General features: G+C 39.6%; 3 protein-coding genes across 4 annotated transcripts; 1 reads left to right on the top strand and 2 right to left on the bottom strand.

Annotated features, from left to right (window-relative positions):
* Positions 1-56,957: 56,957 nt before the first annotated feature.
* Positions 56,958-59,149, bottom strand: LOC131246485 (H/ACA ribonucleoprotein complex subunit 4-like). Its single transcript, XM_058246661.1, has one exon. The coding sequence runs from the start codon at positions 59,038-59,040 to the stop codon at positions 57,166-57,168; it is 1,875 nt and encodes a 624-aa protein (XP_058102644.1). The 5' UTR covers positions 59,041-59,149; the 3' UTR covers positions 56,958-57,165.
* A 32,854-nt stretch (positions 59,150-92,003) lies between these two features.
* LOC131247411 (uncharacterized) lies at positions 92,004-94,851 on the top strand. Of its 2 annotated transcripts, XR_009171716.1 has the most exons (3): positions 92,004-92,912; positions 92,999-93,157; positions 94,713-94,851. XR_009171716.1 is itself a non-coding variant. In XM_058247714.1 (2 exons), the coding sequence occupies exons 1-2, from the start codon at positions 92,025-92,027 to the stop codon at positions 93,086-93,088; spliced, it is 978 nt and encodes a 325-aa protein (XP_058103697.1). In that variant the 5' UTR covers positions 92,004-92,024; the 3' UTR covers positions 93,089-93,302. The 2 variants fall into 2 exon arrangements, 1 of the variants encoding a protein (XP_058103697.1); XM_058247714.1 differs by lacking the exon at positions 94,713-94,851 and having other exon boundaries at positions 92,999-93,302.
* An 11,724-nt stretch (positions 94,852-106,575) lies between these two features.
* LOC131246484 (uncharacterized) lies at positions 106,576-122,479 on the bottom strand. The gene is made up of 14 exons (XM_058246660.1): positions 122,269-122,479; positions 121,568-121,803; positions 114,014-114,151; positions 113,665-113,746; positions 113,155-113,231; positions 112,497-112,603; positions 111,336-111,453; positions 110,522-110,638; positions 110,319-110,410; positions 109,376-109,442; positions 109,176-109,254; positions 108,988-109,079; positions 107,397-107,540; positions 106,576-106,963 (listed from the first exon to the last, which is right to left on the bottom strand). The coding sequence occupies exons 2-14, from the start codon at positions 121,799-121,801 to the stop codon at positions 106,937-106,939; spliced, it is 1,374 nt and encodes a 457-aa protein (XP_058102643.1). The 5' UTR covers positions 121,802-121,803; positions 122,269-122,479; the 3' UTR covers positions 106,576-106,936.
* Between the last annotated feature and the right edge of the window lie 21,700 nt (positions 122,480-144,179).

Here is a 144,179-nt window from a genome sequence, read left to right as displayed (position 1 = left end):
TACAAATATAACGTATGAGCGTAGATTCGAATTACAACTAAGAACTAAGAATTATCTTTACTCTTGAGATAGTTGAGATAAAGTGAATTGATAAATTAAATTTGATGGGATTGGATTGGAATTTGATTTGGGTGTCTTTGATCAGTAGATTTTTTCCTATTTATAGATTTTTCTGCCGCACAACTTATTATTCTAGAGATCTCTATCATTATTTCGACAGTTACGATAGTCGATAAGCCCTTCTCTGGATCCTTCTTCTATTACGTTTCCCTTTTGTGACTTTTCTTCTCCTATCAACCGCACTCTATTTCTTTCGATTGTGGTTCATTCCTGTCGGTTGTATTTCATTTCTCAATTGTACTCTAAACTTCTATTTCTCACGAACACTATCTTTTTGGTCATGTGTCCCGCTCTGATGACGTGTAGGGGTGTACATGAACCGAGCTAGCTCAGTTAGCTCGCTCAACTTGACTTGAAAAAGCTCGATTTGACTCAGTTCGAAGTTGAGTTCAAGTCGAGTCATGCTGATTTTTTGAGCTCGAAAATGAGTTCGAGCTGGCCTCAGCTCGACTCGGCTTGGATCAAACCCAGCTTGAATCGAACTCGGATCGAACTAGTTCGGTGACTCAGTTACTTTGATATTGATTTTACTCACCAAGTGTTTGATGAAATGACTTAACGAAGTGTGGCTGGTGGCAAGGAAGTTATGTATATGAAACAAATACCTTTTTTTTTTTTTTGGATTTTTATGTTGCTTGGAAGGTATTTGATAAAATACCTGAACAACCTTTGCTGCTGTTTTATAGACAATGAGATTTTGAAGGTGCAGTCCAGGTGTTTTTGGAAATGCCGCACAAGAAAACTCAGCTCGATCTTGGCTTGAACTCGGCGTGAATTGGCCCGAGCTGCTGACCGAGCCAAGCTGAGCTGGCTAGTCAGGCTCGAGGACCGAGCCGAGTCAAGCTCGAGTTGAGGTCAGCTAGTGGCCGAGCTGAGTCGAGCTGAGGCCAGCTCGACTCGGTTCGGCTTGATATACACCCCTAATGACGTGTAATGCCAAATCAATGCCAGCTATAATTCCATACAAAATTTATCAGAAAATCTATTCGGACACCTCATATTCTAGCTGTAATGTCATATGTTATTTCTTTATTGGCTCTACTTCAATCGGTTAGAAATAGGGTACAATGAGTGCCACAAGTTTCAGGTGTTATTCTCAATGCACATGAAAGCTACTGGGGGTTACCATGAGGTTGTTGCCAAGGTGAGCATGCCTCTCTGTTAAAGTTGAAAAGAAAAACAATAAAAATAAAAAGAGAGAAAAATAAATAGAAGGGAATAGAAGGCTTCTGTACAAGCATCCTATTTGTTAAGGATTACCTGTTATGGGTAAAATTGGAATGACTAGATAAAGAGCTCAGATGAGAGATCGAGTGAGAGCTCGGCCTCAACTACTAAGCAGGACTTCCGCAATCAACCTGAGCACTAATCATAAGTGATGACCTCAGTCGCTTATCTAGAATTTCACTGTTGTGACCAAGTAATGATTGCGAGTACCGACCTGACCCCGATTAGAGGCCCTAACCTTGAAGCTCGACCTTGACCACGATCATCAATTAGGAATGAAAAAAGGATAAGAAAGGGACGGACGGGTAGGCTAGGGTTTTAAGTTTTATTATTTTTACATATTATATATATATATATATATATATATATATATATATATATAAAATATTCGAGTTAAGCTGAGCTCGAGCTTTGATCCGAGCTGTGTTCTAGTCAAGCCGCGTCAAGGTCCATTATGATCGAACTCAGCTCATTTTCAAAATGAGCTGGGTCAAATGGAGCTTGGCTTGCTTCGAGTCGTCATTCAAGACAAGTTAGGCCGATCTAAATCGAGCCAAGCCCAATGAGCTTTTCGAGATAGCTTGGCTCACGTATAGATCTCGTGCTAGAGCCTATTACAGCTCAATTTGAACTGAACCCCTATGATCCCAAATGTCAAGATAGACAGAGAGATCATGAGCGATTTTCTATTACCAAGAGCTGAGCAATTCGGCCATCTATTCTACCACTTGTAAAAGAAATTAGACGATTTGTGAAGGAGAAGGTTTGTTCTTCTAACGATTTTTTTTTTCTTTCTTTAAGCCAAAATGACTTTTTTTCACTGTGACAACATAGGTAAGTTGATTCACAAAATGTGAGAGTAAAAGGAAACAAAATTGTATTAATGAAATAAAAAATAAAAACTTACGAAGATAATCCTCAATGATCCAATATTTGTGGCGTAAATGGCAATGTCTAAAAGCTAAGTCTTCCTTGGTTTAATGATTTCGGGTGCAAATGAAGGGGATTACACTGCTCCTAAGTTAAGCTAGTCTAGCTTAGTAGTATAGACATATTGAATTACGCTAAAGATAGTCTAACGTAGTAGCATATATGGGTTAGATTATACTAATAATTTAGGATAAACTAAGATAAGATAAGCAACGGTGCACAATATTGTTGAGGTGTGGAGCCAGCACACCAATGCACCTGTTGTAAAATGGAGGTTTTTCACCGTGCTGCTCAACCAGTCGAGGGGACTGCTTGACTAGTCAAGTGGGCTGCTCGACCAGTCGAGTGGCGCTCGACTCGATGTCCAGCGAGCAGGATTTTTTGAGCTCGGCTAGTCGAGGGTCCGCTCAACCAGTCGAGGACCTCACTTGACTAGTTGAGGGTTACGTAGATTCTGCGCGGACTGCGTAATTTTGAGGCGGTTTCGCAGAGGTGCAGAATGAAAGTTTCTTAAACTATAAATAAGGGTCGTAGGGTTATTCTAGGGTATGACAAAGGGTTTTCTAAAACAAGCCTAAGGGTTTTCTATACGTCCAAGGTGAGCATATTGCTTGTAATCTCATTTTTCTTTATAATGGAAGTTTGCACTTGTGTTTTTTTAACCCTTGTTAGGGTTTTTCCACGTAAATTCTGTCTTGTGGTTTGTTGGTATGCTTGGATTCAACTTTTGGACTATATTTCTTTCTATTTATCGTTTGTGGGTGAGACCGAAGATTGGATCTCAGTTCACTTACGTTGTTGGCGTGCTGCGCAACAACTGGTGTCAAAGCTTTTAGTTTAGTTCAAGGGGGAGCAATGACGGAAGAAGGGAAGACTAGAATTGAGAAGTTTGATGGTTCAAACTTTGCCTTCTAGAAGATGCAAATAGAGGATTATTTGTATTAGAAAGACTTTTATATTCCTTTACGAGGAAAATAGAAGAAACCAGAAAAGATGACAAATGATGAATGGTCTTTATTGGATCGGAAGGCCTTAGGAACGATCCATGTAAGACTCGTATCTTAGTCCATACTGTTCCGTAGGCTTCCGCGGTCCTCTCGGTCAAATTCCGGCGACCCTCGACCTGAAATCGGCATTTGCACGCAATCCTAGGGCATGTTTGGGCAGTGGGATTAGAAGGGATTAGGTGGGATGGGATTCATATGGTCTTGTGCCAATTCCACTCCATGCTTGGGAAGAATGGAAAAGCTTGGAATTAGATTAGATGGAATTGCATTGGGTCTCGTGCCAATTTCACTCAATTTTAGCAAGTTGTGTAGGTCCCACCATGGTGTGTGGGCTATATCCACACCGTCCACCCATTTTTTGAGATTATTTTAGAGCATGGGCCAAAAAATTAGGTAAATCTAAAGCTTAAGTGGACCCCACCATAGAAAGCAACAGGGATTGAATACTTACCATTGAAAACTTCTTTGAGGCCACATAAGTTTTGTATCTACCTCGTTTTTAGGCCCATGCCATAAAATGAGGTTACAAAACAAATGAATGGTTTAGATATAACACATGTGTGTTATTCTCAGTAATTTCAAATGATAGTGAGCATATCCATTCAATGTACCACCATATTACCAACAAAGCTTGGAATTAATCTTATCTCATGGCAACAGGGGACAATCCCTACCATGGGTAATAATTATGTTTTTTGAATCCCATCCCACCTAATCCTTTCTAATCCCACCGCCCAAACACGCCCCTAAGTTGCAGCCCATAGATCTAAGTCGGCTTGACTCGAAACTTGTATCCTTTCGACCACGCTGTCGTCGCGGTTCCAACGCTGCATCTCGCGCGCCGTTGCGATACCTAGACTTGAAGATGTGGGCTAGCGTTCATTTTAAGGAAAACACGGTGCGTGCGAATTCTGAGAGAATCTCTACAACCTATCCCATTAATCAATCAATCAATCAATCAAGAATACACCATACCACAAGTACAAACAACCTATCCCTTTCCCATTCCCAAAGCCAACTCTCTCTCTCTCTCCACCCATCCCTTTCTTACAACTCCATCATTCCACCCATCACCCATCACTCCATCTCTTTTCATTCCATCACTTCCCTCTCTCTCATTCTCTCTCTTCACTCCCACGCAACAAAAAAAAAATCTAACGTTCAAGCCTTCAAAGAGCAACCCAAGTGTGGCTCACTTCTCTACCACCCGATCTCTCATCCCCACCATCAAAACTTCATCATCCTCCATCAAGATCAAAGCTAAAGAGCCTAGGAGTCCAAGGAACTAAAGGAGAAGGCTAATAGGTGGGTGATCTACCATTGATTTTCAATTCCATGGCCCACTTGTGATGGGACCAATTTGATGTATGTATTATAATCATATGAGGGACCCATAGTGGCAGGGTCCCTCAACTACACCGTCTCTCTCTCTCTCGCTCTCTTTTCCTTTGCATGTTGATGATGATGAAGAGGTGTGTGGCCCACCTGGTGTGTGTGTGTGGCCCACCATGAAGTATGTATTATATCCATGCCATCCTTATGTTGGGCCCACCTTGCTGGACTGTCCAGCGGCAGGTCTGCTAGCCTGTCCCAGGTGAAGGAAAACACAAATAACAACTTGATCCAAACCTTAGTGGCCCACCCATGTGGCACCACCGTAATGTGTGGGTTTTACCCTTACCGTCCATCTGTGGATGGTGGGAACCACCGTAATGCATGTGTTCTCTCACCGTCCTGGGACAGTGAGGTGAGACCCTGCACGTGTGGTGTCCACACTGTCCAGCTAGGGCGGTGGGACCCACCGTGACGTATGTGTTTGATCCACACCGTGCATCCAATTTCCCTATGAAGCTAATCCGAAACTCTAGTACGCCACATCATCTAAATATTATTTTAATAGTGAGAAATTGATAGGGCCCACTGCGATGTTTCTACATCAAAACATATCAAATATTGGGCTTGTTAGACTCGTCACGCGCCTAGGAACCCAGCCGACGGACTGGATCCTCCTGATATGGGCCCCACCTATGAAAATCTTTAGAAAAATAAAAAAATATTAAACAGCAGACGTTGTTGCTTTCAGTGTCTAGAGGACGCTGCAGCAAGCAGCGTTCGCTGCTTGGTTAGACGCAGGGTCAGTGGGCCCCACTACAGGCCCCACCTTGATGCATGTTGAACATCAACACTGTCCATTTGATGGGTCCCCTCTAATTATTGGGATATCCCAAAAATCAGCTGTACATAGGGCTCAAGTGGTCCACACCACCAAAAGTAGCAGGGGAATTGAACGTCTAAACCCTTTTTTACTTCCCAGAAATTTTGGATAAATATGAAATTTATTTTCCCTCTTAATTCAAGTCTTTGTGACCTTATGAAAAGATTGAACGGGAAATAAACGTTATGGTGGGCCCCACGTGGGACCCACCTCTATGGAAACGGACTAGCTAGTGTACCTTACACTAACTATATAGCTGTTGTACTGATGCAGCAAGTTCTGTGGGTTTGACCCAAGCTGTCCGTCCTTGTTTGGGACGTGTGGACCCCACAATGATATATGTGTCTTATATACACCATTCGTTCATCTGGACGTGTGGGGCCCGCTGACATATGTATTTTAGCTCCACCATCCAGATGGAACGGTGGCCCACCATGATATGCATTTTTTTCCTCACCGTCCACCTGGACGATGGGACCCCACCGTGATATATGTGTTTCATCAACGCCGTCCATCTGTTTTATATCAACACCGTCCATATGTTTTATATCCACGCCATCCTTTGTAATCCACATCGTGCATCTGTTTTATATTCACGCCATCCATATGTTTTATATCCACGCTGTCCATCTTATATAAGGCCCATATAATGCGGCCCACTTGATGTATATGAGGCCCATTGAGATGTATTTGAGGCCCATGGGTTGAGGTCCAATGTGATGTATATAAGGACCATGAGTGAGGCCCGATGAGACATATGAGAGGCCTTTGTGTGGGGTCGAATGTGTTGTATGAGGCCCATTGCGATGTGAGATTCCACCATAATGTATGTAATGATGTTTATGGCGGTCATACCTTGGGAGCAATGATGGTTTGACGTCTACATTGTAAGAGTAATAATGGTTAAATGTCCACATTGTAACTCTCCCTAGGGCCCATTGTTAGGCCCATACTTGTAGTGTGTAGGACGTCTAGGCCCATCTTCGTTATGAATAGATTCCACCACTATATAATATGTTTAGTATAGCTCCATGATTCATGCTCATACGCATCATATGTATGCTTGATATGAGGAGTGATCGATCAGAGTATATGCTTTCGTGCAGATTGTTTATGGGGCTCCCTTATAGGCGGAGTTGCTCCACATGAGCGCAGGGTACGCGCATGATTGCTGCATGACTGATACTGTGATTCATATACTTTGCATTTGTATGATATGATTACTTTATGCCCTAATGACATCAGGGTTGTGGCCTCCATAAGTATATGTAGATGGTAGGATCGGACACCGAAAATACTGTTATTAGCATCGGGTGCCATAGATGTCCCTGGGTGAAAATTCCTAAACCCGATGGTACCAGAGGATGACTCCAACATCGAGACTAAGTGGATACATGAGCGCACGAGGGCCGTATACCAGTAGGCCGCATCTCTCACTGTGTCGTAGTCGGTTGGAAAGGGGTGTGACCTTATCTGCCTAAGTGAGGGGGCAATATCTAGGTCGAGTTTGACTAGTTTAAGGAATGAGTCTGCTTTCGACGAGGGCCCGATATTAGCAGACGGATAGTGAGGTCTCTTTCACTTACCCAGTTGTGCACTCAGATAGGGGCGGTAAGTTGGTATAGATTGTACTAGACCTCGGTGATTGTCCAGATGTGAGATCTGTACTGATATTTGATGCTCTAGTGATGAGCTGCATTGATATGTGGATTCAAATGAGAATTGGTATGCTTGAGTTGCATCTTGCATCGTATGGCCTTGATGTGGCCGATAACAGTCATATCTTGCATCGCATGGCCTTGATATGGCCGATAGTATTCATGCCTTGCATTGCATAGCCTTGGTATAACTGATAGATTCATGGATTTACCAGCATATTCTGCATTACTCTAATATTGCATTCTGAGCACGCTTATATTGCGCACATACTCTGACCACCCTCTAAGCTTTCTATAAGCTTATGCATGATCATTACGTGCAGGTGATGCTAGGTAATAACTGTTCAGGAGTAGGAGCGTGCTGCAGAGCTTCTAGAGTTTTGGCTTTATTATCACTATATTTCCCTTTATGCGCATTGTACTCAAAGTTTTTTATCATAGTGGATTTGTGATGATGTTGTTGGTTGTTGTTTGTGGGTTATGATTATGGTTATGCTTACTGTGAATCAAATTCATGTTGAAGATCCTCCTTGTAGGATCCCAGGATCGAAACCTTGTGTATGGGTGTCGGGAGCCGAGAATAGGGTACTAAGGAGGCTGTCGGCGCCGGATTCGGCGATCGGGAATTTTGTGAGCCCGATTTTCGAGTTTGGGGCATGAAATTCCAACTCTCTTTGTCTAAGAGCGTCGCCTTCAATATATCCAAAGTGAAGACCACAAAAGAATTAGTGCAAGCTCTAGCTACGATGTGTAAGAAACCCTTAGCGTCCAACATGTTCATCTTATGAAATGACTATTCAATATGAAGATGACAGATGGTGGGAGCATGACTGAACATTTAAACGAGTTCAATACAGTCACGAGCCAATTGGATTCCGTTAGCATTACTTTTGATGACGAGATCAGGGCATTATTGATTTTGTCTAGTTTGTCAAACAGTTGGGATGGTTTGGTAATCACCGTGAGCAATTCTTCAGGGTCGACAAAGCTGAAATTCGATGATATAGTCGGTGTAATTCTCAGCGAAGAATCTAGAAGAAAGGCATTGAGAGTTTCAGGGGATTCAGGGAATGCTCTAAACGTTGAAGGAAGAGGAAGATCACTGAACAAAAGAGGCAATAAAAATGGATGTTCTAAGTCGAGGAAGAAGTCCAAGGGACCGAAAGACAATGACAGGTGTTGGCATTGCAGGAAGAAGGGGCATATGAAACATGATTGTAGGACACTTAAGAAATAAGAAGGAAGCTCTCAAGGTGGAAAGGATTCATTGAACCTATCTGAGGAAAGTAACACAGAAGCGTTGATCTTGTCTCTTGATGCGAGGAATGAGTCTTGGGTTATAGACTTGGGTGCTTCGTTTCATGCTACTTCATGTAAGGAAGTTTTACGTGATTATGTGACAGGTGACTTCGGGAGAGTCTATCTGGGTGATGATGACCGTGCAGTATTGTTAGAAAGGGAGACGTTCATATCAATCCGAAAGATGGAACGATTTTGAAATTGAAGGATGTCAGACATGTACCGAGTTTGAGACGGAACTTGATCTTAGTGGGGCAGTTGGCTGATATGGGATATGTGATGACATTTACCAGTGATTCCTGGAAGGTCACAAAAGGTGCCTTGGTGATATCTCGAGACAAGAAGGAAGGTACTTTGTACGTGACTTCCGAATCGTATAGTTCACTTGCAATCGCATCAACTGGAGTGAATGAGCAGTTATGGCATCAGAGGTTAGGACATATGAGTGAGAAATGGATGAAAGTGCTATTGTCAAAAGGGAAGCTTCAAAAAAATAGAACGCGCTTCAAAGACACATCTATTAGAGCTAGTACACAGTGATGTGTGGGGACCGACACAAGTTTCATCTCTTGGTGGTTTATGTTATTTTGTTTCCTTTATTGATGATGCTAGTAGAAAACTATGAGTCTATTTCTTAAAGCACAAGTCTAATGTATTCGATGTATTTAAGAAGTGGAAAGTAATGGTAAAAAACGAGACAGGTAAAATAGTAAAATATATCAGATCAGATAATGGGGGAGAGTACTGTGATAAGAGTTTTGAGGAGTATTGTGCAGCAAATGGAATTAGACATTAGAAAATAATTCTAGGGACACTGCAGTAAAACGGTGTAGCTAAGCGCATTAATAAGATTATTCTTGAGCACGCTAGGAGCATGAGGTTTCATGCAAGGTTGCCTAAGATGTTTTGGGTAGATGCTATAAATACTGCCGCATATCTCATCAATAGAAGTCCCACAGCACCATTGGATGGTGGGCTACCAGAAGAAACATAGACTGAGAAAGAAGTGAACCTTGCACATCTCAAAGTGTTCGGTTGCACTTCATATGTTCACATTGATACAGAGCACAGAAACAAGCTGAATACGAAGTCCGAGAAGTGAACATTTATAGGCTACGGGCAGCATGATTTTGGCTACCGATTTTGGGATATGGAGAACCGAAAAATCATCAGAAGCAAAGATGTAGTTTTCAATGAAAAAGTGATGCATAAGGACAATGTGCAGCAAAACAGAGATAAGGCTGGTGCAAAAGAATTCGTAGAGTTAGAATAGTTATTGAACACGGGTGCTACAGTGTCACAGGATGAGCATGCATAGGAGCATAATGAGGTAGAACCACAGACACCGGTTGTGAAGAGGTCTACTCAGGAGAGGAGACCTAAGGTCCAATACTCACCATCCTTACATTATCTACTGCTGACAGATAATGGTGAACCGGAGTGTTTTGAAGAGGCATTATAATTAAGTACACGGGTTAAGTGAGAGCAAGCCATGGATGATGAGATGGACTTTCTTGAGTCCACTCGAACGTAGGAGCTAGTCACTCTACCTAAGGGTAAGAAAGCTTTTCATAATAAGTGGGTTTAAAGACTGAAGGAGGAGCACGATGGTTTGAAACGGTATAAGGCCAGATTAGTTGTGAAAGGGTTCCAACAAAAGGTAGATATCGACTTCACTGAAATATTTTCACCAATGATGAAAATGTTTACGATTCGTATGGTCTTGAGTATAGTGGCTATAGAGGACTTACTCTAGAGCAACTAGATGTTAAGACAACCTTTCTTCATGTGGACCTTGAAGAAGAGATATACATGCATCAATTGACATGATACATGGCACTAGGAAAGGAGAACAAGGTGTGTAGACTGAAGAAGAGTCTATATGGCCTGAAGTAAGCCCCGAGGCAGTGATACAAGAAGTTCGACAGTTTCATGTTGGGAAACGGTTTTATAGATGTCATGCAGACCATTGTTGTTATTTGAAGAAGTTTGATATGTCATACGTTATACTTCTTCTGTACGTTGATGATATGTTTGTGGTCGGATCAATCTTGAAGGACATCTCAGATCTCAAAAAATAACTATCTAGAGAATTTGTCATGAAGGATTTAGGAGCTGCAAAATAAATCTTAGGCATGGGGATAAAGCGTGACAGAGAAAACAATAAACTGGTTTTGTCACAGGTAGAGTACATAGCTAAGGTACTTGATCAACTCAGTATGTGAGGTGCTAAGCTGGCTAACACTCTATTAGCCAACCACTTCAAGCTTTCTAAGGAGCAAGGTACGAAGACGCAGGAGGAACGAGACTACATGACTAAAGTCCCATACACATTATCTATTGGGAGCCTTATGTATGCTATGGTGAGCTCGAGGCCAGATATTGCTCAAGCAGCGAGAGTTCTTAGCAGGTTCATGAACAACCCCGGGAAGGAACATTGGGAAGCTGTGAAGTGAATCCTTAGATACTTGATAGGTACTGTGAATGTAGGGCTGTGTTATGAAGGATTGAAAATCAAGCTACAAGGCTACGTAGATTAAGATTTGGCGGGAGATATTGACAGGAGAAGAAGTACTACAGGGTATGTCTTTACTCTGGGTAGTGCTGCAGTCAGTTAGGTCTCTCAGTTACAGAAGATAGTATTCATCAGTACAATGGAAGCGGAATATGTTGCAGCTATAAAAGTATGCAAGGAGATGGTGTGGATGCAAGGTATCATGGAAGAGTTGGGAAAGAAGCAAGCAGATTACAAGCTGTACAGTGACAGTCAGAGTGCAATACACTTGGCTAAGAATTCAACCTTTCATTCAAGGACCTAGCATATTGACATTAGATATCACTTCATACATTTGTTACTGAAAAATGGATTGATTGCTCTGAAGAAGATCCATACAAGTGAGAACCCCGTGGATATGCTAATGAAGACGGTCACATAGGAGAAGCTAAAGCTCGTTCAGCTTTGATTGGTCTTCAGGCTTGAAGACGGGGAGGTGATACACTCTGAATGTAGAAGACGAAAGATTATGGTGATGTGTCTCCAAGTGGGAGATTGTTGACGTGTGGAGCCAACACACCAATGCACCCGTTGTAATCGAGGGGACTGCTCGACTCAAAGTCCAGTGAGCAGAATTTTTTTGGGCTCGACCAATCGAGGGCCTGGCTCGACTCGTCGAGGACCTGGCTCGACTCGTCGAGGGTTACGCAGATTCTGTGTGGATTTGGTGCGGACTGCGTAATTTTGAGGCGGTTTCGCAGATGTGCGGAACGGAAGTTTCTTTAACTATAAAGAGGGTCCTAGGGTTATTCTAGGGTATGAAAAAGAGTTTCCTATACGTTCAAGGTGAGTATATTACTTATAATCTCATTTTTCTTTATAGTGGAAGCTTGCACCCATGGTTTTTTACCCTTGTTGGGGTTTTTCCATGTAAATTCTGTCTTGTGGTTTGTTGGTAAAGTTGGATTCTATTTCTAAATTATATTTCTTCCTGTTTATCATTTTTGAGTGAGACTAGATATTGGATCTCCGTTCACTTGCGTTGTTGGTGTGCTGCGGAACAAGTATAGTTGTGTTGTGTTGGATTAATGAGTGCTCATAGTTCTTCGATCTTTCTCCTATTTATAAAATTTTAAGGTAGTAGTTGGAGAGAGATTTTTTTTTATAGCCACTCTTCACATCTATGGATGTAGAAATAAGCGTTAGGGCCATAGACAATTGTGCCTTATTATGCAACATCACGTGCGGTAGACATTTTTTATGGGCTGACCATTGGTTGTGTGCACGTTCTGCTCTAATTATGTGGATGGGAATTCTTCCCATGATGCTATGCGTAAGTGATTGCTATTTCTTTCTCTAAATGGACATGCATGGCGTATCGTGAAACTCGATCAACTTGGCAATATTATTACATCAATCCTTAAGCAGTTTTGATCGAATGAACTTTTTCCGTGCAATGTTATGATGCATCGACTAAATTTGTCACTTGTCGTGATCGTATTTTGTTTGCTACCCATTTTCAGTCATGAGGCTACTATGGTAAAAAATTGACTACCATGTGAATGAGATAAATGACACGTCCCATGGCAATAGCTAATATTACCCTTTTCGGAGTACCAGTGACTTTTTAAATTCTGAAAAAACTTGGCCTCCGGTGCAGTTGAAGAGACCCTTTGTTTATCTTTTATTACGAACTCGCTGTCACATGGTATCATCGAAGTCATTAGATTTGACATGTCTATATGAGGCATAAACACCAACATAATGCTATCATGTTAGCATTAACAGATAACCTGTTACATTTGTTGATTGGTGAGAGTGGAATTTGATTTTCTGAATCACAAATGCATGTGTTCTCCATCTGTCATGTTGATCGAATTGAAATGCTCGGCATCTAAGAAATTTTAGACCACCTTGTAGATGCTCTATCAACATGAATGCTTTTCATAAGATTCTACCAAAGAAACGTGAGAACTGTGCAACGGAAAACAACAACCAAAAAGAAAAAAAAATAGAAAATAGAAAAAAGGGTAAAGCTTTTAATCCATCCAATTCTGATGAAATTCACTTGGATTGAACAATGCTAATCACCTTACTTTTAGTACAAGAATTTGGTACCCTTGGACTTCAATTGATATCCATCGATCAGATGGTTATGATCAATCATCACTTAGCATGATTATAGGTTCATGCACGATGGAAACTCCAATTAACGGCCTGGATCAAAATGGTTTGAGGGTGAACACAATCCACAGTTTTGTCCATCGAAGATATGAGTGTGGGCCATGTAATGAACGGGCGGCGAATGCTTCCAAGCCGTGGTGCGGTCGGCTGGTCTAGCAACAACGAGCTTAGCCAGGGGTGGGCCCACGTTCGAATATTTTGAGGATAGGGTGGGCTGGATTTGTCTCGACTGTTGAGAAAGGCGAAAAAGAAAAGAAAGAAAAAGGAAGAGAAGTGCCTGCTTTCGGTTTCATGACCTTCACGTGATGTTCATAAGCGGAAAATAACACCCACACCTGTTGTCAGCTGACACACTTTCTTCAACTACATACACGTGGCATTTGTCCGGTAGGGAGCTCCCTGTTGTTCAATAGGTGGGGCCCACTTTATACAGTCGACAAGTACATCTATTAGACCATTTTTTCACCGTTGGACCGGACTTGCAAGGACTGTGAATGGACGCTTAGAAAGGAAATAAATCACTATGCATATTCAGTAGGCAAATCCCTGCTGTATATAACATTATTTAAAAGTGATTGGTGATGACAAGAGACCAAAATGGTAAGGAATTGCATTAGATCGAATTAACATTATTATTACACAATGATTGGCCAATGATTGCATGTATGGAAAAACCACGCGATCAAATTCTTCTTTTGAAAAAACAGGATATTAAGTAAATTAAGCCCGGGTTTAGTGGACCATGGAATTGTAAAAAGTGGACCAGATTTACAACTGATTTCGGTCATCTGTACATTATGCAACTCAAATGTCTTGTGTATGTTGTGAAAAAATATTGAATAAAAATATTTTAAATAAATAAAAAATATATGTAAGTATAAGTGCTTTTTGAAAATAATTTGCTTTTTTTGGTATTTTTGGGAATAGTCCCATATCAGAAACGAGATGAGATAAAATAAGGTTTATATGTGAGATGTGGAGTACCATTATATTTCTTTGGTTGATCCGTGGAGTATCAGGGCTTGTGTGTTCTACTGCGCAGGTGCTCGGGCTCGATCATGGGCTTGTTGCGAGGGTGAGTGCGTGTGAGATAATGTGGTTGTCGATCGAGGTGCAATATGGAATATGGGTCAGGTGGCTGGAATGAGCTAGTGGTCTGAATAAGACCTGTGTGGCTTTTATAGAGGCTGAAAACTAGCCATTGGAGTGAGGTGTAACTCCTCATGCAACATAAATTCAGACCATGCAGAAACTGTTGCATGTGGCTAGCCTAACAACTATAAAATAGTTAGCAAGTGAGTCTAAATGATTAGCATGTAGTAGCAATTATCCCACATGCACAACAGTTAGAAACTGCCAATAGCGGCTAGTTTCTCACTAACAGCTAAAAAACGATCACATTGGTTTATAACCCTAGACCAAAATGGTCAGCCACCCTAGCCTATATAAACAATGCCTGGATGGTTCAACAGACCATCACCAACACTCGAACCAAAGTAAAGAAGCAATAATGTACTCTGATCAGTCAGGCAGATTCATACAAACCTTAGTTAGAAGACCTCAAGAAATAGGCCAACTCAGTGATCTAACTTTTTTCTAATTCTTTTTTGAATTTGAGATTCTTTATTTTCTTTATCTGCCAGAAAATTGTGTACAAAGTTCCATTCGTGACTCTTCGTATTTGCTAAACGTAGATCCACACCTAGGCTAGCTTGTTGTATCCTAGAAGTTGTTTGCCTGAAACCTATCACTATTCTCATTTTTTTAAAGGGGCAAATAACACTTTAATAATAGTGTGGTCACACGTGCTTCAACCTGTCCTTATATTTTCAGTCTAATTATTTTACAAAACTTATAAATTCTGTAATTTTTTATAATAGATATAACTAATCTCTTTTTTAGTTTGTGGATTATATATATATATATATATATATATATATATATATATATATATATATATATATATATATATATATATATATAAAATCTTGTTGGTCAATAACCTTAGACCAATCAATTGAATATTGATTAATATGTAATGGATTGAACACTCACTACAAGAAATACCACTTTAATTTTCGTCACTAAAAGTCAGATTTTCGTTGCTAAAACCCTTTAGCGACGAAACTTTTCGCCGCTAAATTCGTCGCTAAAAGACCAACATACAAGGATTATATTGGGGAAATTCGTTACACTTTTAGCGACGAAAATTTTCGTCGCTAAAAACATATATAAGTCTTTTAGCAGCGAAAATTTTCGTCGCTAAAAAACCTGTACAAGAATTTTCGCTGCTAAAAAAATTCGTTACACTTTTAGCGACGAAAATTTTCACGGGAGCTTATCGTGAGGTTGAGCACATAGTACCTTTTTCCTATATATATATATATATATATATATATATATGGATCCACTGTGATAATGAGAAAGAATTCTGTATATCTGCCCAAATCGATTGATAATATCAGAATCCGACAAATTGGCTAGACCCACTTACTAACGCGATGCCTTGATATGTTACAAAATTTTGCTTTAGCCCACTGATCCAATTAGAGAAATAAATGGCACTAGGGTCTCGAATTTATCTACTTGGATATGAAAATAAATTTTCGAATTAGTTAAAAAAATAGAGCAAAATAATAATAATAATAATAATAAAGCTTTGTTTTGTTGTTTAATAAGTACAATTTATTGTTAAAGCATTGGCACTTTTATTATAGAAATTAACACTGCAAAATGCTACTTCCGGAAGCTTATAAAAACTATTCTAATGCATAGAGTTGTTTGGAAATATTTCCCTAGAACAATTTCTCTAGGAAGCTAAAATAGGTTGGAAGTGCTTCCCTCGTGAAGTAGGGGGAACCTATTTCTCCTAAGAAATTACCCTCTCTCTCTCTCTCTCTCTCTCTCTCATACTTGATGAGCTCACATGATAAGTAATCCAAGTCTATGTGGGCCACACCTTTGATTCGTAATCATAGGTGGGGCCACAAGATGGTTGGCATAATCTTTGTCAATGGTTGGTTTGACTAGGTTGATATTGAAAATCAACGGTATGATTTGACCAATGTAGAATTTGCATGGTCCATTAAGAATGGTATTAAAACTTAATGGATAGATTGGACATATATTAAAGAACAATAGTCTAGCTAATTCAAAATTGAAGATCAACGGCTTATTTGGACTGGTACTGAAGATGAACAGTCTGATCCTGCTAAAATTGGAGATGAATGGTTCAATTTGGCCAATATTGAAAATTAATGGCCCAATTGAACTGAAGTTGAAGACAAATGATCGAATTTGAACGAAAGTGAAGATAAATGACCTAATTAGAGTGATCTCAAAGATGAACGGTCCAATTAGTTCAAAACTGAAGATCAATGGTTCGATTGAACCAATATTAAAGATGAATGGTCCAGTTGTTCCAAGTATAGCAAGAGGCCATTTAAAGCTATCCAAAGAGTTTTTGCTCATATGGCTGTATTCTAGTCAAAAGTTGACAGGATAGAATAACTTCTGAACAGAACCACTCATTTCTTGAAGTTGCAACCAAACACATCCCTAGTGTGCCCAAGCCATGAAGATGGGTCCATCATTCAATTGGTCAAACTGTTATACTGATGGAATATCATGAGAATTCAATTGTCTTCCTTTTCTTTCCATATTATGCTCTTTTGCTTTATGCTGATAGTGTATATATCTAGAGGACATTAATTGAAGGGTCATGATATTTCAGCCCAAGAGAGATTCCATGGGCAAGTGGAGCCCATCAGACAGTGATTTCTATCACACAAAAAAAGGCCCACTTGCATGGACTGGGGAATCAAGAAACTGAGAAAAAAAAAAAGAGCTTTGGTAGAATATGTCAGGATGCATTACTTTAATACATACATTAGAACTTAGCCTTTGGATTTTGGTCATCTTTCAATCATTTAAACCGTTTGTATGATGGTCCTCACCTTGGATGGAGGATAGATAAAAGAAAGTATTCTCACATTATAATAGTTAAATTAATCCTTTAATCATTTGACTTTTACCTTAAAAATATAGGTGGTTTCCTCAACCTTTGAATAATTACGGGATTCAAATATTTCAACTCCATGGGTGTTTGGGTATCCTATTTCAGTGGAGGTCCATCAGATAAACAATCAGAGAAAAGGACTACAATCTAATGGCCAAAGTCCTGACCTATCTTATTCCAATACCTAGACGTGTATTCAAAACCTCAAGAACTCTTATTCTTGCAGAGTAGGAGCCTTTACTTGCATGCACTAAGAAATACACTAGTAATATATGCAACTAAAATCAAATTGTCCAAAAATATGGGTCTCCTAACTAGCAGATCGGTTAACATCAATGGACAGTTAACGAACAGCCTGTCATGCCCCAAACTCGGAGACTGAGCTCACAAAATTTTCGATCGCCGAATCCGGCGCCGACAGCCTCCATAGTACCTCATTCTCAGGTCCCAGCACCCATACACCAGGTTTCAATCCTGGGATCATACAAGGAGGATTTCAAGCATGATTTTGATTCAGTATAAGCATAACCATAAGCATAACCCACGAACAATAACCACAAGAATATCATCACAAAATCCACTATGATAAAAAACTTTTGAGTACAATGCGTATAAAAGAAAAATACAAGATGATGATAATAACAGAAACTCCAAAAGCTCGACTGCACGCTCCAACTCTGATGAGGTTACGGCTGCGTCCTAACTTTACCTGCACACATCGATCGTGCATAAGCTTATAAAAAGCTTAGAGGTGGTGTAAGTGTGTGCGCAATTTAAGCGTGCTCAGAATACAAGGTCAGAGTAATGCGGAATCATGGTGATGAGTACATGAATGCAATCAGCGGTACCAAGGCTATGTGGTGCAAGATATGAATGCTATTGGCCATAACACGACCATACGATGTGAGATGCAACTCAAGCATGTCAATTCTCATCATATATTAGTACAGTTCTCATTCTGGATAATCACCGGGGTTTAGTGCACTCCAAATGGTACTGCCGCTCTCCCAGCCGCACTGTCCAAGTGAGCATAAGAAACCTCACTATCTGCCTGGCCAATAGTCTGCCAATACCTATCTGGCACGTTGATAGTGGACCCATTCACGAGCTGGTCAAACTCAGCCTAGTATTGCCCCCTACTCTCGGGCGAGTAAGGCCACACCCCTTTCCAACCGACTACAACGTAATGGGAAACACGGCCTCCTGGTATTCGGCCGTCGTGTGCTCATATATCCACTCGGTCTCGACGTTGGAGTCATCCTCTGGTACAATCGGGTTTAGAGATTTTCACCCAAGGACATCTATGGCTCCCCGAGACTTAGTAACAATATTTTCGGTATCCAATCCAGCCACCCACGATGTGCTTGTGGAGGCTATGGCCCTGAAGTCGCTAGGGCATAAAATAATCACAATTACACAAATGTAAGTGCATGAATCATACTATCAGACATGCAATAATCTTGCGCGTACCGAGCGCTCATGTGGGGCAACTTCACCTATTAGGGAGCCCATAAACAATCTGTCCAGAGGCATATGCTATAATCAGTCACTCCTCATATCAGGCATACATATGATGCGTATGATCATGAATCATGGATCTATACTAAACAAGTTATGTGGTGATGGGCTCTATTCATAACGAAGATGGGCCTAAACGGTCTACACACTACAAGTATGGGCCTATCAATGGGCCCTAGGGAGAGTCGTAATGCGGACATTTAACCAAAATTATCCTTACAATGTGGACATCAAACCAACATTGCTCCCAAGGCATGGCCTGCCATGAATCACACATTGCAATGGGCCTTATGTACATCCTGTTGGGCCTTGACCTAAGGGCCTCTAATACATCAGATGGGCCGTATCACATGGGCCTCATATATATCTAAGTGGGCCTCAACAAGGGGCCATAAATGCCTCAAGGTGGGCCTATCAAATGGGCCAAATCAATGGGCAGTTTAATTGGGCTTCATGTATATCAAATAGGCCGCACCGATGGGCCCCATGCACATCAAATCAGGCTCACCCTTATGTATTTGAGACCTGACCAATTTATAAGTTAACATAGAGTTAGATAAAGTGAAAGCCAAATATCAGCCTGAGTGGGAATCATAGTGGCTCCTAAGAAGTTTAAATGGTGGATGCCACTATACCCCACTATCATTGCAATTGGTGGGGTCCATTTGAACTACAGATCTAACTCATTTTCATTTTTTTTTTTGTCTCGAACCTTAGAATGGGCTTCCAAAACGGTTGGACGGTTGGATGCAACACATGCATCATGGTATGTCCCATAGGGATGGGCGGTATAAATAAATCACATACCTCATGGTGGAGGTCCCCATTGATGAGAGGTGTGGGTACAATACATACATCAGTGGGCCCCATGTGGGACCCAACACAATGTTTATTTTCCACCTAACCTGTGGAAAAGGTCACATAGACCTAGGCCTACCATAATGTTTGTTTTCCACCCAACCTGTTGATAAGGTCACGTGGACTTGGGGCCCGCCATAATATTTGTTTTCCATCCAACCTGTTGATAACGTCATGTGGACCTGGGGCCCACCATAATCTTTGTTTTCCATCCAACTAGTTGATAAGGTCACGTGGACCTGTATGAAGAGGAAAACAAATATCATTTTGATTCAAAACTTCCCTGACCCAAGAGGGTTTCAATGGTAGACGTCAATCCACACTGTTCCCTGTAATGTGGGCCACCTGAGCTTCTCATGAGGCTGATTTTTGGGGGGCCCACTGTCCCAAAAGGGACCTACCAAATGCACGGAGTGGATGTCCCACACACATCATGGTGGGGCCTACAAGTGGGACCCATCTCCCTGGCCCCCTTCACGTCCACAGCCGCATGAGCGGCAGCGTCCTGCTGATGCTGCAGTAGCAGGCGCTGCTGCATGCACACACACACACACACATATATATATATATATTTGGGTAAACTGTTTTCTCACGATTTTTCATAGGTGGGGCCCACTTCAAGTAGATCTGACCCGACCATTGGCTCCTATGGCTCAATACCAACCCATTACGCCCAATATTCGAAGGATTTTGGTGTACAGCAACATCAGAGTGTATTTCAATGGTAGAAAACTTTGTTTGCTATGTTATGGCCCACCAGAAACTCAGATTGAGTTCATTTTTCGGCTCAACGCCTAAAATGATCTGAGGAGAAGGATGAACGGCTTGGATTAAGTACAATCATTAAGGTGAGGCCTGTAGGAGCGGCCCACTCAAAAAAAAGCTAAATATTTTTTTTGTTAGCCGTTAGTACACACCCATGTTAGTACACGCACTCCATGTTAGCCCCCTCATGTCCAGCATCCAAGGACGCTGGACGGCGTAAACACATGCATCATGGTGGGTTCCACATGGACGTGGCCCACCTGCACTTATATACATATATAATATATATCTTATATTATATATATAATATTATATTATATATTATATAAAATATAATATATAACTAGAAGGGCATTGGATCCATTTCTACAATGGATGGTGTGGATAATCACGTATAATAGGGTGGGCCACACCATCTGATGTTGATGGACGGGGTAGATATAACACATTTTGGTGGGATCCACACCATCACAATGGAGAGAGAGAGAGAGAGAGAGAGAGAGAGAGAGAGAGAGAGAGAGACGGTGATGGAGGGGAGGGACCCTGCCACTATGAGCCCTCCATGGATACGTTACATACATCAAAATAAGTCCCACCAAGAAGTGAGCCCTAAAATAAGAATTTAACGGTGGATCACCCACTTATCTTCCTTCTTCTTGGTCCCTTAGTCTTCTATGCACCTATGCTCAATGTTTAATGGTGGATGATGGAGTCCTGATGGTGGGGATGAGAGATGAGAGGGTGGGCCACACTTGTTGATCTTGGGAGAGTTGAGAAGGCTTGGGACATGTAGAAATTTTGGGTTGCTTAGGAGATCTTTGAGAAATGAGGGCAAAGAATAATAAAAGGGATGGATGGAGTGGTGGGTGTAAGGAAAAGGGATGGAAAGTAAGGTGTTGTTTGATTTTTGTAAAAAGAGGAGTGGTGAGGGGAGAGAGAGGGTTGACTTGTGGGAAAAGAGAGAGAGAGGCCACTTGTACTTGTTGGGTGAGGTGGCATGGAGGTAAGGTGGTGTACTTGACTTGATTTGATGTGACAAGTCGTAGAGATTTTCTCGAAGTTCGCAACGCGCGGCGTTTCTTCAGAATGAACGCAGGCCCACATCTACTAGCCTGGGTATCGGATCGATGCGCGAGTTGCGGCGTTAGAACCGCGGCGACGGCGCGATCGCTAAGGTACAAGTTTCGGTTCGAACCAACTTCGGTATGCGGGACCCGGCTTGGGATCGCGTGCAAACGTCGGATATGGGTCGAGAATTACCGGAATTCGACCGAAAGGACCGTAGAAGCCAACGGAACGGTACGGACTAGGATACGGGCCTTACACAGCCCAAATTCAGAATTAAAACATCTGTTAATCAAAACTTGGAATCATATAATATACCAGATTTAATGTTTATGGGTCCATGTGTTTGGAGTGTTTAATTTGAGCTATAAGTGCAAGTGTTTTAAGGGCTGGAATCCCTACAACCTGTTGTATGCATGATGTAGGAGGGTAAAGGGCAAGTCCATGGATGACCATGATCGCACAAATTCAGGCCGGAGGGGTCTTGATTGGGCAAAAATAGCCTACATGCGTACTATAGTTTCGGATGGCTATAATTTTGTGATTGATTATTCCTTTTTTGCATACAATATATGATTAGAAAGCTATCACCAAGCTCTATGCTTAGCCAAACTCCAAGGTTAGTTGCCTTTAAAATGGTTGTACAAAATTTAATAGTTTTAAGGGTCAAATTTAAATTTTAAGTTAAAATGTTATGTTTCTAATAAGTTATATTTATTTTTTTAGAGTTTTAAGAGTCTGGCTATATAGCTCAGAGTCCTTGTTTTACTCATATAAGGTTGTTGATTTTTTATTTTTTTTCTTGTAATCAGTGTGGGTAGAATTAAGCATATTTTTATAATCTTGTTTTACTCATATAAGGTTCATTTTTGCTTTTTTTTAAATTTTTTTTTTTTTAATTTTATGTAATAGGTGTGGGTAGGATTAAACATATTTTTATTACATTGTTTTACTCATATAAGGGTTTTTTTTTTTTTTTCGTAGTAGGTGTGAGTGGAATTAAACATATTTTCATTATTTTTAGTAATTTTTATTATCTCTGAAAAGCATCATATTTTTTTAGTCAAATGAGAAATCTGAGTTCTTTTGCTTATATAAGCATATCTTGTAATCAACAATTAACATTAATAAAATTAATTTTATTTTTCATTTTTAAATATTTCTCTCCTAGTGAATTTAATGGTTATTTCTGAAAAGGAGATTGTGATCTCATTTTCTATCCAAGCACTTTCACTATTTGTTATCGGAGCCCCTATATTAAAGCAAGCAGATCAACACGAGCTCCTCGTGCACATTATATGGTGTTTGACATCTACTCCATCCATAAAATGTGCCCCCATAGTATTAGGCACAGGAGACAAAAATCAGCCCAATTCAAATCTTAGGTGGGCCTAACCACATCATGTAATAATCACAGGGGATGCCACCCATGGGTTTGCACATGGGCAACGCTATAATGTATATATTTGATTCCGTATGTTCATCAAAGTGCACCTCCTCAAGACCTAAAGGCACTCAAAAAATTAGCTTGATCTAAAACTCGAGGAGGCCACACTAAAGTTAAAGGTTTTACAAGTGTTTTCACATTTTCCACTTGGTGTGGACCACCAGAGTTTTAGATGGAGCTGATTTTAGGTTGCATGGTGAACACGAAAAGCACATATGATGTGCAAAATCAACGTACCACATATAGATAGTGGGCCCTATAGAGCTCAAGTGTCTCATCTACTACAAGATTTTGATCTATGTATAAACCATTGACCTCATTAGACAGTTAAATTAAAGGGTCTTTTGTTAGCAGCAATTTATCCTTGGAATAAGTCTCTTATCCATCATTTGTCTTGCTACCTAGAAAAGATAGGTTTTATAATTAAGTAAGAGGTTTTTATTTATTTATTTCTAACAAAAAAAGATCCAACCTTTTAGATTACCATATAAGGTGAACTGTTCTCTTATGCATTGAATGTCTCTAACCATTTTCAACGATAAAAAATTATGCCACATTTAATCTTTTATATATTTTGTTGGTAGTATTTACCTCTGTATCCTACATTATTTACTAAGCAAACATTCTCAAGCAACCTACACTTGTCACATATACTGTTAGTGAATATCTTCAAGCATGCCACATATACCACTAAGGTACCTATACATTTTTAGCAATAAATATCTCATGTATGCTAAGTTTTTGGTGTAAGACAGATGGAGCATGCCAATGGAGCATGCCAGGCAAGATGCAAGCAAGATTTACTTAGGTTTACTCATGACGGTTGATGGAATCCGGATCTTCTGTTTGCCTCAACTAGGGATTCCCTGCTTGTTGTAATGTGATCGGGACACATCATTACAGACTGCATTTAATGCAGTAATGCCAATAATATTAGTTATGAGATGGACTAAAGAAATTTCTGATTATGACAAGCAAATAATTAGATTGCTATTAATTAGGGTGCAACTGACTTAACCCGACTTTGGTTTGTTTAAGGTCCTCAGCTTGGGTTAAGGTTGGAAAGCACCAGTCAGTCTGAAATAGGTTTGGGTTCTGGCAGACCGAATTCGGATCAGGACAGGTCAAGTCGAAAATAATAAAAACGAATTTGGATGAGGTGGAGCCCGTTTAGATGCGACAGAGGAATTTGAATTGGGTTCTCGTCGGACGCATTGGGTTGAAATTGGGGCCGGGTCGGATTTTCGGCTTGGGTCCATTTGGGTCGGCTCAGTGGTCCCTCGACTCTGTGGAGCGTAAGATAAAGCCAGTGAGTTCCGTCAGTTAAACGTCACTCTGCCTTTGTTGTTATTAGGGAGTGGAAAATGTCGACATGTACAGCTGTCAAAACGTAGCTTCGGATGGCAGCAGGGCCCCACACCCATCTTATCTTTTCTTTTTTCTTTTATATATATATATATATATATATATGGTCCTGTGCACCAGCCACCGCGCGTACAGTTTATCACATGATTTCTCATCTGGGGCATATTTAGATCATCCAAACCGTTGATTCCGTGACAATGATCAATATCAAAAGTCGTATTCATTCATCCAACGGCACACAATTACGGTTAAATAGGTGGTATGTATCAAGGGTAGATACCTCTATGATGGACATGTTCATGGAAGCGGATTGGTATCAATAACTCAATATGCTACTAAACTCCGTGGGATCCATCTTTATTTATATGTTTTATCCACTCCGTCCATTCATTTTAGCAGATAATTTTAGGGCTTGAGCCCAAAAATAAAGCATATCCGAAGCTCAAGTGAACCACACCACAAGAAACCGTTGAAAAATTCTTGGAAGCCACGGAAGTTTTGGATTAAGCTGATATTTGTATTTTCTCTTCATCCATGTCTAATACCATGAACAGGTTAGATGACAAATAAACATTACTGTAGGCCCTAGAAAAGTTTCAACTGTGGAAATTATTGTTCACAATGTTTCCTATGGTGTGGTCCACTGGAGCTTTAGATATGCTTCAAATTTAGCATCAACCTCTAAAATGTGCTGGAAAAACAGATGGACGGAGTGGATAAACCACATACATTCAATGTGGGCCCAACAGAATTTACTCAGTACGGTAAATCATACTCAGTACGCAATCCGATTTCAACAAAAGTTTTTGGGTGTCCTCCATCCATTTCAAGGCCGCCCCAGGCTCTATGAGACTACCTTGATGCTTATTTTATCCAAGCCGCCCATCCGTTCCGGAGCTAAAAAGAGGCGTTGTTTTGTCAGATCATACTTCGCTGTTAGCCAGCCCCAACAGGGGATCGATGCTGAGACCTCGGTGTTGAAACGAGGTATCTTTCACTCAGTCTACCACTTTGAGCTATGGATCTGGGTGTTGGTGTGGTAAAGATTTTGGATATGCTTCATGCCATTAATGCTCCATGGAGCCTACCCTGATGTATGCGTTTTAGTTTTATCCACGTTATTCATCCGTCTTCCAACTCATTTGAGGTAGACCCAAAGCACAAGTGGACCACATCATGGGAAACCGTGGGGATTGAACACCTGCTGTTAACACATTGGGGCAAGGAAGTTTTCGATAGAGCTAGATATTTGTATTTTTGGTTCATCTGGGCATGTGTGACCTTATGAACAGGTTGGATGGCAAATAATATCCATAGTGGTACCTCAAAAGATTTCAATGATGGGTGTTGTTATCCTTGCTATTTCCAGTGGTGTGGTCCAGTTAAGCTTCAGATCTAATAAGAAAATAGATGTGAAGTGAATAAATATACCGTTAACTGATTGATGTGACTAAAACCATTATTCAAACAACACGCTATCAAAATCAAATGCCCATTTTGATTCTAATAGCATACGGAATATATGAGAATTATGTGCAATGAATAAAAGGGAGATAATAGCAAAAAGCATAGCCACAAACCACATGAGAACACAAGGCATCCGTGGTTCTCACTAGGGCTACATATACAATAATCAAACAAAGAAAAATCAACTATGTTAAGGAGAGATTACAAATAACAAGGAATTGAGTATATTTTTCAACAATATAACAAAACTTTCTTGAATCTAAGCTTAAAAGAAAAACCCTCAACTATTACAATACTAGTAATAAATCTTCTCACCTTAGATACATTGAGAAGAAAACCTTGGAGTACCACTTGTAAAGCCTTGGAAGCTTGTCTTCAAGAAAAAATTCCTCTTAAAACCCTCTTATTATGCGAGAGAAAACCCCTATCACTCTCTAAAATCGTAACTCCACCGTAGATCCCACATAACTTACCCTTAAAAGCTACCCTTTCATGAGGGAGATGTCTAAAATACACCTCTAAGGGTCCACTAACAATTAGGCTTTGTTAGCTTATGTGAAACATGAATAACAAGAGATAAGAAAACTGGTCAAACCCATAGTGATTTTGGAGTCACTATTTTAACAATTTTCACCTTGATAGTAAAATCACTTCATTGCCTTACCAATCCACCATCATTACCTTGCCTTAAAACTTAAAGAAGTCAAGCTCTGATCTAATTTCTCCACTTAAATGGTCTTTATAAGCATGTTTGTTACATTCTCCATCGTTCCTACCTTTAACAAATGAATTTGATCATCTTCAATGATTTGATGAATAAAATAGTGCTGAATTGAATATACTTGCTTCTCTTGTGATTAGTTGGGTTCTTCGCCAGGTGACTCCGACCGTGTATTGCAAAGTGGATCTTAACCATTCAAAAACCTAATGCAAATGGCAATGTATGATTTTACTTATCATCTGACTCAGTGACTTCAATTGTGTGGGCAGAAAAGTGGGGGCTACCCACTGCTTGGCAAGATCATCCATCCCGAATTAACGCACTACCAATTCAATATTGGTGGACTACAAGACTTGGTGTCAATTACTTCATTTGATAAATAACATAGTTAAAATACTTAATGACTTGAACCGACTAGTTGGTCTCAGTTGAGTAGGGATTCACCTTAGGTAAGGGTGAATTGGTCGACTCACAAGTTGTGGCGGATCATCTAAGTGGTATGTCATGTCAAACCTCATGGGCCAGATTGAGTCTTGAGTTTGAGTAGCATGGGACTCATTAGATTGTAAAAAATTATAATTTGATTGTGATTAAATTTTAAATTTTGTGATTGTGATTAAATTTTAAATTTTGTGATGATTATTGTACAACTAATTTTAAATTAGAGATCCACCCCTGATCCAGTGTCCACACTTTGCTATGTATCTAACTTATCTAGCCACTAAGATAAATTCTAGCTATGTGCTTGTAAATACATTCTTTGGCTATTCATATGCTAAAAAAGGATATTGAATTTTTTAATCTCACCTCTCATAAAATCTTCACTTTCCGTGATATTATTTTTTATTAGGACATTTTTCCTATGCTGAGCTCTCTTCCTCTTCCACTCCCTGCTCTAGATGTCACACCTTCTTCAGTTCCTTCTATATTTTTTCCTAAAGAGACAATTTTACCCGCCACTACCTCCCCTCTGTAGGCACCCCACCCCAGGCTGATAGGCTAATTGAGTTTGAACCAATGGATGGTCAACCTAAACCATAATCCTAAACCCTTACCCTAGGAACTCTGATCCTAAGCCCTAAACTCAACCCAGCCAACCCAATCAATCTAATCCTAAATCTAAGGACCTTAAAACCTTAGAACCTTGAGTGAACTTGACAAGTCAATTCACCAAGCCAACTCATCCGATCAGCCTACCCAGTCCAACAACCCAGTTAACTCACATAATTAAGTCCAACCCCAAACCAAGACCAATTCAAAGCCCAAAATCAAGCCCAATCGAAGTACAATGCACAACATCAATACAACATTCTTCACAGTAGAGCCTCCACACAAGTATAAGAGGCTGCTTGCTGAAGCATGAAATCCATGTGTGAACTAGCGGTACCCTAGTTGCCACTAGCCACGTGGCATTCCCCCTCTTTGGGCTGTCACCCTTCAAGCATGTGAAATATCTCTTCTACGACCCCTAAGTATATGACTGATGTGTATTTACTCCTATGTCCTTCTCTAAATCTAAATTTACCATTTTACCACCTTATCCAACTCATGAGATGATGCTATGTAGTAATCTTAAATACAAACCATCTAAGCATATTTTGGCCCTGAACTTTGCATGAATTATAAAAAGAAAAAATAAAAATAAAAATAATTTGGAAGTTATAAATAACCCATTTCCCTTCTCATTTCAATCATTCAGAAAATATCCAAGCATCCAAGAAATCCTCTTTCATCTTTCCACCAAGGAGAGTGAAAGTGAGAAAAAGAGAGTCTAGCCCTAGTCTAGTCTAGCCTAGCCTAACTAGAATCCAAATCTTCTAAGCCACTTAAGCCTTGATCCAAACTACTCGATCTCGTCTTTGTGATACTACCGCCCATCCAACCATTCAACTTCATTAAGCCTCGTTTAACATTAACATTGTGCAACACTTACTTCTTTCTCAACCCCCTTGCTCATCGAATATATTATCATTGCATTATCTTACATCATTTTTTCTCATCTAATTAGCTCGGGCATATGTCTTATGACTTGTTGATATAATTAGAGCCTGCCCACCAGAAACCCAACCAATTAGCTTTCATTTTACCATAAGCATCAAACATCCTGTACATCACATATAGCACCCAACACTTAGACGTTAGTTCGAACGTATGCTCAGCGGCTCGCCAGTGTAGCTGGATTCTGCCCATCAGAAATTCGAACTGATTAACCACCACTATCATTGTATTTAATAAATTTTCATCATTTGTGTTTGAGAATTGATTCAATCCCTAAAAAATTAGTCAGATTTTGTGAAGTAGATACCATACGTTTGGACGAGCAAAGGGGGTGCCTAACACTTTCTCTCTTCGTAATCGAAATCCCTTACTCATAATCTCTGAACGCATCCTCAAGAGTCATCTAAAGTCTAAGGATCTTTAGATTCTTAGTCCTAAGTGTTTCTGCAGGGTCTACCCAACTGTAGATTCGAAGTAATTGGTTAGTGGTGACTTTGATAAAAAATAATACTCACTTGACCACAGCCCCACAAAAGCCCTCGAAAGAGGCATACCCCTTGTCCCATTTGACATGGACCCTATTACATGCTTCTCTTCCACCATTTGTCGTTCTAATCGTGATAGGTGTCCTCCTCTTTGGCTTCATGATTTCAAGTACTTTAATGTCGTCATGCCACTTACCAATGACTCATCTACTATACCAAAGGTTAGTCCCTTTCTTTATCTAATTTTCTCTCATATAATAACTTTTCTCTTTCATATAAAGCTTTTATTGCCAACATTTCATCTCTTGTCAAACCTACGAGTCATTCTCATGTTGTGAAGGACCCTAATTGGTGTAACATCATGTCCACTAAAATTACAACACTTGAGTAAAATGGTACCGAGACAATTACTTCCTTACCTCCTGGAAAAACTTTCATTGGTTGTAAATGGGTATACAAACTCAAGTTTCGCTCTGATAGCACTCTTGAAAGATATGAAGCTCGTCTTATTGCAAAAGACTACACCCAACAGGAAAGACATGACTATCATAATACATATATTGCGGTTGTGAAGACGATTACTACCCAATGAATCATTGTCATTGTTACCATCCAAAATTGGTATTTTTATCAATTGGATGTACATAACGCTTTCTTCCACAGTGACCTAGATGAATAGGTTTATATATCTCTTTTATTTGATTCTTCTCAACAGCAGAGTCCTGTGTTTGTCATCTAAAAAAAAAATCATTTACGGATTCAAACAGGCCTCAAGACAACGATTCGCTAAATTTTCTATTGCCTTACATAGTTACAGTTATATTCATTCTAGGGCCGACTACTTCCTCTTCACTTTGCATCATGGTAACACTTATTGTGGTCCTAGTTTGATGATGTTAGCTAGCAATAATGACAATGCCATATCTACTTTAAATATTTTTTTACATCATCAATTTCATGTTAAAGATTTTATATATATGCGAATTGATGTAGCTAATTCATGTTGATGCATCTATCTAAGCTAACGCAAATATACTTTTGATATCTTATTTGATGTTGGTTTACTTAGCGCGCGTCCTACCGACTTGCCTATGGATAAAGATTCCAAACTCATTGATGAAGTACGAGATCTCACCAATCTAACCCTATATTGTTGCTTAGTATATTGTTTGCTTTATCTTATTATTACTCAGATGGATAATGTCTATACCATCCAAATTCTCAATCATTTCTACAGTGTTCATCTATTGCTTTCAGTGATAGACATAATTATTTTATTGAAATTGTGCTTTTATAAATGGATTGAAATGAATGATTATGCCATGAAGTCTTTATCTATATTAATTAAGATTAATTGATCTATCACAACTACCAAAAGGGTCCAAAGCTACGGATAAAAGCCATAGCTAAATACCTATAGCTACGAATTAAGTCCATAGCTATTACTGCAAAAGAAATGGCTACAGTTATGCTACGGACTATAAACGTAGCTATAAGTATTTAGCTACGCCTTGTATTCGTAGCGTTTGACCCTTTTTCTGGTAGTGATGGCTTTTTTTATCTTCTTCATAATTTCATGTTTGCAATGTTCATTCAACGCTCTTATTTTGCGATCATCAAGCCACCCTTCACATTACCATCAATCTTCTCTTTAATAAACATACAGAACATATTGAGTTTGATTTACTTGTACATGAAAAGATTCAATAAAGTTAATTTAGCCTTTTTATGTTCCTTAATGGCTTCAATTTACCGATTTATTTACTAAACCATTGGTAAAAGGAGCATTCAACAGTTAAGCTCTAAGTTGGACATTCTTAATGTTCACTCTCCAACTTAAAGGGGAGCATTAAATTATAAAATTATGTAATTTGATTGTGATTGGATTCTAAGTTTTGTGATAATTCTTATATAGTCATTCTTAGATTAAAGATTGCTAACTATATGCCGTAGCTTTTCTATAAGAGGACTTCTCTTTCAATACAACATGAGAAAAAAATTTCAAACTTTTAAGGACTAGTCCGAGGCTTAGGACCCAGTTAGATACACTGGGTGAGTCTGATGTTTTATTACATATCCACTCTTAAATTTTACACATTTCAAACAAGTGGATTGAATAGGTGTTTCGCACTGGGGATATGAGAAAAGTTTTAAAAAGATAAAAAAGAAAAGAAAAGAAAAATATCATCATTGAATGGCTGGCAATGGGTCAAGTCAAGGCCCAACCCAACCCATTTTATAAATGGACCAACCTCCTACCCATAATCATGTGGCTCTACATCACCCACTTTACATTCACCAAGCCCTGCCAAGCAGACTCTTAACCAGCCACACTTGAATTTTATAATGAAATATCAGAGCTAATTAATGGATATACTTACATATACGTATAACTTTATACTTATTATGGTTTGAAAAAAAAAAACAAAAACCAAACAAACAAACAACTATTTTTACAACAAAATTCATCCTGCATCAACATTTTACCAAACAATGCTTGAACAATTAGAAATTGCATGAAGAAACTTTTTGAGGGAGTAAATTATCATATAGGTTTTTCTTTAAAAATTAATGAAAGTTGAGACTTGTTGGATCCACATAGTATGTATTTAACATCCAAGTCATCCAACATATGCAACCCACTATAGTAATCATGCAAATTAAAAAAAAAAAAAAAAAAACAAAAAAACAACAAAAAAAAAAAAAAAAAAAAAAAAAAAAAAAAAAAAAAAAAAAAAACATCCTGATCAAATCATCATATGGGCAACACTTGAATTTGGAATTTTTAGTGGTACATAATATTTTTTTTGGGTTGGCTCATATTTTGATTGGATCTTTCATAATTTCTCTTCACCTTATAATTATGTTGATGTGCATCTGTTTGATGGATTGGATGTCAAACACATTATGAGAGCCCCATAATTTTAAATTCTCCACCTTATGAAGAAAAAATGTAAATGAGGGTAAGAGAGTAACCCCTCCTCCGAAAAGGTCCCCCTGGATATTAGTTATGGAGGTATTATTTTGTAAAAATCCAAATCCCCGAGTAATTTTATGATAAAATTCCCTATTCAGAAGAAAGCGAGTGACAAATCTTATACAGAAGGCATGGGCCAAAATGAGATTAGACTTCATCCACATTATGCAGGATTCCTTTTCCAAATAGACCCAAATGAGTAATCCGGACCGTCCATTAGGTACCTTGCACGCATCTCATGGCCCACAATGCAAACTCACACTGATAGGTCTCACCCTGAGATCAGCTGCCTATAAAATGATCCATTAAAGATCATTTTATATAGAAATAGGTCAATCCATCAATTTGGTAAATTCATTTGTTGGGCATCTTAACCATCCATTCTTTCAATTCAAATAGAAGTACAAGTAGATTATTTCAATTTGAACATTGGCCATTGATTAAAAACATTTCTTTAAATCTACCAACTGAATAGTTAAAATCTCCATATGAATGAGGGTTTTACAGCATGACCTAACAATGATGAGCCCACCAAATGAATGCTCTAGATTACTAAAGGTTGGCTCAATTTAGTAATATCAAAGATCCAAAATTCGATCAATTGGCTGATTCAATGCACACCAATAAATGAATTGTTGCAAACAACGACGTGTAAATGACATGTAGCTTTCTCACATAAGGTGAGGAACAAAGGGTGATAGAGTGATGTATATATTGTGGATGAGGAGTGGCAAGACGGTGGAAGGTGGGACAGGCGACTAGAGTATAGTGCAAGGGTGACTAAAGTATTGTTGACAGCTGAGCAAGAGACTGTAGTTCTAATACTATATAACTTAGTAAATTAAGATAATTAAGATTTGAATTATAAGGCAATTTGGATAAATCTTCCTCCAAGCAAGCAAACAACTAGCACTATACTCACACTCGGATTAAGAGAACACACGTATGAGCTCAAAGCCTATCATCAGGAGAGTTGGGTGGTCCCTACTACGTATATTTCATGTATAGAAATTATGCTAAATTGTGTTGGGGGCCTTGCACAAAACTTTAGGATCTAGCCTCCTAAATCAAACCAGAATTATGGGATAATAAAGTAATGAAATAAATCAAAGCATAAACCATACCACACAAGAGATTTTTACGTGGAAAACCCTCAAAGAGGTCAAAACCACGAGACCTCGTCTAGATCAATAATTCACTATGAAGTAGAACGTTACAACCTTATTCACTCACGCAGGAGTAGATAAACAATAAGAGAATAAAAGAAAAACAGAGAGATCTCACCGATTAGGAGGACATGGAAGCTCTGAGATATAGTAGATCATCTCTTCGAGCATAACCTCCCTTCCACAAGCTTCCTCTCTCTCTTTCTCTCTCTCTCTCTCTCACCTTTGACAGCCCTAAGCCCTTTAACAAGCCCTTGTAAAGCTTTAGGAAACCCTCTTGCATTGTCTAAAAAGGCCCTAGGCACCCATATTAATAGATTTGAAAACCCCCTTTCGCAACTCTTACGAAATCACCTCCTTCCACAGTCCGCACAAGATCCAGACTCAAATCTGCGTAAACTCGACTAGTCGAGCAAAGTTCTCGACTGATCGAGTACTGTTCACTCAACTGGTCGAGCACTGTTCACTGAGTTCGCTGGACTTTAAGTCGAGTGACCCTCGATTGATTGAACACTGTTCACTCGACCGGTCAAGCAGTCCACTCGACTGGTCGAGCAGCACGGTGAAACACTCCAAGTTTCAACTGCCTGCACTATCTCTCCTCTGAACTGAGGAGGAAAACCCCATCAAATTGAGCAGTCTAGTCATCAACTGGGGCAACATGTGGACGCGGAATCTGCATAGTGAATCTTTTTTTATCCTCCATTTTTCTTATACGCTTATGGTCCATCTCTGATGAGTGGATTAGACTGTTGCTCTCGGTGCAGGGCATGTTTACTAGGCTCTATGTGATGAGCGGCTTGGATCTTGCACACGTGTGCCAAAAATCATCTAAGGATTGTCTTATCCGTTTTTTCACCTAGAAGAAGCATGGGGAGATACATTGGAGGATAGGATTTTCCAAAAGGTATCATCATGAGATTGGAAGAACCAAACATACCATCATAGCACATATTCAAATCCCTTTATCTTTTTAATTAGGTGGAAGCATTACCTCTTTTAAACTTTAATTTGAATGGGCAGAGAGAGGTTTGTTTGTTGGGTTCACACGCTTCTCCACACGTGCTAACCTGGGATGGTTGCTTGTCATCTGAGCCGTGGATTAGGTCATAGATGAGGTGCACCAAACTCGTAGAAATGAATGTTGGTGATTGTTTTTAACACGTGTAGCCCACCTTATGAGGTAACAGGCCTAAGGTTTCAACGGTCAGGCATGCCCATTGGATCTTTAGGCCTGTCGAGAGTGGATTAGCTATTACCCGGATAACACTTACGATAACCGTGTGGGGCCTACGTTAATGTATTTTTTGTATATCCACGCCGTCCATCCGTTTTTCCATCTCATTTTCGGATGGTGTCGAAAACCTTAAGAAGATACAAATCTCAGGTGGACCATACCACTAGAAACAGTAATGAATGACCATTAAAAGATTTTTGTGGGGCACTAAAGTTTTGGATCAAAATGATCTTTCTATTTTCCCTTCATCTAAGTATTATTGACATTATCAACAGGTTGGATGACAAATAAAAATTACGAAAACCTTACTATGGGGCCTTTGGAATTTTAAATGGTGATTCACTCAATCACCACTGTTTCCTATAGTGTGGTCCACATGAGATTTGCATCTATTAAATTTTTGGTACAATGTCCTAAAATATACTGGAGAAACAGATGGACGAAGTGGATATACAAAATAGCATCAAGGTGGGCCCCACATTAAGGGTTACACCCACTAACGTGTTCCAGCCCCACGTTTGTGGGGTCAAGGGATGTATTCACACCATCCAACCCGTTCATCAGATGTGTCACATCCGAAAACCACTAGCATTAAAAACTCAGCCGATCCAAAGCTAAGGTGGGCCATGAAAAAAGGACAGAGCTATGAGGGGACGTGCATCCCTGAATTCCAAAGGGACCCACTTTAGTACTAAAAGGGCCTGAATATTGTCCCAACCCTACATCTGTAAGGATGAAGGGTCTGAATGGACTTGATTACATATAAACAGCACTATGAATACCCAAGCTAATGAACGGTGGACATTTCCTCTCAATATTTTCCATTTCTATGGCCCATTTGAGTTTTGGATAGGGTTAGTTTTTGGACATTGGGTTAGGCGAAGCACCTCATGGACGGTTTGGATTCCATGAATACATCACTAGGTCCTACTTCTACCAGTGGCACCGTTACCACTGTTGCATGCCGCTTAGTTATCGAAGCAGCTCAGATATTCCACAGTCAAGTTGCGTTAGATTGCATCCGAGTCCAGATAAGAATAATAATAATAATGTAATATGCAAAGTAGAGATGATTTAGTGGGTTAAGTGTATCAAATCCTTTCCAAGTGCCAGTTGCATTTGGACAAGTGGACCATCCATATCATCAATCTCTATCATCCATTTGTCCCTTACTCTTCTTCATAGGCTACCTTGAAGGAACTGATTTTGATGGGATGTATTTTTTGTGGAAAGTTGGTCCAGGCCAACATGGATTCAGTGGATGTGTGAGCTGACTTGGTGGCCCATGACTATGATATGATCCTTTGCTGCTTATTGCGATCTGATTGGGCCACATCATCATACACTGTATTTAATATAGTAGTGTTGACAACGTCGGTGATGACATTGACCAATCAGGACATAGGAAAGTAGAATTTTTCTGCTTGAAGCAAGTAGGGGATTTGAATTTTTTTTTTAATATCCATACTGTTTATTTGTTTTGTCAACTTATTATTGCAGGGCATGAATCTAAAAATTAAGCCAATCAAAATCTCCTATAAACCACACCACACCAACACACTTAAATGAAGAAACAACACAAATAACAACTTAATCCAAAACCTTTTGTCCCCTAAGAAGTTTTCAATGATGGGCATTCAACCACCACTGTTTCTTGTGGTGTGGTCCACCTGAGACTTGTATCTGTTTTATTTTTGGGCTCATGCCATGAAGTGATGCCAGAATGGATGGACAGCATGGATTTAAAACACATACATTAAGGTGCGCTCTACAATCACGGATCCACCAAATCCGTGTCCGTCTCATTGCTAATGTTTAGAGGCCATTCGATTGTTCTGATCCACCAAATCCAGCAGTCTCACCAGGAAATGTGTTTGCAAAGCTTCATTTACATTCACGCTATTTTTGCATGAAAAACTGTGGGGACCACTATGATGTAAGTTTCTTATCCATTCCGTTCATCCATTCCATTGACTTATACTAAGGTTTCTATTAAAAAATGAGGTAGATCCAAAGCTCAAGTAGACCACACCAGGGGAAACAGTGGAAATTGAAACTCTATCATTGAAAACTTCTCGGGGCATAGAAGTTTTGGATCAAGCTAATATTTGTCTTTTTCATTCATCTAGGTTTGGTAACGTCATGAACAAGTTTGATGAAAAATAAATATATTACCGATTCAGCTTTCAAAATCTGGATATCATGGGGACCACTTTCTTCTGTGGTGAGGTCCACTATCTAATGGATCTGGATCTTTTTTCACTCATGCCCTAACGAGCTGACGGAATGGATGGATGACATGAATAAGTCACAAACATCACAATGGAACCCACATATTTTACTAGCAGTTGGATGCCACATTCTGTCCTAATTCATTAAGAGTACTGTGGATGTGGACCCTCTGTTTGGAAGTCACAGGAAATTCCTATGCCACCGTTTCTCATTCGTTCACATCATCATTTATGATAACTTGGGCTAATATAGATTGCTAACTCAACTTTGAAGGTGTGGAACTTTTCTAGGTCCCACCATGACTTTTTTGTTAAATCTACACTGTCCATCAATTTTTCCATGATAATTCTAGAGCATTTGTTAAAAATGAGGTGCATCCAAAGTTCAAGTAGATCACACCGTTGAAAGTAATGGGGATTAAATAAACTATCGTTGAAACTTTCCTAAGGCCAACCGTGAGACTTATTTTCCATCTGACATGTTTATAAGATCACACTCACCTGGATGAAGTTAAAATACAAATATCAGTTTGATCAGAGCCTTTTGTGACCTCAAGAAGTTATCAACGGTAGTATCAATTCGTGGTGTGGTACACTTTAGTTTTGGATATGCATTATTTTTTTAATTCGTGTGTTAGAATGATATGAAAAAATGAATAGACAGAGTGGATCTAAGAAATATATATCATCATATGGCCTAGGTAAATTTCCCACCTCAATAAATTCGGTTGCTTGCTGTGTGCATCGGACCGGATTAAGTGAGACCACGCCTCACCCAAGATGGTGCAGCCTTTAACATGGCCCACATTGATATGTGTAATTTGTATCCACTCCATCTATCTATTTTTTTTAATATCATTTTAGAGCATGATACCAACAAGTAAGAAGATCCAATTATCAGGTGAACCATACTCTAAGAAACAAGGATGATTGAACATGCTACATTAAAAACCTCTTACGGATCACTCTAATGTTCCCATAGTTTTATTTGCTATCTAATCTATTGATAAGTCCATATAAGCTGGGATGAAGAGAAAAAACAAATATCAACTTGATCCAAATCTTTTGTGGCCCATTAATGATCACTCGCCAGCATTTCCTATGGTATGGTCCACTTGATAATTGGATCTGCTTCATTTTTTGGATAATGTCCTAAAATGATCCAGAAAAATGGATTGACAGGGTGGATACAGAATACACACATCAAGGGAGCACCACGGTAAGGGCCACACCATCTTAGATTAGGTCAGGTGAGTACTAGAGTTGGGCATGAACCAACTCGACTCGCTTAACTCAACTCATCCAATTCGTTCAACCCGACTCGACCCAAACCGAATGGGTGAGTTGGTCCAAACCGAGTAGGCTTCACCCGATCCATACTCAAATCGAGTCGAGTTTGAGTTACCTAGTAACTCGACCCGAAACTCGATCCAGTTATGCTCGACTCGACTCGACTCGGATTTGGGTATCTCTGACCCTATAGGCTGCACTCGACCCGATCCCAAACTCTCTCTTCCTCTTTCATCCTCCTCGTCTTTCAAGCTCGGCAACCACCCACCACTATCACCACACACACACACACTCTCTCTCTCTCTCTCTCTCTCTCTCTCTCTCTCTCTCTGAATAAGTGCCAACTCAAACCGACTTGGTACTTTTTATCAGGTCGGATTCGGTCCGAATTAGTCCAAGTCAGACTCGGATTCGGATCAGTTCAGGCATGTTGGACTCGGTACCGAGTGGAGTCGAGTTCAGGTCAAGCCTATTTCAAAACCGGATCGAGTCGGGTCAGCCCTAACTCAGTCTGACTCAACTCGATGCCCAGCTCTAGTGAGCACATTCCAGGTCGAGTAAAGAAAACCCGAAGTGTTGGCATGTGGAACTTCTCGTGGTCCCATCATGATGTATGCATCAAATCCGTACCGTCCATCCATTTTTTTTTTTCATACCATTGTATAGAATGAGACAAAAAATGGTATGTATAGAATGAGACAAAAAATGAGGCAGATCAAGTCTTAAGTGGGCCATACTATAGGAACAATGAGAATTGGATGTCTATTGTTGAAAACTTCTTGGGGCTATAGAAGGCTTTGATTAAGCTGATATTTGTGTTTTCCCTTCATTCATATTTGTGTGACCTTATGAAGAGGTTAGATGACAAATAAACCTCAGGAGAGCCTAAGAAGGATTCAACCCTAGTTGTTCAATCCCCGTTGCATTATGTGGTGTGGTCCTTTAGCTTTGGATATGACTCATTTTTTAGTTCATTCTTTAGAATGAACTTTAAAAATTGATGGACGGGGTAGATCTAAGACAAACACACGTTAAACGTTGTGCTGTGTAGTTAGTATTCCATTTGGGATAAAGAAATCCAAAGTATCACGTTACCTGGAGAAGTTTCTCAAGGTGTAATAGCACACCTCTTTTACTCTCCTTTCAGACTGTTGTTACATTCATATATTTACACGTATTAGAAAAACACCCCTTAGCCTTCTATCGTTTTTCTACATACAAATGTACATTTGCATGCATGTAGAAATTGTCGGAAGAGAAAAAAAAAAAACGGAAGGCCGTCTCTGCCACTAATAACCCCGCCTCATTGCTCTCTCTCTCTCAGTTCCCTTGTGACAACCAACGGCCGCTAGCACCATCGGCAACTGTGGCTGCCCAAATCTTTAAGATTGGTAAGAGAGACATTTGAGAATCTAAATGGGCCTAGGAGTGGGCCTGGTTCGTTACGGGGTCATCTAAGAGGTTTTTGAAGAGTGCCAAGCACGTGATCAGATAGTCGACGAAATCACCTAGCACGAATCAAAGAAGTTCCACAGCCTTTCATTTAAGACTTGAATGATCTACCTTTCAGTTCAGTAATGTGATGACAAAGGGTGGGAAAATAAACTAAAGATACCTCGTCTCAAAACTGAGTTGTTGGTATCGATTCCCTAGTGGGGGTGGCTAACAGTGATGTGTGAGCTGACAGTGTTGTGTACTAACAAGCTATGCAAAAAAAACAAAAAACAAGGGCGGGAAAATAAACTATAGATAAAAATTTTGGCCCATGTTAGCCTTAGCCGTTTGAATATGCATAATATATATATATATATATATATATATATATATATATAGAGAGAGAGAGAGAGAGAGAGAGAGAGAGAGAGAGAGAGAGAGAGAGAGAGAGAGAGAGAGAGAGAGAGAGAGTCACGCTCCCCTGCGCACCGTATATATAGCCCATGTTAGCCTTAGCCGTACGAACTGGTGCAGGTGAGCGTTTCCGTATATGAGTCATGCTCCCCTGCGCACCGTATATATAATATGGTGATGCCACTAGTCGGCATTCTAGCCGTCTGATGTGACAATGTCATACAGGGTATCAACACAATGGATCCACTAGAAGCAATTTTTCTTCTCCATTCTTTTCTTATTATGTCCTCTTCTTATTTTCTTCCTGTGTTTTTGTATAATTTTTTTATTAGTCATAACCATATATATTTTGCATAAATATCATGGTAGGCCCCACTCAATCAGCCGACCCATTTGTTGGCACACCCACCCAATGACCGATTTAAAAAAAATAATAATAAAATAAAAAATGGTGGAATGATAATTACATCTACTAATAAAATAACCTTTTTTAAAACCTTTTAAAAAGTATAAGAATTTGTTAATGGATGTAATTTATCTGACATGGCACATTTCCTGGTAGGAGAAGTGGGTGATGATGTCCTTTGTTAGGCTATCGAGATTGACCATTCTCACACCCATCGACCGGTTGGGTGCGGCTTTATCTAGGCCATGAACGTAGTCTTGTGGGTGATGATGTTGGTTCAGATGGATTGGGCCCCTTTATAGAAAGGGGGGACTGCCACGTGGAAGAAGATTATGTGCTGGATTTAATTTGCCTTGGGCCTGCCTCGGGGATATTTCGGCTTTTAGAGATGATACGGTAAATCTCGTAGAACTGGAATATGGTAGTTATCGGTCTCCACGCCGTCCACATGTTATCTAAATGAGTGCGGATCCTCGGACGCGGATTTCCTGCGAAAGCCTTTCGCAGGAAGTTCCAGCGCAAGAATGCTGTGTGGGGCCGACCATCATGTTTTTGGGAAATGTACTCCGTTCATCCGTTTGGTGAGCTCATTTTAGGAAAATTGACCAAAAACGAAGTGGATCCAAAACTAAAGTGGGCCACACGAGAGGGAAAGAAATACTTACCGTTGAAAGCTTCTTGGGCTCCACCTTGATGTTTATATGCCATCCAAACTGTTTATAAGGTTATTAACACAAGGATGAAGTGAAAATACAAAAAATTTAGCCTGAAACAAAGCTTTTATGGTCATAAGAATGTTTCAACAGTTCTAACTGAATCCCTACTGTTTCCTCTCGTGTGGCCCAGTTTAGTTTTGGATTTACTTCGTTTTTGGTCAATTTTCCTAAAATGAGCTCACCAAACGGATGAACGGAGTACATTTCCCAAAAACATGATGGTGGGCCCCACACAGAATTCTTGCGCAGGAACTTCCTGCGAAAGGCTTTCGCAGGAAATCCGCGTCCGCGGATCCTCTGCCTCCCGGAGGCAGGAACTCCCTGCCTCCAGCGTTTTCATTGGTCAACGTCACTATAAATGCCACGTCATCATATTTTTTAAATATATTAAAAAAATACATTTAATAAGAAATATAACGGACGTTAAACGGAAGCGGTTTGCCTGCTGAGTAACTCAGCAGGGTAAGCGTACTGAGTAAAGTCTGTGGAGCCCACCGTCGTCATTCGTGCATTGTATCAACTCCATCCATCTCTTTTATCATCTAATTTTAAGGTTTTACAACAAAAATTAATCATATCCAAAGATCAAGTGGACCACACCACCTGAAACAGTGTGAATTGAATTCTACCGTTGAAAAGTTGTTGGGGCCCACAGAAGTTTTATATCAAGATGATATTTGTTTTTTCCATTCATCCATGTCTTTGTGATCTTACGAACAGTTTAGATGAAAAATAAACATCATTGGGGGCTTAGAAACATTTTAATGGTGAAAATCAATACTTCCACTGTTTCCTTTGGTATGGTCTACTTGAGCTTTTGATATACTTCAGTTTTGGGCTCAACCCCTAGAATGATTTGAAAAAACGGATGGACGGCGTGGATAAACCACGTGAATTCACAGTAGGTCCAGCAGAGTTTACTCAGTGTGATAAGACCCGTAAGCAATCCAATTTAGACACGGGGATGCGGATTTCCAGCCAAAGCCTTGCAGTAACATCCTGCGCAAGGATTCCGGATGGGCCAATTGCGACATTAGTGATAAATCCAACCCGTTCATCCATTTTTAGATATCATTTTAGGACATAATACCAAAACTAAGGTGTATACAAAACTCAAATGGGCCACACGAGAGGAAATAGTGGGGATTTAGTGTCCACCGTTGAAATATTTATATGGCCACAAAAGTTTTGCATCGGTCTAATATTTTGGTATTTTCACTTCATCTTAGTAAAATTGACCTTATAAACAGTCTGGATGGCATATAAACATCAAGATGCTTAGGAAGGTTTCAACTGTAGGAATTTCTTTCTCCACTGTTTCATCTTGTTTAGCCTAGTTGAGTTTTTGATCATCCTATTTTTTGGTTACATGTCTTAAAATGAGCTCTAAAAGTGGATAAATGGATTGAAATTCTTATAAACATCATGGTGGACCCAACCATACATCCCAGTACTGGAACTTCATGCAAAAGGCTTTCTCCGGTGAATCGGCATCCACGGTTTTCATTGGAAACGGATTGGCTACTCCCCTGCCACTCGGTACTATGTGAGCCTACCATGATGTATGTGTTTCATCCATGCCGTCCATTTATTTTTCTAGATCATTTTATGGTCTGAGACCAAAAATGAGGTATAACCCAATCTCAAGTGGACCACATTACATGAAATAGTGTTGAGTGAACGTTGACCATTAACAACTTTTTGGGGGCAATAAAAGTTTTGGATCAAGCTTTTCCCTTCATTTGGGTGTTTATGACCAAACCAACAGATTTAATGTCAAATAAACAGTACGGTGGGCCTTAGGAGGACTTTAATGATGGATATCCAATCACCATTGTTTTCCTGTGGTGTGGTCCATATGAGATTTATATCCCTCTCATTTTCGGGATCAACCCCTAAAATTATAAGTAAAAATAGATTAACAAAATGAATGAAACATATACATCATGGTGGGGCCCATAGAGTATCGACCACCACTACCATCAGGCTGGTGGTTGAGGGAGTAGCCAATCTGCTTTCATTTCCATTTGGGATTCAGTGAAACATTGACTAGTAAGACTCGCTACTGAAGTAATGTCACCTATTTATATGAGTCCCACTATAATGTATGTTTTGTATCCACACCGTCCATCCATTTGGAGAGATCATTTTAGGGCATGAGCCAAAGAATGAATCAGATCCAAAACTCGAGTGGACCCCACCATAGAAAATAGTAGAGAGAGTCACGCCCACCATTTATTACGACTGAATCCAATCCAAACCTCGTCACTTTGTCTACTAAACCCCGTCACTTTGTACTGCAACTCCATCACTTTATCTACTGAACCCTGTCACTTAGTGTTGCAACCTCGTCACTTTGTCTAGTGAACCCCGTCACTTTGTCTACTGAACCCCGTCACTTTGTACTGCAACCCTGTTACTTTGTCTATTGAACTCCGTCACTTTGTACTGCAACATCATCACTTTGTCTACTGTACCCCATCACTTTGTACTACAACCTCGTCACTTTGTCTACTATACCCTGTCACTTTATGCTGCAACCTCATCACTTTGTCTAGTGAACCCCGTCACTTTATACTGCAACCCTGTCACTTTGTCTACTGAACCCCGTTGCTTTGTATTGTAACCCCGTCACTTTGTCTACTATACCCCGTCACTTTGTACTACAACCCTATCACTTTGTCTACTGAACCCCATCACTTTGTACTACAACCTCGTCACTTTGCCTAGTGAACCTCGTCACTTTGTACTGCAACCCCGTCACTTTGTCTACTGAACCCCGTCACTTTGTACTGCAGTAGACTAAGTGACGGTGTTGCAGTGTTCAGTAGACAAAGTGACAGGGTTGCAGTACAAAGTGACGGGGTACAGTAGACAAAGTGATGATGTTGCAGTACAAAGTGAAGGGATACAGTAGACGAAGTGACGGGGTTGCAGTACAAAGTGACAAGGTTCAGTAGACAATGTGACGGGGTTGCAGTACAAAGTGACAGGGTTAAGTACAAAGTGACGGGGTACAGTATACAAAGTGACGGGGTTGCAGTACAAAGTGACGGGGTACAGTTGGGGGTGTACACAAACCGGGTTAGCTCGGTTAACTCACTCGACTCGGCCCGACCTAGAACTGAGTTCGGGTCGGGACAGGCCATTTTCTTTAGCCTGAAACTAGGTTTGGGTCGAGCTCAAATAGGTCCCAGTTCGGCCCGAAACCCGACTAGACTCGTCCCGACTTGCCCTTTAGGGTATATATACCTTATTTTAAGGAAAAAGAAAAAGAAAAAGCTTCTGAAATCCTTCTCTCTCAAGGTATGTCCGTTTTCTTTCTTTCTTTTCTGTAATTTCATATTCGGAAATTTTATTTTTCTTTATTTTCTTTTCATGGCCTAGATCTAGATAGATGTTGTTACATCAATAGATCTGCTATTTTAAGGGGATTTTAGGTATTTTTATCTTTTATTTACGGTGTAGATCTTACTGTGGATGAGATTTCCATTATCTGTTTCTAATTTTCATGTTATGTGGTGGCATTATTGAATATGATCTTGAACCTACAATCGGGATTTCAGCTGTTATATGTAGTCTTTTGAGTTGTTTATTTATTTATTGTGAATTTTGTTGTTTTTCTTATGTTATTGTTGTGGATCTTTAATCTACGACAAGGTTTTATTTTATTGTATCTGATCTTGAATTTATGATTGGACTTACAGTGAAGTTTGTGGTTTTTTTCATGTTATTGTATTGAATCTTGTATCTACGAACGGATTTCGAGCAGTTTTTGTTGATGTTAGATCTGCGTAGAGATATGCGATTTGCTTATCCTAACTTTACGATCTGATTTTCAGTTATTTTTGTGGTTCAAGCGAACCTACTATTTTAAGGGGTTTTGGCTATTTCTTTTTGCTACTTCTGAATCAGATCTAGCCATGGATGACATCTCAAGCTGTTTTTTCTGATTTTCAAATTGATTGGTGATGGCGTTGGATCCGATCTTGGAAGTACAATCCCATTTTCAGCTTTAAATTGTGGACATTTTAAAGAGGGATTAAAAAAAATAAAATCTTACTCTTATGTTATTGTTGTAGGTTTTCAGCTATTTTCGGTTTTGTAGGTTTTCCCGACTCGGCCCGATTCATCCCAAAACTGGCCCAAACTCGAAGGTTTAAAACTAGCCAAAACTCGCCCGATTGTTGACCGGGCCAGGTTCATGCTATACATGTTGGCCCGGTGACCGGGCAAGGCCAGGTTTGGGCTAGGTGTGGCTAGTGACCGGGCTGGGCTGGGTTGAGCCTAGTTCGACTTTGATCGACTCGTGTACACCCCTAGGTACAATAGACAAAGTGACGGGGTTGCATACAAAGTGACGGGGTTCAGTAGACAAAATGGTGGAATTGCAGTACAAAGTGATGGGGTTCACTAGACAAAGTGACGAGGTTGTAGCACAAAGTGAAGGGAAGCACTAGACAAAGTGATGAAGTTGTAGCACAAAGTGACGGAGTACAGTAGACAAAGTGACGATGTTACAGTACAAAGTGACGGGGTACAGTAGACAAAGTAATGATGTTGCAGTACAAAGTGATGGAGTTCAGTAGTCAAAGTAATGAGGTTGCAGTACAAAGTGACGGGGTTTAGTAGATAAAGTGACGGGGTTGCAATACAAAGTGACGGGGTTCACTAGACAAAGTGACGAGGTTGCAATATTAAGTGACAGGGTTCAGTAGATAAAGTGACGGGATTGCAATACAAAGTGACGGGGTTCAGTAGACAAAGTGACGAGGTTTGGATTGGATTCAGTCGTAATAAATGGTGGGTGCAACTCTCTCCACTATTTTCTGTGGTGGGGTCCACTCGAGTTTTAGATCTGATTCATTCTTTGGCTCATGCCCTAAAATGATCTCTCCAAATGGATGGACGATCTGAATATAAAACATACATCATAGTGGGACCCATATAAATAGGTGACATCACTTCAGTATCGAGTCTCACTACCCAATGTGGCACTGAATCCCAAATGGAAATGAAAGCGAATTGGCTACTCCCCCCCCCCCCCCCCCAGCTCGGTGGTGGTGGTGGTCGGTACTCTGTGGGCCCCACCATGATGTATGTGTTTCATCCATTCCGTTAATCTATTTTTACATATAATTTTAGGGGTTGACCCCAAAAATGAGAGGGATATAAATCTCATATGGACCACACCATAGGAAAACAATGGTGATTAGATATCCATCATTAAAGTCCTCCTAAGGCCCACCGTACTGTTTATTTGACATCCAATCTGTTGGTTTGGTTATAAAGACCCAGATGAAGGGAAAAGCTTGATTTAAAACTTTTATGGCCCCCACAAAGTTTTTAATGGTCAACGTTCATTCAACACTATTTCATGTAATGTGGTCCACTTGAGATTGGGTTTTACCTCATTTTTGGTCTCAAATCATAAAATGATCTAGAAAAATAAATGGACAGCATGGATGAAACACATACATCATGGTGGACCCACATAGTACCAAGTGGCAGGGGAGTAGCCAGTCTGTTTCCAATGGAAACCGTAGATGCGGATTCACCGGGGAAAGCCTTTTGCATGAAGTTCCTGCACTGGGATGTATGGTGGGGTCCACCATGATGTTTATAAGAATTTCAATCCATTCATCCACTTTTAGAACTCATTTTAAGACATATAACCAAAAATTAGAATGATAAAAAACTCAACTAGGCCATACAAGATGAAACAGTGGCGAAAGAAATTCCTACAATTGAAGCCTTTCTAGGCGTCTTAATGTTTATATGCCATCCAGACTGTTTTTAAGGTCATTTTTACTAAGATGAAGTGAAAACACCAAAATATTACACCGATGCAAAACTTTTGTGGCCATATAAATATTTCAATGGTGGACACTAAATCCCCATTGTTTCCTCTGGTGTGGCCCATTTGAGTTTTGTATACATCTTAGTTTTGGTAATATGTCCTAAAATGATATCTAAAAATGGATAAATGGGTTGGATTTATCACAAACATCGCAGTGGGCCCATCCGGAATCCTTGCGCAGGATCTTATTGCAAAAGGCTTTGGCTGGAAATATGCATCTTTTGCATCTCTAACGTGAAATCGGATTGCGTACGAGTCTTATCGTACTGAGTAAACTCTATTGGGCCCACTGTGAATTCTTGTGATTTATCCACGCCGTCCATCCATTTTTTCAAATCATTTTAGCGGTTGAGCCCAAACCTGATGTATATCAAAAGCTTAAGTAGACCATACCAAAGGAAACAGTGGAAGTATTGATTTTCACCATTGAAATGTTTCTAAGCCCCCAATGATATTTATTTTTCATCCAAACTGTTCATAAGATCACAAAGACATGGATGAATGGAATAAACAAATATCATCTCGATATAAAACTTCTGTGGGCCCCCAACAACTTTTCAACGGTAGAATTCAATTCACACTGTTTCAGGTGGTGTGGTCCACTTGATCTTTGGATATGATTAATTTTTGTTGTAAAACCCTAAAATTAGATGATAAAAGAGATGGATGGATTTGATACAATGCACGAATGATGACGGTGGGCTCCACAGACTTTACTCAGTACGCTTACCCCGCTGAGTTACTAAGCACGCAAGCTGCTTCCGTTTAACGTCCGTTATACTTCCTATTAAATGTGTATTTTTAATATATTTAAAAAATCTGATGACATGGCACTTATACTGACGTTGACCAATGAAACCGCCGGAGGCAGGAAGTTCCTGCCTCCGGGAGGCAGAGGATCCGCACTCTATCTAAATTACCATTTCGGACCGTCCATATTTCTTTACATACTCTTTACAAGAAATAATTAAAAAATAAAAATGTTCAGATGATTTTATTCCTTGATCAGTGGCCTTTAAATTGATGGTCAAAAACTAAAATTAATGAACGGTTAATATCCATTGATATGATTTTCCGACAGTTTTTAATTTTTTTTAAATTTTTTGCATATAAATCATCCATGATAATTTGAAATAGTTGGATAATCCAGATTAATAAATCCCAAGCCACATGTAGTTCAGAGAGAGAGAGAGAGAGAGAGAGAGATCTACTATATTCTAGTTCCACGCGCTCTACCGTATGATATTTCAAGGGTTGAACAGTGAGCAGATAGAGCTGTTTCGAGACCGTGCCGATATATTACATGATGACGTGCGCACATCTTAGCCGTCTATCAGCTGGTCCCACATGTCACGTCAAATCATCGGGTGGGTTACATGTAGGAAATCGTTGGACCGTTGAAAAGATTAACATCTGTTGTCGGCATTCAATTCGCATGTGTGGCCTGCCTGATGCATGATCGACTGACGTTTGGGCCAGGTCTAGTGGGGCCTACCTGATGCACAGCTTGGATGTCCCGTACAGTGCCACGTGGACGGCGGAAAATAAAAGTGGGACTGCTGGCTGCGGTGAACGCGAATTTCCTGCAACCCCTGTTACGAGCCCCACCATAAGTTCTTGACTGCCATCTCCGTCTCACATCCACTCCGTCCATTAGTTTCTCCACCTAATCTTAAGATAAACGCTAAAAAATGAGGCGGATACACAGCGCATTTGGACCACACCACAGGATTTGAAACCTTCCTGCGGCCCACCGTAATGTTTTCATGCCATCCAACCTGTTCATAAGGTGATTCCCACCGCAATTAAAGGAAAACACAAATTTCAGCTTGATTCAAAACTTCTATAGGCCACCAAGAGGTTTGAACGGTGAGCGTTCAATCCCCCTATTTCCAAAGTATGGCCCACTTAAATTTTGAATCTGCATCATTTTTCCTAACAGTGAGATAGCAGACGGACTGAGTGGATGTAGCAGAGAAATCAAGGTGGGCCCCACCGTGATGTGTAGGATTCCACATTCCATACTTTCAATAATCCACACTGTTTACATGATGGACAACACCCAAAGACTCCCACATTGAATTATTTTCTTTTGGATTATGGAGCATCTCATTAACCATTGTTTAGAATCTCCCAATCTTGAAGGTTTTCAAAGTAAACAATCTCATCAGACCAATGATTTGGATCACCAACCCATTCCCCCACATGTATGAATCATGGGCGTATGTAAAATGTACATTTGTTGATGAAGAAAACCCATATAGTTCATAAAGGGGATTGAAAGGGAAGGGGGCAGGGCATGTAAAGAAGGATGGCTGACATGAATACTGGACCAAAGCAACTGATATGAGGATGGGGTGAAGGAAGGGAGAGAGAGAGAGAGAGAGAGAGAGAGAGAGAGAGAGCATCACGGAATGGAAGAAGAAAATTCATCCAATCAAGTCAATCCATTCAAGACTAACCAATGTTAGACACTAATGAATCAAGGGTAAGGATTTCACACTCTGGTCTTCTCAAATGAAGCAGAGAGAGAGAGGGAGGTCACTGGGGGTGTACACGAACCGAGCTAGCTCGCTCGACTCGACTTGAAAAAGCATGATTTGACTCGGTTTGAAGCCGAGTTCGAGCCGGGTCAAGCTTTTTTTTCAGCTCGAAAATGAGTTCGAGCTGGCCCCAGCTCGACTCGACTCGAACTGAACCCAGCTTGAAACACACTTGGATCGAACCAGTTCGGTGACTCGATTACTTCAATATTGATGTTGCTCACCAAGTGTTTGATGAAATAACTCAATGAAGTGGGGCTACCGGAAAGGAAGGAATGTATATGAAAAAAATACCCTTTTTTCTTGATTTTTATGTTGCTTAGAAGGTGTTTGATAAAATACCTATAAAATCATTGCTGTTGTTTTACATACAGTCAAGGAGCTGGAAATGGAACTGCTTGGATGGCAGGCTCCAGATCTGTTCCCATTTCAATACTCAGAAGCATCTTCAGGGCTGACATAGATGAGTTGGTTGATTTCTGTGATGCAACTCGGTGGAAGTGTATAATATAGTTTCTTTTACTAATGTGTGTTGTCAGATACAGCGAATTGCTCAACGCTAGCTGGTTGCTGTGTAGCAGTTTTCCTCGCTTCTGCTCCGAGGTTTTGAAATATGCAATCCAGAAGTTATTATTGACAGTCTGTTTTTTAAAAAAAAGATTTTGAAGGTGCAGTCCCAGGTGTTTGTGAAAATGCCTGTACAATCTTGGCTCGAACACTGCTCGAACTGGCCCAAGCTGCTGACCGAACCGAGCCGAGCTGGCCAATCAGGCTCGAGGACCAAGCCGAGCCAAGTTCGAGCTGAGGTCAGCTAGTGGCCGAGCCGAGTCAAGCTGAGGCCAGCTCAACTCGGTTCGACTCGATGTATACCCCTAGTGGTCACCCAATCTTGAAGGTTTTTCAATGCAAATTATCTCACCAGCCTGATTGTTTGGATCACCAACGCATGCCCCACATGTATGAATCATGGGCCTAAGCAAACTGTACATTTGTTGATGAGGACGAAAAAAAAAAACAAACAAAAACATGTAGTTGGTCACTTAACAGAAAGACTATATCAAACAGGAAACTAGAAATTAGATCTACCCAACTTAGACCCAATGCAAACTTGGCGCTCAGCAGATCTAGAAATGATGGAAACCCAACTTAGTTGGACTTGGACCCGGTCTAGACCAGACTAATATAGACGAAATAAATAAATGGATCAGTATGGACCTTCCCCAACTCATCGTGAAGGAGAAGTCTGTCTTCCTCCGTCCCGAACCACCGCCACCACTTGCCAAGTCAAGTGGTGTTCACATCTTCCAATTTTCTTATACCCGCTCCACCCTCCCAAAACAAGCGGCCGCATACCTCATCCCACCTAAGCAGGTGGAACCAGTTTCTCTCTCCTGTGCCCTGCTCGAGAAAATCCCTTCTCACCTTCTCAAGCTTGTCAAGAACCCTTCTCGTGGGCATCGAAGGTTAGAAATAGCAGCTTTAATAAGGGTCAATCTGCTGCCCAGAGAAAGATGCCTGCTCTTCCAACCCGACAACTTCCTCTCCACTTTCTTGATCACTTTATCCCATAAATGCATAGCCAGCTTACCAACACGAAGGGGAGACTAAGGTAGGAGGCGGTAAACACCCCAGCCCTGCAACCACACACCCACCCCAACCCAAAGTAGATTGTTACAATCCACATCTTCTTAATGATGCTGCTCACGACAAGGAACCCTCCAAGTGCAAACTGTTTTGCTAATACGAAGTATACTCCTTTAGTGTGTGTGTGTGTGTCCTCACCTCCAAGTCCTATACCTGCCTCAAAGTGCCGCCTCTATGAACTGATTTCGATGACATAACCAGCAGCTAGATTCACAATAAAGGATGGCATAGACATCAAGATCATGTTTCTTAAGGCAGGGTTTGGATGCACTATTGAATTCGATTGCAATAACAAGTTCAGAAGAAGTGAAACTAATCAAGTTGTAACAACCTTAATATTTATATCAAGTGACTAGATTCCAACTTGCAACTATAGTAATTTCAAGTTGGACCTAAAAGGAACAAAACTACAATTTGAGGCTTCGATAATTCCTTGTTTCCTTTTGATTGAACTGAACATTCACAAATCAATTCATTTGTACATTCAAACCCATCCTACATGTTTCTTCTTCCTACAGTATTTCTTTTTCTTTTAAATCGATGCAGGTTTCTGAGAAAAATATCCAAATCACTTTCATTCCCAGTGGTTTACATTTTTTCTAATAGTTTCCTTTCATTTTAGATAGAGATGAAAACCCATTAGATGGACCGAAAAGATCGAGCTAAGTAATGAAATTTCACATTGGAAGTTGGGAGGATGAATTCATGGCTCTGAAGTTCAATGAGACGGAGAACAGCCAGTTTTGAAGGTTTGGAAATGAGAGACCGAGCTGGTAGAGCTGGTTTTTTGTTGTCCCGAGATAAGCTGTTTACAGAAATAGAGGTTCGCAAGGAGGCAAGCTAGAGAAGGGTCAAGGAATAGTTCTTGAGTTCCTGGTTTCAAGTATAGAGAGAAGATTCAGAGGATTGAGAAAAAAGAGAGAGTTCAGTGAAATGTTTCTTGGGCATGCAATAGTTGTGAAAGAACAGACTCAGGCTAGAACAGAGGGAGGTATGAAAGTGACTGTTCATTTGGATTCTTAAAGACCAGGGGAATAACACATGGTTCAAAATATCAACCAATATATACATCTTTCCACACATCAATCAGATCTTTCTTTTTTGTATGTATCGAAAATAAATATCGACCAATACTTTTATTTGCACGATAAGAATTCCTGTTTTGGCAAAACAGGATCCTAAAGTCGATGCCACATAGCTGGGAAAGGCCATATGATGATTATGACAACAATCATGATCTACGATATGGACAATGAAACCATCAATATTTGCATGGGAAATGACAACATACTGTGAGCATTGTCAGATATGTACAAATACAAAAATCGTATCTGGAGCAAGAAAGAACATGCATTTAAATTGATACTTTTTTGCCTTGTAATGATAACTACTACAGTTAAACAAAAAAAAAAAACCACGTTGGAAAATTTAAACCATTGATCATTGAACTATTTTCTCTTGAATATGGTCCATCTCCTTAACCATCATTGAGGATCTCCCAATCTTGAAGGTCATTGAAGCATATTATCTCATTGGATCAATGATTTGGATCACCAAGCCATGTCACCACATGTATGAATCATGGGCTAAAAGAAAACTCTGAATTTGTTGATGATGAGGACCCATATAGCCCCTCAGGGTTGAGAGGGAAGGGCCAAGGTGTAAATGGGTCAGGTCAACCTGAAAATAAATGGGTCTAGGTTCAAAATGTCACCCTGATTATCAAATGGGTCAGGTCAACCTGAAAATAAATGGGTCTAGGTTCGAAATGTCACCCTGATTATCAAATGGGTCAGGTCTAGAACCTCTCAAAATTGGCCTAACCAACTTCTTAGCTGACTTCCAAAAGGGTCAGATTTTGACCACCCAAAAATGGCCCAACCTGATCTCAATCTAGAATCCTAGATCCGACCTTAAACCCCTTGAACTATGGTGATTAAGGAAAATGATTTAAATGTAAAAACCTACCTAACGAAAACGTGTACTTGGGTGCTTAACAGGAAATATATATTGAGTAGGGAACTAGAAATTAGACCAACCCAACTTAAACCCCTTCCAAAGCAGGTGCGTAGAGGATCTATAACTGATCCAAACCCAGCTTATTTGAACTTGGACCCAATCCAGACCTGACTTATATATTAGGACCACCCAAAAATGACCTGACCTGATCTCAATCTAGATCCTACCTCAAATCCCTTGAACCAATGTAATTAAGGCAATTAACTAAATGTAAAAACCTAGCTAATAAAAATATGCACTTGGGTAGTCAACAGGAAGTATATTCAGCAGGGAAAAATAAAATAGGCCAGCCCAACTTAGACCCAATCCAAACCCGGCATTTAGAGGAAGGATCTAGAACTGACCCAAACTCAGCTTATTTGGACTTGGACCCTGATCTAGACCTGACGAATATATTAATGGAAAGGGTTTGGAGCTGAAAATATATAGACCCAATAATTAGACAGTTATGGATCCCACCCTCCCAGGGAGGGTCATCATGAAGGTGAAGGCCTGAATGAATAGGATGCTAATTAGGCTGGGTCAAGGTCAGTGGGTTTTGTTTTGGGTGTTCGGATTCAGATTCGGGATTGGGTTGAAGATATTTTGTGAGTAGAAGTGATGATTCATTGTAAGAGCTTGCCTCTAGATTGGAATATAAGCAGCAATCAGAGACATGGAAATATGTGATGCGTTTCCATGAGAAGTGGAATGAAAGTAAGAATTTTGGTTCTAGTATAAGAGATATAGAGTGTCAAATCAATGAAATCACACCGTGGAGAACATAGCAGAAAGCATTGACTGTTCAACATCAGACATCAAATTTTACTCAATTTAGAACATTCCATGACCTTTCAATATAGTGATGAACTAAACAAATTAACAGGCATATGAAAACATTCTTAACATACTTATTATTATTATTATTATTATTATTATATATAAAAAAAAAAAAAAACCCACCTTCAGATGCTACCTCAATCAATAAGATAAAAACATAAATCTGATATGATCTTACCAGGGAGGTGAAGATCTTATCAAAGAGGCAAGGCCCGGAGACGATAAAACCCACAAGGAAAATGAGTTCAATATTAAGGATGCCCATTCAATCAACAACAATGAATTCAACTTCCTTACAGCCCAAATTCTTCTATCCTGCCTTGACTAGTCATCACTCATCAGGGGGTTATTTCAAACCCTCCAACAGCTCCTCATCCTCTCTCAACTTCCTTGAAAAGGCCGGGAGAGAAACTATTTGCGCACCCACCTATGCAATCAACAACTCTTAAGTCTTAACAGTTAACACCTTTGAAGATGGCATATAGATGGGAGTTTCATAATAATAATAATAAACGGAAACCAAAGCTTTTTATGCATTTCCTTTCCCACCATTCCAGCCTCCAGTCAACAGTAATAACAGTTTTCTTTTGTTATTTGTTTAAGTTTTTTTTTAAAGATAACAGAGACTCGTGAAAACAAGAAAGAGAATTTTTTAATACTTTGGAAATGCGTGCTTGTTGATACATAGGCACTCATAAACTTGTACGCATGGCACATTATAACTCAACATAAACTGTTCAGATTTTCGGACCCACTGAGGGTGCGTCCTAAAGGGGGAAAAAATTGAGATCGTTTAAACAGTTCTTATCTCTGATCCGGGGTCACCTGTTTATCAACTGGCATACTCTACCAGAGTATCAAAGATCTTCTTCATAATGCAAAAGCTACGCTGTTCCTAGGGCCCAGTAGAATCGCTTAAATTTACATGGTATTCACCTCTGTGCAAAAAACTATTCACCTGCATGGTAAATGTTACTCAACTGCATAAAGAGCTAGCTATTTACCAGCATGTGAGAAGTTATCCACCTGAGTGTAAAACAATATTTACCTCATGTAGAGTTATTCACCTGCAGCCCACTTTCGTATTGTGTGTATGCCATCCAACTGGTGCATTAGGTCAGTCCCACCATGGTCATAGGATGTCCCCAAACTTAAATTATTTTTTTTTCATTTCTTTTTTAGTTTATGTTTTTATTTCTTATGTTTTGCTTATATATATTGTGTGATAAACATATAAATAAAAAATAATTTTTTTTCACCGCCTGGTCAACCCGCCGAGTTCTGAGTTGACCCCACCCAGTGACAGTCTTAAGCCTAAGTTCAAGTCCAGGCCTGGGTTGGTGAGCTATACTGTGACCCCTTGTCACATGAAGTCCAGTTTAACCAGTCTAGCCTACTAATGACACCCACAAGAAATGGAGACAAAGACAAAATATACTGGCAAGGATGATAAACCACTTGGATGTGAATGATGCAGCACACAAGAGAGAGAATATCACCCCTTCCACACACATGAACCTTCTCTCCATTCTTTTAATCACCAGTCCCCACAACCTTTTGTGAAGTTTTCCCACAACCTTTTACCAAGTATGTAGAGGGATGCCACAAGGCCTTATCCAGATAGACTCCTTAGCCATCCAGACCTTTGCATGCCGCATCTCAAGTTTGCTAAACGTTATAAAATGTGTCCCCAACTTCAAAAACATAACGCAAATTCTCTTCTATTTCCCAACTGGATCCAAGCATTTGATGAATCCATCTGTGCATCCAGGCCTTTGATGAATCCATCCCTGTCACAGAGACATTTAGCACGTCAACCAAATCAATTTCTCCATTTAATCAGCCACATCCACAACCATCTACTCCTCACTTGGTTGTGTTACAAAAAGGTTTGGTTCAATGTTCCTACACTCTCTTCTGCCACTTCATAGTTCATAATCACCAGTTTCTTTCCTTCTCACAATTCAATCCACGTTTGCACACCCTCCCAATCAGCCAGCTTCAACATGGGATCTCTATATGATTTTTGTTCCCTCCAACTTTGTTTTCTGCATGCTCATGGCAATTGGCAATGTCACTCCACTCTGATATGCCTTCCTTTTGAATCTTCTTATCTCCATTCTCTCCATTTTTTTTTGCTTTCACTCCGCTCAGATATGATTTTTTATTTTAACCCTCTGAGCTATAGGATAACCCTTTCCCCCACATTTTCTGTCATTAGCCCAGCATAGAACCTTTTATGTTTCCTCCCTGGTGCCAAAACAAACAACACAAACCCTCTTGCTTTTCCTGTAAGAGCTTATCTCTAGCTATTAAATAGACTTTAATCATTCCCACCACCTTAAATAGACTAAAGAGTTTCATCCTGCTCATCCCTTCTGGGATATTACAGACATAAGGTGATAACCATTTTCTATGGTCATCCACCTGCTTACACCTCTTCTCCCTTCTCCTAACTTCTCATCACTCCTCTTCCCTTGACTCCTCATCCATTTCATTTCTAGATTTGAGAAGGGGTAGGCATATTGCACAGCAATGGACTTAAGCTCTAGCTAAAGCCAACTAAGTCCACGGGAACTCAAGATCCTGGTGAACCTGAAACCATAATGTCATCTAATGTGTTGTGGCGGATGGGTAGGCTTGCAATCCTTTCCCAACATCTGCCAAGCCAAACTGGATTGCAGGAAGCAGAGATGGTTGGTTTGCTAGGGTGGCAGGGTTCATGTCATAGCCACAACCATCCACATGCTTTATCATATACTTCCTTTTCGTATTCGACATTAGGATGCATGATGTTATCATCCAGTTCTCACTTGTTCACCAATATGGACATTGGAAGCAACTATCACCAAATCGAGATTCCTATAATCATGAACAATTTCAAAGCAAACTGAATTAATCTGTAAAATTTGAGTTCTTAATTACAAGCTTCTAATGACATTAGTTTCACTATAAACAACTGAAACATTCACTCCATCTAAAAAAAAGTATAGTGGTGGGTACACTAAGGAAAGCACTTGATGACCAATATTAACACCAAGGCAGATTGTCACATTTCCCATGTCTGTATGTGGAACATTACCAAACCAAATGGATACGATCCCTCATCTTCATATACATGCAATAAATTTTAAATGTATCTAGAAGATTTTAAGAACGGCTGCCATTGATCTCTACAAACATGTCCAGCTCATGAGCCATGACTCCATAAGACAACAAAGTGTTTGGCAATCAGAGATTGCTTGTAAATGAATACCTAGCAGCTAGACAAGCTAAAAATGTAACAAGAATGCTCATGAGGGGGGGAACCAAGCTCCATTACCAAGATTTTTTCTAAATCCAAGTTAAAAACCCCAAAGATAAGCTCATAATTCAGAAATTTTAATTAAAGGAAAAAAAAAAAAGAGTCTATCAAGCAGAGCTAAAATGAAAAATAGCTCAGCAGAAAACATAGCAAAGGTTACAGAAGCCGCGAATACCAAAGGAAGAGAAGATCGGATGTTACTTGAAATCATTCATTCGAGCATTCTCTTCATCAAACATTAAGTCCGAATCCCATGTATTGTATCTACTCTTGTTCTTCCCCATCTTTATGCTTCTTTTTCTTCTCTTTTTTCTTCTTCTTCTCACTTCTATCTACCTCTTCATCTTTCCCATCCTCGACCTCTTTGCTCTTCTTCTCCTTCTTCTTCTTCTTCTTTTCCTTCTCACCCTTCTCCTCATCAGATGGCCCTAAGTCGGCCTTGTCCTTCTCCCCCTTATCTTTCTTCTTCACCTTTTCCTTCTTTACTTTTTCCTCATCAGACAATCCCGATTCATCCTTTTCCTTGTCCTTCTTCTTCTTTTTCTTCTTCCCATCCTCCTCAGCCCCATTCACCTCAACATCAACCTTCACTTTCTTCACCTTCTCCTTCTTCTCTTCCTTCTCCACAACTTTCTCAACTTCCTCAATCTTAACCTTCTTAGTTGCCACCCCAACAGGACTATTGCTGCTGTCCTCCAATTTACGCTTCCGCCCCTCGTCATCTCCCCCATCCTTGTCCTTCTTCTTTTTCTTCTCTCCTTTCTCTTCAACAACCATCGGCCCGTCCTCCTCCACCGCAACTGGCACCGCTGTAGCCGCAAGGCTAGCAATCATTGAATCCCCTCCTGTCGGGAGAACCACATTCCTTGACCACTCCGCCGGCGTCTTCTCATTTGGCTTCCCATGCTTATCCAGTAGCCCCTCTGTAATCATCTTCTTCTTCATCGAAGCCCGTGGGCCCAACCCCCACTTCCTCGGGTATGTGTCCCGATCCATCACCACCCTCTTGATCTTGGCCACGACCCCATGATCGCAAGTCGCCATCACTGCTGTTGTCATCTCCGCGATGCCCAGAGCAATCGCCTCCCCCTTGGTCGTCATCAACACCACCTCCTCCCCATTCTCGATATCATTCTCAAACCTCAACAGTCCTGGAATCATCAGCTTCGCCCCGTAACAGATGGCATTCACAGCCGAATCCTTCACCACCAATCTCTTATAGCTCGTCAGCAGGACTTCAAGCGGCATTATCGCCCGCCTCAAATAGCTCTCATCTCTGTGATTATCATAAAGCCACTGTGCATCCATCACATCATGCATTGTCACCATGTTATCCTTCTCACCCAGTATCCCAGACCGGACCCGCCGCAGCTCCTGCATATGACCACCAACACCCAAGATCAGGCCCAGGTGGACACAGAGCGTCCGCACGTAGGTGCCTGCCTCACACGAGATCCAGAAAACGACCAAATGCTTATCTGCATCATACTCCAACAGCTTGCTCTCGTAGATGGTCCTTATCCGGAGCTGCCGCTTGACAGCAGATATGAGCGGGGGCCGCTGGAAGACAGCGCCAGTGAGGGTCTCCAGCGCACGGGCGACTTTGGCAACTTCAGGAACAGAAGAGTGGAGGCGGGCGACACAGACGTACTCTTTACCAGCACCCTGCTGGGATTTGACAAGACGGGTGGCGCGGTCGATGCAGACGATGAGATTGCCAGTGACTTTGGGATCGAGGGTGCCGCTGTGGCCCGTCTTATCGACGCGGAGGATGCGTTTGATCCAGGCAACAACCTCATGGGAGGAAGGGTTGGAGGGTTTGTCGAGGTTGAGGATACCATAGCGGATGTATTCGGCAAGGGGACGCTTGAGGGGGGAGAAGCCATTGGGAAGAGGGGTGTAGTGGCCGGTGCGGACGTTGAGGCGATCGTAGTTCTTGAGGAGGATGGGCCATTGAGAGGTGTCCAGGGATGGAGTGAAGGACTGGGGTTTGATCAAGTAGTCTTGCTGCTGCTGATCGACGGCTGAGGATGGTTCGGAGGGGACGAGAGTGGATGACGGGTGTTCTTCTGGTTCGTCTGTGGCGATGGGTTTGTGCTTTTTCTTCTTCTTGTCTGAGGAAGGAGGGAGGGAAGACATGGCTTTTGGTAGCGCAGACAGAGAGAGAGAGAGAGAGAGAGAGAGGGTAATGAGGTTTAGGGTTTTAGGAGGGAGGAAGCGTCTGTGACTGTTGAGTGTGGGGTTTTAACTAGGTTTCGCACTCGGGTCATTTGGGTCTTTAGCCTGTCCTGTTTTGAGTCGGGTTCGGGCCTATATTCCTCAAACCATCACCATTGTGTCTGGTCGGGTCTAAAAGTTCAGGCTCAATTAGATACTTAGGTCGGCTTGGATCAATCATGTGGTCCAATATGTGGGTTGGCATCCAAGCAATCATGACCATTCAACTACCAATTGTCTTCATACATGAAAGTTGTTATTTTGCTATTAATACTATTTTCATAATGGAACCCACTAATTCACTGCTCAACTATGTTAGCGGTTCATAATTGGGAAAAGCATACAATGTGTAGAATGGATTTTATTTTTTTTCATCTAAATAAATTACTTTTTCTACTAGGTAAACATATGCACGAATAAAGTAGTACATGCAATGGATGAAGAAATTAAACTTCTTATAATTAGCCAGCGACTGAAATAAAGTTGTCACTGCATATATAATAATAAGAAGTTTTTAGTAATAGCATAGAGATTATCTTGAGTTGTCTAAACAAAGTTACACCCAATATGTATTAGTGTTGTGTACCTTATAAAGTTAATATGTTAATCTTAACCATTGGTTTATTGATCTAAATATAGATCATGATAACCATGGGTCCTGTGTGGATATGTCGATAAGGTCATAGCTAATATGTGAGTATATCTTATATCATACATGTATACGGGTTAAAATAGAGGGATTCCTTTAGTTGTCCTTGGGAACTTAATATTGGACACAGCGGCCATTGGTCAAAGAAGAGTTGTGTCACTCGAACCTTACTGCCCTATTATCCCATGATCATCTACTAGGTTATGAGACAAACATGTAGTTTATGTCCTTTTTATATCATCAGAGGTAGCCGATATGAATAAGGATAAAAGGCCTCCATCATCAAGTTCGACAATGAGTTAATGTGCTTGTGCCCTACCATACAGTGGTGTAACCATACCATGGGAACATGCTCTTGGTACTTGACTTGTTAGACACTTTGGATTATTAATTCAAGTCTTTACATAAGAAGATTCATCATACTTGGATTATGATTTACTTGTCTATATACTAGCTTTGACTAATCCTTAAATCTAAGGATGTATAGAGAGTTCAAGTTGCTAATGTAATATGGTTTGGCCCACCTCATAAAATTGATTATAGTGGCTCATATATGGTGTTGTTGCGTTCATCCATTAGGATATAGTTAAGGTCCATAAGATCCAACAGAAGATTCCCAATCTCCCAGGAGCATTCTTATGATTAAGCTCGGGTACGTATAGATTTTTAATGATTTAATGAGTATTTTAAATAGTTAATCTTTTATTTTAATCGTTAAAATATTTTCATCATACTTGATAGTAAGTCTGATGGTTGAGATCTTGTGATTCCTCAATTTACATGGGTATTAGATTGAGGATAGATGAATATGTTTAATAAATGGATGAAGTCAATTTGAAAACATGGTTAAGCAAGATTACAAACTTTAGTTGTAGTGGGATAATACCAAGTCTGTGCAAAGGTGAGGCACCATACTAATATCTCTTCCTAAGATTCTAACTCCTTATATATAATATCCTATTGTAGAGGAAAATGACATTATAAATAAATTAATTAATTAAAAAAAAAAAAACATAATGGACGCCTAAACTCCCCAGGGTATTTCCCTCTCTCTCTCTCTCTCTCTCTCTCTATATATATATATATATATATATAGAGAGAGAGAGAGAAGAGAGAATCATCCCTCTTCTCATTCCCTACATGCGTGTAAGATTCACTGTGCATGGATCTCAATGTGCTGCCATAAATATCACTCTAGGATCAATGTGTTGGTTTTCCTCCTCTAATCATATGAGATAAGTCTGAAAGAAAACTTTATGCTTGAAGGCATAATATTGGCATTTGAATAATATTTTATAGTAGCAATTAAAATGTTATTTAAACTTAAAATTTTCAATTTTGATTTTCTATAGAAGCTTGACGATATTTAAAAGGTGATCTATAGGGCTTAGTCAATTAATTTCGACATTTGAAAATTTTTAACCAATGTGTTTCCAAAACTCTAATAAAAGTGGTATTAAAGTGGTCCCGTTTCTATATATAAGTTGATTTTATTGTTGATCACTCTGATAAGCATGTCTATTTCACGCTTTGTCCGATTAAATAGTGTAAATGTTAATAAGGAACATCATTTTTAAATTTGAGTACAAACAAACATGATTCGTAAATCCAATCAATTGAAGTTAATGTATTACCAACAGTTAATTTTGAATCAATGTCAATTAGGGGACATGAGACTATTTTAATTATTCCTTTTAAACAAGGATAATATGCATGTTTAATTGTATTAAGTGATATTTTGGATTAGTTTTAGGGTTGCGATTTATTAGTTTAATTGAAATTTACATGTATATATGGTTATAATAAAATGATGTATATGATCATGTATGATGATTCAATGATTAATATTTTTTTCTATTTTTCTATATCAGTTATTGTATAGCATTTTAGGGCCTGTTTGATTTGTGAAGTAAATGGGAATTACCCCGGAAATAAGTAATAATTACTTACCAGGGAATTGCCTCTCGTTTCCTGTGCGCTGATGTCGACGGTGTAGCCTTTTGGCGTTAAAATCGAGGATGGCTGTGAAAGGAATATAGGGCCCACTGTGATGTACATGATGTATCAACACCGTTCATCCTGTACGTCAGCTTCATTTAGGCCATGAACTCAAAAATGAGGCAGATCCAAAGCTCCAGTGGACCACACCACAGGAAACAGTGGAAATTTAATGTTTGCGGTATAAAAATTTCGTGGCACTTAGATGTTTTGGCTGAAGCTGATATTTGTGTTTATCCCTTATCAATTTTAGACTTAGGCCCTAAAATCTTCTGATAAAATAGATGGACGGTGTGGATATGTCATACACATCACAGTGGGGTCCACAAATGCAAGTCAACTTTTTCGGACCAATTTTCGAGGCGGAATTGCATTTGAAAATCCAAACAAGGGAAAAGGTAATAATGAACTTTTGCAAGGGTATTTCCCAATTCCCTTGAAATCAAATAGGCCCTTAGATGACTCGTATTAACTAAATTATGTAAAGTAGAGCTGGGCATCGAGTCGAGTCGAATCGAATTGGGTCCAACTCAACTCGATCCGAAATTTACATGGCCTGACCCGAACTCGATCCAATCCGGGACCGAGTCTGGGTCTTCTGACTCGATCCAATCCGATCCACTGCTGGCCTGATCCGATCCGAGTCCAACTCGGTCAGGGAAAATTAGTCGGATCGGATTGGGTACAGTTCGGATTGGTCCTTTTTTTTTGAAAATTTAAAGAATATGCAAAGGACACTCGAGATAATTAGAGCATGATGGATGGTTCAGATCATCATCGTTGGGCCCACATAAGAGGCCACCCACATGCAACCTTACAAATGCCCACCCTTAGGCATGGCAGAGGAGGAGAAGTTTCATTTCTCTCCTTGTTTTTCTCCACTTTCTTTTATCTCCTCTGCTCTATTGTGCAAGTTTTCTATACTTTTTAAATTGAAAATTTTTCATTAGTTTCTTTACCTGGCAGGTGTACATATTGGAAGATTTTAGAAAATTTTCAAATTTATAAAATCTAGAAAAATTGACCCCATGTAATTCTCATTTTAATTGATCATGATATCATAGATGAATTATGTAAATTGAACATGTATTAGGAAAGTCTCGGGCATCTGGGACACATCATGCCATATGAGGGTGTGGGCACCACATAACCAACCTAATGACTTAATGTAGGGGCACGCCCACATGATCATGTGAACCATGACCGTTTGTCATGTGTTTTCCTTAATAGTGCAGGCACATGATTGACCAATCCACATGGGTTTGATGGAATGATGGTTGTACAATTTGAACATGTAACACCCGTGTTAGGTAGCATCCAGATAGTGATTATTTTGAAAAGATAAGATTGGTTGATTGAATCGAATCTCATTCTCATTTTAATTGATCATGATATCATAGATGAATTATGTAAATTGAACATGTATTAAAAAAGTGTGGGGCATCTGGGACACATCATGCCATATGAGGGTGTGGGCACCGCATAACCAACCTAATGACTTAATGTAGGGGCATGCCCACATGATCATGTGAACCATGATCGTTTGTCATGCGTATGGTTGTACAATTTGAACATGTAACACCCGTGTTAGGTAGCATCCAGATAGTGATTATTTTGAAAAGATAAGATTGGTTGATTGAATCGAATCTCATCCGTCAATAGTCCACCATGTTGATCAAATAGTGAACCATTAGATCTTAACTATCAGATCATCATAAAAAAACGTTCAAAGCAATTTCAACGATTAAAATAAAACTTCAATGATTGAAAACTTGATCATGATATCATAGATGAATTATGTAAATTGAACATGTATTAGGAAAGTCTCGGGCATCTGGGACACATCATGCCATATGAGGGTGTGGGCACCGCATAACCAACCTAATGACTTAATGTAGGGGCATGCCCACATGATCATGTGAACCATGATCGTTTGTCATGCGTTTCCCTTAATAGTGTGGGCACATGATTGGCCAATCCACATGGGTTTGATGGAATGATGGTTGTACAATTTGTACATGTAACACCCGTGTTGGATAACATGCAGATAGCGATTATTTTGAAAAGATAAGATTGGTTGATTGAACCGAATCTCATCCGTCAATAGTCCACCATGTTGATCAAATAGTGAACCATTAGATCTTAACCATCAGATCATCATCAAATATGTTCAAAGCAATTTCAACAATTAAAATAAAACTTCAATGATTGAAAACTTTTAAAAAGTTGATTAAAAATTTCAAGTATTAGACCCAGCAGAAAAATCACTTGATGGGTTTTTAATCTAATAAATTATAATGGATCATGTGTTGGCTTGTGCAAGAATTAACAATTTCTAATGAAAGTACCCGTCTACGTCCACTTTCACTGACTACGTGGTAGCCTCATGGAAGAGTCAAAGCTTACTAGTTAGGGTCATGATCCTTACACATCCTCAGGTCTAAGGATTAATCATTTTTATGCAACATTAAGTTATGATCACCTTAATTATCTAATCAAAGTTAATGAGCCCTTAGACTAATGATTTGGACTCGATCCAACCAAGCAAGTAACTAAATGTTCTAATGTAGATTCTATATCGAAGGCACACTCACACTCCTATGTGTGATTAGGGCAAAGCCACATTAAGATTAGTTTGGGTCCCTGATGGGGGAGTCTGTCCATTTCAACGCAAGTGAGTTGTCTCACAGAGGATGCCCATACATCTCATTTATAGAGTGTTCATAGGTGTGTCTTGCATGCCTGTGTCAATCATGGTCCAAATAGGATATTGAGATTGATAGTCTACGGCTCTCCCTGGTCAATGAGCATAGTATCCAATCTCAAGTTCCCATGGACGACGAGAGTACTCACTCTTCAACTAACCCATATCCATCTAAGTTTAAGGTGACACAAACAATAACAATAAGGTGTATTGTCATGTCTACGCGAGACCTATTGTCATCATGATCTATAGTCGATATCAGCCTGTCCCATCCATATGGCTGGATTAGGGTTCAAGTTAGTTTTTCAGGGCATATACTCCAACAATGTAGACATATAGATGTAAGGAAGGAAGAGAGAGAGAGAGAGAGAGGATTCTCTACGCCTTTTCTTTTTACCTTGTCTCCTCCCTCTCTTTCTCTCTCTATAGGTGGTGATGCACTAAGGGGTTTGGGCGTCCAAGGTTCTCTCTCTCCCTCTCTCTCATATGTCATTTTCCTTTGGGATCGAATCTTATTTATAATGAAGAGTTAAGGTTTTAGGGCGAGACACCAATATGATGCTCCACCACTATACTGACTTCAATAAAGCCTCAATGCATTTAAACATTGGAATCCAACTTAATCATGTATCAGAATTGACTACATCCATCTATTAAACATGATAACATTTATCATATATTCAATTCACATACAAATCAAGTGATGGCTACAAGATCTCAATCCCTATAATTACTATCAAGTGTGATGAATTTTTAACAGTTGCAATGAAATATCAATGATTAAAAACATTTAAAAACTTTGAAACCTTTGGGATACCAATATTGATAAAAGTCATTTAATGGGTGCTCAATTCTACCAAATCTTAGCCATAAGAATGTTCCTATGAGACTAATGGATCCTTTGTTGAATCATATGGAGCACAGTCATATCGTAATGCATGAATCCAACAATACACATACATAGCCATTGTAATTAACTTTATAAGGCTAGCTAAAGTAAATTACTTTATAAGGCTAGCTAAAGTAAATTACATCAAGAACATGAATTCACCGTATGTATTCAAGTCTAAAGATTAGTCAAATCTAGTACATAAATAGGTGAAGTTGAATTAATCATCTAATGAAAGTATCCAATAAGTCTAATAGTAGGAGCATATCCATATGACACACTTACACTCCTATGTACGGTAAGCACATGCACATCGACTCGTTGCTGAAGCTAATGGTGGAGACCTTCAATCCTAATTCTTATTGATTATCTCATACAGGATAGTTATATGAGCATGATAAAAAATAAAAGTTTACCCTACAACCTTTCAGGTGATCATAAAATAACATGGTATGAGATCCATGGAACACAACTCTCTCTTGAACAATAGTCGTTGCACCAAATTTTAAGTTTGACAATAAAATGACCACTCCTTTAACACATATACATACATTATTTAAGAAATACCAATATATTAGTTATGACCTTAATTACATGTCTATACAGGACCTATGGTCATCATGATATTAGGTCAAGATCATTAAATCAACAATTAAGATTAACACCCTGGCTTGTAGAGCACATAACACTAACACTTATTGGGTTTATGTGGACATGTTCAGACAAGTTAGGTAATTTCTATCCTATTATTAAAAAACTTCTTAGTATTGTATGTGTAGTGATGTAACTATATTTTTTTATGTCAATTGGTAATAAAAAGTTTAATTTCTTCATCTGTTGTGTGTACTCTATTGGTGTATGTGTTTACATAGTAGAAATCACCCGTGTCATTTTGTAGAGTAGAATATCAAGATTGCAATGAATCTTGTTTCCAAGAGAATATGAAACAAAAACCTTCAGAAATTCACCACTCTTATCTTCAAAATGACGTGATGTGGCGTCCTTATCATACATTGTTGGCTACAAAAAAGGCCTATTATCCAAATGAGTTTCCTCCATGCAAAGAGGTCCTGAAGTAAATAGAATACATAAAAATCATTCGTCAGCCACAATAAGGCTATAAGACCACCTCCCTAGTGACTCTAGGGAGTAGATGTATGTGTCACACATAGTGCAGAATGCATGAATCACACTTCCAAGGCATGCATCAAACCTGTGCGTATCGCGTGAATCATGCAGGGTGACCCTGTCTTATATAGTCCCCTAAGTGTCTCAAGCTGAACGGCATATATTATGAACAATCATCATCCACAACATGCATATAAATGATGCGTATGATATATGATAACGTACAATCTTAAGCACTATGCATGAGATGTGTAATACCGTATTAACCATAAAATGTGATTAAATCAATATAAAGTAATGCTAACTTAAATGCAAGAGCAATGCTACCTCTAATATAAAATAAATGTCGCATCAATATAAAAAAAGTACCATGTCAATATAAAGAAAATGTTATTAACAAACATTCAGTGTAACCCTCACACCAATCACTAATGTAACGCCACAAAAATTATCAGGTATCATACCAACATTTTATGCCAAATTATCCAAGTCATGCAAACTTGTGGATGAAGTACATAGCATACAAGGATTCACATGCATTATCTGTAAGACCCGTATCCTAGTCCGTACTATTCCGTCGACTGTCGCAATCCTTCCCATCGAATTCTGGCAACCTGCAACGTATAATCGATGTTTGCGCGTGACCCTAAGTCATATCCAGTAGAATTTAGTCAGCTTAATTCAAGACTTGTACCATTGCGACCGCACCATCGCCGCGGTTCCGGTGCTACGTCTTACGCACCGATCCAATACCCTAATAGGAAGATGTGAGCTGGCGTTTATTTCGAGAAAATACTGCGCATTTGCAATCCCAAGAGAATCTCTACAGTATGTCCCATCAATCAATCACTCCATCAATCAATCACATCACATCATGTCCAGTACAAGAGCAACCCATGCTTCCTTTCTCCACAAGTTAAGCAAACCCCAAAGTCAACCAATCTCTCACCTCACCCATCACTACCTCACATCCATTACTCACATCTCTCTTACAACCACCACACCTCCATTTCTTTCTCTTCACATTTTCCAAGCAACACCAAGAGAGAAAAATGTGGATGTCTAAGCTTTTCTAAGGTGAGAAAGTGAGTGTGTGTGGCCCACCTCCCATTCCAAAACCCATCATCCTAGCTATTCAAACCTCATCTTCCACCATTAAAGTGAGACACAAGGAGGTCGGCTTTCCAACGCACCAAGAAGATCAAACGGTGGGTGCTTATTAGGATAGATTTTTCATGTTTTGATGATGGGCCAAGTGAGGCCTACCGATTGATGGTATGGATCTCACTTTGGACCCTTGATGTGGCCGATGGACCACTTTGATCCTCATGATCATTCCATGATGGGGTCATTCTCTATGGACCTCATCATGATGTTTATTTTCCTTGTATGGATAGGGTCATCTAGACCTTACATTTGGTGGAGAAAGGATCTCCACCATTAATTTTCGGTTTGATGGGCCCACGTGTAATGGGACCTACTTGATGTATGATTGCACGGGAGGGCTCATAGTGGCGGAGCCCTCCATCACATGTGTCACGTCTCTCTCTCTCTCTCTCTCTCTCTCTCTCTCTCTTTTTCTTTTTAAGTGATGATATGTCCATGTGGCTCACCCGAATGGACCCCACCATAAAGCATGTATTTGATCCAAGTGATTTATAGGTGGGGCCCACTTGTATATATGTTGTTCCACACCACCCAGCTATGTGGTGGCCCACCTAAGCAGGGCCCACCTTAAAAGAATTTACCTTGCCCAGAACCTTCCAGTGTTTGGACGTGAACTGGGAAAACACAAATGTTAGCATGATTCTTAAGCCCATGGGTGAGTCACTGGTATAGGCCCCACATGGATGTATGGATTCAATCCATGCCGTCCATCTTATTTACCAACTCATTTTAGGCGTTGAGCCGAAAAAAATGAAACTGATCCAACTTTCTGGTGGGCCATACCTTTGAAAACAGTGATTTTCATCATTTAAATTCACCTTAATTCTTCTACACGCCGAAAGATGCCCAATATTAGACTTGATGAATGGGTCATGGACTGTAGAATCCATTGGCTGGGGTGGATTCACTTGATGCGGGCCCCACATGTGAAAAACCATAAAAAAAGTGATTTCAAAATAATATATATATATATATATATGAGGGTCCAGCGCTTGCTGCTGCTGTGTAGCAGGATGCTGCTGACGTCAGCGTAAAACGAGCAGGGACCCACGGCCCCAGCCATGGGCCCCACCATGATGTTTGTTCATCATCCAACCCGTTCATTGGGTGGGCCCCTTCCTGAAGTGGGCCCCCTCCAAAATCCAGCCACATCCAAGATACAGGTGGCCCACATCATAGGAAACAGTGGTGATTTAACAGCTGCCATTAAACCCATTCAGGGTTTCACAGAAGTTTTGGATTCAATATGATATATGTTTTACTCTTCATCCAGGTCTACGTGACCTTATCATCAGGTTGGATGGAAAACAAACGTTACAGTGGGCCCCACGTGGTACCCACAATGATATATGTGTATTATTCCCACCGTCCAGGCGAACGGTGGAGCCCACAGTAATGTATGTGTTTCATGCAGACCGTCCACTGTCATGGACGGTGGAGCCCACCTAGATGTATGTGTTTAATCTATGTCGTCCAGCCATTTTAGCTGGCTACTGGACGGCAGGGGTACCCCCCCACCATGAGGTATATGTTTCATCCATATCATCCATTTATATGGGACCCACCCCACATGTGGGGGTGTGTGTGCGTGTGTAACCCATAAGTGGTGAAATTCCACCAGCGTGAGCATGTGGGGGTTGTACCTCGTGTGTGTGCATGTTTATATATATATATATATATATATATATATATATATATATATATGTATATATGTATATATATATATATATATATATATATATATTATTGTATATATTATATATATTATATATTTGTAGGACCTACCATGATGCAGGTGTTGCATCCAATCCGTCCACCCATTTTAAAAGCTCATTTTATGATATGAGCTAAAGAATGAGTCAGGTCTATAGTTCATGTGGACCCCCACCATGATGCATGGGTTGCATCCAAACCATCCACCATTTGGCAAGCTTGTATTATAGGCTTGAGACTAAAAATTAGACAGATCTATGGTTCAAGTGGACCCCACCTTAGTATATGTATGGGGCCCATCTTGATTTATTTGTGGCCGCCCATTGAGGCCCACCTTAGTATATGTATGAGGCCCATCTTGATTTATTTGTGGCCACCCATTGAGGCCCACCTTAGTATATATATGGGGCCCATCTTGATTTATTTGTGGCCGCCCATTGAGGGCCACCTTGGTATATGTATGAGGCCCATTTTGGTTTATTTGTGGCCGTTCGTTGAGACCCACATAGTGTATATATAAGGCCCAAGTGATTAGGCTCATCTTGTCATATTTATAGCCGTTATTGAGGCCCACCTTGATATACTTTGTGGCCCATCCATTAGGCCCACTTTGACGTACTTCGTGGCCTAATCAAGAGGCCCACTTTGATATACATGTGACTCATCAGGATGTATCTTTGACCCATGAGCGGGGCCCACCTGTTGTGTATTTTGAGGCCCAGGTGCAGGGCCCACCTGTTATGTATTTGAGGCCCGCGTATTGAGGCCCATTGTGATGTATTTGGGGCCCATGGGTCGAGGCCTATTGTAATGTATTAGGGCCCATGGGTTGACGCCCATTGTAATGTATAAGGGCTCGTGGATTGAGGCCCATTTGATGTATTTAAGGCCCATGGGTTGAGGCCTAATGGGATGTATACAAGGTCTATTACATTGTGTGATTCCACCATGGGTTATGTAATGACATTTATGGCCGACCGTACCTTGAGAGCGATGTTGGTTTAACGTCCACATTGTAAGAATAATGTTTGTTAAATGTTCACATTATAACTCTCCCTATGGCCCATTGATAGGCCCATACTTATTATATATAGGCCATCCAGGCCCATCTTCGTTGTGAGGATAGTTCATCACCATATAAAATGCATAGTATAACTCCATGATTCATGCCCATACGCATCATATGTATGCCTGATATGAGGAATGTTTGATCATAGCATACGCCATTGGGCGGACTATTTACGGGACTCCTTATGAGACGAAGTGTCCACATTATCGCGCCGTACGTGCAGGATTGCTGCATGACTGGGTAGTGTAACTCATGCATCTCGCATACATGTGACATGATCATTGTACGCCCTCGCGACATCAGGGCCGTGATCTCCATAGGCACATCGTGGATGGCCAGATGGGACATCAGAAATATTTGGTTCTAGCACTGTAGGCACTTAGGATGTCCTTTGGTGAAAATACCAGAACCTCATTGGTACTAGGAGTTTCTCCAACGTTTAGACCGAGTGGAATATGAGCACCGGTGCCTATACCATGAGGTCATGTCTCCCACTGTGTCGTGATCAGTTGGAAGGGGGTGTGGCCTTATCTGCCCGAGTGAGGGGGCTATAAGCTAGGTTGAGTATGGACAGCTCGTAAATAAGTCCGCTATCAACGAGCCGGGCCCGATATTGGCAGGCGGATAGTGAGGTCTCTTCCACTCACTGGGCTGTGCAGCTAGGGAGGAGGCAGCTGGAGTGGAGTGCAATAGACCCCGGTGATTTTTCCAAAGAGCAACCGTACTGATATGTGGACTTATTGAGCAGGAATTGCATATCCATTCATTCATTCATTCACTATCCACTCGGGCTGGTGGTGCGTAACTATTGTTACATGTACCATTGCATGACCAAGATTTCGATTAGGCGCCCGACTAACCTGAGATTAGGAGTTTACCACATTGAGTCAGACTATCCAAATTTAGGTATGGGACTAGCTTGGATAGAAGTCCCTTATGGTGAACCCCATAGCCTATGATACTACGTATTATTATCCCGACTTTACATTCCAGCATGGTCATTTCATTCGCACCACATATTACATTGCATCTGCAGTACTTAGCATTTTGGGATACTATGTTTTTGCACTTATAGCCTAGATGAGGTTGATGGTATTCATGGCTCGTCAGGATTTGCATATTGCAATGCATCCTCAGCATCTGTTATTGTCTTTTTATATTTCGTATCGCATAACCTTGGTATGGCCGATAGCATTCATGCCTTGCATCACACAGCTTTGGTATAGCTGATAGCATTCATGGACTTACCACATATTTTCGCATTACTCTGATATTGTATGATTCATGATCTTGTCAGTATTTCCACTTATTCCGATGGTGTATGATTTATGAGCTTTATTATATACTTAACACTTACCTTACACACACTTTCACCACCCACTAAGCTTTCTATAAGCTTATGCACGATAGATGCGTGCAGGTGGCATTAGGTTACAGCAGCGTTGAGCTAGGAGCATGCAGCGGTCTTCTAGAGTTTTGATTTTTGACATATGTATTTCCCTTTCAGCATTGTATTCAAATATTTATATTAGTGGATATGTGATGATGATGTCGCCTTTATGATTTGGGTAAACATGTGGTTATGCTCCATACAAAAAAAATATATTGAAAATTCTCCTTATAGGATCCCAGGATCGGAATCTGGCGCATGCGCGTTGGGAGCCGAGAATGGGGTACTACGGAGGCTGTCAGCACCGGATTCGGTGATCGGAAATTTTGTGAGCCCGGTTTCCGAGTTTGGGGCATGACATCATCAATATCATGACCATCATCCAATACTAACATCATACATGCCCTAAGCGTTAGGCTTTTATCATACATGGGGTTATTCTTACGTTCACCAACATCATTTATTTATCATCATTCAGGTATAAATAAAATATGGTTATCTTATGCATGAGATCATCGTGACCATCAACGTGTGCATTATTGTCGCTTAATTTGATATTAATATCATCTTCAATGTAACCAATATCAAGCAAAGCATAGTGATTATACACATTCATTGTCATGAGTATTAACACATGCATAATTATTAACAAGGATATCAACCTCATCATCCAATGTAACAATTATCAAGTAAAGCATGGTGATCAACTAGCATATTTTGTCATCATATACATGTACATACTATCATCATCATTAGCGTGGAGATTACTTCCACTTCATGATTAACATAAGCAATGTCACAATTACTATAAACAACTAATTCATCATCAATGCATATGTCATCAATTTACTATTCATTAAATCATCACTATAATCAATATTAACATTACACTAATTACCATCAATTAGATCATATATATCATTTTAACCAACAACTCACCATCATCATTATCATGTTATTACACATGTATCATCATCTCAACCATAACTAGGTGCGTCCCACTTAGCGTGACTTCCATATTGACCTTGAACTATACACAAGGCATGGAGTTGTATAAGTCAAGTGTGAGTCTCACTTGGTGGATTACTAAGCCAACTCCAAGGGATAAACTTCCAACCCTAAGGCCTTCAATGGTGTGGATTTAACTTCACAACTAAGTGGAACCTACATATTCTACCATTAACTAGAAACAATGCACAGTCTCAAATATAAGGACAACATACTAACATCTTTCATGTCATACATCATATTAGACCCACTAGCCATATATACACGCAAACCAAGAAAAAACCCAATTATTCAGCTTATGAATTCTAAAATAGGCATCACTAAGTGTGGTCCACTTGACTAGAGGTAGTGTGCAAGGCACACTGACCACTAGGCAATAGGGCAGGCTCAATGAAGGTTACCTTGGTGGGCTTCTCACTCCTCAACGATTTCTCTTATTGTTGGGCCCACTTGGGCCTTAAGGTTGCCTCATTTAGATAGGCCCAAGGTCATCCATACTTTAAGAAAACAACTGGACAGGAAGATCAGTCCACTATATATTTTACAAGTTATATAACATCCATTTACAAAACATGCTAGGTGGGCCTCATCAAATGAAGGGAATGACACATACAAGACAACCCACCTAAGGTCTTGGGTTCACCAGCACCAACGATTTCTTTTCTATGGTTTAGATGTTGCATTAAATGCCCTGGGAAAGTGGTGGACCTCATTAATGTGGCCCATATGAATTCTATATCAAATAGACTTTTGGTGCAGGTTGGCGTTGGGCCATTTTAGAGTCAGATTCATAATCACGTGGGACCTACATCTGATGAAAGAAAGTAGCTGAATTATAAGGTGAGCCTCATTAGTTGGGTGTATACAATTTACGGTGATGACCCAAACATGGGTACTTGGAGAAACTGTGTAGGAAACATAGTGCATAATTAGTTTTTGCCCAAGTTTGAGTCTCATGATCACGAGGGACCACCTTTCAATGTGCCATCAGGTACCCTTGGTATTCCTATATATGGACTTCAAAAAATATAAGATGGAACTAACTAATTATATACACATAATATTTGGTGTAAGGTCAAACATAGGTATTTTAATTTTCTGCACAACCACGCATGGCCCCATTTTTTTTTTTTACCCACTCCTCGATCATGTGGGGTATGACTTAGCCCAAGTAAATATTATTTATCTATGCATTGTTATAGATTAAAGGTCTCAAGTGGTAGCCTACTCATATCTTCTGCAGAGGGTCCATTATAGAGGCCCAAAGTTGGTACAAAATACAAAATACAAAATACAAAAAAAAAAAAAAAAAAGAGATAATTTTCAGCAATGGGGTCTATCACAAATTAGGGCCCACTTTTCAAACATTTAGGAATCATTCCTGACAAAAAGGTGGGACATCCCAGCCCACTTATATAAGAATTAAACATCCCCCAAAAGTGGGACCCTTACCCAAAGAGTGTAGGGCCTACCACAAAGTGTCAAAGAGGCCTAAATGCAATACAGTTAAATACTTAGAAAAACATTAGTAAACAGAAAAAGTGCAAAGGAAATAGATAACATGACAAGTGGGGCACACACGCTGGCAAAGCATATTAAGAGACACACATCAATACACATGGCTGTCCAGATTGAATGAACTAATAAAGTACATATATCAAAAATTGTCCCACTATCAAGTGGGTCCACAATAAAAGGATGAATGTTGTGGACAACATACATACAACATACAAGTAGTACATGAAATGTCTTGATCAAATCTCTGTGATTAGATTCTCTGTTAGGAAATCCAAGCCAATGAATGGTTTGGGAATACATCATTTAGCTATATTAGGTTTCCAACCATAAAAAGCCTTGGATCCATCTGCACCACACATAACAATTCAAGGTTTATCCTTACGAAAGTATTTGTCAGTTTAGAATTTCCTAAATCCTATCATGAAAGAATCTGACAATAGGGACCGTACATATGATTATTAACCATCTTAAGTATGTTATGAAAACATATAAAATACATTTGACCGTTAGAATCATGGATTTAGCCTGCACAATATGTAGTCACAACAAGCTCTCAAATACATTTTTGTACAAGGCTAAGATCTTAGCCATCTGAACTCTGATCAAGGCGTATTATATACCGTTGGAAAGCTACTTCGATTTTCTACGAATCCAATGGAATATATCTTTCTATTGAGTTTAATAAAGGGACCAAAAATGGGTCATTTTTTGGCAAACCGGAACCCTCTGTGTGCTATTGGATAACATCCAAGTAAAGTTAATGTCACGGATGATTGGACCATTGGATCACTACGAAATTTTGCCCAAAGTTATCTCATATTATGATTCATATTATTCCCAAATTTCAAGTCAGATATTAACATGGTTGATTTTATACGATTTTTACAAGTTACTATACAGATACAAAAACGGGATTACATGTGAAGGATGTGGATATAATGTTCATCACGGTGTACCATACTGACGTCGGACACCTTACTGACCACCATGGCCAGTAATAGCACCCATAGGGCTCCACACTAGTGGGCCCCACACATCAAAAAAATAAAAATAAAAAAGGAACAAAGATAAGGATGTGGAGGATAGAATGAGGGGTGTAGACTCACCACGAATGGATGGATGGCTTGATGATGATGTGTGGTTCACTCCCTCTAAGTTTGATGATGGGCCACACCTTGGCCCTACTCTCTCTCACTCTCTCTTAAAGTATCAGAATTTTTTAAGTATAGCAAGAGTATGAGTGTAAGAGAGCTCCTACTCTTATATAGGGAATTGGGGGTTGAGGTGGCAAGATGATGTGGCAAGTTTATGGGGTCTTATTGATGCTAGAAGTGAGGTGGAAGGTAGTGTATGGTATGGGTAACGGATAGATGAGCTGGATGGTGTTAAGCATGCATTGGCTAATGAATGGATAAGGATTGTGGGTTGCAGGTGATGAATGGTGGATGATGAAGTGGAGTGTTGCAATTGGTTGTTTGAAGTGATGTGGCACAAAACAAGACATGCATTGGATACATGTGTAGAATGAGGTTGACATGGGCCATGATTAGTTTTTAAGGCATAGGGAGAGGGCTGATGATGGATTTTTGGGTAGAATCCAATTTTGTCTTATATGTGTTAACTCCTTATTTGTCATGCAGTGATTGTCATGCAGTGATTGTTTTATCTTGTGATAATTCCTATGTTATAGAAAGTCCGCTTTAGGCCCACATGTGCTCAAGTCCAATGGGCCTAGCACAATAAAGGTTGCTCATGGTACAAGATATACAATTTTAGTCGTGGATTCGATGAGTCGTATCTCACTAGAGTTGTACACGAGTCGAGCTAGCTTGACAAACTCACTCGACTCGGCTCTAGTAAGCTCGGATTGACTCGGCTTAAATGGTCGATTCGAGTCGAGTCAAGCTATTTTTGTGAAGCTCGAGTTGAGTTCGTTCCCGATGGTGTGGTCCAAAACACCTACAAGATGGTCTGCCTCACAGGGCACTAACCAGTAGCCGCCATGTGGCTATACCAGTGCCATCTAAAGCCTTGCCAGATATAAAATACATTATATATATATATATATATATATATATATATATATATATATATATATATATATATATATATATATATTATACTTTTCTTCCACTCATATTTTCTTAAATTTGTTCACATCTCTAGCTCAATAGACCGACCCTACTTTTGGGGCTTTCCCTTTCTTCTCCTCTTTCTCTCTACTACTCTACCCCACCCAACCGTTGCCCGCACGCCTACTCGGCCAGCATCCACTAGACCTCCAGGGCTTCTAGCAAACTGCTCGCACGCTCGCACAGACTCGTCTCCACTAGACGTCACTTTCTCTCACTCTCCCGACTCCCGGTCTCTCTGAACGAACCTGTGCCCAATCGGCCAATCTCAGTCGAAGGTGGGAGATAGTATTACTGAAAATGGAGGTTTTGGTGGGCCATCAAAGTAGGCCTACAGCATCGGACATTTCCAATTGAAGGTGGAAAATAGTATACACTTGTAACACTTCTAAAATAGCCAAGTAGGTCACAATGCATCTTCCTCATTTTTATTTTTCCTTCCTTCTTCATTTTTGTTTGTTGGGATAGCCCACTTGAGTCATTTGTTGTTGGCCACTCATCTATTGGTGGATCAATAGTTCTTGGATCGGTCCATTGATGTATGAGACGATCTGGCCGTCCATCCACTTAGAGGACCGCCATTGGATTGGGCCACTTCATGTATGTATTGTATCATTGATGATATGAACAAGCTCGAGCTTGACTTGAGGTAAACTCGACTTGACGGCTTTGGCAAACAAGCCAAGCTTCAATGTTGAGCTCGAGGCCAAGCTCGAACTCGAGTACATCATGGACGAGTCGAGCCAAGCTTGGCCCACCTCGAATCGACTCGGCTCGATGTACAACCCTATATCTCACCAACAGAGCGTCGGATTAACACACAGTTTTCGCTGTGGCGACTGTAGCGACGACACGGTCCATATGACAGACATATCAAGGTCATTCAGGAAAAATCACTCAGGTGGGGTTGTTGGGTGCACTAGGGTGCAGTGTATGGTCTATCAATAGTGTGGTTTGGGACACGTGTATGCATAAACGGTGTGACAAAGGACCGGGATCCTACAATAGGACCTTCATTAGAGAATTGTTATTCCTAGACTCTTATTTCAAGAAAGTTGCATTCAAAATAGTATACGTGACACCCCAAAAGGAAGTGAAACTAAACTCATAAAGTAGGAAGTCGTCTGAAGACAGGGACATCGTTGTTTATGACAGCATAATGCCTAAAAGAATTCAAATCCAAATGAAACATATTACAATAAGGTCATTGCCTAATTAGAAGACCACTTACGAAAGCTACAGAGTCTTACATACGGCCACCACATCATCCGAATTTATAAAAGCTACAGAGGCCTCACGCTAACATAATTACATAACATTTTCAACTCAATGTTGCTTATCCTTTGTCTCTCATGTACATTTATCTTAATTAGCTTTGTTTTAAATCCCTTTCCTTTTGTCCAACACCATGTTGCAGTAAGCTCGGAGTGTTTGGTATAACTTTAGTTCAATTTTGACTTCTGTCCAACACATCACTACAGTGAGCAGATTAATCTAGGTTAAATATCACGATCCTATTGTCGGATCCCCCGAATCATTAAGGGTTTGTTTGTTTTCATGGACTACAATGGTAATGTAGTACAAAACTCACATGATTATATCTTACTTGTGATTGGATATTGCCAACTATCAAATCATCGTAATCTTTTTGAATCATGCAAGACATGGACTAACGGAATTACGTTTAAGTGGCACAGTTTCATAGGCCCCACCATGATGTATGTGTTATATCCACACTGTCCATCCATCTTGTGTGATCATTTTATGGTATGCGGAAATAAATGAGGTAGATACAAAGTGGAAATAGACCACACCACAACTAGCAATGGGGATTGAACGCCTGCCATTGAAAACTTTTTGGGTCTATAAAAATATTTTATCAAGTCGATATTTGTGTTTTCCCTTTATATAGGTTTGTTTGAACTTATGAATAAGTTGGATGGCAAATACATATCCTGGTGGGTCGTAGGAAGGTTTCAACGATGGCCATCATTATCCCCAATACTTTTGTGATGTGGTTCACGTGAGCTTTAGATATTCCTCATTTTTTAGGAGATGCCCTGAAATGATATTACAAAATGGATGAACGGTGTGGATATAACACGTATTACATCCAAGTATATCTAATCAAGGCAAGTATTTTACATATTTGGAAGCAAAGATGTGAGAGGCATATTGCGTATATTACGTAAAACCTATTTTACTTCCAACTACTGTGGTAATGATAATCATTACTCATTTAATACATTACATCACTTTATTGTGGAACTTGTTAAAACAAATAAGCCTTAAGTTCTTACTTAGTACGTTTTTTTGTTATGACTTGTTGACTAAAACCACGACCATCTCATGACCGTCAAGGTTCTTTTCGCTACTATCTCATGGCTATCCGGGTTTGGAAAACCATAAGGGGTCTTTTGGCACCATGGATTTTTTTTTTTTTTGTGGGGGGGGGGGGGGGTGGCACTATAAATAGTTTGAAATCCACGGTGAGATCTTGGATTACATCTAAAATCCTTCCAAAAGTTGCTTGTGTAACAAGTATGTAACCGAGTTATTATTCTATTGGGCACATGGCCCACTAATGATGTCCCAAAATAATTAGATTATCAATTGCATCACTATAATTACTTTAATATGATGATCGGCACCGGCCAAACATTGTCCATGTAAATCAATGCTTAAAAATCTTTGGTTAGTCACTTGGACATGATTTTGTGCTTGTGGCCCATCCGAGACTTATAATTTCATCATTTTTGGGCAAATCATATATTTTAATGGGCTTATTGCAACCATTGTGTTAAATATTACATACACTCACTAATTAGAGATATTAAAGTTGATTTAGTAATTAAATTCAAGCCCCTGTAAATATATCATGCATAGCTACTTTTGGATTGAAGTTAATTCACAATTCAGGGTGCCAAACACAATAGGAGTATTTCAAATCCAGGGGGTTTCAAATCCAAGGGGTTCCAAATCTATGCTCCCAAATAGGTCGTAAGGACTATAACTGTTTCATCAGCTTGAATTGCCATTGGCAATTTATTTTGCTTTCTTCACTTTATTTGGTAATTGTACTTCATATATCTTTAGATTAATAAAATTAGCATGTAGTTTTTTATTTTTTATCTTTATATTATTTTATTGATGAATGTGATTAAGCTATCACCATTGTAAAAAAAGTCTTTATTTCCAAGGTAAAAAGAATCCATTTGAAGGAGCAACCCTCCCATTTACAAATTGTTTGATCACCTTACCAATCAATAGTTTAATAGATGACCGATCTTCACACGCTCGGTCTTAATTGGTCTATCTTGGCACCTGGGGTCACAAGGCATTCAATTTGATTCGAGTTAGATGATACTCTGGCATGCTCGACACTTACAAACTCGCACACGTTTAACTGAAATTGGGTGGTTCATTACACGCGAGACCACATGTCTGAATTGAATAACAATGTGTTGTGCATCCATGTTAATCAAAATACATGTAATATGGACATCAAATAGGTGCATGGCCTGACTACATTGGACATAGATTTCATTATAATACATAAGATAGATGTATGTGCCTCCCGGGCTCTTATAGAGCACTGTAATATTTTCACAACTTTTGCTTGTACTATGTAATCCAGACAATCATATAATAAGAAGGAAAGTACATTGTAAAATATTTTCTTTGGTATCCAAACAAATTGAAAGCTTGTACTATGTCACCTTCTGACATTACTTTCTTAACTTCTAACCTATTCAGCATAGGTAGAGTCAAGTAGATGAAAGGGGAGGGAAGACGAATCACTGTTATATGTTTGGAGACTGTTGTACGTCTATGTTATTGAAATTAAGTGCATGTGATGGGGATGTCAAATATGTGCATTGTGGTTATCTTAGACATAAATTTCATGATAGTTCATAAGGTAGATGTATGTATACCAGCTCTTGCGAATTACCATAAGATTTTTACCTACTTTTACTTGCTCGTGTTTTGCAATCCTATAAATAAATGGTTGAAAAATGAGAGTTTCACTTGCTGTCTAAACAAAAATTCAAAATTCAAAAATATATTTTAATAGTTCTCATAAAAATCATTATGGAATGATTGTTTTCTTTTCAACTCAATGTATCCAAACATGGTCTTAACTGCATGCGTAAAATTGTCCAAAGCTAGTCATGACATGCATACGTCACATAATTTAAATATGTTTGTGATTAAAAGACATTGCATGCACTTAGGCCTCACCAGCCAAACTCGTGAAATAGGACCCAAGTAGAGCCCAATGACTTATTGAGCCTGAGCATTTAGACCCGACCCATGGGTGGTTGTTTAAGGAGCCTAAAACACGAATCACACTAAAAAATAGACCAGGCCCAAAGACCAAATGGCCCATCCCACTGGTTGAAACCTAGTTAAAATGGAGGTGGGTTTGGCCAGTGACCCCAACACCAGCTAGCTATCTAGTGTCAAAGCTATGTAGACTCCACCATAATGTATGTGTTTTATCCATGTCGTTCATCCTTTTTTTGCCTGCTTATCTTAGAGAATCAACCCAAAAATGAGGTTGATCCAGATCTCAGGTGGACTCCATTGGAACATAGTGGGGATTGAACGCTTACAATTGAAAACTTTTCAGGGTCATAGGAGTTTTGGATCAAGCTGATATTTGTGTTTTCCCTTGATTTGGGTTTGTGTGTTAGGTCTGCTTCATTTTTAGGCTAATATCCTAATATGAGTTGAAGCAATAGATGTGTGGTGTAGATATTATGTAGTCATCATGGTGAGCCATGTAGAGCCTTTATTACACAATCCCTCTCATACCACGTTCGTAGGATACATGCAAAGAGGAAGAGGACAAAAATACTCAGTTGAAGTGCCAACCACACATAAAAACTACTTGTTGACACCCCCTCACCATTACTAACTGATTGAACATAGTAAAAAACCATTTTAATGCTAGGCTCAATAAAAAAAACAATTTGACGAAATGGTTCAATTAATAAGATCTATTATAAAAGTTTTCCTAGGCAACTACTGGATCTCTTATTAGACCATATGGACCTTAACCATACCCTAATGCATGTACCCCAATCATATTCACACATATGTAGCCACTAGAGCAACTTCATAAGGAGGGCCACGGCATATTAAATTAAATTTTAAACAAAGTTCGTATATACACAAGTTGATCAGGACCAAACATGATGAGCCTTTCAATTGAAGGACTTGAAGCAATCCTCCAATGCAAGTGTTGAAAGGGTCTACTATCAAGATCTAGTATCCAGTAACACATACTCTTATATGGGGTAGTGCAAAGGCACTAATTCATTGTTAAGCTTAACAGCGGTGACTTTCTATCCCGATTCATCATTAGTTCCCTCACCTATGATGACCACTTACCACCGTGGGTTGCTCAAACCTTCATAAATGGTCACGGAGGTTCTACAATTTTGGCCTAATTACATCGTTGATCATTAATGATACCCAATTAAACATTTCATCTACAATTTTGCCCAAATAAACAATTCATCATTAATATTGGTCCATTCCAAACCTTTGATCTTCAAGATTAACACAATCAGACCATTGATCTTAAATGAAAGCCTAATCGAAATATCTACCTTGTGGGGTCTACCTTTGATAATCAATCCCTCCCAAAAACTCAATTTTGTATATAATGATATTTAACCATCCAATAAATCGTTGATGGACGAAAAATTAAAAGTGGGCCCCATAGAGGATCTCAGTAATTTATGGATGTAACTTTAATAACTTATAGAAATGATGATAAACCAAACAAGAAAAGAATATATTATCTTAAGAAAGATTAAAAATCAAAGAAAAAAAAAAGTAAGAACTGTTAGTGACCCTGACCGTGTGGGGCCCACCTTTATGAACTTTTTGTATATCCACGCTGTCCATCCATTTTTTCAAGCTAATTTTAGCATCTGATAGATCCAAATCTCATGTGGACTACAGCACTGGAAATAGTGGTGAATGGCTATTATAAACGTTGTGGGCCACAAATATTTTGAGTCAGGCTTATCTTTGTATTTTCCTTTCATCCATGCCTTCTTGACCTTATCAACAGGTTGGATGGTAAATAAAAATTACAGTGGGCCCTAGGAAGTTTTTAATGGTAGGTGTTCAATCACCATTGTTTCCTGTGGTGTGGTCCATCTGAGTTTTGGATTTGATTAATTTTTGCAGATGCTAGTCTGAAAAAACAGATGGACGGCGTGGATATACATAAAATCATCAAGGTGGGCCCCACTGTAAGAGTGTGGTACCTAATCCGTTCCCCTTCTGGGACAGCGTTTATTACTAATTAGAGTAAGCGGCGTGGCATAAGAGCGGGGTATGTTTGCCGCGCGTGCCGGTCTTGCACGTGACACGCCTGGGCATTGTTTCAGGCTTTCCGCCACTCCAAATAGAGCTGAGCTAGGGTAACTCGAGCTAGGTACCTACCCGGGATACTTGAGCTACGTGGGTGGAACTTACATTACATCCACTCCGTCCATCAGGTACATCGCCTCATTTTAACCATTGAACACAGGAAACATGATCATCCAAAACTTAAGTAGGCCACATCACAGAAAATATTTGTAATGAAACCTAGCATCTGTAAAACTTAGGTGGGCCATACGACGTCATTTTAGAGGTTTTAGGTAAAATTTTTGGGACGGCCTATCTAGTGTTGAAGTGGACCACCTGAGTGTTGAATCATTTTTATTTTTGTCATCAACGGCCGAAGACAAGGGTGCTGTACGAGATGGACGGCGTGGATTTTATGCACATTAAGTCTTTTCGCCTACGTTAGTAAAAGTATCCTTATTGTTACGAATAACAACATCCGGGCCGTCAGTCATGTGAGCCACGTAGGGACTGCCACGAATCCAGAAAATAGAGATGGCCCTTTCATCAGTTAGGCCACATTCACTTGGATCTCTAATCAATATCTTTTTCTGCAGCTTTGGCCTTTCAAATCAGCTAGATTTTCATGTGAACGGTGGAACCAAAGTAGATGGACGGCCCTGATCGCATTCAAAGGTGTCCCATTTACAATTGGAGGGTGGAAATCGGATTGCCTGATGAGTTACAGAGTACGCTTTTATCGTACCGAGTAAACTCTTTTGGGCCCACCCTGAATGTATGTGGTTTATCCACGCCGTCCATTTGTTTTTTCAGCTCATTTTAGGGACGCATATCCAAAGCTCAAGTGGACCACACCACAGGAAACAGGGGGGATAATGATTTCCACCGTTGAAACCTTTCTAGGGTCCACAGTGATGTTTATTTGTAATCCAACCTGTTCATAAGAAAACACAGACATGGATGAAGGGAAAACACAAATATCAGCTTGATCCAAAGCTTCTGTTGCCCACAAGAATTTTTCAACGGTAGAATTTCAATTCACACTGTTTCCTTTGATGTGGTCCAATTCAGCTTTGGATATGCTTCATTTTTGGTCTCAAGCCATAAATTTATCTGGTAAAATGGATGGACAGAGTGTATAAAATGCATTAATCACGGTGGGCCCCACAGAGTTTACTCAGTACGCAATCCGCTTCCTGGAGAGTATAAGATTAAGTTCGCTACTCTCATGCGCAGGACTCCTTTATTACACGCGTGAATCGTCTACAGCACCTGTTTAGCACTGAGCGTAAAATACCGAAGATCTGTGGGGTCCTCCATATTGTATGTGTAAAATCCACTCCGTCCATTGGGTGAGAAAAATTATTTGGACCGTTCATATAGAATAAAATCCTTATTAAATTCTCATATGGACAACCAATGCAAACTATATACAATTGCTACCAAAACCACTAAGTTCACAAGTTGTGGCCCTCCTTGGCATTATATCAGGCTTATTTTTCTATATTATATTCCTATTGGTGAGCTACACCTGATTAACGGTTTGATAAAATATAAACAACATGGTGGCCCCACACATAAATGGATGGTTGGCCTTTCATACCAATTGTTCCATATGGTGTGGTCCATCGGAGTTGTGGATGAAGATTATTTTTATTTCTGGGGCGTAACTTTGAAGATAAAACCTAATAGAGGGAGTGGATTTTACATATATACATGGTGGACACTACATAGTTGTTGTTTTGCACACCACGTAAAACAGGTGTTACATAGGATTAAATACACTAAATTTGAAGGGTACACGTATCAAACAGCACGCGTGTAGCTAAAAACCGCTATTCTACAAATTCTGTGGTTTTTCAGGTAAAGACACCGGTATTTGGTCCCCATACTTGCAAGCTATTTAAAAATAATAATAAAAAAAAAAAAAAAATCCGTTGGTGAAACTTCCATGAGATCTACTCCGTACATTATGTAAGCCGCATGTTAGCTATGGGTCGGGATCCACCGGGGTGGGTGTGGGACCCTGACTGTGGGGCCCACCGTGATATATGTGACTACAAGTCTACATCCATGCCATTCATCGGGATTGAAAGCTCATTTTAAGGCATGATCCCAAAAAATGAAGTAGATCTAAATTTCATATGGACCACGGTACAGGAAACAGTGGTAATTGACAGGTTGGTCGGCAAATAAACATTCAAGTGAAATTCATGAAGTTTTTAACGGTGAGGATTCAATCACAACTGTGTCTTGTAGCATGGTCCACCTAAGATTTGGGTCAGCTTCATTTTTTGGATCATTCCCTACCACGAGCCATCAAAATGGTTGGACGGTATTGAATTAAGCCACATGCATCACAGTGAGCCCCAGTCAGTCAGGGGTCCCACCAACCTCCGTGGTTACGGGGATCCACCGAAGCAGTGCCCATTAGCTATTTAACCCAAAAGAAAAAATAAAAAATACTCAGTACGCTTTTACCGTACTGAGTAACTCAAAAGCGTACCGAGTAAACTCAGTCGGGTTAATGCGTGTGAGTTATCTACGCTGTCCATTTTTCCAGCTAATTTTAGTGGTTGAGCCAAAAATTAAAACATTTCCAAAGCTCTAGTGGACCACACCACAGGAAACAGTGAGAATAATGACTTCTATAGTTGAAACCTTGTTAAGGCCCACAACGATGTTTATTTGTCATCCATCCTGCTCATGAGATCACACAAACATAGATGAAGGGAAAACATAAAGAACAGATTGATCCAAAACCTTTGTGTCAAGACCCAAGAAGTTTTCAACTGTAGAATTTCAATTCACACTGCTCCCATGGTGAGGTCCACTTGAGATTTGGATATACTTTATTTTTGGGCCAGAACCCTTAAAGTATATGTTAAAATGGATTACAGAGTGGATAAAAAATGTAAATCATTGTGGACCCCACAGAGTTTACTCAGTACGCAATCCGGGTCCCAAAAAAACACGATGATGCAACAACCGTGTGGGCCACACTATGGAAAACAGTTGGGATGAAATGCCCACCGTTAATTTCGTGCAGGACCCACTGTGGGGTTCATATTTGAATCAGCCTGATTTTTGTGATGAAGGCCAAACAATGAGAGTGTATCTGATTGACAGAGTGGATTTCATCCACGTCAAATAGTACCTAAGGTCACACGTGCCGAATATCCTGTCCATTCTTTAAGTAAGGCGCACCGTCAAAATGAAAAATAAGATAGTGCATTAATCAAATGAACTACGCCATCGACGTTAAACCTGGAACGTTGTACCCTTTTTCCTGATACGTGGACCAACATGCCATGTTCGTAACGCATCTCACACGTGTTACGCCCCCTCAGATGAGGCCCCCTCACTATCCCCGACCTAGTAGGTACCGTATCGGAGGGACGTCGCGGCATCGGCCTGGCACGTGTGAAGCAGTCATTTTCGCTGCGCGTGCGACAGAGGGAGCATTTCACAGGCACGTCTCAGCATCTGTCCTCACGATCGTACTGCGCGGAGAGACCGGAATCATCTACAAACACATGTTTTATACAGGGCGTAAAACATACAGGCTCTGTGAGGCCCACTGTGTGGTATTTGTAAAATCTACTCCGTCCATCAGATTATGATCCTTATTTTAACCGTTAACAAAGTATCATCCTGATAATAAAAAAAACTCATGGTGGGCTACATCATTAGAACAATATAAAAATGGCTCTTAAAACTTCTAAGTTCGCTTGGTGTGGCTTAGCTGAGTTTTTTTTTTATTAGGATGACATTTGTCTTCTTATGATTTACATCTGATTAACAGATTTAATGAAAGATGCAGATCGTGGTGGTTCCGTACACGACATGTGGTTGGGATCCCATGTCCAACGTTCGTTCCCTGTGGTGTGGTTCACGTGAGTCATGGATATGACTAAATAACCTGGAATCAAGGATAAAAGCTGATAGACGGAGTGGATTTTACGTATTCAACGTACTGGGCCGACATAGCTGGTTCTGTACATGCAGCCTAAAAAGCAGTGCTGCAGAGGATTCCGGTACAAGAGAGAGAGAAGGGGAGTGCTCGCCTCCAACTAACTTTAGATATCGAATCCCGGGAGCGGATTTCGTGCGGCTCTCACCGTGGGCCATTGATGTATGTATTCTAAATCTACGCCGTCCAGTTGTTTAAAGCAGATCCAAATCTAATGTGGATCATACAGTAGGTAATAGTGGTGATTGACCTTAAAAAAATTCTCGTGGGCTAAAAACGTTTTGAATCGACGCCGTCCAAATCTCATGTGTATTCTATATCTACTCCATTTGTATTTCTCTTTGCCATGGCCAGTTAGGGGTGTTTGGAACATGGGATTAGATGGGTTTGAGTGGGGTGGAATTATTAAAATGTAATGATTACACTATGTTAGGAATTGTCATCTAATCTCATCGCTTGAGCCCATCCCACCTCATGTCTGGTAGACGGATTGGCTACTCGTCTTGCCATTACTGGTTGGTTCTCCCTGAGCCCAACCATGATGTATGTGTTTCATCCATGCTGTTCACCCATTCTTCCATGTCATTTTATGGTATGAGCTCAAAAATGAGTTTGATTTAAATCTCAAGTGGACCGCACAATTAGCCCTACAAGGTTTTTAATGGTGTAATTCAATCACTACTATTTTCCCATGGTGTGGTTCACCTGAGATTTATATCTACCTCATTTTTGAGATCAAACCCTAAAATTATATTTCAAAATGGATGGATAACATAGATAAAACACGTACATCATGGTGAGGTTCACATATCACCGACCACTAGCCACACGAAACCCAAAGTAGAATTACCGAAACTTTTACCCTGACGCTGATTCCAAGAAGGGGCTTCACAGCTTATTCCTTATGTGAGTTTCAAACAAGACATTATAACCATCTATGTGATCTTAAAATTCACTCCCACCTAATCTCATTTAAACCCATGCGCCAAACAACCTATGGTATTGCATTTGGTCTCGTGCCAATTCCACTCAATGTTTGGGAAGACTTGGAAAAGCTTGGAATTAGATTAGATGGAATTGCATTGGGTCCCATGCCAATTCCACTCAATGTTACCAAGTTGTGTAGGTCCTACTATGATGTGTGGGCTATATCCACACCGTCCACCCATTTTTCGAGATCATTTGATAGCATGAGCCAAAAAATCAAGTAGATCTAGAGCTCAAGTGGACCACACTATAGAAAGCAACGGAGATTGAATACCTACCATTGAAAACTTCTTTAGAGCCACATAAGTTTTGGATTTGCCTCATTTTTAGGCCCATGCCATAAAATGATGTTATAAAACAAATGAATGATTTAGATATAACACATATGTGTTATTCTCAATAGTTTTAAATGATAGTAGGTATATCCAATCAATGTACCACCGTATTAGGTGGTGTTTGCCGCATGGTATTGGGAAGGATTGGGTGGGATGGAATTAAAAAAAACGTAATTATTGCATATGGTAGGAATTGTTACCTATTACCATGGGACAAGCTTAATTTCATGCTATCTTTGTAATACAGTGGTACATTGAATGAATATACTCACCATCATTTGAAACTATTGAGAATAACACATGTGTTATATCCAAATTGTTCATCTATTTTGTAACCTCATTTTATGGCATGGGCCTAAAAATGAGGTAGATCTAAAACTTATGTGGCCCCAAAGAAGTTTTCAATGGTAGGCATTCAATCCCCACTGCTTTCTGTGGTGGGGTCCACTGGAGCTTTAGAATTACTTAATTTTTTAGCTCATGCTTTAAAATGATCTCAAAAAATGGATGGACAGTGTGAATATAGCCCACACATCATGGTGGGACCTCCACAACTTGGTAACATTGAGTGGAATTGGCACGACGCAATGCAATTCCATCTAATCTAATTCCAAGCTTTTCCATTCTTCCTTAACATTGGGCGGAATTGGCATAGGACCAAACGCAATTCCATCCCACCTAATCCCATCCATACCATGTGCCAAACACTCCCTTGCAGTTTTGAATAAGTTGAAAATTAGGCTGGTTAGCATCAGTTTTAATTTTGTACCCATGGCATGTGTACAAAGATGCACATGGGTGCTCACGTGATAAGATATGTGAGCATTCCTCTCTCTCTTATATATATATATATATATATATATATATATATATATATATATAGACACACACACAAACTTGTGCGGGAGGCTCGCGTCACACCTAATCTAAGCCCTCCTATTCCATAGGTAGGAACCTAGGTAGAGACTGACGGCCATGTCAAGACATTGTCTTAAAAAAAAGGTAGATCTAAGACTCAAGGGGTCTGTACATAAAGTTCTACTGTAAATATCGACTTACAGCCATTGATGTATGTATTCTAAATCTATGCCGTCCATTTGTTTAAAGCAGATCCAAATCTAATGTGGATCATACAGTAGGTAATAGTGGTGATTGACCTTAAATTCTCGTGGGCTAAAACAGTTTTGAACCAACGCCGTTCAAATCTCATGTGTATTCTATATCTACTCCATTTGTATTTCTCTTTGCCATAGCCAGTTAGGGGTGTCTGAAGCATGGGATTAGAGGGGTGTGAGTGGAATGGAATTACTAAAATGTAATGATTACACCATGTTAGTAATTGCCATCTGATCACATCGCTTGGCCTGGCTACTCATCTTGCCATTACTGGTTGGTGCTCTGTGAGCCCAAATATGATGTATGTGTTTCATCCATGCCGCTCACCCAATCTTCCATGTCATTTCATGGTATGAGTCCAAAAATGAGATTGATCTAAATCTCAAGTGAACTGCACAGTTGGCCTGATGAGGTTTTTAATGGAGTAATTCAATCACTACTATTTTCCCATAGTGTGGTCCATCCGAGATTTATATCTACCTCATTTTTTGGATCAAGTCCTAAATTTATATTTCAAAATGGATGGTCGACATGGATAAAACGCATACATCATGGTGAGGTTCACATATCACCGACCACTAGTTACACGAAACCCAAAGTAGAATTGTAGAAACCCTTGTCCTGACGCTGATTCCAAGAAGAGGCTTCACAACCCATATCTTATATGAGTTCCAAACAAGACATTACAACCATGTATGTGATTTTAAAACCCACTCCCACCTAATCTCATTTAAACCCATGCGCCAAACAACCTATGGAATTGCATTTGGCCCCATGCCAATTCCACTTAATGTTTGGGAAGACCGAAAAAGCTTGGAATTAGATTAGATGGAATTGCATTGGGTCTCGTGCCAATTTTACTCAATGTTAGCAAGTTGTGTTGGTCTTATTATCATGTGTGGGCTATATCCACACCGTCCACCCATTTTTCGAGATCATTTTAGAGCATGGGCTAAAAAATGAGGTAGAACTAAAGCTCAAGTGGACCACACCATAGAAACAGCAGAGACTGAATACCTACCGTTGAAAACTTCTTTAGGGCCACATAAGTTTTAGATTTGCCTCATTTTTAAGCCCATGCCATAAAATGAGGTTACAAAACAAATCGCATTTGTTTTGTAACCTCATTTTATGGCATGGGCCTAAAAATGAGATAGATCCAAAACTTATGTGGCCCCAAAATTTTTTTCAACGGTAGGTATTCAATCCCTGCTGCTTTCTATGGTGGGGTCAACTTGAGCTTTAGATCTACTTGATTTTTTGGCCCATGCTCTAAAATGATCTCAAAAAATGGGCGGACGGTGTGGATATAGCCCACACATCTTGGTAGGACCTACAAAACTTGCTAACACTGAGTGGAATTGGCACCGGACCCAATGCAATTTCATCTAATCTAATTCCAAGCTTTTCCATTCTTCCTTTACATTGAGTGGAATTGGTGCAATTCCATCTCACCTAATCCCATCCATGTGTCAAACGCCCCCTTAGGGTTTTGAATAAGTTGAAAATTAGGCTGGTTAGCATTACGTGGACCGTTTTTGATCATGCACATGGGTGCTCACGTGATCAGGTAGGTGAGCATTCCTCTCTTTTATATATATATATATATATATATATATAAAACTTGCGCGGGAGGCTCGGGTCACACCTAAGTAGAGCCTGACGGTCATGTCAAGACATGAGTCTTAAATAAAGGTTGATCTAAGACTCAAGTAGACTGTACATAAAGTTCTACTTTAAATATCGACTTTGGCCTAAACTTCCCTCGTCTTTAAATCTACACTGCTTCACGTGTTGTGGTATACTTGATTCTTAAATCTGCTTCATTTTTTATTCATTTTAATATATAAAAACAGACATACGGCATGAATAAAACAAATATACCAATATGGCTCTACTCCTTTCGAGCTCATGTCTCAAAATGACCCATAAAAATAGATAGACACGATGAATAAAACATATACATCAATATGGTCCTACATAGCATTGTTATATGACCGTCCATCTCTAGCCAGGTCCTGGTGTTAGGGGATCCTTAAAGATCTATCCCTTCATTAAGTGAGCCCACTATCTTTACGGTGGCCAGAAAATCAGTTGGTTCAGGTCATCATCTCAGCCGCAAGCCCACGTCCAACACGGTCCAATAGTCGATGCATTTGTGCCCGGTTTTGGAAGGAAGAACAGGGGAGCGGATCAGGTGCGGCCCTGACCTTGGCCCCACCTTATATATGCATTGTATGTCCACGCCGTCCATACGTTTTCCAGCTCATTTGCTAGGGCGTCGACAACGAAGCAAATCCAAATCTCAGGTGGACCACACCACATGAACAATGACGATTGACCATCTACCATTAAAAACTTCCCAGGTGATGCTTATTTGCTATCTGATTATAAGTTCACAGATAAGGAAACAGACAAATATCATGTTGATCCAAAACTTTTGTGGCCCATAAAAAGTTATTAATGATCAATCACCACTTTTTACTGTGGTGTGCCAACTTGAAATTTGAATCTGCTCCATTTTTTGGCTCATGGCTTAGAACGATATGGAAAAATGGATGGACGGCGTGGATATATAATACATACTTCAAGGTGGGCTCCATGCTCAGATGAACGACCCGGATCTCGTAGACACGAACCGACAGTCAGCGATCTTCCGTGCATTTTGTCCAGGGATGCAGGCGTTCCATCACGCACTTGAAGTGCTTCCATTCCATTTGCATTCTGTTGTAGAGAGAGAGAGAGAGAGAGAGAGAGAATGTACCATTGGGCTTGTAATCCGAGAAAAAGCCCCACCACCATCAAGGCCACCTGGCCTTCTTCCCCAGATGAGGCGAGACGGACGGCTCAGATTTCATCGCCGTTGCGATCGCCATCCGAGGAGGAGAAGCTCAACGCAGTGTTCGATCGACTCCCTCAGCTCCTCGAATGGAAATGGTCTCCTTTCCCAACTTCCTCTTCAACCCCAACCAAACCCTCCTTCCCTTCCCAAACCGATTCGACCAAAATTACGAATCTATCCTCCTCCACCCTCCAATCAAAAGGAAAGGCAGTTGCTCAGAACCTCATCGAAGAAGAAGAAGAGCCGAAGCTTCTTCCAATCGTTTTCGCTGCAAGTAGAAGGCCGAGAAGCCATTTAAATAGGACAATCCTCTCCAATCCCTGGTCTGAAACCCTCATTCCCAACCCACAACCAGCATCGCCATCGGAATTTCTGTCTTTCGACGGTCTGGATTGTCCCGATACCCTCTCCGACGCCCTCAGAAGCAGCGGCGTCACTTCCGACACTCCTTCCTTCCATCCATCCGAAGAAGAAGAAGCAGAAGAAGAAGAAGAAGAAGAAGAAACCGACAGCAGAAGCTGCGGCAGAAAACGCCGATTCCTCCGCATCAAAAAATCATCGAAGAAGAGAAAGAAAGAGAAGAAGAAAGTAGGCGGAAACAGACGTCTTCCAGAGGAATCTGTGAAAGCAGGCGGAAACAGACGTCTCCCAGAGGAATCTGTGAAAGTAGGCGGAAACAGACGTCTCCCAGAGGAATCTGTGAAGGTGCTGAGACAATGGCTCGAAGAAAACATAGAGAATCCGTACGCATCCTCCCAACAGAAGCAGGAACTCGCTCTCTCTTCCCGTCTCGAATACAAACAGGTACAATGCCGAAAAAAAAAAAAAAAAACCCTACTGCTGCTGTTGTTTTGATCGTTGTGGTTGTTGCTGTTGGTGTGTTGTTGCAGGTAGGAAATTGGATTTCTAATGCAAGAGGGAAACTCAATATAAGGAAATGCACGGATAAGAGATATACAAAGAGAATGTATAGATCGTAGAGTTGTTTGAGAGATCTGACTCTTTCCATTCGCTTCAGATTCTTCTATTTCACCACAGACATTGAAAAGGTAGAGAAGCTTTTCAAATTTTGACAGGTTTATACACCGTTGCTTCGGTGTATTATAGCGTTACATTCCGTTAAAAATGCATATGGAATGAGTTTTTCTGATTTTCTGCAACACCTGTTTTGGGCTATATACCGTTGTTTTGGTGCATTAGAGTATTTCCTTCCTCTCTTTTCTATTCCTGATTTGCGCTTTTCTGCAACACGTGGGGCCCACTTTGGTTGTATATGTGAAATCTACTCCGTTTATCTAGTTTTTTCCCTTGATGTTTGATCCTCAGGACAAAAATCAGCTAGATTCACGGCTCGGATGGGCCACGTCAAATGGAACAATGGGGATGGGATGCCAACCGATAGGTTTCTGTGTGGGGCCACCATGGTGTTTATCTTTCATCAAAGCCGTTAATCAGGTGTATTTCACCAGGATGAAGATGAGTAGAAAAATCAGTGTGAAACAGAACTGTTTTTCGTGGTCCCATTTATGTGGCCCATATTAGATTTTAATGGGGTTTATCTTTTGAATGTATGGTATAAATAGCGATACTCACCTGATGGACGGAGTGGATTTTACATATACAACATGGTGGACCCCACAGCTTGGGTGTTTTGCGCTGTAGTTTTAGACGATTCCGATACGATAATGGAGAGTGGTTCACTGCTCTCATGTAAATCCATTTGGACCTTTTGGAACGACTGCTTTTACCGTCCATTTTGATGGCCGCTATTTGGACGGTTAGGATTGATTGGTTGCTGTGATTTTTGTACTGATGTACATCCCTGATTGCCCAAAAAGCTTCAACAGTGGATGGGTCCGCCCCCAATTTTAGATGATCCAAGCCGTTTATGAGATGGGCCATATAGCGGATGGAGTGCGCCAAGGCATTTTCCAAACTTCAGATATTTTTCTGCGAACATGGACCGTTTGGAAAGCGAATTGCGTCCTACCACCGCCAGTCTCCAGCTGGGAACGGGCGGGAGCTTTGAGTGGCCACCGGGATGTATGGGTCTTATCTACACCGTCCATCCATTTTTTCGTATCATCTTAGGATATGGACCGAAAAATGAGGAAGATCCAGGGCTCAAGTGGACCACGCCAAAGGAAGCTGCGTTGTAGTGATTCTCACCGTTGAAACTTTTCTAGGGCCCACCGTGATGTTTATTTTCCATCCAACCTATTCATAAAGTTACATACACCTGGATGAAGAGAAAACGCAAATATCAGCTCCATCCAAAACTCCTGTGGGCCCCCAGAAGTTTTCAACGGTAGAGTTTAATCCCTATTGTATAGTCCACTTGAGCCTGGGATCTGCCTCATTTTCGGGCTCATATCCTAAAATGATACGAAAAAAATGATGGACGGTGTGGATAAGACCCATACAATCCGCGTCCGACCGTTTATTAAACATTATTTCCTGTGGCCACTGAATAAACGGTTGGAATGCTTTGGATCACGGAACCATGGCTCCACGTGTACGGATTCACACGAATCACGAAATCTGTACGTTTATCTTTTATTTACTTTTAAATAGTTCATAACAGAAAGTCAATTTCATTTTCAGGCGGTTAGGATGTGCTCCCAACGGACGGTGGACCCCAAAGCATTTCCCAAACTTCAGATGTTTTTGTCTGAATATTTTTATGGCCATTGATTGAATGGTTAGAGTAAGCTAATGAATAGGTTAGATGGCAAATACATATTAAAATGGGCCCCAGTAAGTTTCAATTGTGGCCGTCGTTATCCCCACTGTTTCATGTGGTGTGGTCCACTTGAGATTTGGACTTGACTTATATCTGAGCTATGCCCTAAAGTTAACCGGTGAAACAAATGGACGGCTTAGATATAACACATACATCATGAACTACTCTGTTTAAGATCTTCCTACATGGAAAATCAGGTCATTTAACTCCTCAAAGTCTCTACCACAACATAACAAACCAAATAAACGGCCAGGATAAAAGTTTGTACCGTTAATTACTTTTTACGGACAGGGTGGATTTCTGACAAGTATCCCAGTGGGACCCACCTTCGTACCAGGAACTTCCTAAAAAAGGCTTTGTCAGGAAATCTTTGTTTGGTGGTCCTACAACTAAAAAGGATGGCAAATACCTCATTTTGGGATCAATGCCTAAAATTATCTTTCAAAATGGTGGGGATAAAACACATATATCATGGTAGGGTCCACGTAGCACCAACCACTAGCCACCAGCGCCGTCGCTGGTGGTCGGTGCTCTGTGGGCCCACCATGATGTATGTGTTTCATCCATTCTGTTCATCCATTTTACGGATCATTTTAGGGCTTTATACAAAAAATTATGGTATATAAATCTCATGTGGACCACACCACGGGAAAACAATAGTGATTGGATATCCACCATTAAAATCCTCCTAAGGCCTACTGTACTGTTTATTTGACATCCAATCTGTTGATTAGGTCATACAGGCCCAGATGAAGGGAAAAAAACAAATATCAGCTTGATCCAAAACTTTTATGGCCTCCAAAAGGTTTTTAATGGTCGAAGCTCATTCAACACAGTTTCTTGTAATGTGGTCCACTTGAGATTTGAATATATCTCATTTTTGGTCTCATACCATAAAATGATCTGAAAAAATAGATGGACGGCATGGATGAAACACTTACATCATGCTAGGGCCCACAGAGCACCGACCATCAGCCATTGGCTGGTGGCAGGGGGAGTAGCCAATCCGTTTCCACGGCCTCGCTAGCCAAACCGCGTCCGTTTCCAACCTTATAGAAAGCTCAAAACTTCACGCGCGCGTTTGGTGTTTTCATATCTGGCCACTTGGAATTAGGGCATGGGGTGGAGTAGTAACTGGTGTTATTCAGGTGTAAACCTGATTTTCATGTACCACAAAGGATTGAACCACTGCCAACGGTCCAGATTTCATCAGAGTGAGCAATTTTATACGCTGAGAAAGTTTCGAAGGGGAAAGGTGGCATGTATGTGCCTCAATCCCCACCGTCCAAATCGTGTGGTCTGTTATGGACCTGTTTCTAAAATCAGGTCAAGCAGTTAGCGGCTATCAATCAAGTGGATGGTTAAAATAACTTCCAAAATCATCATACAAATGTTGATTGATGGACGGTTATGATTATCAAATCAATCCGACTACGGTGGGACACGTATGACTTCCAAATGATGGGGCCCACCAAAAAACGGTTGGGCTTTCTTGTGCCATTTGTACAAGTAGCCAAGATTGATATCTATAATCAATCAAGGTGTGTTAATTTCACATGTAGGTGCATGTGTCACAATGTAACATGTGTGTGAGATCCGAGCCTTTCATCATCTGAGATAGGTTTTTTATATGTTCACATATAAAAATAAGCAGCTAGAAATGGAAATTTAACCGTAAAATTTTTAATTGTCTATTTATAAATAAAATGGACGGAAAGTTTTTAAGGATAAATTTAAGTTTAAAGTTAAAATTTATTATTTTTAGTCATTTATGATTTTTTTATTTTTAAAGTGTTCTATGGTCCAAAGAAGTATACTTATGTTTAAAGTCCTTGTTTGAATAATGGAAAAGAGTTTAAGTAAATCTAAAAGATGTATTTTATTTTTAATAAATTTATTATTTTATAAATGTTTACTATTTTGAAAAAGATAAATTTAAGGCTAAAAATTTTGTAAGTCACGCAAAAGATTCCGAAAGTCATATGAAATGGCTTTGTAACAAAACATTATTCATATTTTTAATAATAATTTCTTTTTTAGATATTTTTTAGTAGCGTGGATTCTCTCTTCCTCGTGGATACGAGGTTTATTTTTAAGAAAGAAGACGCTGATCTTTTCATCCTCCTTTCTCTCGGTACTTTGCCATTTGATATGGGGCAAGATTTTTCTTAGTAAACATATTCATGGCAATAAACAACCCCAAATCATAGACCATAATTTTATTAAAGCAAGGTTAACTTAGGAGCGAATGCTTTTCAAAGTAAACCTATGAATACAAAGAAATGTCTCATGAGGAATAAGTAAAAGAGTGGACGTATACAAATGGGATGCCTCTAAGTGAATCCATCATAGAAATATTCCTTAAGACTCCACAAATGGATCAACTAATGGATTCATGGTTGGATTAGAAAATGATTCAATTGAATTAGGAAATCATTCAATGGATGGATGGATCGATGGATTGACGGCTACAGATGACTTGATGTCCACAGAGATGAGCACTTTTACGGTCATGACCAACAACGTTTTATCTTCTCTGCAACAGCCAAAGTGCGAAGATCAAAAGGCCAACGGTGACTACAATAACATCATGATCAATAGATGTTGATTAAGAGTGACTTATAATGAGACAATCAACATCTAATGAAAACACAATCGAAGTTATGGTAATCTACGATTGTAAATCCATTGTTGCAAAAGAGTAGAGAACAACACCCCAAATGCGAAAAATTGCGAAGGAATTGAAGGTGAGATTCCATTTTGAAAGTTCCATCTTATGATTGAAATTTTGATTCAAAATTTGTGTCATATGAGCCACTCGCCTCACACGGGTGGGGCCCACTTCACATGGGCCACCCACCCCGAGTGTGCCCTTGCATCCCACAGGTGTTGAGGGTTAAATATTGCATATTAGACTCCAGTTATTACCTGAATTTACGAATATGATATTGTTTAATGGCCTATTTTAATCGTATTTGTGTTGCAAGGTGAATTTAGGAGACCAGACTGAAAAATGGTACTAATAGCATGGATTTAATGCTAAAAAATCACCAAAGTAAAGGACGGATCTTAGGGGATGTAGATCAAAGAAATTACATGCCAAAGATCCGAGAAAATCAAGTGATCAACGATAAAAAGGCCTGAAAGTCATCCTGAATGCAAGATCATAAGATTCTCACCATCTGTTTGGCCTTAAACTTTATATTTGTCCTGAGGACCATAAAGTAACCGTACACGTAAAATTTCAACTGTTGGATTTCTGTGGAAGTGGCCCAAGGGACAGATCAGCCACCAAATAGCTGATTTGGGGCCCACCTGATCTCTGGATATGCCTCAATATTGATCTCAGCCCCTTTAAAATTAGGTGGATAAATGGATGGACAGTGTAGATTTTCCAGGAAACCATCAAAAATAGGCCCCGCTTGCAGGAGCGTGTGCACGTGTATTGTGCACCGGCGAAACACCGAACGAGCGGAGTCGGTCAGCGTGCGCTGACCCGACTCCTGCTCAAATTCAAATCTCACAGGGACTTACGGACGGATTCAAGTGGGCCACCATCATCATACATTTCGATGATCCACACCGTTCATGAAATTAATGAGGTCAAACCGACCGTAACCTGATCTGCGGTCTGGTTTCCTCAGATGTTTCATGTACTTGAAGGATCCAAACGGAGGACGGATGGTAGAGTAAAAATCCTGATGGACCACACCGAATTCGAGCCATAACACGTCATTTCCGACCGGTTATTCGAAAGGAATCTAATGTACGGAATGGATTTCCTGGTCGGCTTCGATCATGAGCCCCACCAATCATCAGCGCAAGAAAAAGCTGCGCGAACTCTGTTTTGCGAACGGAACTGGTGATCCAGGTGGGCCACTCTGATTGTCCGGAAGGATCATCTGATCCGTCCACTGGGATCGTAGGACAAAACCGTCCATGCCCTAGTCTTATTCTGTGTTTCCAAGCTATCGTTCGAGTGAAGGACGGATCGCGAACAAGAAGTGCGAACCGCATCCACGCGTTGGCCTCCGATGGGATGAGTTGTGGGCCTCTGTCTTGAAGGTGATAGAAAATCCACACCGTCCATCCTGTAGGGACGGGAAATTCGCTGAAGACTTAGGAGATTATTCGCCGATCAGCATGGAAAGTGGGGAGTTGGGGGCGCTGTCTTCTTGACTGCGTAACAAGACTTACGCAGAGGAATCTTGGCTGTGTAAACATGACTTACGCACTCCAACCGACTTCCGGACGACCGACCTGCCTAATCTCTATAAAAGGGAGAGAGAAAGAGAGAGCTGCAATCTTCTGGTGCACGTGGGAAGGAGAGAGAGAGAGAGAGAGAGAGAGAGAGAGAGAGAGAGGAGAGAAACAGGGAAGTGGATGTGAGAGAGAGACAGGAGGACCGGCTGGCTGAGTTTTTCTTTCCCTCTTCTTTAGTTTTCTTCCTTTAATGTTTTTTTTATAGAGATTTTTAGTCCATCGTGTCTATGACAAGCTAAACCTCTTAGCTAGGGCTAAGAGGAGAAGCTTCTAGCGTGATGGGAGACTTTTTATTTATGTTAAACTTAACTAATTTTTATTCTAATTTGATTATAAGGAATGCTTTTAGTTTTTAATGGTTTATTGTGACTTAAATTACAATGGATATACGATAGCTCTAAGCATGTCATTTTCATTACTGTGATTATGAAGTTATGAGGCCCTGTTGTTCACCATCGTCTCATGGGCACGGTTGGATAATGGAATCCTTCCTAACGTTCATAACTCTTTCAGATTGGTTGTGGATTGGTTAAATTCTGTTGTTTACTTTGCCTCATGGGCATGGTGTTGTGATGGAATCAATTATAATCCTCATACCTCTCATCTCTTGAAAACTAGATCAAATTAAGGAAGTTCAGATTGGATTTTAGTGGATTATCTTTCAACTGGATGAAGATGAGACTCTGATTTCAATTGTGTTCATGAATCAAGCATAGATCTCTCTGATCTCTACAAGTAGATCCTTGACACCCTAGTTTCCCACTTTTGAATTTTACAAGTTTTAGTTAAAGTATTTCACCATTATTCTCTTAATTATTCCTGATTTAGATTACATCTTGGCATAGTTCTAGTTCAAGTTACTTTCAAATTACATACAAGGTTCAGTCTCTGTGGATTCGACCTTGGTCTTACCGAGATTATTACTACATTGCAACCCTATACTTGGGGTGTGAACAACAGGCTACCCCACTTGAGCTTGGTGTGAAAATGCCCCATGCATTATATAGAATTTCTGACAACGTGTGTAATGCTCCTGAAAAATTGAATTTAAGATCTTATCCCCTATCTTATTTCTATCTTATCCCATATCTTATCTCTATCATATATCTATTTTATCTCTATCTTATCCTTATTCATAATCCTTCTCCCTTATATATACCTCAACCCTCCCTATATCTCTCAAGTCTTAATCTCTCAAATAAGCATTTCTTTTTAAGATATGTGTCATAAGAAGAGTTTCACTCAAACTTAGATATTAACAGAAAGACACTTTGCGACAACTAAGAAGGGGAGAGAGAGGATTTTGGAGAGCTTAGATTCAGTAAGTTTATTCTCAATTCTTTTATTAATTTTTATGCATTTAATGTAACTTGACTCAATCTATGTAATGAATAGTGTGGATCGGCCACACGTTCATTGCATTGATCTGTGAATAGATACGATGTAAAGATGATGAAAGTTTAAAATCACATGCGAGGTTTCTTGTCACAAAGACTGTTGGTGTGTATTTGGTAGGATCAGATTAGATCTATACAGATCATACGATCCCTAAGGACAAAATATGTAAGGGTTCTAACTTCAGATCAATCTGACCATCGGATGAGCCACATTAGTCAGATTCAAAAGTGTTTAATAAGGAAAGCTCATATTTCTGCGCAAGTGTTGGTATTACTTGGCATAAAAGGTTGAGATGGGCCATCGGTTTATATATAATTAGATCCACACCATTCTCTAATATGTATATACAAAATATGTTAAGACCTCAATAATCTGCATGATATAATCATCCGGTAGGCCACTCCGATCAATAATTTGATATTCAATTTTAGAATCTAAAAAATAAAATCTAAATTTTGATAATTGAATTTCATGAACATATTATATATGGAAATTTCAATTATTTAGTCATTTAGGGTTTGGCCACCTAAGATGTATATCAAAGGTGGGCCCCACCGCATAATATAAGTAGATGAACAACAATGTTGTGGATATAATTGATACAATTTTTGAATTCAAACCAGCCTAATTACCTGGTGTATTCTACACTACTAGGCTCACGTGAGTAACCCAACATGTCACATGATTTATTGAAATTAAAATAAATTGTTTGTGATGGTTTGATTGATTTATGTACCGATCGGAGTGTTTCGTTATGATGTTGTTGATTTTAACTAATGTGAATGTATATGTAATGTTCCAGATTTTCACTATTTTGGATTTTCAAAAAACACTTGAAAATTTTCATTATAATTAACTTATGTTGTAACTTATTGACTATTAACACTCGATGTTAACTTATATGCGGGTAGTAGTAGTAAAGAACTGCACAAATTCGATTAATCAATCGTAGGAAGTTAATGAATCCACTCGATCACTTAAACATCGAGTTTAACCACATGATTTGTTCACATATAGCCTAAATCTAACCGACCTATTACTAAATAATCAAGACAACCGTAATTAAATAAAGACATACCAAAAATTGAGACAATTAGGGGTCAGATCTTAATTAATAAACCAAACTGACCCACTTATCCTTCTAGCCTAAGAACCAACGGCTTACGGTGATTATAACCGAATCGTCATTTCTGTTAGTTGCGAATAGGCTACACTATAGATTTAGCTAATCCAAATCTTAATCATTGCGCACAAGAAATCTCGCTACCCAATCAATTCTAGAAATGCCTTAATTATTTGAACAAGCTCTAGACAACTCGTTAGTGGGCCACTAAACCCAAAGCTATATAAATATATTCGTCTTAGTAGGCTTGGCGTCCATTGCGAGAAATTGAGTCGAGATTGCGTCTTGAATCGTTCAACTTAGACTCGTAAGGCGAGTGCTTGGGTTGTGCGAATACCTTATATGAAAATTTGAAACTTAAGTGAAACTAGTCCCTTTGTTTTTTCACAAAGTTGTAACTTTCGGACCATCAATTCATGACCAAAGTCGGGGTGCTGACTAAAGACATTTCCCCACACATATCCGTATAGCCCTGATTGATCATCGGTAACCGTCGATCTAAGTTATAGCCTTCCTGATTAATAGGCACGTCCGATCATCAGATGACTGTGTCCAAATATAGATCCCTATTGGGACACGTATCCCATGGCTTAAATTGACCCATACACCTTCCAACGGGTCTTATTAGTTGGAAACAACCCCCTCTAAGGTTAATATAACAAATACAGGGCCATTGGGGCCATTTGTGCAATATCTGGCATTATAAATACCATTTCATTTTACACCTCCTTCTCCCCATATGAATTTACCCTAGAAAGAAAAAGACAAAGAGAGAGAGGATAAAGATCTTGGAGTGTTCTTGATGAGTTTCCTTCGATCAAGACTTAGCATCGATCGTTCTTCTTCGCCGAATCCATCCCACTCGCGATCGAGAGATAACAAACGAATCCTACTTTTCAATGTAGGTTTTTCTAGATTAAATTACATGAATCTTACCTAATTGCTTCTAGATTGGTATAAGAATCATTTTTCCCAAATCCCTAATCCTAGGAGCGCTTTGAGTCGGGCGAATCATTATAAAGGTGCGGACCATTATTCATATGTTGTCATTTTTCGACCCTTGAGGGTCTCAGTTAATGATTTATTGTTTGTGTATAGCTTAGTATATGATAACATGTTCACATATCGATTTGATCGCAACAAGTGTTATTGCTTGCTTATGGATGTTCACATATTTGATAAAATGCCTAAGTGATTAAATAAATTGTTCTATTGTTGCTCACATGTTCGATGAAATGCCAATATGATTATGTTATATTATTGATGCTCACATGTTCGATGAAATGCATATGCAATTGTGTTGTATTATTGATGTTTATATGTTCGATAAAATGCTTGAGTGATTGTGCTGTTAAATTTAGGCTTCACATGAAATCTTATCATGATTCCCTAACAAATTGTTAGCCCCTTAGTGATGTTTAGAATTACTTACGATGTTGGGTTAGTCGATAAACCTCTCGAACCAAGGGGTGGCCCGAGTTAGGTTGGCCACCCTAGGCTTGTTCGACCAACCCGGGTTGAACAGGGATGATTGACGATAGCTAGACTACATGGGATGCTTACAACCAATGCCGGTTACATTAGGGTTCTCTCAGGTCAATCAAATTAGTCTACTAGTCGGCTGATCATGTATGTTCACAATGTATGACATGACCAAATCAAATCTACAATACCACGTTCCCAATGGATGAGTTAATTCATAACCGTTAGTACAATACGATCCCACTAAGACTCATGAGCCGGGCATAGTGGTATGAGATACCGTGTCCGAGTTGTCGACCTATGCTGGGGTGACGAGCCTCCCTGTAGTGAGCAGTGAGCACTAATGGAGGTAATAGATTATTGTTCGAATGACCCCCGTCAAATTACCCGGTCGATGGTACCATGCTAGAGTACCGTTTGAATGACTCGGACATGAATGAAATTGGGTGACAAGTCCCTTCCTTTGTGATGATTTGGTTTTACATGATAAGCCCGCACATCATAATTGAGTGATCATATTCGGTGTTTGAGTGACGACCCATACTGGGTTGATACTCATACCTTTGGGTATCATGTTGTAACTTTGGAATTGTTGATTAGTAATATAAACGGGTGATACCTAAATTTAGATTAAAGGACATTGGTGAGGAGCCGCTACATGCTGCGATGAACCGCATAATCCGAATAAGTACTTGTGATTTAACGCCAGTATCCTAACTTCACCAATGTGCTGTATGAATTGGAATTAATAATCACTTGGCTAATCACGCATACCCTAGGATATGTTACGATTTGGTGTTAGAATCGCTTGTGAGGGAATGTTGGTATTTGCAAAATAGGTGTTGAAGTCGCTTGTAAGGGAGTGTTGAATTGTAAGGTGCATTCATCATTCCATAAATTTATTCGTGCATTTAACAAGAGTATTTAGGAAACACGTGATTTCTTGTTTATAATTAATTGCGCTGATTGAGTCAATAACATGTATAACTTTGAACTAATGGAAACACTGAGTTAGCTACTCACTCCCACTTGGGACGGTGTTTTAAAACACCAACCATGCATTGTTGTTGATGCAAGTTCTATCGAGGCCTCCGATGGGTAGGCTTGGATTAGTTTGCACTTTCGCCATGATGCCTTGGGAGCGTCGGGCGAAGCTAGAAGGTTTTGCTTTTATTCTTGTTTTGTGTGTGTATATATATATGTTAGAGTTCCCGATCGGGCATGCTTTATATGTAAATTTTGTTGTATGTTTATTGTGGCTCATATAATTCTCATTTTGAGCGATCATCACTATTGATACTATATTTTTTTACTCTTAGTCCTATATTAATTAATTTTTGTTATCTCTTCCTCGCTTTGGATCCACTAATTTTGAATTGCGCTACTCTGATTGTTCAAGTGTAAAATGAATGTGAATTTGTACAAGGTCACACATGTATTTTCATGTGGTTAACACTCGGGAACTCGGCATCGAAGTCTATGTACTTGGGTACTGATTTTCGGGGCGTTACAGTATACAACGGTAAATCACATGCTAATCTATGCAAAATTGTATGAATTATAATAATTGTATGTTGAAAATGATGCATTCATAAATCATTCATCATTTATTGCATTTGCATAATGCATTATTGATCCTAGGGGCCCTCCATGGAAGAAATGTCGACCCTTGTAGAGTGTTACTAGATGCGGACTATGCCCAAGCTTACCCAATGGGTTGATGCGGGCTGACGATCTCTAACCCAAGCAGATGGATGATCATCCCATCTGATATATTCATACATCATTTGCATGCATACCATTGTGCATAATCTATTTCTATTATATTTTAATTTAAATAAGCATGAACCACTGGGTTTTCTCACTAACCCTAGACAGCTTACATTTTTATTGATGGAAAAACCGTACAGATGAGCAATTAACTAATGAATAACGCAGAAACCAAAAGTTGTGACTGAACTGGTACATGACACATGTGAGATGTAGTCGTATCCATCAAAAGAGGAATTGATCGCATTTAAACCATTCCTAATTATTTAATTAGAATTAGACTTGTTAGGATAGTATGATTTATATATAATGAATAATGGTATTAGTTGTAAGATTTTAAGCATTTGATTGGTTTTATTTAATTGAATTATTTTAGGTCTGTAATAAGTATTCATTAGTAAGTTGTATTGACTGATGAATGATGTCTAATTTATGTTGATTGAATGTTTACAGATGTCGAGAATGGACGAATGTTGGTGCTTAAATTATTTCATGTGAATGATTGTGAATAGACCTAGTTGGAATGTAAAAATAAATATTAATTTTGCTTCTGAATAATTGTATAATGAAACGAAATTAATACACTTTCTGTACGAGTTACGACTTGAAACGCAGATCCGAGAGTGCACATTCTATACTCGAATTTCGGGGCGTGATAACATGGGCTTTTCATTAGAAGTGATGATGAAGAGAAATGGGCGCCTTCTAGGAAATGTTTTCAACTAGATAAATGGAACATTGATGAATTGAAATACGATAATTGATTGCAGCCAAATGGTAAGAAGATCCACCCTTAAGATGCCATAAAATCCATTAGTTCATTCAAGGGGGTCTCCACATCTACAGCTCCAGTCAAAGAGGGCGGTTTAAATGAGGTGGAATTAAAAACTCTTCAAGAAAGATCTCAAAATTTTCTCTTTTACTCAATCTTCTCTAGGCGCGTGATGGTGGAAAGTGATTCAAAGAATGTTCTTAGTTGGCTTATGATCCAAGACCGTTGGAGTAGGCTCTTGTTATATGCTATTAAGAAATCTGTGATCTTGCATCTAGAGTGAAGATTTGTCGATGCTGGTAGAAGTGGGAATGTCATTGAGGATTCCTTAGTGAAAGGAGGTGTTTCAAGGACTATGTTTTGTACTGTGAACTCTTTCACCCATGCTTAATATATCCTAGCAAAGGCCCTTCTCCCCCACCTCACTATGGATGTTGTATTTGAACGTTCATAGTGAATGAGCATGATAAGCACCATAGTTCGAAACTCAAAACTCACTGTTCGGCTGTGTATCAGGTTGACTCGAAGACTCGACTCAACCCGACCTGACTCAAACTCAATATTTAATTATAATAAACTTAAAAAACTAGAGATAGACATGGATATTTAACATAGTTCACATAAATAATGTGAACTACACTGTCAGGTTAGTACAACCTTTTCCCTTAGAGATGGTAAGTTCTATTCTCTCCCCATTTACATTTTATTAATTTTCAAACTTTGACACACTGCATGACTCAGCTCAGAACCAGGACTGAGTCGCCAACAACTCGGCTGTAAATCTCGCCAAATCAGGTTGACTCATCCGAGTTTTGAGTCAACCCAGCGAGTCCTAGAACTATGAACCCACCACTCAAAGACATCCATCCGTATGCGGAATCGATGCAATTCAACTGGCTTCAATATAGGGAGTAGATAGTATGAAAGAAACTTTAATCATTATATATATGATATATACAATATATGCTAAAGGTTTACAATTCTATTCGAATTCTTCATATCCAATCAGCCCTTCACAATATGGAAAAAGAAGAAAATACGAAGAGCCCTTCCCCAAATAAGCACATGTTAGGCAGTTGAGATTGGCAAGAAGAAACCTGCCTTTGCATATACATGTACATAGCCGACTCTGGTCCTTTTCTTCCCCATTCCCAATTGAAGTTGGAAGGAGTTTATCTCTGTGATGATGACAGGGCAATACGTGGCGAACCCAGCGAACCCTCATTAGGAAAAAAAAAACTGAGACAACCGACGGATTCAATTCCCCCAGCAAATCATCAAGAACCGATTCCGATTAAGCGCAACTGTTGGAAAGAACCATTGAACAAGCAACAAAAATATCAGAATGTTTGATACAGATACAGATGCATGTGTTTGAGAAAGAAATGGAGAGAGACTACATGAGAGAGATTATTAAGGCTGTGTTTGGATGCACAAGCAAATTGAATTGCGAACATCTAATTTCATCGTAGGCCAAAATGGCACAAAAAGTAATGTAATTGCAATTTGGTTCACAGATGCATGGTTTTAAGACAGACGAGTCTAGTATGACTCGTACGAGTCAAATACATATCATCCAAGTCGACTTGACTCGGGGTCTAGCGAGTCAATCCGAGTCTAAAACCATGATATGATGCAAAGGAAGGTAAACAATATTTGGTTCTTTCCACTTTATTTGACCAATGATGGCAATCAAATTTGGTTGTTGGTCCAAACTCAGTAGATAAGAGGACTTACAAAGTTATTTTGAGGCTTCCTCCAATAGAAACCTTGAAGAATAACTGGGACAATATTGCAGGCTGCTAAGACATAAATCATCAGGGCATTCATCCCCATCCACTCCATCACTATGGTGGGTCGCCTGTACCCATGCACATCAACCTACACAATGGTAACATATAAAAAACAAATAAGATCCTCACCTTCTAAGTACCATTGAAGTGGCAGTAACGACAACAGAAAGCATTAAAAATTAAAAGTAGGTGCTGCATTTTTGGTAACAGCAATAGAAGTCATCTGCAGTTCCAGCACAGTACATATGTGAAACATGTCGATTGGGACCGTAATCGAGTGGCCTACCATGAGTAGGCAAAAAAATGGAAGATTGTGCAAGTCTGGGTATTTGTTGTGAGTTTTGCCTGCTGAATGTTGACCGATTGTCTGTGTTGAACGAATGGCCCCTTTTTCAGGGAACTGATCATATGGCCATCATAATCAAATCCCCTTCATTTTTGGATATGGCCCATCCATGTGTGGCACATGAATGAGACACGAACTGTTCTCATGGAGGGCATTTACTGTGATGCTGTGCTGTGTAGACTAAGAAATCCCTGCAGTCAGGTAATTCTATCCAATGATTGGAGGATTTTGGAGGATAACAATTCAATCACGGCTCAGCAGTTCGGCAATCAACTCTGACCAATAGTCAGCATTGAATGGGAAAATATCCTGCAATCAGCAACTAGAAACATCCGACCTAATGTGATTTTTAATACATGGCCCATGCATTCTAAGACCCAAATCAAAACTTCGGGGATCTTGTATATGTGGGCCAAGAGATTCTGCCCACTGAGTGTTGGCTAGAATTAATGTGCGCCAACATATAAACAGCCTGGATCTAAATGATGGGTACCTAACATAGGTGCTATGCTGACCTAAAAATGAATGCAGTTGGGTAATAGTGGCCGTTGATTGGATGACTTCAGAAGATTATAATTGGACTACGATTGGGTGGTTTAGAAATGAAGTCTAAACAATAGTAACCATTTGATAGGCAAAGGTCCTCCACAATCAGCAACTAGGATTGTCTGACCTAGCATGACTTTCGACGTGCGGTCCACCCACGGCAGGGCCCAACAAAGTCCAATCAACATTCAGCATTTAATCAGCAAAATTCCTCAAATTGGCAACTATGGTCATCTGACAGAGTGTGGTTTTTGAAGCATGGCCCATCATAGTACGGTGTAACATATGAAATGTCTGGATCTCGTATATGTATGCCATGTTTACCATGATTGAGTGCTCGATGAGTAATTTAGATATTAGATTTAGCACAATATCCTTTCCCGAGATGCTCTAGGGTCGCATTTGGATGACTATGGAACTGAATTGCATGTTGCATCCAGATCAAACTGAATCATCACAATTCAATTAATGTGTGCATACAAATGCAGCCCAACTCTTGAAAAAAATTTAAGCAACCTCGGCCAATTTCAGATTCAACCAATGTTTGGCATAAAAAAAAGTTCAGATTCAACCAATGTTTGGCATAACAAAATAAAATGCACAAGTTCCCATGGAAAGAGGAGAGAAGAGTTGGATATCTGACCAAAAGATAAGTTCCCGTAAGAAGAATGCCAGCTGCACCGGCAGTAAGACATGTATAACTTAAGCTGTAGAGAACCTTGTTCACGTGCATCCCTATAGAAAGGAAATCAAAGGGTTTAGCATACCAAAGTTGATATCTACTACTATTGAATCAATAAATATTAAAAAGTAGGAGATTTCTAATCTTACCCAAAGAATCTAAGGACAAGCCAAGGACTACCAAACAAAAGGAAGGGATCGTCCATTGCAAGATCCTATCCCTGTGATCCTGCATAATAAGTGATGACAAAGCTTTTAAATTAAAAATATATAAAAACAGAAAAAAAAAAAAAAAAAAAGGCTTTAAAAGTGACAATAGTCAGTTGACAAGGAGCAATCTAATGTTTTACCTTAAAATGTACTATGATATGTCCATAGTGCAACCCAATCAAGCAAGTAACAACAGCCATTACTGAACTGCAAGAACATAAACACAAGATTATTTTAATGATCAGAAAAGAAAAATCTTAGTTACAGGAAAACAAAGAAGTTTCAAAGAGCGCTCTCAAGGTATGCAGGTTCTGTAGAAAATACGAAACAATGCGCAATGCAAGGCATGGTGTTCTTTACTACATGTGAAACCGTGTGATTATCTCGATTGAAAAGTGGTGCTGCTGAACATACCCATGCAAAAGAATATGATTTTCAATTTGGATCAGAACTTGGGTTGGAAAGGTTTTAAAAACAGAAAGAAAGAAAGAAAACAAATACATAAGAAGAGGACAACATTAAAAACCACTTGAAATCTGCTCATTATCTGTAGAGTTCAACAAACTAAAAGACGAAGAGAAACACAAGACCTATATTAAAATAAGGGGTGGGGCACTCATACTAGATTAGGGCTCCCAGGTGCACACAAGGTGCTACATTGCTTACAGACTCCACTCGCAAGACTAGATGACATGAGCCCCTCTATATAGATAGGAGTTACAAACCGCTCTCTCACATATATCCAATGTAATATTAAACTCACAAGGCAATAAACATAAACACAACAAATTAAAAGGTTGAGTTTGTACTGTCAACAAAGATATAAAAGAGATTCAATGGTTCCTTTGGTTACTCCATGCGTTTTTAACTACATTCCTGTTTGCATAAAGTTTCAAAGCTGAGCAGTAGAAATATGAAAATATGTGGGGTATGGTGAATGCATGTTATAGTTAAGGACAGGTTTCTCTGTTTCATGACATTGATGGGTTTGAAGGAAGAGAAATAGAATCAGAGTTCAATTATTTCCTTCCTTTGGTAACTAGCTAGGCTATAGTAGCTAGCTAGAGATAGGTATTAACCAACCTTAAGAGTCCTTCAGGATCAAAAGGGGCTTGACACCATGAAGGAGCATCAAGCGGAAGTGGGCCATAATCTGGCGAGTTAATGCTGCATTGCTGTACGAAGAAGAAGGGAAAAAAAAAGAAAGTAAGACAACCATCATGGAATCAAAGAAAGAGAGATTTCCACGAAGATAACACTAATAACAATGAAACTTTAATACAGACCTTTGTTCTTGAATAGATTGGCCGTCTATACAGATGTTGAATGCCTAAAACTTCACGATCAATCATTCCAATGGCATTGCAAGCGGGCCCAGTATCACCCCTTACTCCACAAGTCACCTTAAGATAAAAATGAAGAATGAAGATAATCAGTGTATTATTACTTAAAAACTATAGGAATGGTAATGATCTCTGCAAAAGTTTGAATTTTGGGCCAAACAAGCATATCATGTTGATATGATTGGTGATGTTCTTTACTCTTTCCATAGAATAAATCAGTCATCAGATGTATAATTAAAAGAAAGGAAAATTGTAAACACTTCCCCTCTGTTTTATGCAATGGTAAATACCTCCCCACCGTTTTGGATTATTGAAAGTGTCTCCCTCTGTTAGAGAGGTTGGAGGAATCTGTGCCAAATACCCTCATCTTGAGGAGTTCGTTTTTTTGCCCACGTGTGGATATCACCATTATGTATAAAAGGTATCCAATCTGTCCAGAAGGATAGTCCGATCATCATGTGGGCCACCTGATGGAGTGACCATGCTGGATGGGTTGGATGACATACACTCACTATGGATGTAGGCCATGTCAATAGCTAGTTGCTTATGATATGGGTGTAAAACAGTCCATTTCTCAGAGATAACATTGTGTTAACAAGAGTGTGGGAAATCTGCAACAACTCTCTAAGACACAGGAGGAGTGTTTACAATTGCCCCTAGAAAGAAAATCAATATAATCATATGAAAAGTGCAACCAATACATGAAAAAAAAAAAAAAAAAAAAACAAGCAAAGAAGAAACGACAGCTGGAACTCACTGAGAATGTCTTTGGTGGAACGGAGGAGCTTTCACTTGGTATCTGGTACTTCCAGTCGGGTACATATAAACCATATAATAGGCTCAAATACATGGTAGTAAGGATTAAAGCGACCAACCTAAACAATATAGCAAGGTAACAAGAAATTTGGATCAGCCAATCCTGAACATGTAATGCCACAGGCGTTCAACATTGGAGCGAACAAAGCATATATTTTTTTTGTTAAAGGATACAGATGCTATGTTTGAAGATATGAAAGGGATTATTTTTGAAAGGCCAATGTTTGCATTAAGGGCCGGTGATTGTGGAAAGAGACTCTGCTAATGTTACCAATTGGGACTCGTCAAAGGGTCTGGGCCATGGAAGGTAATCATTTTTATTTAGGGAGATTTGTTGTAATTTTTTCTCCTCTTTTAAATGTTATCTTTCATCATGTAGGCAGCAAGGCTAAGAAAAAGAGGAATTGCTAAGTAGAAAATAGGTAACCAAAATCAGCGAACAGGTACTACCAGAAATATTCTATGGATGCAATCCTGCAATGGAAGAAAAAAAATTACTGACTGATCAGCTTTAGATCTGTTTTCTAGATAAGAATCAATTTTTCCTAGAACAGCACCGCATGGATTTTTTAATCTTTATTTCAAACAGCGACAATGACATCCAAACTTTCGACAAGCTTCTATTTGTTTTAGGAACTTCTAAGGTGTGTTTGGATTCACCATCAAATCGAATTGCAATGATGTCTAATAAAGTGGAAGCACAAAATTGCTTTTACCTTTCTTAGCATTCATATTGAAAACTGGGCTCCAAATTGCCATACTTTCACTTCAATTAGAGTTGAAGGGCTTCTTCCTCATTACAAATACTACTAAAAATTATTAGTTTTTGACGTTTCCTATTTGACCGAACTGCACACTTCCAATTCTATTCTCTTGGGCACAATCGAATGAAGTATATATTTTTTAAATATTGCTAATATTAACAAGTAACAGATGGGAAAAAGAAGAAAAATGTGAAACATAAAGCCTTGAAAGCCATGAAAAAAAAATGCCATAAACATGTGTAACATGGAAAATCGAAAACAAACGAAAAGTGAAACAACAAACAGCTCAACAATATGCTTGACATGTGAAGGAAGTTGTTTCATATAAAGTCACATACCACTGGAATCGATATTTCCTTACTAAGGAGAGCCCAGAATCAACATCCTTGTCACTCTTTAGCCAAATCTCACACATTGCAGCCAGAAGATATGCTATTGCTATTCTCTGAGAAAGGCAAGATGATCGTTCATCAGTTAATTTTGACAGAAGAAAAACATGCAGAACTCAGACTACAATCATTGTCACTTATGGCTGTTTGACTGTTTCAACCATGAATTTGGATAATAGCCTGCTTTAGCTTTACAGTAAATAGAAATTTTATTTATTTCTCTTGCAAATGTAACTTGACATCTGGAATGAGAAATTCAGGAGAACTAGCAATACGAAAATTGGTCCCAGAAAGAACAGAATAGTAAAAATCCAAAGTTCAATAATAGGAACCATGTAGGAGTAAGCAATATTAAACCATGTTTATGTTTGCATAGATACAAGTCAAAGTGCTGTCAGTCTGGTTATACATGAAATTGCATTGAGATCCTTTCCAAGTTTCAATGAAGTTTAACAGATATGTGAATCATGCCAATAAAACGTGAGACGAAGCTCTGAATATTATTCAACATGAGATACACACTGATGGGTCCTTTTTCATCAAAGAAAAAAATTACAACATGTAGTCAGTTTAACAATGACGAACTGTGGAACGTCAAAATGCATACCTGTAGTGTGCCCATCCATCGAATGGTTGATATATCAACTCCATAAGTTAAATTGTTAACACCATGAAAATAACCTCCTGGGAGCAAGAAAGGAAAACAATGAAACAAGTTAAATACATTTATTAATATTCTCAAACATCAACCAATGTATTGTATGGGTCATTTGGTGGAGCTGGATCTGGGGCTGGATTTGGATGTCGTTTTTGCATCACAGTGGGCCCCAGAAACAAAAAAAAAAAAATGGATTCCAAAAATCCAAGTTGCCAAATACAATGTTTGGATTCCACAGGATTGAAAATCCAGGTTGCAAAGCAACTGACAGAATCCAAATCTTAGGGATTTCAAATCCTGGATCTAGATTCTCAAGTAAGAAACTGAATCCAAGCTACCAAATTACCCCTCATGTTTCTAACTAGAAAATCTAATAAATAAATATCAAAAGAGGAATTTTTAAAACAAAGGCATCCCTCGTTTAGCATTTGAGTAGAAAATAGTGGTTGTGTCAAGTACCTTGGAGGAAAATGCCTAAGATTAACAGTTTCAATGCCCGTAGCACAGCCTTTTGAGTTGCAACACCTTTGCCTGGCAATTTCTGTATGCAAAATGATTGAAGCTATCAAATGATTAAATTCCACAACTTATAATTAAACTATTTTCATTGCTTCAACATAATTTTCAAAGATCTATGAAGTTATTCGGTGCTTGCATTAAAAAAGAAAAATAGAAAAAGGTATTCGTTGCCTGAAAGTACTTTCGAGAAAACATCTTTTGCTTTCAAGAATACTACATATTTTCTTTCTACACAAACTATAAATCTGGAAACTCTTAGGACATATAAAGCAGAAGCTGAACTATATACCTTATATGTAAGTCCAAGCGAAACGCCAACGATAAACAAGAAAAATGGCATGACAAAATCCGCCAGGGTCACGCCATTCCATGGTGAGTGATTGATTACAGGGAACATTCCACCAGCATCATCCACAAGTATCATGAGCTACAATTATGAAATCATAACCGATACATCATGAGATAGCAATTCCATTTAACATGTAACACCATATATTTGTACAAGAGATTCAATTTCTAGCAACAAAGAAACCTTTAAAAAACAGACTGGCTAAACACCATCAAATTGTGCATATTAGAACTAGCAGCAGCACAAACATATGGTGGATATAATCATGAGTTAATTTACAGTGACACATGAGCATTGAAACACACGAAAATCATCGCTTCAAAGATGAGATAAGAACCAGCAATAAACTTGGCTTGGACAAAAGAAAGCCAGTAATAATCAAGGTCATAAAATCATCAAGGACAAGATAAAAACCACATAAAAATGACATGGAATAATGGAATTTTCTATTAAATTTTGAACCCACCCACCACGTAGCAATAGATGACTATGTACATACATAAACACATGAATACATCTATACGCACATATATGCATATAGTATCATATCTGACATTCCATATTAATAAAAAAAAATTGCCATATTTTGATCTACAAAGATACAACTTTGCAACCAACAGGTTTTAAATGGGAGAAGAACTCAGACTGTGCATAACCAGAACAAGGCATTTTCTGGCTTGCGAAGCAAACAATCATGTTTGGTAGATGGATCTCAAAACTTTGGAACATTCAACAGTAGGTTTATTATATAGAGAAATTCAAGAATTCCCATGAAACAAGTGCCCATCGTGACACCTGGGCTCAGGCATTCCATGATGGAATTTTCATCACTAACTCCAGTGGAGGGGGAAAAAAGAGTCTACATATGACTTATGAGGATCTTGCCTCCTTAATCCTTATTGAACATAGAAAAAGGTCTCTCTCCAACCACAGAAAAAATTCGAAATGACTTGAAATATGTATTTTGAGACAAATAAATAAAGATTAAAGATGAATGTTTCGCATACGTAAACAATCGCACTCCAATACACACACAGACATTCATTTATTGGAAAATATATAATAAGACTGGCTGTGATTGGTGCATTATGGCAGGCCAACTGCGAACCTATGAACCAAACTGTTCATTGAAAGGACTCATCTATGAGTTAGCCATAATCCCAAAAACTACTTTGATTTGGGAGAATATGCCCATGGTGGGCAATAGCGAGGAATAGAGACCTCATGTCATTGACTACACAAAGCCAAGTTGGAATTTCATATTGGAAAGTCAACTCGCGAGGAAATTTAAAAAGGAACTGCCAAATCTGAGTGGGATGCAGAAACTCATACGATCACCTAAAAAAAATGCTAGAATGGAAATGTTAACTTCATTTGTGTGAGATTGCATTTTTCTGAAGTTCGGGAAGCATATGTTGTTGTCATATAACATCAGGTCTGAAAAGAAAGAGTTTTCGACAAGATGAATGTTCATATTAGTATAACTATGGAGAGTTGTCACTGTTCTATCAAAGTGCCACACCCTAAATCCCCCATTGATATATATATATATATATATATATATATATATATATATATATATATATATATATATCCTTTTAGATGATCATTAACTAGAATTTAACTGTATTTGGATGGCTCAACCAAAATGAATTCCAGTTTACATTCACAGTGAGGAAGTGACCAGAGTAGCACTTAAAATCCAATTCGAACAGCATCCAAACGCAACCAAAAAGAATTCCAAGAATTGTGTTCAGTTCAACGAAGCATTGAAATCCACCCTAACGATTCCTTGGCAAAGAACTCTATACATGAGTCACGTGGGCCCAACCTTGAAGTGCTCATGACCACTTCGACCATCATGCATGCCATTCCTTGTTTAGCCAATAGCCTAAAAGTCAGGCCAATCCATGACTTAGTTAGGCCCCACGAACAAGAATAGTCCGGAGGGGAGGGCATGCCGTCCCAAGTATTCCCTGTAGTGTGGTCCATCTAAGCCATGGATTGGCATGTATTTTTTTTTTTTGGGCCCCACGACCAAAGACAGCAAGACATACCTCGTGGTGGGGCTCACAGAGATTTGTTTGCACCCCAATTATAGTGAAAACATTTGCATTTGATACTTTCAATACTTGCACGTGTGCGCCCACGTACACTTGGTGTTTCTGTCACTAGGTAAAGTGGCTCCGTACATCTATACATCTATACGGACGGCAATATCTAAGGAATCTAGCAGTGCAAACTTGCTTTCCTTTTTTAGCCTCTTTTTTTTTTTTGCAAGTTGCCACCACTAAGTATATGGGCACATATCATGTACCATATGATTTCCATGTGGAGTAATGGGAGGCAACTTCTCCAGGTCATCTACCACATCGTTTCCATGGGAATAAAAATGCAAAAGATAAAGAGATATGCTCCACATCACTATTGCTCCTAGTTGCATTCATCCACTCAGAAAGTCCAATCAATCGATCTGAATTGTCTATTCACTCCATAACACATTTTATGGACCACCATGGAAAAATTCACTTATCTGCTAATCCAATCCATCCTTCAATTGGCTTATTTTCTCTGATGGTTATGATTTCCAAACAAAAGTGATTCTTTAAAATGACTAACAATCCATGATGGTCCTAACAAGTAGATGGATCAAATTGTTGATTGGAACCTTTTTTTTTTTTTTTGTAAACAATCTCTTTAAAGTCCATTGATCAAATGGTTAATATTTGTCAGATTGGAGTAATTTTTATATGGTAGTCCACAAAATGTGTGTTGGATATAATGGACGGTTTGGATTAATGTATAGGACTGTGCATGTGTCCCAACGGAACTAGGAGCACTACAGCATGTAGTGCTGGGAGAGCATTGGAGCATTTCTGATATATATAAAAAAATAAAAAGCATTTGGACGCACTACAATCAGTGGAATGCATCCATGGCCAAATTGCCAAATTCAGAGAATGCCTAAAAGTTACAAAGGGAAAAGTAGGTTAGGCTGTGTGGCCCTGAGGGTAAGGGGCCCACCCTCGTGGGGGAGGACCACCTATACACCTAACTGAACATTGGAGAAATGGGCTGTGGTCAGTAGGACTACCAGAACCAAACTCATGTTAGAATGTGCAAAAGCTGAAGGGGGATGTTTGGATGCCACTAAAAATGTATTTTAACAGGTTTTCCTCTCGAAAGTGACTGAAAATAGTGTTGAAAGTATCCCAACTGCTGGGATGATCCCACGATTGGACCCACCCAGGCATGCAACGGCTTGAAATTTTATTGGGGTGGGCTTTTTTGTGACGGTGAGTTTGATGTACGGTTCCGATTTTCAAACGTATGGCGCATATGAACGTGTCAATCAATGGCTAGCTAACTGCATTTTTTTTTTTAAGAATGAAAAATAGGCAGCTATTTAATGAAAATCGTAAAATGGAGGCATCCAAACACCCACCAAAAATGAAAAATGTCATATGCTCCAAGCCATTGCAATTTATATCCCGCAGTGTGTACGATCAAAACTAATACAGGAAGTGATGGTTGGGTGAGCTAACTTAGAAGAAGGGATAAGATGGAAGGTGATAAAGCAATCCATCCGCTTGTTTTGTACACGGTGGCCCCACCTCAGGATTGAACCTAACCATAAAAATTAATATACACCACTTAAACAATCTATATTCATGAGTGGTCCATGTGGTAACTTGATCAGCTAGATATTTGGGTGGTGTGAACATCACGGTGAGTTTCATATGTTAGACGGATTGGACGTTATATATACCATGTCGGCTACATAATTCTCCACTTCACAGCCTTTAACAGGAAGAGAGAGAGAGAGAGAGAGAGATTTGGTGCTTTTGAAGGGGAGAGAGAGAGAGAGAGAGAGAGAGAGAGAGAGAGAGATTTGGTACTTTTGCCCTTCAAAAGCATCCATCTACGCAGCTTCCATTGTTCGGCAAAATTCAAATTATTTAGCCTTAAAAACCCTTCATCATTATTAAGACGTGTGTAATCAAAGAGCATGTCAGGATGGCAGGAACGAGCCAACACGCTTCAGTGCAGTGAAAGTGAAGTTTCAGGGACGTAAAACGGTAAAAGTGGAGTCATATGTAGCAGTTTCTGTGCTAGCCTCATTATTAAGGACGCGGATGGAAGTTCTGTAGTACGGCCCACTGTGATGTTTGTGAGAAATCTAATCCGTTTATCCGTTTTTCAAGCTCATTTTAAGGCCTACGACCAAAATGAGGTGGATCCAAGGCCCATGCAGGCCACACAGGAAGAAATACTAGGAAAATAAATACCTATCCTTTAAACCATCCAAGGATCCGCCTTGATGTTTATAAGACATCCAAACCGTTTATAAGGTCATTCCCACTGGGATGAACTGAAAACCAAAAATCTTAGCCTGATATAATAAAAAAAAAACTTCTGTGACCATGTAAATGTTTCAACAGTGGCCTACTGTGTGGCCCATATGGGGGTCTTGGATCTCATTTTTGGTCGCATGCATTAAAATGGGCTGGGAAAACAAATAGATGGGGCGGTGTAACCCACGTAGATGTCCTGCGCAGGAATTTCTGCAAAAGACTGTCGCAGAAACCCGCGTCCCATTATTTATGCCTACAGGAATTAGGTGAGACGCGTCCGGTATCAGACTTAGTGGGCCCTCTGTTAGATAATTGAGCTAGTGAGCGTGGAGAGTGCCAAAAAAAACTTCCTGATACTAAGACCCTACTGAAAGAAAGAGTCAGGCATGGGAAGATCTGTCTCCATCGCTGAAATTTTCAAGGATGATTCATTCCGAGTGTGGATAAGCAGATGTCTGGATCTATCAATCATGGCACACAAGCGCCCGAGTCAACTCGGAGATTTCAGAATGGAATCCTCTACGACACCTGTTTTCATATAGCCAGAAACACGCAAGCTCTGTGGGGCCCATCAATTAGTGTATGTAAAATCCACCCCGTCCATCAGGTTCTGTCATCGATTCTATGCCTGAGGGATAAAAATAGGCCAAATCCACCAGTTAGGTGGACTACACCAAGGGAACAATGAGGATAGAATACGAATCATAGGTTTATGTGGGGTCACCATGGGGTAAAACTTTCATCAAACCGTTAATAAGACGTAGCTGACCAGGATGAAGTACATAATAATAATAATAATAATGATAGTAAATAAAAAATCTAGCTGATATTTTTTATGGGAGCACCCAAGAAGATGAGGCCCTTGCGGTGGGTCCTACCTTAATGCATGCATTCTACATTCACGCCGTCCATTCGTTTTTCTAGATTATTTTAGCATATGAGCCCAAAAGTAAAGCAGATCCAAAACTGCCGTACATCTGTTTTTCCAGATCAGTTTCGCATATGAGCCAAAAAAAATAAAGCAGGTCCAAAACTCAGGTGGACCATACCAAAGGAAACAGTGGTGATTGAATATCACACGTGCCACTTTGTATGGCCAGCTAATTCCCCTACTTTTAACTATCCATCTACCTGCAACCCGTTGTTTAGTGTCATCCGATCAGTGTCATTTTCGTTCCCACCATCATCCAGGATTCGTCACGCCATTTGAATGACCCGGGTTGATAAGCATCCATGCCACGTGGATGACCTAACAAACGATTATCCCGTAGTCCAGCCCTTTATTTCCTAAGTTATAGTGCTCCTACTTGCATCACGACATTTGGACAATCAAATTAGTTCATCCGGAGCGTCTATTAGGTCTGATCAAATATTTCATTGCTACCATGCAAAAAATCATACCGATCAGAAGAATTTTAACGGTCCAATCAACAGCCTCTACAATGGATAGTCAAAATTAATCTTTCAATGAACCTTCAAAAAGGCCACTTTACCAATGAATTAGGTCTTCTGGTCCGTGTTGATTTCTAGTTGCTACATGCCTTCATGTGCGAGACCACCTAATGGATAATCCGGATTGATTGGTTCTCTCCAAATGCTATTTTTGTTATAGTATTAAAAAATCCGTACTAGTATTAAGTGGCAAATGCTATTTTTGTTATAGTATTTTAAAAATCCGTACTAGTATTAAGTGATTAAAAATCCGTACTAAGTATCAAGTGTGTTAGGTCCAGGTCACCGTTCAAGTTATGCCACGTGTATGAGGCGTTCATCTATGCTGATGTGCACAAGCACCAAGGAATAGAATACAAGCAAGTGGGCCTACCATGGCCTCCAGGCCATTACTCAAAACAGAAGTAGCCAATGGACTAGAACAACTAGTGCGGTTGAAGAGTATGATAATCCATACCCAACACATAGCGAATGGTACACGTAGCATAGTGGCGTCCAATATAAACGGTCCTAGTCGTACGACACAACATGACTGTACGATCCTACAGAGAATGGACGGTAAAAATGAAAATTCTATTAATCAGGTCAGCCAATCAACGTGATCTTTCGTATGCAACCTCGCACGTGTTGCGTGTGTGAGAAACCTGATCCATGCAAACACGGGCACCACCAACATCAAGATCACACGGTGATTAGGCATGGACACATGATTTCATCTTGGGTTGGAATTCCGTCTGTCTATGCTCTCGCAATCCAGCGAACTGGACATCTTTCACCTGTTGGCTGTTGCCGTCTCTTTCTTGGTGCTCGATATTATTCGGAATTACAACCTTTTCCTCCTAACCGTATATCGTTTATTAAATAACGTAATTTTCTTTTATTAGTAAGCGTGGATCGTACCGTAAGTGGGCCCCACCTATGCTAATAAGAAGCGTTCATCAGACAAATGGAGGGCCATGGTTTGGAGTTATTTGATACGCTGGCCGAGAGATCCAGCCGTCCATATGGGACCTATCCTGATGTGTGTCAGATATCTACACCGTCCATTAGGCCCATGGGAACTCAGGTGGGCCATACCATTCGAAAATATCTAAAATCACTTGATAAGGCCCAATTGAATTTTGGAATGCTCTGAAATTTCTTGGTTTATAGGCACATGGCTCACCTCATATCAGTAGGCCCTGTAAACGATCGGATGTTTTCAATGGGTGGGCATCCACTCTCAACGGTTGTTTGTGGTGTGGTCCATCTAAGCCATTGATTAAATTCATTTTTAGGCACATGGCCCACCATGGAAGGATGCATTTACTTGATGGGGTAGATTTACTACAAACATCACGGTGGGGCCCACAGAGCTCGATCTCATGGGAAACTCCTATGAGGTCGTCGTCACGTTAGCAACATCCTCAAAAGAAGGAGAAACGAAGAGAAATTTCTGAATTTAAACTAATCGTTATATTAATATCTTGATTAATTATTATTACTAAACCAACGCATTTGAATTCTAAAAACAGGAAATTTCAGAAACCCAAACCTACCAAATCTCTGAAATCACCACAAAAAAACTCCAGAAATCAAAGAAAATGCAGGCATTGATTTGATGAAACTAGTTAATAAAAGAAAATCAGGTATTATTTGGTAAAATCCAAAAATAAGAAAAAAATAGATATTGAGATTGGGATCTTACAGCAACGGTGATTCCACGGAAGACGTCGAGCGAGACGAGACGGCGTTTCGAAGCATCTCCGCCAGCGGCAACAGCGATGCCTTTCTGGCTTTCCACCGCAATGAATTTCGCAGAAGGAAACTGCCTTGTAGATTCGAGTTCTTTCTCCGTATAACCTTCCTCAATCGAAAGGACCTTCCTCTTTGGACATTCGATTCCATTCTCTTCGTCGTTAATCAACTCATACACCGCCATCCCTTTCATCCCAAAATAAAATAACAGCAAAAACCGTTATTTCAGAGCTTCGATCTGATAATGCAAAGAAATCCATAGCTAGAAAGCCGAAAACAACGTTTATCTGAGCTTCCGGATCAAAAAACAAAGATCAAATAGAAAGCCAGAAATTAAAATCTTTTTTCAGCGCTTCGAGATCAAGAATCCCTGAGCGCTCCGAATGGAAAAATGCAGGGAAAAAAAAAAAAAAAAAACATAGATCGAGATAAATAAAAATAAAAAATCGTTCCTTTCCGATCTCTAAATTGAAAAATGGAGAGAAAGCAGAGAGGTAGAAAGGAGCAAAAAAGCGTTTCTTTGAGCTTTTCGATCGAGAAATGCAGGAAGAAAAAAAAAAAAAAACAGATATCCAGATAGCCATCAGAATCGAGAAAATCACGGGTGAGGCAGGAAGAGATGAGAGAGATAGAGAGAGGAATAAAACCAACCTCTGTTTTTCTCTCCCTTTGAAGAAAATGGGGAAGAATTCGTTTGAAGGAAGTAAGACGTAGGAACCCTTTTTCTATCTATATATAGAAAAAAAAAACTACTCTTTTGCGTTCTTTCTATCCGTTCCTGATCTGTCTCTCTTTGTGGAGAGAGAGAAGGCTCTCTCCTCACTTCGCTTCGGCCGGAAGAAGAGAGAGAGAGAGAGAGAGAGAGAGAGAGAGAGATGGCAACTAAGCCCTTCGATCTCCCAACATATATAGACGCTGGCGCCTTTCGTATGTACGTAGTGGGCATTACTTTCATTTACGTGGACGGAATATCTTCATTTGGACAAGATCCAAACCGTCCATCAAGTTCATCACCCATTTTTTGTTCTGGGTTCCAAAAATCAGGCTAAATCAATAATCATATTAACTACACTGTGGGAAAATGTTGAGATGGGAAGTCACACCATTAAAACGTTCAAATTGTTTGTGGGGTCCACCTTCATGAGTATATGCTATTGAATCTACTCATCTGACGTGTCAAATCAGGTTGAATGGATTGGTCGAAATTATTACATTACAACACCCATGTAATCCAAATAACCTGAATTTTTCAGTTTTAGGCATGATTTTACACCCTTCCAAATGGCGTGGCCCATCTAAGATTTATATTGGATTGAATTTTAGATTTTATGTTGAAAATATAACAAATAATCTGATGGACGGGTTGGATTAGATGAATGTTTGTCTCAAGTGGGGAACAGTTACCGCAAGTTAGGATATCGCGGTCCCATTGAGTTTTCTATTTTATATTCCTGGAAAAGGTACGGAAATATACATATAAAAGAGTAAAAAAGCAGGTAGTCCTCGGACTACTGGAATGAAGAAATCGTGACTATAGATTAATCCAACGAATAAGATTGTTTGACTGGTACTGTTTTTTTCGTCTGATCTACCTCATATACGGTTCTGATAATTGGTAGGCCCAGTCTAAGCAGAGTACTACGAGTTCTCTTTAGTAGTACGCGGACTACCAAAACCGACTTCATAGAATTGGAAATTGGGAACTTCAGAGATAAAACTGACAAGGGCCATTTGTCTATAAGGCACGGTGTATATAGGTTGTATCAAGAGGGTCCCATCAAAATATACGCCCTTGATATTGTCACGTATGCAGAAGGTCGTGTCAATCAGCTTCCCTAGGAAGGTTTCAACGGTGAGTGTCACTCTCCCCACTGTTTCCTGCGGTGGGGTCCACTCGATCTTTGGATCTGACTCGTTCTTTGTCTCATGCCCTAAAATGATCTCTACAAATGGATGAACGGTGTGGATACAACACATACTTCATAGTGGGTCCCACAGAACTTGGTGACGTCACTTCAGTAGTGATTCTCGCTACTCATCCTGTTAATAGCTAATCCGCGTCCGACGTGGTTGTGCTCGTGACATCCAGTCCGTCCATCAGGTGTTCCTTTCAATGTCTACCGTTCATGCACAAAAAAATCCCGATCCTCGATTCATGTGGGCCAAAGCATTTGAAACCATTAGATCGAGCTTAAAACCTTAAACTTCGCACGGTGGGGCCTGCATGAATTTTGAATCAATCTAATTTTTGTATTGTTTATTCATCCTTCTGAGGCACACCTGATGAACGGCTTGGATACAATATATACACCATGAATGACTCCACGCACAACTCTATTGTTGGTGTCCCCTCCTCATTGTTCCCTGTTATGTGGGCCATCAGAATTATGGATTGGAAAAATATCTAATGACATCAACCAAAATTGAGAACTACATCTGATGGACGGTGTGGATATCACGTACACAACACAGTGGCTACACGGTGCTCAGGTGCTGTACCCGCTGCTTAAAACAAGTCTAGCAGAGGATTCCCTTTAGAAAAAAGTAGCACCGTAGACGCTTATCTTTCATGTGTTCTGTTTTTTGGACGGCCGAAAACTAATGTTATAAAAGTAGTTTTTTTAGCCATAGAAAAGAGATTTTTGGATGAAAATACTCCCCAATTTAATAAAAGTTGCTGAAAAGGTAGGAGTATTTTTGTCTACGTGGATAGGAATCTAAATTGGTAAGAGAAGTTTTACTCGGGTCAACGTGGTTGAAAGGTCGCGTTTATAATAAAAAATTACCCCCCTTTACTACTTCAAAGATCACTACTTGAGTAGTTAAATCGATGACTCGGGCGAGTCAACCGAGTCAATGGTTTTAAGTGGAGCATTGTATCCTTGAACCGAGGATCTTGGCATGATACACTGGCTTCTGTTTAGATACATGTGGCCCATGGTTCATTGATCCAGACCATTGGTCTGCTTGGGTGGATATCTCACGGACATATCAGTGGGCCCCACGTAAGTTCCGACCGCAGGAACGTCCTGCAGGTCAGGGTCACAGGCAAATCAACGTCCCTCAATGGGTGGTACGCGGATTGCGTCCTGCTCCTGATAGGACCAACTCATACATGGCAGAAGCTCTGTGGCGCCCGTCGTAATGAATGTGTTTTATCCACACCGTGCATTCATTTTTACAGATAATTATAAGGAACAAACCCAAAAACTAGGCAGATCCAAGGGTCAAATGGACCACACAATGAAGATTGAACGGCCACCATTAGAAACTTCCTGAGAGCCGTACAATTTTGATCAAACTGATATTTGTATTTTTCCTACATCCATCCACCTGGTGTGACCTTATAAACAAGTTAGATGGCAAATAAAAATACGGTGGGCCCTAGGAAGGTTTAAACAGTGGTCCCTCATCTTTGTCACCACTGCTTCCTGTGGTGTGGTCCATTTTAGCCTTGGATCTACCTCCTTTTTGGTCTCATCCTTTCAAATGATCTTTCAAAATAGATGGACGGTGTGGATAAAACACACACATCACGGCAGGGCTGATACAGCCTCAACCAGGACCGAGTCCATCTAAACAGGGGACGGACGCAGTCAGTCCGCGTACGAACGAGTGGTACACACCTGTACTTGAAAAGAACGGGCTTTATTGGAAAAGGTCGCCAGTAGTCCAGGTTCAACGTTCATGTGTGGCCCACATCATTAGTGGACCATCATAATTTTTAATCGTAATATCTTCATGTGAGGACCACCCTGTGTTGGGACAGCTAGGTGGGGCCCACTATGATGATTGTGAGAAATCAATCCTGTCCATCCGTTTTTTTCCGATCATGTAACAGCACGGGCATCAAAATGTGGCAGATCGAAAACTCAAGTCGGCTGCACGATAGTAAAAAATGAGTAGAGAAATCCCTACCGTTGAAACCTTCCTGCAGTCCATCGTGATGTTTATATGTCATCCATACCGTTCATAAGGATATTCCTACAGGGATGAACTGAAAACACAAAAATATTAGCCTAATTCAAAACTTCTATGGCCCCACCAATATTTCAACATTCTACGTTCAATCCTCCTTCTTCTTGTGCTGCTTATTTGAGTTTTGGATCTGATTTAATTTTGGCCCATGTCATAACATGGAGTGGAAAAACAGATGGACGGAGTGGATTACTCACAAACATCACGGTGGGCCCACCTATCTTCAAGTTGCATGAAGTTGCAAAACATGCTATGGAAGGCAATCCGCATCACCTATGTTCTATCTGCCACGTTGACAACCCGATATTTTACTGGTATGGGAAATTGTGGCCAGACAAACGGTACGATGTACGCTACCATTAATACCTTGTACGGAGATTCTCTAATTTCACACGCGTCCAGTGCACATTCAAATGCGCCCGCACGTGTATAAGATCTGAGCTTTCCACAAGGTTGAAAAAAGCGCGATGGCCCAGCATGTAGAAAGTAACTGACCGTTCAATTTTTAAAAAAAAATTCTAGCCATTCATTAGTTTTGATATGCAGTGGCTGCCCTGATGTGTAAAATGATCTGGTTTTTATGATAGAAGATCTAAAGAGTGTATCTCACCTGATGGGAGGCTCAGATCTCACACACGTCTTGCATTGTGACACATGCGGGCGTCTGGATGTATGCACGTACTGCAATTGAATGGTCCCACAATGCAAAAATTGGATCAATCCTGACCGTCCAATCAGCGGGATTCAAAGTTGGATATTCATTGATGATTGTTGCTCTTTGATGAGGACTGCGATCTGATCAAGTTGTTTTTTTGTGGCCCACTTCAGATTTAATTCAAATTAAAACCGTCCAAATCGTGGGCCCCACGTTAGATGCGTTCATGAACGGATAACTTCATGTACTGGCTGGCGGATAGGAGACCACGTAACGGTACAGTACAAAAAAAATAGACGGTGTAGATTTGAGAGATGAAGTTCCATTAATCAGTGCATAGGATTATTAGCCAATCAATCTCATTCTGCAGATATGGCCTATCTGAAGTGGGCCCCACAGTTTAAACGTCACAGAATGATTAAAATACGATCATTGCATCATTAAAGTGGATGGCATTGAGCAAGACCTCAGCTTTTTCACCTCTGGAGAATTGAAAGGTCAGATGCGCTCGCCACTTCCAATAAACTGAGCCCCGCTGCATCTTTTCCACCACCCAAGGGGGAGCCGATTAGGTGCGGGCAGCCTCACCCTACAAGGTGCGGTCCTGACTGTGGGTTCCACCTACCTTGATGTATGTATTGTATATCCACGCCGTCCAAACGTTTTTTCATATAATTTTAGGGTTGAACCCAAAAATGAGGAGGATTCAAATCTCAGGTGGACCACAGTGTAGGAACCAGCGGAATTTGACCGTTAGAAAGTTTTTGTGGGCCACAAGTTTTGGATCAATCTGATTTTTATTTTTTTCTTTCATCAAGGTCGGTTTGACCATATCAATGGGTTGGATGGAAAATAATCATTTACGGTGGCCATTAAGGTGTGGCCTAAGAAGTTTTTAAGGTGGGCGTTCAATAAAAACTATTTCCTGTGTTGTGGTCCACTTGAGATTTGGATATTCTTAATTTTTAGTGTCGTGCCCGAAAATGATATGTAAAAACGGATAGACGGCGTGGATATACAATACATACATCAAGGTGGGGCCCACAGTCAGGGCCACACCGTTTTTAATGAGGCCGGGCCGCACGTAATCGACTACCGCACCAATCTCACTTTCTACTCGCTAGCAGTTGTTGCACATTCCACACGTGTGGAAAACATGTCCCACACGTGGCTGTGAATTGCTTGTCAAGTGGGTCGTATGTGTGAAAAATGCAAATGGTTAGAATGGTGGTGATTATGTCAAACCATCCAAGCCATCCAAATTGTGGGGCCTTCAAATTCACATCCAAACCACACCCTTGAAAAACATAGCATTAACACCACCAAAAGAAAACAGCTGCACAAACCAACTCATTTCAATGACACAACAACCACATTTGAAATAGAAATCTAACACTCCTTCAGTATCTTCTGACTTTTATGATGCGGTTTGGCCAGTGACCCCAAAGCTCCGTAGCCCCACCATGATGTATATGTTTTATCCACTCCGTCCATCCATTTTTTCAGCTTATTTTAGCCCTTGAACCCAAAAATAAGATATATACATCTCTCAGGGGACCACACCATAGAAAAACAGTGTTGATTAAACGTCCACCATTGAAAGCTTCCCTGGCCCACTACAATTCTTATTTGCCATCCAACCGGTTGATAACGTCACAAGGACTTGGATGAGTGGAAAACATAAATATCAGCTTGATCCAAACTTCGGTAGCCTCGAGGAAATTTTCAACAATAACCAGTAAAAGCTGCTGCCCGTTCCCAGCTGGAAACGAGCGTTGCAGGACGGGACGCAATCCGCGTCCAGTCACCCTCAATGATTAATGGCAAGAAATGGTAAGGTAGGTTGGCTACACTCCATAGAGACTTTCAACAACCTTGCGGAGATAAAGTCGCATATCCCTCCATCCATGTACGACGATCTTACTAGTTTTGAACTTTCATTGTCTTCGGAGAATAGACCACCAATTTTTACGTGTTAGGATTTGCATTTAATATTAGTGATTTTTCAACCATAGGCGGTTCAACCGCCGACAGTAGCATGGCATCTTGCATGGCTCATTCATGATAAGTTTTCACCTCAATGAATAATTTTTCGTAAGTGCTCATCAGCCACCCATGAGCCGACGATTTCGTAGCCTATTTAAACTGCACTCGACCTTGTCAAAAAGAAGAGAGAGGGCAGAACAAACGGCGTAGGAGTTGTCTTATTTTTAACTTGGTTTCTGCTCCTCAACAATGAGGAGATTCTACCACTTGGGACATACCCAGTATATGTTCTGCCTATGTCGTTTGTAGTAATCCAAGTCATGAGTAAATCTTATTCTATCATATCAAGAGTAAAGTAAGGATCATGGACGACTGGTTATTCTTGTTATGATTCCAGAAAATGGTGTCTGACTTCTCTTTTTATTCTTTCTTACATCAAAATCAAGCTCAGAACATGATGCATTCTATGTTACAAATTAATGTTTGGATACACCAAAAATATAAAAAAATAAATTTATAAAAAATTATTTCACTAGGCTGAATCACGTAAAAATACGATGTCCTTAAAATGTGATTCGCCTCATTATCAACTGCTGATGGGTTACAGACGAATTGCTTCCAGGATAAGACAAGCCTTATCTGGATCCAGCGTGCAGCAATCACGATGGGTCCACTATGGAACAATTTTGACACAGCAGATCTATTCTGGCAGACTTAGATAGTAGAGATGTTCACAGTATTCTATAACGGAGATTTGGATTGTATCTGATTTGATGGGAGAAATGGTGTGTTGAGATGATGAAATCGAACTGGAATGGTCCAGTTTATATAGGCATCAGGTATAGCACCGTTGCTGTGCGGTATTCAATGGTCCAGAACGTTTGAAAACGTTTTTGGCCGTTGTTAATTAATCCTAAACGTTTCTGGTCGTCAGATCAGAAGATCTGACCGTTAGATCATCCTGGCCCATCCATTTTCGGACCATTTTGGCTTTCAAGGTGGCTATCCGTTTTTAGAAACGGCTGGACGTTTCAGATTAAAGATCCGACCATTCTCAGTCACATATAAAACCCAGACTCATTTCAAATTTTCAAATCCACCGCCCTAAGACTCTGACCAAACCTATCGCACTGCGATCGTACCGAGGTCACACAAGGTACGTGTGAAGTGCAAAGTGCGCCATCTAGCTCTACTACAGTCACACTATCTCACTGCCCATGCCCACGCCCGTGCCCGTACTCGAGCCCAAGAGCGCGTGCGTGCGTGTGTTCCAGTGCGTCACCCGAATATCACCTCCTCCAAAAACTCCAAATAAGAATACTCTTCACAGGATCTCATATAAACCACACAACTTTTCTTTACATTTTCGATGTGGGACAAAACACACACATCGCACTTTTTAATTCAAAATTTCAAAAGACGTTTTGGCAGGAAATTCCCGAAATTTTGAAAAATTCAAATTTTCTATTTTTTCAAAAACCACTGATTTTCGACAATCCACCACTAGTTTTTTAAAATAATGAAAACTTTGCCAGAATAATAACAGTTATCATGCATAAAGAAATATATCTTGCGATTTGAATATTTCCTTACTGTAAGTATTTTAAAGTTATTTCGAAATTTCTGGTTACCGCAGCATTGAACCAGTTATTCCTATATGATATAACCGAAAATACCACACACATAATAGCTCCTGCGTTACGTGTTCCTTCATAATCTTGCTTAGCACTTTTAATGGTCATGTGCTTATCCTGTTTCATGAACGATCCCGAGATAACTCTAATTCTCATGAGAAGCGGCACTACTTCTATGTTCACATAGGTGAAATCCTTCCAGTGTTTCCATTAAAACACTTGTCCTGTTTGACTGGACTTCATTAAGAGTTTAATACTCATTCCTCTTTTATAACGATTAGTACTATCATCCTTGATGAGGTTATTTAATTTTATTTAGTGCTGAAACTTTTTACTTATCAGTGAATTGTTGTTATCCATTAAAATCAATATTTAGAGATTTTTTAATTTTGGTTTGGGTTTCTTTCACTAGTGAAACTTTGAGTAAAAAGTTTCAACCTCATCCCTCTTAATGTTGTCCTTACTACCTTTCTCGTCAGAGGTTTAGACTTGTTTAGAAATTACAATGATTCCATCTTTAATCAATTGTCTTATATACTCGACTTCACATATGAAATTACAATGATTCCATCTTTAATCAATTGTCTTATATAGTCATGTCTCAAACTTGTGTGTTTAGACTTCCCATTATAAGTATCGCTATATGCTCTTGTTAGAGTGGCTTCACTATCACAATGAAGTGAAACAACCGGTATAGGCTTCGCATAAAATGAGATTTCTAATAGAAGATCTCTTAACCACTCAGCCTCTTTGCTTGTAGCAGCTAAAGCTATGAACTCAGATTTCATATTTGAGTGCGTTATGCAAGTTTGTTTCTTGGATCCTAAGACACAGCTGCACCTCCTAGGGTGAATATCCACCCTGTAGTGGACTTGTTGTCCCCTGCACTCGATATCCAACTTGCATCGGTATATCCTTTAAACACTGCTGAAAATTTTGAGTAAAATAGCTCTAGTTCTTTGGTTTCTTTAAGATAACCTAGAACTCTACTTATTGCTTTCCAGTGTTCAACACTTGGATTACTCATAAACCTACTTAGTTTACTCACAGCGTATGCTATATCCGGCCTTGTGCATTGCATTGCATATATAAGATTGCCTATAGTACTAGCATACTCTAGTTGTGCAACTGCTCTTTTACTATTTTCTTTTAACTTGATACTTGGATCAAACGGGGTCTTTGCCTTTTTAATTTTCAAGTGATTAAACTTGTTTATTATTTTCTCAATATAATTAGACTGACATAATGCGAAACCCCCACTATGTTTTTAACTTTGATACATAATATGGTATTCACTTGTCTAAGATCCTTCATTTTGAAAAATGAAGAGAGAAACTTTTTTGTTTCAATTACACCTTCCATTTTGTTACTAATTATTAACATATCATCTACATACAAATATATGATTACAACATAATCATTAAACACTTTTGAATATATGCATTTATCAGCAATATTATGTTCAAAACCATAAGACAGAACTTTACAATCAAATTTATCATGTCATTGTTTTGGTGCTTGCTTTAATCCATACAAAGACTTAACAAGTCACACACTTTTCTTTCATTCCCTGGTAGAACAAGCCCTTCTGGTTGCTCCATGTATGCCTCCTCATAGAGATCACCATTCAAGAATGCTGCCTTCACGTCCATTTGATGGATATGAAGATGATGTATGGATGTTAAAGCGAATAAGATCCTAATCGATGTTATTCGAGCTACTAAAGAATAAGTGTCAAAATAATCGATTCCTTCATTCTGTCAGAAACCCTTAGCAACTAACCTTGCTTTAAAGATTTAAATTGTACCATCTATATGATATTTATTCTTAAATATCCACTTATAACTTATTGGTTTAGAACCTGGAGGTAGATCTACCAATTCTCATGTTTAGTTAGATATCATGGAATCCATTTCATCATTAATGGCATTTTTTTTCCAAAAAGCAGAGTCTCTTGAAGTCATAACTTCACTAAAGGTTTTACGTTCATCTTCTATAGTTAAAACCATGAGTATTTTCCTAATTACATACTCCCTATCACCCTCATCTAGATGAAAAAAGAGTCGCTGAGAGTCTATTTGATCAGGATCAAGACTCTTCTCTACTTTTGCTCTTTGACTCCTACGAGGTTCACTAGGAGTTTTTTCTTCTATTTGTGTTTCTTTTATAATTTCATTAGGAGATTAAATCTCAGCATTCTTTTTTTCCACGAATACAGAATTTTCAAAAAACTCTACATTTCTAGACTTTATGATTACATTGGAGTCTAAGTCTAGAAGTCTATAGGCCTTATTATGTTGTGCATATCTTACAAGGACGCACTTAATAGCTCTTGGTTCTAACTTAGTTCTTTTAGGTTATGGAGTTCTGCAGTATGCAAGACACCCACATACTTTAAGATACCCTATGTTTGGTTTTTTTCCTTCTATATTTCATATGGAGAGGTCTTGATTTTCTTAGATGGAATTCAGTTTAAAATATGACATGCAGCTAACAGTGCTTCTCCCCATAGATTTAATGGCAACTGTGCTTATATTAGCATTAAGTTGACCATTTTTACTAATGTCTTATTTTTTTCTTTCTGCTACACCATTTTATTGTAGTGTATAAGGTACTATACACTGATGTATTATGATGTGTTCTTCACAATAGTTAGAAAATTCATTAGAAAAATATTCTCCTCCTCGGTCACTACGAAGGATTTTAATATTTTTCACTAATTGATTTTCTACTTCAGATTTATAGATCTTGAATGCAGTAAATGTTTCATCTTTTGATTTTAACAAATACACATATACATATCTTGAACAATCATCTATAAACGTTATAAAGTACCTTTTACCTCCATAGGTAAGAATGCCATTTAGTTCACATATGTCAGTATGTACTAAGTCTAATATTTGAGATAATCTCTCAACGCTAGGAAATGGTTTCTTGATTATTTTAGACTGTATGCATACTTCACATTTTTCTTTGTCACTATCATTGTATAATATGAGGCTATTCTTAGCCATGAGTTTTATGGTACTGTAACCAATATGGGCTAGTCTACCAGGCCATAGCGTTACAGACTCAATCATGTAAGCAGAAGAATTCTTTTCATTTAAAGAAAGCTTGATCATCTCATTACAAGCATAACCCTTACTCACAAAGTTTCCATTTTTATATAAGATCAGCTTGCCTGATTCAAACACAACCCTAATCCCAGGTTTACTTAAGAGATCCCCTGAGACAAGATTCCTCCTTATATCTAGGACATGCAGTACATTGGTTAGGATTACCTTCTTTCCAGAGGTAAAGAGTAATTCCACTGTTCCTTTGCCTATAACTTTCGATCGTCTTTCATTTTCCATTTGAACCTCTTGACCATTGGTCTCGTCTTCATAGGTTTTGAAGGCAGAACGACCATTACATACATGGACTGTGGCACCTATATCGTACCACCAACCTGGAATTTTCTCTTGAACTAGTTTCACTTTTGTGACCATGGCTACGATTTCATCGTCTACTACATTAACCTCTTTCTTAGGCTTTTTACGGTCCCTAAAGACTCTGGCGAAATGTCCGGTCTTGCCGCAGACATAGCAAGCTCCCTTAGGTTTGCCATTTTTTTTCTTTTGGGTTTTCTTGAATTCTCCTTGATCTTTATTAGATTTAAGGGAATCAGCTTTCTCATAGGAATTATTTTGGGATGGTCGTTCTACTGAGTTCACCTTGGATGATGATGCACCATTAGTGTCATCTTTTTTGTCTCGGTTACGGGATTCTTCTTCTATTTGAAGATGCTTTTGGATTTGTTATAGGGTGAACTCTTCGAATTTATGCAGTAGTTTCTTCCTATAATCTTTCCAGCTTTGAGGCAATTTTGTGATGATAGCTCTGACTTGAAAGGATTCAGGAAGATCAATTTTTATGGCTTTTATTTTGTTTACAATAAGCTGTAGTTCTTGGATTTGGGCAAGCAACAGTAAATTATCTACCATCGTGAAGTCGAAATACCTGGCAATTAAAAATTTCTGTGTACCTTCCTCTTCAGCCTTATACTTATATTCCAGTGCGCTCTAAATTTCTTTCGTTGATGTGGTCTCCGTGTGCAAATCGTACAACCGATCAGAGAGAGCATTGAGGATGTATTCACGACACAGCAGTTCATCTTCTTGTCGCTTGATCCTAGCAACAACCTGTTCTGGAGTGTCAGTGTCCTTTGCTTCAAGCAGAGGTTGGAGAGTCGGGTCCAGGATGTAGAAGATCTTCAAAGCAGTCAGCAGAAATTTCAGCTTGTCCTGCCATCTAGTGAAATTTGAACCATCGAATCAGTCTAATCGGATCAAATCCTGGTTCATCAGTTTGACTAATGCAACACTTTCGGTGTCCATGGAATCACGCTTTAAGATTGTTACAAATTGATGTTTGGATACACCAAAAATATAAAAAATAAATTTATAAAAAATTATTTCACTAGGCTGAATCGCGTAAAAAAATACGCCGTCCTTAAAGCGTGATTCACCCCCTTATCAACTGCTGATGGGTTACAGGCGAATTGCTTACAGGATAAGATAAGCCTTATCTGGATCCAGTGTGCAGCAATCACGATAGGTCCACTATGGAACAGTTTTGACGCAGTAGATCTATTCTGGCAGACTCAGACAGTACAGATGTTCACAGTATTCTATATTGGAGATTTGGATTGTATCTGATTTGATGGGAAGGATGGTGTGTTGAGATGACGAAATCGGACGGGAATGGTCCAGTTTATATAGGCATTAGGTATAGCACCGTTTGTAACATCCCAGAAAAATTCTTACAAGGACCTGAGTACAACCTCAGGCGAAACAACCCAAGGACCATAATTAGTTGTATAATTTAGACGAATTTTAATTAAATGCTAAGCAGTCGGTGGGTTAAGCTTGGGCCACCATTTTTTTACAAATGGGAAGGCCTAGAATCAGGAGTACCACTGGCTCAATGCCACCTGAAGACCTAAGAGAAATCCCAAGGGCCTGTCGCTCTCGGGAGTACACTGAAACTCCGTAAGGGACCTAAACCGCACGTCGGGGATCCGATGACCTTGAAATTATAGGACGATGTTCGTCCTGATGGGCTTGACAACCATCGCAGGAATCAAGCCCAGATAGTGTCCAGAAATGCCCAGATTGGGCCGAGAGTTGAGAGCGTGAGAAATGCAAATATCCTGAGAAAATGAACTGAAACTTAAGTGAATTGGGTCATCCTCTCTTATGCAAAGTTGAAGATTTCAGATTGTTGGTTTATGACCAAACTTCACACATAGAGAAAATAAATTTTCCTACACATATCTGTATAACCATGGCTTCGATTGGACACGTATGACTGTTGATCTAACACAGGCTCTCTACGGTCGATCGGCTTATTCGATCGCATCGAAATCATGTCCTAACGTGGATCCTTTGTCAGGAAGCATACCCCATGACGTAGATGGGCCGTGGGCCTCCCTAAGAGCCCTGATCGTCAGAAATGGCCACCCACAAGGTATAAACATGGTACAAAGTGGCCCTAGGGCCATTTGCACCTTGTTTGGGGCTATAAATAGCTCCCAACACACCCACTCTCTCCCAAATACGAATTTCCTAAACCCTAAGAATAGAAAAGAGAAAAGACAGAAGAGGAAGGTCGGAAAATCGTTACAACTGTGGGAAATCTTCTCCCATGGATCCACGTGCCTAATCACCGCCACGTTTCGCTACCAAAACTCTTCCGGCTGTGACTTGGGGTAAGAAATACTAAACCCTATAGTGATGTAAGTCTCCCGAATGGTTTTTCTCCAACCTAGCTAACCCGTTTACTTGTTTAGGCGACCGACGTTCTTTCCTTAGAAACATAGTCCTAGGATCGAGTCCGAGTTAAGCGTACTATCGAAAGGTGTGGACTATAAACACTTAGGTTACGGTTTATCAATGCTTTCATTACAGCTAATGATTCATGTTTGCCATGAGTGCTACCGTATTATCTTAAACACGTCGATATCTATATGTGATACACCTATGAACTGTAATAAGTAAATAACGTGACCTATGTGTTTGATGAAATGTCTAAATGAGGAATAGAAAATGATTAGTGCTTGCCATGATTGTTAATCTAGGATTCATTGTTGTCACATGCACATGCATTTCTTTGTGTAATGAATTGATAAAATGTAAGTCGTAGCTAACGTAGTCTATGTGTTTGATAAATTGTCTAAATAAGAAATGGTTGATGATTTGTACTTGCTATGATTATTAGGATTCTTTGTGGTCTTATGCATATGTATATTTTTCTCTATGTAACTAATTGATAAAATGCAAGTTGTAGTTACCATGGTCTATGTGTTTGACAAAATGCCCAAATGAGAAATTCACCATGATTGCTTATCGAATGTTGATATTTATATTACACAAGGGTGTTAAGAACATTTGGTTAGGAATGGGGCTACAATTGTAGTCCAGGCAATCAGTAAACACCCATGTTTGGGAGGCTGAATTAGTCTGGCCACCTTGGGCAAACCCGAAAGACACGAGTCGTACGACGCATGTCAACAGTGGCTAGACCACGAGGGGCGCTTATGCGCTCCATGTCGATTTGGTCAGCATGTGTCCATATTAATCGAGCTTGCCTAACGAACCGATTGACCTATTATGTATTTACCATGTATAGACACGACTATTTGAATTTAAGGTACCCCTCACCAATGTAAAGATCCACCTTTAACTATGGTACCACGATCCTCAAGACTCGTGAGCCGGGCATGGTGGTATGGGACATCATGTTCGTGTTGTCGGCCGACGCTGGGGTGACGAGTCTCCCCGTAGTGACCGTAAGCACCACTTCTTGCAACTTTCCTATCGCATGTGTTTACCTAGGAGTGATGAACCTAGATAGATCCAAAACACAGGAAGAGGACTGCTGCAGTTGTCCGATGCCTAATATTCGATTTGGGTCAATATTATAAAGGGAGGTACCCTAGCTTCCCAAACTTATTGGATGAATGAGCATAATTAATCACTTGGCTAACATGATCATGCATCACACTGCATTAGTTAGAATGTGACGAAAAGGCATTGGAGTCGCACATATGAGCAAGTGTTGTCATATGCAAAATAGGCAGTCAGAGTCATGTTTTGAGGGAGTGTTGATGGGCGAGGGCATGCATTATTACCTACACTCCATTCTTGCATTTAAAAAAAAATAGTTAAGAAGTGATTGTTTATGATTGCCTTATCATTACTGCATTGATTCACTTGATAACATGTGTAACTTTTGCCTTTTAGAACCACTGAGTTGATCACTCACTCTCACTCTAGGACGGTGTTTTAAAACACCAACCAGATGCTGATGTAGATGCAGGTACGGATGACGTCTATGCATTGGAGTAGGACTTCTTGGATGAGGAGGAGGAATTCTCCTACTTCCAACTCTCGGGAGGGCCGATGTAGGCCACGTACCGTTACGTAGGGAAGGCTGAGCATCTGGGCTTAGTTGGACACTACATTTACATTACCACATTTTGTTCATTTTGAAATTGTACATGTATATATTGAACTTGATCGCGGACTCGTACTCTGGAAGAAATTTTGTGAAACTTGTACATATTTACATAGACATGTTTTGGAATTACGCACTTGCTTAACTTCATTAAATCTGGAGTATGATACGTCGTTTAGTAAAATTTCATGCATGCTTAATAAATCAATATGGAAGAAATCAGAACATTATCTTCCACAGGACATAAGTGATGTTCAGAATCTCGGGATTTGAGCTTTGCTTGACCCTCGAAATTCACGACGTTTTACCGTTGCTGTGTGGTATTCAATGGTCCAGAACGTTGAAAACGTTTCTGACCATTGTCAATTAATCCTAGACGTTTCTGGTCGTCAGATCAGAAGATCTGACCGTTAGATCATCCTGGCCCGTTCGTTTTCGGACCATTGTTACTTTCAAGGTGGCTATCCATTTTTAGAGACGGCTGAACGTTGCGGATTAAAGATCCGACCATTCTCAGTCACCTATAAAACCTAGGCTCATTTCAGATTTTCAAATCCACCGCCCTAAGGCTTTGACTAGACTATCGCACCGAGGTCGCACAAGGTACGTGCGAAGTGAAAGTGCGACATCTAGCGCCACTATAGCCATACTACCCACGCCCTCGCCCACGGCCGTGCCCGAGCCCGAGCGCGCGCACGTGCGTGTGTTCCAGTGCGTACAACCCGAGTATCACCTCCTCCAAAAACTCCAAGTAAGAATACTCTTCACAAGATCTCATATAAACCACACAACTTTTCTTTACATTTCCGATGTAGGACAAAGCGCACACACCGCACTTTTAATTCAAAATTTCAAAAGGCGTTTTGGCAGAAAATTCCTGAAATTTTGAAAATTTTAAATTTTCTATTTTTTCAAAAACCACTGATTTGTAACATTCTATACAATTTCTTTTCTATAAATAATATTTTATTCTTTTTAATGTATTTATTTCTTTCTTTCTTATCATATTTGTTTGCCCGGGGCTTCAGCTCTATAAAGTAAGGATATGATCTTTTATTTTTCATGCATATTTATTTTATTTTGTTTGTCTGTCCATTGTCTTTCAACTTTGTAAAGAAAAGATGTGATCTATTTATTTTTTCTCTCTTGCTTGTTTAGCCCACTTGTAGGGTTATACGAAGTAAGGCCAAATAACCAACATTTTTTTGCAGATATATAATTTTTTCAAAAATTGAACGTCCTTTAAAGTAGATATCGCACATAAGTGCGGATAAGAGAACGTGCCTAACTCCTTCTCTCGTAATTGAGACCCTTACTCAAGTTGCAGATCAAATATCAGGAGTTATTTAGGCTAGAGAATTTCACGATTCTCCAATCCAAGGCAGGTCCATAGACTCTAGTCGCTCGTGGGCACATTATAGCACAATCATCCAGTGGCAACTCCAATCTTTTAAACACAACATTTAGAGGTTGCCCTTGGAAAAAGTATCACATGGCCAAAGATGTTAAGATGACCCAAATAAAATAATATACATCAGGTCGTTATCACTCTAAAAAGGATCAACCACACACAATAGCGAAAACACCATCCATTGAAAGGTAATTTTCCACTGTGCCACACATTTCAACCTGCGCACGCATGTCGGGGGGACGACATTCACACATTGAAGCATAGAACTTTGAAAATTTTCAAATTGTGGAAGTCAATTAGGATTCCCATTAGTTGCGATCAAAATTCAAAAAAGAAAAAAAAAATCAATGGTTAGGATACTATGCAATATTTATTCTGTTGCAATCACGTGGAAGTTCAATGATGGTCTTACAATATTTATTCTGTTGCAATCGTTTAGAAGTTTAATGATGGTCTTGTAATACATGTGGTCTCCCCCCCATTTATCCCAATAAAGTAAACAGAACATAAATATGTGTACTATCCTAAATAGGGTAGGGGTGTGCATGTGTGTGTGATGAAGGGATGAGGAAGAGAGGTGGATGTTCCTTTCTTTTTTTTCTTTTTTCTTTTTTCTTTTTCTTTTTCTTTTCTTTTATTACTCTCTCCCAAATCTTTTAGGGGGTGGGGATGCCAAAAGCCCCTCTCTCTCACCTTAAGATCTATTTATAATGAATTTTAGAGGTAAGCATAACGTGGTACTCCTTATTTTGATAGCTTTCATTACACGCTACTACATCTTTTGCTTGCCCTTGCATTCAAAATGACCAAATCCATCAACTCTTTGCAAATACCATCATTAACTAAATTCCATGTCGACTAAGAAATGAATCAGAAAATCTCGATCATTGAATGTCTCATTAAGTGTGATAAGAGCACTTTAACAATTAAAATAAAAAATCATTAATTAAAATTGATTGTTAAATGTTTAAGATATTTCAAATGCACATGCTTGCTATAAAACCGCTTAATAGATAATTAAAGTTGAGGTTACTCTACAATGAGTGGATACCTTACCAGAGCGTATGGGTTTCTACCACACCATAATGCATTCATTACCCACAACTACATCCCAACCACTAATTTAACATCGCACGGTGACTCAAAAGCAAAAAACATTAGAACTACGAAGTTCTTTCAAAACCTCAAAAGGATTAGTTAAAATTAGTACATGGTCAAATCAATCCAATCTAAATATGATGAGTCTTTTTAATCAGAGACATAATGCAATCCACCAATACAAGAGTTCAATACATAGGTAAAAAAGGCTTGATGGTGAAAATTGTCGATCCTAACTCATTAATCATCTCCATAACACAGGATGACCAAAAACATTATAACACGTTGCCAATTCCACTACAACATTTAGGGTATTAAGATCCATGATACACAACTCTCTCTTTGATGGTGGTTGTTGTGACCAAACCCGGCCATCTTTCTTATGAATACTATAGGAAACCTTTCCTTTAACCCATAACAACATCAACATGCATGTTGTACTAGTTCCACAAATAATTAATGAAGTGAAAGCGCATTCCATAAAATATAAATAAGGTCAACATAAGGTTTTTGAGGGCAGAAAATACTAATACCCTTAGAACATCCATGGAAGTTTATCTTGAACTGAGCCACAAGGTAGTGTCCCACTTAGATTGAAACAATAAGACCCACATGATTTGTCCAAGCAGGTGGTCCATGCCATAGTAATTGAAATGATTTTCATAGTAATAGCTCTCAAAGATTTGATCCGTACTAGTAAAAATCCTATTGTTCCACTAACATTGTTATGATTAAGGCAGAAAAATAGAAAATTAATCACTTAAAGATGGGCTTAAAGCGCGTTACAATGTCGCTATCTTTAAGGCGATATTCGCACCCTACTGGTGATTAAACCAATTTACAAGAAAGTTACAACAAATCTGCCTCTAGGCTACAATAAGCCTCTTCTCCAAGACCGGATAAATGTGGGTTTTGGCTTGCAAAAGTGAAAAACTGCACCCGAATACACTTTTACAACATACACCCTGACTTCTATACTGTTACAATTTACCCCAATGGTCGATAAGCTAGAATGGCTTTCACCACCAATTTCACAACTGTTTCCCCATGGTTGATAGTCATGATCTTATTTAAATACGTTACACAGCCCAATGCATTAACTTTTGTAGATGATCTTCCTACCCATATGTAAGGAGCCCTATCAAAATTGGATTGCCTTCCCAGCATCAATGCTCAATGGAGATGTCAATGACAAATCCACTACGTTCATTTGAAGGACCGAAATAGGATAGGATTCTAAAATTCAGGCAGATCCAAAACTCCTGTGGGCCATACCATACGAAAGAGTGGATATTGAATGTCTGGCAATGACAGTAGATTTTTATAAGGATGATATTTCTTCGTAAAGTTTATCTAAGTGGTAATAATTCCATGAACGGTTTGGATATGACACAGGGATGAACATGATAAGGATAACTACTCCGAATCCACGGAGCTTCTCTGGACTCCTCACAGAGACTTCTCGAATCCACGAGGAAAGAAAGCAGAAAATAGAAATAAATTCTAATAAATTCGAAATTGATTAATTGATCAATAAAAACGAGTTCACAACCCTTTAAATAGGGGTACCAAGCAATGAGAAAGAAATCAGAATCAAACTACAACTCAAACTCCTAGAATTCGCGACTTACTATAAATAGTAAACTTACTATTTATAGACGGTCGTGATGTCTACTAGTGCACAAGGTTTTCGGCCAAAAATAGTAAGTGTCCTATTTGGCTTCACCAAACCGTTCTCCTAATTATTCTAAGCTCTTTTCACGTTGGGCGCAACTCCTAAAGCCCGACGGATAAAGAGTTATAATCAAACTAAAACTTACTATTTATAGTAAAAACGAAATTAAAACAGGAAAACGACCGTCGATCCAAGGGTTTTTCATAATTCCGGGCTGCGCAACCCGGTGTAGCGGGTTTGGTTGGCTTCAGTAGCTCGTTCTACCCCAAAATCATATATTTTACGTCAAATAACTCATTCCGGATTGTGAGGCCCGATTTAAGGTTCGATGGTCTGGATCACTACTGTCGTCGACCGGGCCTTTTCTGATCCATCTTGGCCATGTAACTGTCTACGACCCGCTCTACATCAGGATAACATATAAAAATCATGGTCAGCTCTAGGAATGTTTCAACGGTGGATGTTCATGTTCCCACTATTTTGTTGGTGTGGCCCACCTGTGGTTGTCTCTTCTTGATTTTTATCGGTCATATTGTGATATTTTAAAACAGATGGACGGAGTGGATTTTCGACGGACAACTATGTGGACCCCACACAGCCTCAGGCACAGAGATATCTCTTTGCCCCGGGTCACAGGCAATCCGCTCCCCTCAATAAAGAGAATAGACTCAGAGAATGCTGTTAGATGGGGAGCGGATTAGGTGCGTGCCTCACCAAACACGGTGCGGCCTTGACCGTGGGCCCCACCTGGATGTATCAATTGTATATCCACACCGTTCATCTATTTTCTAGATTATCATAGGGTATAAGCCCAAGAACGAAGAAACTGTAAATCTCAGGTGGACTGCACAATAGGAAAAAGTGATGATTGAATACCTGCAATTGAAAACTTTCTACAGCCCACTGTAATGTGTTTTTTTTTTTCCATCCAACCTGTTGATAAGGTCATGCAGACATAGATGAAGGGAAAAAAAAATATGAGATTGATCCAAAACTTTTAAAGCCCACGATAAGATTTTAATGGTAGATAACCACCGTTTCACATAGTGTGGTTTCTGTGAGAGTTGGATCTCCTTCATTTTTGAACTCATACGCTAAAATAGGCGTTCAAACCCAATGGACAGAATGGATATTGAATAAATACATCTAGGTGGAACCCAGAGTCAGGGCCGCACCATGTTGGGTTTAGGCCGGGCCGCACCTAATCCACTTCCTTTTAGATTCTAAGGTCCAAATTCTATGATTGGTCCCTCTCGCTGGTGACGTAAACCTTATCCAACACTCTCAGAAAAGGTTTAAAGTATCTTCCAAGGCCTTATGAATAGCTTCATACTACTAGCAATGCACGTGAAGAGTGAAATTGGACCCACTTGCCTGGCTTGTGTAGGCACATGGGACCCTAACATGGCTAATTCATTGCTAGGACAAACATCCATCAAATCCACGCCGTCAATTAGATGCATCGTCATTTTTCACCATGGATCTTAAAATTCAATCAAATTCAAGACTTAGATGTCACCGTCCAAAATGGTGTAAAATCATGCCTAAAACCTATAAATTGGTATGGTTTCATCCACATGAGTCTTGGAATGCCCTATTTTGGGAAAAATCCATTAATCCTGATGTATAATGCTAGATGAGTGGTTTGGATGGCATATACACACTATGGTGAACTGTACTTGCAATTTGGACGGTTTTAATGGTGAGATTTTCTATCTCAACTGTTTACCACGGTGTGGCCTACCTGACTGTTGAATCGGCCTGATTTTTGGGCCTCAGTCCAAACGCATGTTGACACACTTATTGGACGGGGTGGATCTCATGCACATCATGTCATTCTGTCAGATTAGGGAAAGTAATGCCCCATTGCCTAGCTTTTGCACATGAAATCAGAGCCGTCCCTTGGATACCAATCACATTTTAACTTTCCTAATATGTACATATATACATCATGTGAGGCCCACCTTTAATTAACCATCGCTCTCAAACCAATTTGATTGGGTGAGGCAATCCATGATAAGGTGGTAAAGTAAAAGAGAGCATTACAAGGAAGATGTGACAATTTTTTTTTAGCCAATAGATGGAAGGTGTGGATAAAGCACATACATTGTGGTAGGCCCCACATAGGCTTCACAAAGTTACTCGGTACGCGCTTATCGTACTGAGTAAACTTTGTTGGGCCCACCGTGAATGTATCTGATCTATCCACACCGTCCATCCATTTTTTTCATATTATTTTAGGGGTTGAGACCAAAATTTAAGCATACTCAAAATCAAGTAGACCATACCACAGGAAACAGTTGGAATAATGACTTCCACCGTTGAAACCTTTCTAGGGCCCACAATGATGTTTATTTCTCATCCAAACTGTTCATAAGATCACACAGACATAGATGAAGGGAAAAACAAATACAAGCTTGATCTAAAACTTCCGTAGCCCCCAATAAATTTTCAACAATAAATGTTCAATTGACACTGTTTCCTATGATGTGATCCAGTTAAGGTTTAGATATGCTTCGTTTTTAGGCTCAAGTCTTAAAATTATCTGTTAAAATTAATGGATGGACGAAGTTGATAAAATACATAAATCACAGTGGACCCCACATAGTTTACTCAGTACGCTTAGCG

The sequence above is a fragment of the Magnolia sinica genome, chromosome 5, assembly GCF_029962835.1.
Source record: "Magnolia sinica isolate HGM2019 chromosome 5, MsV1, whole genome shotgun sequence".
In the NCBI taxonomy this organism is placed as follows: domain Eukaryota; kingdom Viridiplantae; phylum Streptophyta; class Magnoliopsida; order Magnoliales; family Magnoliaceae; genus Magnolia; species Magnolia sinica.
This window is presented reverse-complemented; position numbering and strand designations above follow the sequence as displayed.

What these genes read in the sequence shown, in the direction of transcription:
- LOC131246485 (XM_058246661.1), bottom strand. Translation starts at nt 59,040, where the DNA reads ATGTCTTCCCTCCCTCCTTCCTCAGACAAGAAGAAGAAAAAGCACAAA.
- LOC131247411 (XM_058247714.1), top strand. Translation starts at nt 92,025, where the DNA reads ATGTACCATTGGGCTTGTAATCCGAGAAAAAGCCCCACCACCATCAAG. An exon ending in CCCGTCTCGAATACAAACAG is followed by an intron (nt 92,913 to 92,998) that starts GTACAATGCCGA and finishes GTGTTGTTGCAG; the next exon opens with GTAGGAAATTGGATTTCTAA.
- LOC131246484 (XM_058246660.1), bottom strand. Translation starts at nt 121,801, where the DNA reads ATGGCGGTGTATGAGTTGATTAACGACGAAGAGAATGGAATCGAATGT. An exon ending in GATGGATGGGCACACTACAG is followed by an intron (nt 112,604 to 113,154) that starts GTATGCATTTTG and finishes TGCCTTTCTCAG; the next exon opens with AGAATAGCAATAGCATATCT. An exon ending in CTTGTCCTTAGATTCTTTGG is followed by an intron (nt 109,080 to 109,175) that starts GTAAGATTAGAA and finishes TCCTTTCTATAG; the next exon opens with GGATGCACGTGAACAAGGTT.